Source organism: Talpa europaea, assembly GCF_964194135.1.
Source record: "Talpa europaea genome assembly, chromosome: 4".
NCBI classification, from domain to species: domain Eukaryota; kingdom Metazoa; phylum Chordata; class Mammalia; order Eulipotyphla; family Talpidae; genus Talpa; species Talpa europaea.
In genome coordinates this window covers 22068847-22213025 of record NC_140070.1, presented here as the reverse complement: position 1 = coordinate 22213025, position 144179 = coordinate 22068847, and the positions used below count along the sequence as shown (strand labels likewise).

Here is a 144179-nt window from a genome sequence, read left to right as displayed (position 1 = left end):
GGCCAGGTACAGAATCCAAGCTGATCATAAGAGTAGATACCCTGGTTGCATCAGAAAGGCAAATATAAATATCCATGTGTATGATTTTAGGTGGATATAAATTTTCAACTCCTTTGTAAAAATACCAAGGAGTATGATTACTGGTTCATTTGGGAGGAATATGTTTAGTTTTTGTAAGAAATTACCAAACTGTCTTCTAAAGTGACTATGTTGTGAATTTTGCACCTTCACCAGAATTTGGCAATCAGTGTTCTGGATTTTAGCCATTCTATTTTATAGTTATGTAGTAGTATCTTGTTTTAATTTGCATTTCCTGATGACCTATAACGTGGATCATCTTTTCATATGCTTAATTGCCATAACTTTTTTTTAGTGAGTTGTTTGTTAAGGTTTTTGGTCTAATTTTTAATCAGGTAGTTGGGTTTTCAGAACTCTTTGTATACTTTGATAATAGTTTTCCATACAATATCTCTTTTGCAAATATTTTCTCCAGGTTTGTGGCTTGTCTCTGGATAGCATGTGTGTGTCGTGTATGTAAGTATGTATGTGTATATATGCATATATTTTTTACATTCTTGTTTATTTTTTCACAATATAGTATTTCTCCCCTTCGGTGTGATCACCATAGCTTTCCCACCACCAAATTGCCCACTGTTGTTTACCATACTCCAACATAATCTCCCCCCCAATTTTCTACTCCTCCTCTCTCCCTGCCCCACCCCACCCAATTAATTGCTGCAACTTGGAAGCAACTAGGATGTTCTTCAGGAGGTGAATGGATAAACAAATTGTGGCACATCTTAATAATGGAATATTATTCAGTACTGAAAGAAAATGAGCAATAAAACCATGAAGAGAAGGAAACATAAGTACAAATTACCTAATGAAAAAGTTAATCTGAGATGGCTATATACTCTATGAATCCAACTATATGACACTCTGGAAAGGACAGAACTGTGGAAGTAGAAAAAAGATTAGTGGTTGCCAGGGGGCAAGGGGAGGGAATGATGAGTAGGTGGGACACATAGAGTTTTTAGGGCAGTGAAACTACTCTGTATGACACCCCAAAGCATAAGCACACCAAGAGATAACCCTAATAAAACTATGAACTTTGGGTGATAATGGCATGTTGATGTAAATTCATCAGTTGTAACAAATCACGCTCTGATGAGGGGTGTAGTTGATAAAAGAGGGAGGCCTGTACATGTACGGGGCAGGAAGTAAATGTGGAACTCTCCAAAGCATCCTCTTAATATTGCTAAGAACCTAAAAATGCTCAAAAAGGTCTTATAATACAAAAAAGGAAGGAAAAAAACGATATAATTTTACTAACTAAAAATAATCAAATATCCTTCTAGAAAATAACTCTAGAAATCTTCTAGCGTTATACTTCCTAAAAATAAGATGTTAGTTATATATATATGTATATATATTTAGCATAATGATATTGTTCTTATTGTTTGATAAAAATATATAATATCATGAATATCTTTTCATACCAATAATAGGATATGAATATATAATTTTTTGGATGGTGAAAATTTTTTGAAGCTTCATATAATCAAGGCAATCAAAAATAAAATTTAAAAAATTACATAATTATTACAGAACCAAATGGAAAAGAAACACTAACAGAAGGATATCACTGTTAATGATTTTGTAGTAAATATGTATATCAAAGGACCATGTAATACAGCTTAAATGTACACATTGTTATATATCAATTGTATCTCAATTAAGTTCAGGAAAAATCTTTTTTTTTATTTTTTTTTAAGATTTATTTATTTATTTATACAAGCACTGGGTACAGTCAGAAGCGTGGGCGGGTGAGAGAATTCACCAGAGCCAGAGCGGGGAGCAGAGCAGGCAGAAAGACCAAAGTATACTGCTGAGGGGAGCAGCGGGCAGCAGGAGAGGTCTGCACGCCATGTGGGACCCTCCTCTGATGGCCTGGGAGCAGCCGGGGATTGAACCGGTGCCTCAGAGGCCGCGGGCAGCTTCCCAACCCAGCGCTCAACCGCTGAGCCACCGGGGAGGCCCAGGAAAAATCTTTTAAAGAAAAAAGGCAATGGTTTTCCTTATATAGAGGTCTGATCAAATTTTTCCTGTAAGTTTTCTCATGATAGGACATTAAAGGTTAAATTGGACAATAGCAATAACAGTAACCCTTAGTAAACAAACTAATTTTTTTTAAAGATATATTCTAGGAAGACTGCATTACAAATCTTGAGAACTCAACTGATTTTTCACTTTGTAAAAACTCTCTGGAAAGAATGTTACAGGCCAAATAAAAAAAATAAGATGTATAAAAGTTCAAGAACTCCTATGTCTCATTTTTCTCTTGTATAAAATCAGAAAGTAAACTAACTCAGTTCTAAAATTTGAGACTCAAAAAAAAAAATCTCAAAACCTTAATGCTTGCATGAAAATATTCCATAAAAGGAGTAACAAAAATGTCATTAATAATGCTAAGAGGGGGAAAGATAGGAGAGAAGTGAAATATCATTTCTTGGGTTGATCGACAATTTATCATTACTCTAGGAGAATTACATGAAGAGAAATATAAACTCAGTTGCCACAAACTGGAGACCTGTGAGCAGTATGCTTTATTCAATTCATTCTATCGAGCATGGTACCTTTAAATTTTTTAAAATTCATTGCCAATCTTTATTTCACAGAAAATGTGAATTTCTAGATTCTCCTACAAAACAGAAATATGCTTAGATGGTAACAGTCAGCTAAAGTCACAGGTCCAAGGTAATATACTCTCCAGTGTAGCGAAGTCACATTCTCCTTCTTCCTTTCTCTATTGTGCAATTGCATCAATTGCCTTTCATCATTGCGTTTGTGCTTATTTTTTTCATGATACAGATTTACAGTCAAATCTCCCTTTCAAAAATGGGAAGATGATAGGTTTATGAAAATAGTTTATTTCAAGAAAAACTTTGTCTTGGTGAAAGACAAAGAAAGACAACATTTAACTATGCAGTTACTATAATCTGGAAATGGGGGAAAGTCGGTAAGAATACAAACTTCTAATGATTAAATTAATAAGTTTTGGAGCTTGCTCTATTATACACATGGTGATTACAGTTAATAATAATGTATTATGCTTGAAAGTTGCTTAGAAAGTAGATTGAATATTCACATCACACACACACACACACACAAAAACAATGTAAATATGTGATAGTCAGAGGTACTAGCTAATGCTGTGGTTGAAATCATTTTGCAATATATAAGTGTATTAATAACACATTGTACATCTTATGTCAATTATATCTCTATAAAACTGGACATTTGCATAGGATGAAGAATCTGAGATTTTTAAGAGCTATTTTGGTTAATCATAATGTATTAAATTTATTTGGATCTTGAGCCATATAATTATAAATGTATCTTTAAAATGTGATCTGTTTGATAAATCTAATCTAGTCTATTGGTTACATAGTCTCTGAAGGCATTTCTGTTCTATATATGATTTTATGTAATAATTTAATATAAAATAATGTACTTGAGACTAACACATCATTTTTGTTCCCAGTAACCTGGAGAGCAACTGAGAAAAGATAATATTTCCTAAAGAAGTACTGAAGAAGAGTCTAGGAGAGAAAATCAGAAAAAAAAAAATATCTTGCAAAGTCATAATTCAAATAACCTCTTGACACTGATAAATATCTAGTTTTCTGTAAGGAAAATATGGTCATATACCTTAAATTTCTGGCATTGGCCTTAATATCTACTTGGCAATCCTAATACTAGAATGCACTAGAGACTTATTACTGTATTACTGTAATGATATAACTAAATACATTAATATGAGTTTGTATATAAGCTTCATAACAAAAGCTACTAAAACTTGGCTAAATAGCTATAATAAGATCGGTCAGCAAAAAGCCACTTTTAAGATTAGAAAGAAGTGCTTAACAGAGTGACTTGGAATTAGAAGTTACATGACAACTTGACTGAGGCTAATGTTTTTATGACATTTAGATTAATCAATTATCTATTATAATGAAGTTGGTAGTCATACAATGACCAATATAAACCTAGAAGTGGAAAGATTATTTAGAATATAAAGTAGGTTCCAGGGCCTCCCTGGAGGCACAGGGGTTAAGATGCAACATATGATGCTATCTGCAACCACTGCAGCACGAGTTCAATCCCTGGCCAGGGAGCTACCCACATGGCGCAGCAGACCTCTACTGACTTACCCGCTGCTCCCCTCAGCAGTGTATTTCAGTCAATCTGTCTGCACGCCTCTGGCCTGTACCCCAGTTCTTATACGCATAAATAAATCTTTTAAAAGAGTAAAGTAGGTTCCAATTAGGATGAAATGCCCATCTATGGATTAATGGGTGAGATGATGTGGTATATGGAAACTACTCATCTATTAAAAGAGGATGAAATCCTGCCATTTATGACAATGTGGATGGACCTGAGAGTACTATGCTAAGTGAAACAAGTTAGAGAATGACAGAATACCATATGATATGATTCATATTTGGAAATTGAAGATAGAAACCAAATGAACAAAATAAAACAAAAAAAAATGTACTCTAACCTGAAAGTACAATTAATTCTAACACCACACAATACTGCTCTTCCTGCTGACAGATTTTTTTCTCTTCATCGAAAAAGCAAGTGCCAAGGTGGAGGGAGAAACAGAATCAGATGGGTCTGGGTTTAAATTTCAGTTTTCAACTTTCAGGTGGGTTGCTGCAAGTTATTTAAAATGTTTCTGTTTTCAGTATTCTTATACTTTAAGTAATCCCTCAGTATAAAGATTAAAGTAGCTACTTGGCATAGAGTAGGCCTGAAATAGATAATAGGTTGTTGTTTTATAATGTTTACTGTTACTCATTTTTTTAAAAAGATTTATTTATTAATTTTTCACAAGAACCAGGGTACAGGCCAGATTGCAGGAGGGTGAGAGGATTAACCAGAGACAGAGCGGGGAACAGAACAGGAAGACTGACGGAATACACTGCTGAGGGGAGCAGTGGGCAAGACAGGAATGGTCTGCTGCGCCATGTGGGACCCTCGCCGGCAGGCCAGGATCGAACTGGTGCTTCAGAGGCTGCGGATGGCTTCACAGCACGGCGCTCAAACACCTGCGCCACCAGGGGAGGCCCTGTTATTCATTCTTGACATGAGAATTTTAATTAGAGTATTCAATATTTAATTTGTACATAAGCCAGGTCTAATATTTAGAATGTGTAAGGGATGTTTTTAAATGAATCCTTTAGTAAAATGTCTTGATTGTACTACCAATTTCTGTGACTTAAAAGGTAAAAGAATTAATTGGGGAGACAACTGCCTTTCACTTTACCAAGTTATTGACACTTGTTGAGCCACAGTGCCTCTTCTCTTGAGTGATATAAACAAAAATGTTAACGGATTATATAAAAGGAACACATAATGCTGAGATATTTAGGAAAATCCGTGTGTTCCATGTTGGTATTACGGCGCCTTAACAACTTTCCCAATACTTTTACTGAGCTGCAAATGCAAAAACTATTTTTCCAGTGGAGTCATGCTAAGACATAAAGTTATTTAAAGCATGCTGGATGTACTTTCACACCTAGATTGCAGAATAACAATAACATATTTGTGTATAAAGAATATAAAATCATTATTATATTGTTTTTTGGCTATTTCAGAAAGAACCAGAAAGGCTGCAATGAACTGCAGCAACAATAAATCAACAGCTGGTTAACATTATCAGAATGAATCATGGAGCAGAAGTGACAACCGGATTGAAGCCAGGGCAGCCAAGAGATACCAGAGATAATTTCTCTGTTTTAAAGGGAGGTTTTCTTTAATGCCTCTGACCTGGTACTACATAAGTCTTAATTTAAGGTGACAGAGAGTGTGATAAAAGACAAAGCACAATTATAGTTAAAACCCAAAGGATCTAAACAAATAGAAGTGCCTCAAGCTAATATATTTTCCATTCACAATAAAGTACTCACTTTGCAAAACCATCTTGGTTAACTGCTAGAAATATCTAGTGTTCTACTTAAAACCATTCAATGTTTATTTTTTTTCGTAAGGAATAAACTGTACCTGTTTTATGGTCAAGTTAAAACAAGACTCTTACCTATAAGCTTGACAGGTAAAGCTACACCAATCTTTTCAGCTTTAAAACCAGTCAAAAAAAAAAAAAAAAGCCTGCTTTACACTTCTCAGACTAGACAACAAAGTTATAAGGGTTTTTTTCCCCTTCAGATTTAGTATAGATGTCCCCACCTGACACACACAAAGCCTAACTATCAAACAGAATGATGATGCTGATGTTCAACACCTGCACTTTTAGAACCCCCAACAAAGGAAGATGGAGCCTTCTACCTGCACACCTGCTGGATGGGTGGACGCCTTTAACCTCTTCTGTTCTTGATCGGTCCCCACAAGACAGAGTGGAAAAGCATACTCTTCAAAGAGTGACACTAAGAAGAGCAGCAAACAAAACTCTATATTATAAGGTTTAAATGCTTAACTATAGAATATAGCTGGCAACATGCTTGAAACTAAATATTAAAAAAAAAAAATGTAGTTTCTCCTAGCTGAGGGGAGGGGAGAAGCGGGTTTCTAAAAACACCAAAAGTAGATCAATTATTATTTAAAGCAAACATTATATTTCATGGCCATTTTTATTCTGTTACTAGAAAATGTACCGTGTGTGTGTGTGTATATATATATATATATATATATATATATATATATTCTGAAAAAAACTGGGATGCAAAGATATCTCACAAATACAGGGCATGCAAACATATAAACTATGCCAGCTGTATACTTAATTTAGTGCCTTTTGTATTCACAGTATTTAAAAGATAACATACAATTGTTTTAATTCACTTTTTTAAAACCTGTAGTTGATAAATAAATGACCATTAAGAAACAAACAAATATAGTCTCTGTTTGGGAAAATGTTTAAATCAGTTACTAACTTTTAAATAAAATTAAAATTTCTAATACTTGTGTAGCTTGAAGTATACCATTATAGAAAATCTAAAAAAGTTAATAAAGTATTGGAACTTGGTATATGTTAAGGCAATTGTCATTTAATTCAATTTTAAAATATTTTCAAACACTGGATTAAATGCCTGTGTCACCAGACAAAATATCCTTTAAGCATCTTAATTTATAAAATGCTTATACTAAATTACTATATATAACTGTCATTTATAAAACAAGATTTTTGACAAGCTTTAACAGTTAATGGGTTAGATGCATGGAAATCCTTTTATTTCACTGATTAAAAAACAAGGACACTCAAGTATATCACCCTCATTTGTATCATTGCAACTGGTTTCAGGGCTTAAGGGAGGGGGCACTCAAACACTGCTTGTATTTCCAGTGTTAGATGTGGGCAGGGGCAGACTCCCTTTGGAGATTTTGGAAGATGAAAGAAGGAACAAATTTCTTTCATGATCTTTATTCAATAGAAATAACAGATTTGTGAAGCTGCTACTCAGCCAAACAGTATTCCAAGCTCCGGAATTCTTCCAAAAGTTATGAGTAGTTAATCTTTTTCCCTCAAATAAAGTGATGTAGTCATTTGTGTGATATCACCATTCAAGAGAGCAGTTTTACATACCAAGTCAAAGCATCATTAGAACAACCCATATTTCAGTGGCCATCCTTCTAAGCCCACGCTTGAACTTTAGCAGTAGTTAAAATTCAAATTGGATTGTCCACTACCTATAAATGAAACTAAAAAGTGCTGACATTTTGAGGATAAGGTTTGAGCAAGTTAATAGGTTTTAGTGTCTGAAACTTTTGATAATCTGGCTTTAAGTGTCATGGGTCTTAAGGTGGATTCCATCTGTCCTATAAAGTTATGTATTGAAACATAATGCATTCCTTTGATCTCCTTTGTAAAAACCATATGAAGTCAACAAAATGCCCCATTGACTCAACAGCCAGATCCCCAACTGTTGACATGAAAGATTTTAACACTTGTAAGTGTTAGTGAACAGTAAGTGAACTATGTGTTGAAAGCCTCAGTAAAAAGACTCAGCAATGGGCTAAGCCTCGCCACAGGTACAAACGATGCTACTGATATTTCACACCAAAATAAACCAAAGATCATAGTTCAAGCCAGGATTATGTCTGACAATGTCCATTTATATAATTTCCAAAGTTATTCTCCAATAAAGCATTTATCTTGAAAAGCATAATATAGTCAATTTCTAAATCAGTCGCATAATTTGTAAGAATATCCCTGGAACACACATGGGTAACAGGGTAATGAACAGATATAAGAGTATCAATTTATATGTGTGGGTTTATTTATATAAACATATGCATGTATATATTTTTGTTAATAATGTGTTTATATATATTTAGCATACTCATGATGGTGGCCTAAAGTATGCAGTGAGAAGTATGTTGACGATTGGAATCAGAAAAATTTAAGTCAAATATTAGCTACTAGTCCAAATATTATTATTGAATAGCCTAGAACACTTATCTTTAGAAATGAATAAATACTAAGAACCACATTGCTAGTTTTTAATGCATTTTGATCAGTTATATTAAGCACTTTGTAAAAAGTAGCAATCAACAAATATTTCTCTTTTTTTTCTATATGAGCACCATTTGCAGACTTAAGTCCAAGTCTTTAATGAAATTTTAAATATTAATTAGTCTTCTGGTTCAGCATTAACATATGTCTTCAAGTTCTTGAGTCATTGAACGCAAGCTAAATAGGCTCTTTTTGAATAGCAAGGAAATATGGTCTATCTGAAGTCTGTAATTCCCCATTGCCTAAAAAGGCAAAAATCATATCCATCCTCCAAAAGCTAGGTCAGGTGTTCCCTCCTCTGTGAAGCTTACAACAACCCTGCTGGGCAGCAATAATTAATTGTTCTTTCTCTGTTCTCCCAAATCTAGGTTCATGCTATTATCATAGTACTTATTAAATTGCATTGTAATTAGTTCCTATTCTGTCTGCTTCCTCTGAGAAAAACTGAATTCCATGAGGTCAGAATCTGTGCCTAAGCTTTCCTGATACTCTCAGCATGTAGCACAGAACCTTTGGCAGATAGCAAACACACAACAAAAACAGAGGAGGAAGGAATATGGGAAAACAGAAGTAATATTTGCCTACTTTTCTTATATTGTGTTTGAGCAAAAAGTCAACAATGAGAAAAGTTCAGAAATAAATAAAAGTGGTCATTAAATGCAAGAACCAAACCGTTCTTCCCATTCTTGGGAACATGATTCTATACGATTTTAGCATCTCACTTTCTAACTGGCGCAAAGACCTGCTAATTTTCTAACACCATCTAGCCAAGCATATGACAGATGGCTCTGAGATCCTCACTGTATTTTTGTGTATGAATTAACAAATGTTCTACCCAGTGGCATATGTGTCCACATATTAGCAATGCTAGATGCTTCAAGCTTGCAAACAGAGCTCTAACTGAGGAATTCAATGTGCCACATGAATTTATATAAACACATGAGCTTTTTGTTTAATTCAAAATTAGTACTCATGTGTAACTGCCCATTTATAGATTTATTCTCTTTCTTCTTTTAGCCAGTGTTATTCAGCTATCTTTCTGTATATAGTTTTTTCCTCCCACATATACACATATACCACACACACACATACACACACCCTACACACACTCACACCATACACACCACATACACACCACACACACACACTTCTGCACTGGAAATGAAAACCAGAAATCCCTTTCATTGTGGTAGTCTTTCCTGTTTCTCTTTGAGGACACACCACAGATACAGATACACAAATGCACACAAGTCTATGCACATAAACATGCAGGAGTGCATTCTCTAAAAATGTTCCATGATGACACTTCTCCCCTTAACAACCAAAGAGGTAGGCCCTCAACCATCTGCCCCAGGACACCCTGTAGAGATGTAAATGCCATGCTTCATAAGACCATATTGTATTTTTTTTAAAGATTGATTTATTTATACAAGAACAAGCCTCTGGGTACAGGCCAGAAGCGTGGCAGGGTGAGAGGATTCTCACCAGAGACAGAGTGGGGAACAGAAGAGGCAGACTGACGAAATACACTGTGGAGGGGAGCAGGGGGCGAGACAGGAGAGGTCTGCTGCGCCATGTGAGATCCTCACTGGCCGGTGGGGATCAAACCCGCGTTGCAGAGGCTGCGACAGCTTCACAGTGCGGCGCTCAACCTCCTGTGCCACCAGGGAGGCCCCATATTGTATTTTTTTTTTTACATAACTAGCTGATCAGAACAGGGTTAGTCATGAAAGAATGCTTGAAATTATGTTAGGTTATTTCTTAAATAAGATCAAGTCTATTGGAAACCTTTCTGTACCACCTCCACCCCCCCACCTCTTACTAGCCAAGGATTCCTTGGAACTACCAGATAATTGAAGAACAGCCGTGGGCAACAACAGTGGGGTACTCTGCATTATCATAGTGACAGTCAAATTCATAACTCCAGGGCATTAAGACAGTGAAATAATCACAGGAGAAGAATACAAATGGTTGTTCCAATCACTGTGATCTGAAGGTAGCTGCTGGCAGAATCAGAAAAGCATAGTGTCCTCTGACCCTCTGAAAGACCTAGAGCATCAGCTTTCAGAGCAGTGAGCATATCGTGAGGTACAATACAAAAGCTGCTCCATAAACCATTTATTCTCTTGTTTTGCCCAAGACACATTTTCTAAATTCAGATCTATGATATGAAGCTGCATTCATCAGCTTCAGAGTTATAAGACTAAGAATTCACAATTGTTATTTTGTCACAAGTTGGATATATCAGAGGTTTATCAATTTTGCCTCTCTAGAAACTGATCAGCTAGACTAGAATGGAAACTGGTCTTGGCTGTCTCTTTGAAAAGAGAGGAAAGTAATCCCGGCAGCCTGGGCATGAGCCCCACTTTGGGACCCTGGATGATTGAGTACTACTAAGATCTTGCCTCTTTAGGAATGAAAATAAAACAACAAATGTAAAAACACAGAGAGTCCAAGATTATTCACAGCATGGGAAACAGTATAAATCCAAGAATGCACTGGCAATATTGCACTAGCATATTGCTTGATCCTGGCATGGGGTTCTAGATTATTTATTGGATGGTTTTTTTTGTGAGTTTTCCAAATTCTCATGTTTGCTAACTTTAAAGTTTTCTTGAGTATCAAAGTTTCTAGGATAGCTATCATCTATAGTTGTTATTTAGTCTTGCCAAAGAAATTTCAAATCACTGTGTTCAGGGAGGGAATAAGGCACAACAAAGATCTATAAATAAGAAACTCTACATCATCTAGTTCAGCCTCCTCATCTTCAGATGAAGGAAGTGAAGCCACGGAATAGATAGTACTTTAGTCTTAATCAGTTCATCACTTTCTATGATACCTCTAGGTTAGCTTCCACAACCAGATTAGCAATATTCTTATGGTAAGAATTCTCTCCATAAACTGTTCTAAGACATTCTTCATTAATGCACCTTGAATGTGCCTAAACCCTTGTTTCTTTACATCTGTATTATTTTCTGGCAACCTGCTTTAATTATTTATTGAAATGATAGAAAGTTTCTCTTTCTGCCTGCCCTTGGCCTTTTAATTTCTTGCAGAAGATTACACGTACTTATCCCCTTGACAGAAAATGCTTTTCATCTATCTGAAAGGTTGAACACATCACAAATGAATGATTTTGAAGAGAAATGAAGAGAGGAGTTGAGCAGGGTACTTTGCAATCTATATAGTTGACTTCTACTTGTTAGAGCTATCATATGCTATAAATTATATGCTGGTGATGAAACAAAAGGAAAATATACTATACAAATATGATTTCACATGTTGTGAAAAAATAAATACCTAAAAGCAAAAGGTAATAAAATAATCATAATTATTTTATGAATGAATGCTTTTCACTTTGATTTGCATATTAATTACATTGAGGAAACATGACAGTTTTCTACCATAAAGAGCAACTATGAGCCCCCAAAAGACTATTAGAAAGGGCTATTGTATCTGAGAAGATAAAATTGGATTTTGTAATATAAAATGGTTTACATAAATTAGTACTTCATTTCAAACTCACAACTCAATTTCTACAGTAGAGTGAAAACTTTGAAGCAGGCTATAATTCTGGAGTCCAGACTCCAAGTTTGAGACAGCAGAAGAGTGATGAGGGGGAGAATAGAATAAAAATTCAAGCACTCAAATAGACAAAATATATTATGCAGAAAGAAGGAACGTAAGAGTCAAAAGTTAGCCTTGCGTCAATGTAGTTGAAATACCCAGAAGCTCCTTAAGTGTTTCTTATGCTAATGAAAGATACCAAATTCTCAAATCATTTGGATTTATATACAAAATTTTTCTTAATAAATTCATTTGTAGATACTCGGTAAAAATATTTGGAAGAGACAGGATTTATTAAAATGCATCATTCTTAAGTAGCCATTCCAGTATCAGTTTTGCATAGAAGATGAACCAGAATATGGGTTTTCTGCTTTATATCTAATGTCATCAAATTATCATTCAGTAAAAGTTAGAGATATTTCTATTAAGCTACTTTTTTTTTTTTAAAGATTTATTTATTTATTTATACAAGCACTGGGTACAGTCAGAAGCGCGGAAGGGTGAAAGTTTCACCAGAGCCAGAGTGGGAAGCAGAGCAGGCAGACTGACGAAGTATACTGCTGAGGGGAGCAGCGGGCGGCAGGAGAGGTCTGTGCGCCATGTGGGGCCCTCCTCCGGTGGCCGGGGAGCAGCCAGGGATCGAACCAGTGCCGCAGAGGCTGCGGGCAGCTTCGCAACCCAGCGCTCAACCGCTGCGCCACCGGGGAGGCCCTAAGCTACTTTTTAAGGAATAAACAAGGCAAGAGCTTTAATATTAATATTACAGATTATCATACTAAAAACTTATGTGGCTTTGTGGCCTATGGAGGTGACTTTTTAAGATACCAATTCTTAAAAAGGGGAAAATTCAAGATTCCACATACACAGTTTAAGTGGAATAAAAAGAAATTAAAATAAACAGAAGAAAATCTTCTTAGCAGTCATAAAGAAGAAGAGACTGTGGGTTAGCTAGACTATGGATTAGATGACCAAAATACTGTGGATAATCTTCTAACTATTGGGAAATCCTTACATATACCCAGTTATATAAAATAACATATTGGAGCCACAGCAATAAAATTTTATGTATTTTAAGTTGTAAGTGGGCCTTCATATAGTTGCACCAGAATGTTCTTACAATCAATCAAGATCATCAGATAGGCTTCTGTTCCTCAATAACATCATTTGTTACAAGGTCCTTCAATCTTAACCATGTCTACAGTCCTCTTAGGTATTTCATGCAAGGTTCATGTCTGAATAAAATCTATGGTGGTTCGCTACCTCTAAAATTCCAGCCCAGATAAACTGTTGCTGAGCCCCAGGTAGAGAAAACAAAATATAGTCCTTGGCTTTCCCTTTTCCAAGTTGCTTGCTAATTGATTTTGTGAAAGTCTAAAGAAATTCCCCCATCTGCCAGGTCAGTACAAGGTCAAACCAAATGTTTATTTTGTAAATAATAGTGTGACCCATAAAGTGATTTGTTTCATTTTTCCTGTGCAAATGGTATTTGAAGTAAAGATAATACATTTGTAATTGATAGAATCTTTTACTCTATATTAGTTTCCCATATCCAGGACTTTCAGATTTCAAGAGAGCTATTTGAATGCTTCTACTTGCATGCATTTAAGGATCTGGATCACAATTTACTAGTAAACATAACCTTTGATTTTTCACTAGTCTGTGAAGGTTGATAATGTTCTTGTAGGAAAATTATAGCACAGAAAATAAAAAAGAAATTTATGTAATTTATATTTATCTCATTAGATGGCAGCACAACATTCAAAACCAAAGTATCACATTTTGATGAGGAATATACTGTTTCTTAGAAGTCGAAAAGGAGAATTGAATGTGCTAAAGTAAGTATTTAAATGAGCTTATTCTACTGAATCTTTAATATATCCATCAACTCTTAAATATAAATTTTAAAAACAGATTTAGCATCACACAAAAATATATTTATGTTCATTTGTTCAAAAAAACATATCGAGCCAAATAAGTGACCAGGACTGTTCTAAAGGCATCCATTACATATGTGAACAAAACAAAGCTCTCTACCTACCTAGACCTTACGTTGCAAAATAGAAAGATAGCTAAATAGAAATGAGAATGATAACATTAGTAAAATGTCCAGTTCTTTAGAAAATGATGAATGCTAGTGGAAAAAACAATGTAGATAAGCGTAACGTGGAAATCAGGAGTACTGGAGTTGGAGGTCAGAATGTAATGTTAAATGGGGATGGCAGTGTAGTTCTCATTGAGAAATGATTGTGAGCACAAATGGGAGGAGGTAAGAGAAGTTGTCATGTAAATTATTGGAAGACAATTTTACCAGAGGAAATAGCTAGTGGTAAAGACTAGTATATTGCAGAAATAGAGTGAAAATGGATCAATGAATAAAAAATTAGATAAAAGTGGGGAGTATGTAAAGAGGGGAACAAATAATTGTAGGGCCTTGGAAGTTATTCTAAGAACATTGACTTTGACTCTGCATAAAGTGAGAGATGTGATGCAAAATTTGAACAGATAGGAGTCACATCTGAGTTAGATTTTTTAATGCACTCTGGCTGCTGTTTGGAGAATATGACAGCCAGGAGGTAGGAACAAACATAAAAGCAGTGAGACCAGTTAGGAAGCCATTGTATTATCCATGTAAAAAATGACAGTGATTCAAACAGATTGATAGCAATGGAGAAGGTGAGAAGCAGTCAGACTCTAGATATAGTTTGTAAAGCCAATAGAATTCTAAACAGATTTGATGAAAGGTGTTAGAAAGTGAGGGAAGTAAAAATGAATTTAAGGTTTTGGGCCTGAACAACTGGACGGTTGCAGTTGCCATTAAATAAGATGGTAAAGGCTGTGGGCAAAAGAAGTTGGGGGTAACGAGTAGTTCTGAAAATGTTGAGTTTAACCTAATGTAACAAAGAAAAAAGAAATATCAATACAGCACTTGGATATATTATTAGTTTGGATTTCACAGTGAAGATCCAGATGGATCTGTAAGTGGGAATCACCAGTATATCTGTCATATGTGAAGTCATAACTGGATGAGATCAAGAGTGGGAATATAGAGAAAGAAAGGAGGAGAGAATCAAGATGTGAGCACAGAGATGCTTGAGGAGCTATTAAGTGATACTGTGGGGGAAGGATAAGTAAATTCAGAAGAAACCTAAGGGAGTATGGGGTCTTAAAATCAATGTAGCCAAATTCCACTCCTAGGGAGCTACTCAAATGACACAAAAACACTGATCCAAAAGAACACCTGTACCCCTATGTTTATTGCAGCACTATTTACAATAGGTGAAACCTGGAAACAACCCAAATGCCCAAAAATAGATAACTGGATCAAGAAGATGTGGCATATATACACAATGGAGTATTATTCAGCCATCAAAGTAGATAAATTCATGCAGCAATGTGCATGGAGCTTGAAGGAATTATGCTCAATGAAATAAGACAGAAAGGAAAAAGAAAAACATGGGATGGTATCACTTATCGCAGGAATATATGGGAACCAAATAAGACATCAGTGTAAAAATATAATAACAGTACAAAACACAACAAAGCAAAAACAGACAATTATAAATCAGAGATATCCTGCAGGGGAGGAGGAGGGAGAGGGATCGGAGGAGAGAGGAAGGAGCACAGGGGGCTGAGGTGATGGTGCACGGGTGCATTGGTGAAGGAAACTCTATGGGGACTACACCTGAGGAGGTGAGGAGAACCAAATATTGTTTAAAAATGAAAAATGATGTAAAAAAAAAGAAAAAAATCTAGTTACCGATTGATATTAAAATTTTTTTTTAGTTTGTGAAAAAAAATCAATGTAGCCAAAAAAACCCCAAAAGTACTGATTTGGATAACTCTTGCTAAAAACCACCTATTTTTAAAATAATATGTAGCATCTTAATCCATCATTATTAAAATCTTCATCAGGATCCTATCTGATTTTTAATGCACATATTCTACTGAAACTTCAAAATATGGCTCTTTTTCTCTCCATTCCTTTAAAATTTTCCTTGCTGAAGAAACAATTTTTCCTTTTGCCTTTTAGAATAGAGCATTAGTATTTTCTAGAATCTAATTAATTCATGTCTCTACATTTTCTTCTTACACTTAATATTATTACAACTAATAGGAAGGAAATGACATACTATCCATGGACAGAATTATTTCCAAATCCAAAACTTCACTTATTCTACCAAATATAGCATGGTTTGTTGCTATATAATGGCATTTATATGGACAAATAGTCTATTTATTTCAATAAATTTTACATATATAATTTGTTATTTATATATCATATATAATTTACATAGAATTCATAGAATTTCAAGAAATTATTTATATAAATTCTTGCCTTGTTTAATGATATAGACAAATATTTCTTAGCTCATTTGAGAATAAGAAGATATGTGCCAAAATTGAGGCATTGATAGCTGTCTGTGGATCATGGAGATGGGCAATGTTTCACAGAAAAAATGGCATTTAAACTGAGACTTGAAATTGGCAAGGAAGGAAAAATTAGATTTTTGTAAAGCAAAGGTTAGAAAACACCACAAGGCACTAATGATTTTTAGAAGGCACTAATAATTTTTAGAAGGAAATCTTTGCTAGGAAAGCAAAATAATTGTTATATGAGTCTCAGGTATATGAAAGGCAGGGGCAGGGGAATTGTTTTTATAACTCCTTGCTCAAATGTGCATTCAATACACATTTGCCTGGCTTCCACTGTATCCATGCAGTGTGTTGCACGCTAAAGCTAAAAGAGACATGATAATTGTTATCTATTGTTTAATAGTGTGGACAGAATAGCTTAGCCAGTAAACTAAGTGACCAAAGTAAGATTATCTGTGTTTGAACCACACATGTAAATCCATGTAAAGTGCTTATCTCCATATCTGCCAAGTGTTGTTACCTGCCATTATTGTGCTCAATGTTGTACCTGAAATACTTCATGTCATCTGAGCAACACTCTTGTGCAGTAGGTGTAATATCATTCACATTTTACCTACTAAAGAACTAAGGCTCAGAAAGGAAAAATTACATGGCCAGAAGATGTATACTATTAAGTGATGAAATCAGGAAGACGAATCTTCAACTTAGTGAAAGAAACAGAAGTAAAGAGATGCCCATAGTACAGTACAACAGGGAATGCAGTGCAGGTAAGCACAGACTATTGAATAAATAAAGAAGAGCCCTAATTTAGCATTGGTTTCCTGGAAGAATCACACTAGAACTAAGTCATGAAGGACGAACTTAATTGAATAATAAAAAGGCTTTCTTCTTAGAGTTATATGGAATCAGTAAATTGTCAACAATTCTGGATAATGCCATTAATAAATTTGCTCCTACAAACATCTAAGAAAATCATAGAAATGATCTGAGGAATAAATCGATTATAGAGGGGAGATTGGAGATGGAGAGACTAATGAATTGCTATATGTAAGAGATGGAAGATTTATAATGAGACAAAATCAATCAAGATATATATAGAAGGGAAGCTAGCCAAGGGTCATTTCTTGGTGGAGCTGCCTTTCCTTCTGTCAAATCCTCATACTGTCTTCAGTATCCTTCCCAATGCCTCATTTTTTGATCCTGCAAAGGCAAATCAAAGAGCTAAGTGTACCAAAACAAGAATAAGGTCAGATGAGTCAAGAAGGCTTGATCACAGTACACAAAGGTCATTTACTGCAATTATATCTACTTTCTGCCTGTTCCACGGGTGCTAACCCTCTTGCAGGACTGCCTACCCCCTCATCAAAAACAGTACCATCTCTTCTGTGTATGGGACAATATCCAATACTGTGATTAGTAGGATGTGCTAGTGTTTACAATCAGGCAAAGCTTTCACAGCAGCTAATTACCTTCATACTTTCTTGAAGAGACTATATGTTGAAAGAGGTATTTTAGAAGTAGCAATTTGCTTACATTTGTACCCTTTTATTAGTGGCAATTTTAAATAACATTTGTATAGATGAGTGACATTACAATGTTTGCAAGCTTATATAATGATTAATGTGGCATCTACTGTAGGTTTATAGTATTCCCTATAGTATTTTCCTACTAATTAAAGGTCTATTTAATTTTTAATAGGTTTTCCCTCCTTGAGTTATACCTAAATCATATTTAAGCCTGTTATTTTATGCATATCTCATTTTTACCAGTGATTGCTCTGTTGAATATAGAACCAAAAAGAGGAGAATTTATGCTCCTTTACAACTATTTTGCATTGTTTTCATCCCTTTTTAAATCTCAAACATTTTTACTTAAGTATTCTTCTCCCCCCTCCCATTAATAGCACAAGGTCACTAATACTTTATATATAATATCTTATGAATGATGTATTTGAAGACTTATGAAAGTCAATAATTCCATGGATGTGAATTGTTTAAGTTTTCACCCACATTTTGGCATAAGATTGTGCCATGTGTTATTTGGAATACATTTGAGAATGAGAACTTGCCTTTGTTTGTATTCTACTGACTTCCCCTCCTCACCATCTTCATGTTACTTCTAGGGAGTGAACCATAATTTTCAATTGCGTTGTTGCAACAGGAGATGTTAAGTAACCTATTAATGGTGAAGGATGGTGGATCAAATTTTTCAGTTACTTATGTGTTATTTGGTAATTTTAGGTCGCCTCACAGGATCTGGTATCCCACAGAAGACTTGGATTTCCTTGACCCCGAGGGTCTATAACAGGCTATGTCTCTGAATTTATGATTTTCTGGGGTTAGATCAATAGATTTTCTTTAGAAGGTTAACACTCCTCCCCTTTTTATTACCTTCCCCTCCCCTAATTTCAATTTCTCATCTTTCAGTTTGTTTTCTCTCTGTGCTCTCTCGCCCTCCCTGCCAGTTTTCTCTGAGAGATATGTGTTTGAACAAAGTAAAGGTGATCTACCCACAAGTTGTTAGTCTAACTTGTTACACCTCTGTTAGAATGTTGTGATGGAAGACACCAGTCAATACAATCCTGTGCCTTTGATGGTTTCCTAATTGACCAGGCAATAATTCAATCTGTAATCACCTGATTTCATCACCACCTAAAAACATTCCTTGAAAGCAGTACTCAGGTGAATTTCGCCTTTAAATGGGTATCTAAAATAACAAAAACAGCTTGTGGGGTCTAGCTCTCTGCACGCGAAATATTCTTATTTTGAGTTTCAAGGCTTCTCAAAATGAATTCCTGTGTTTCTGCAGTTTCTGATTAACAATATATGAAGTTGAAATCTTACATATGAGGTGACTTTTCAAAGACTTTTATGATGCCAAGAGAACTGACATCCTTGTGTCAACCCAAATTAATTTCAGATTCAAAATGAATGAACATTTTTGAGAATGGACTAGCACAAATATTGGTAACATCCATTTATATATGCTCCTAAAAGCACAACTAGACAGCGCTATGCCATTTCTTCTAAGATCTGTTTTATTTTATGATTTAAATTTAAACAATTACAGTAATCATATTCCATAAGGGAAGAGGGTATACAAAAATAAAAGGAAGGATAGGAGGCAATACCATGATTTCTAATTCACTAACACCATATTTACCTTAATTTTTTTTGTGCTTACTTAGCATCCCTCTCCCCATTTCTGGTCATTTCTTTAAGATGGAGTACAGAAACGGAATTACTTCTAAAAGAGTTTAAGAACTTTTAGAAATTTGATATGTGTCAATTATATTTCAGTCATCCCAACTTATATTGCCACAAGTGAATTTTGAATATGCCCATTTCATTCTATGTAAAAAAAACGTTAATTTAGCAATCTCCTAATACCAAACTCTTTTTCTCTCACCTAAATGTTGTCCAATATGTTTCCTGATTTCTATTTTGTGCCCATTTATTGTTTACTGTCCACATATGCCAAACACTACATTAAGAGTCATACAAAGTGAGGGCCACCCTGTGGCACAGTGGTTGAGCGCTGGGTTGCGAAGCTGCCCGCAGCCTCTGCAGCGCCGGTTCGATCCCCGGCTGCTCACCGGCCACCAGAGGAGGGTCCCACATGGCACACAGACCTCTCCTGCCTCCCGCTGTTCCCCTCGCAGTGTGCTTCGGTCCTTCTGCCTGCTCTGCTCCCTGCTCTGGCTCTGGTGAATTCTCTCACCCTTCCGCGCTTCTGACTGTACCCAGTGCTTGTATAAATAAATAAATAAATAAATCTTAAAAAAAAAAGTCATACAAAGTGAAAATGGTAGCATCAAGGAGTTCATAGTCTAGAATAAATGTCCATTAAGATTACATTATCAAAAAATAACTGAAAACCCCAAACTTCACCAGCTTCAAGAAGAGAGTAGTATATTTCTTAAACACAAAAAGTTATGTCCAGAGTTAGACAAAGGCTGGAATGGTATTTCACCAAGTTGTAAGGGGCTCCAACACTTTCCAGTTCCTTGTCCACAACCACTAATAGGAGGCGCTCAGCCTTGTGACCCAAAAGGGTCACAGAACTCTCATCAGCAATCTGAATTCCAGAGGGGATGAAAGAAGGGACGAAGAAGGAAATGACTCATCTCTCTAAGAAAACTTCCTGAAAATGGCTGTAACATTTGACATGGCCAAAACTTACTCACATAGCCATACTTGACCACAAGGCAGATCATGGAATTTGGTCTTGTGGAATTTTGTCTGGTTTAAATTTGGGATCTTATTAATAAGAAGAGGAGAAGGAATATTTACAAAAAACTTGGAGGCTCTTTCACAGTAGACAAGTAAAAAGACAATCATAATTCTTTATGATTATAATTAAAATCACAATATTAAATGCTTACCATGCACTAGACTCTGGGAAGAATGATCCCTGTAGACATAAAGTCATTTAATCTGGAGAGTTCTGGTTAAAGATGGCTTTGAAAACTACCAGGACTCACGTGCACAAGACTGTAGAGATCTGAGAAACAGTTCTCAAAGGATTCTTATGCTAAGATTCATCAGTCCTCGGGCCCAACTCAGAAGCAGCTGATCTCACTCAGACTTTAAGAGGAAGAGGCTTGTAGTAGCAGGAAGACACAGAGAAGGTTTTCTATGATCCATGCAGACGGATGAAGGAGGAGTCCTTGAGCCATCAGTGGCTTTTCAGGCTTTTATTGGGATTTTACCAGGTACACGGCAGGCAGGGGTGACTGGGGGTGCCAGCAGGCTGGCAGGCCTCCCAGCCCCGGGTGAATCTTCACTCTTCCTGGGCTCTCCAGTGTTCTCTTGTGCCTCGCTCTCTCTTCTGCTTCTCTTTCTCTCTTGTTCTCTTCTCTCACTTGTTCTTCTGGCATCCTCATGACTGCCCTTAAAAGCCCAGGTGTACCCACCTACATATGCCCAAACCCCATTCCAGGTGCTCGCCATCAGACATGCATTCGGGACCGCAGGGATCCATCATCAATGCTAATGGCGGGAAGGCAGGAAAGCCTGACAATCATTTACCTTACAAGGCTCATTTGCATACATTAAAGCATCAGCATAAGGAGCAAGTATTTAATTTTATATATAGCATACTGGGACATATTGGGGACTGAGATTAGTGAGCTCATCCTCATGCTTTCCTTTGTCTTGCTCTAGCCAGGGCAAGCCATTTTTTCACTTTTGTTATTTCATTTTTTTCCAGCCAGCATCATTTTTACATTACCCTTCTGCCACACTCTAGCTGTCAGGGTGCCAGATTACATTTCCTCTCTGCATTGAAATGGGTGAAGGGAGTGAAAATGTACAAAGATTTATTTATTTATTTATACAAGCACTGGGTACAGTCAGAAGCGCGGGAAAGTGAGAAAATTCACCAGAGCCAGAGCAGGGAGCAGAACGGGCAGAAGGACCAAAGAACACTGCTGGGGGGAGCAGTGGGCGGCAAGAGAGGTCTGCGTGCCATGTGGGACCCTCGCCCAGCAGCCGGGGATCAAACTGGTGCTGCAGATGCTGCAGGCAGCTTCGCAACCTAGCGCTCAACCGCTGCACCACCGGGGAGGCCCGAAAATGTACAAATTTCTAAATAAGTCATGGAGATGTGACGATTGGTGACTGTAGTAATAATACTGCACTGCAGAATTGAAAGTTCCTAAGAGAGGAGAGCTTTCTTTTTCATTTTATTGTTTTTATTGAGGTAACATCCATTTACAACAATGTACATGACTTAGGGTTATAGCTCCATACCTCTTCAGGCATGCCATGCCCGCCACCAAAGCACCCATGATCCTTCACTAGTGCTTTGGCTAGACTCACGTGATCATTTCAAAATGCATACAAATAGTGAATCATTATGTTGTAAGCCTGAAATAAATATACCATTATATGTCCATTATACCACAATTTTTAAAATGCAAAGTAAAAAAATATTTAATTCTCAAAATGATCCATGAGGCAATATACTAGTGTAGGGCAAGCAAAGTATCAGGATTTTCCGCCCTCCCGCCATTAGATTAAATGCATGCCTGATGGCAGACACCTGGAGTAGGGTGTGGGCATGCATTGGTGGGTATACCTGGGCTGAGACTGGCTTATAAGAGAGGAGCAGAACCACCAGAAGGAGAAGAGAGAGAGCGAGGCCATGAGAGAAAGCCAGAGAGCCCAGAAAGAGTGAAGATTTGCTGGGGGCTAGAAGGCCTGCCAGCCTCCTGGCCCCGGGGCACCCCTGTCTGCCATGTAGACAGACACATAAGGAGAATACCATAGGAAGACAGAGGCAGAAATTGGAGTGATGTAAGAAATGTCAAAGACGGACAGTGGCAAAAGCTAGGAAGAGGCAAGGAAGGATTAGCCTCTATGGGATTCATCCCAATAAAAGGTTTACAAAAGCCACCGAAGGTTCCAGGACTCTCCTACTTTACCTCATCTGCTCAGGTCATAGAAAACCTGATATGTGCCATCCCGGCCACTACAACTAGTTTCCTAGGAATGGTTACAAGTTACCACAAACCAAGTGGCTTAGAACAGAAATTTATTGTCTTATAGATCTGGAGGCTAGAAGTCTAAAGTCAAGGCATCAGCAGGACTGAATCTCCTCTGAATCCCATAGAGGATAATCCTTCCTTGCCTCTTCCTAGCTTTTGCCGCTGACCATCCTTGACATTTCTTACATCACTCCAATTTTTGCCTCTCTCTTCCTATGGTATTCTCCTTATGTGTTGTCTACACATGAATTATTCCTTGGCTCATAAGGATACCAGCCATACTGGATTAGGGTCCATCCTAATGACCTCATCATGACCTATTACATCTATCTGCAGAGACCTTATCTCCAAAAAGTCATATTCACAGGTGCTAGGGTTTGTGACTTCAACATATCTTTCTGGGGGACATAATTCAACATATAACAGGAATGTACTGACATTGACCTCATTTTACAAATAAGAAAAATAGGACTTAGAGAATTTAACTAACTTGTATAATGTTGTACAATTATAAAAATATTAGTGTTTGGATTGGACTTGAATGTATGATAAAGACTCGAGTAACACATAATGATGACTAATACAAACTAAGAATTCAAGCAAATTATTCTAACACTGAAGCTTGAAGTTTGAGGAAAATTAGGCAAATTAAAATGTAGGGAAATGGCATACAGACATTAGAAGGGATGGCTCCATAAAGAAAACTACATGCAGTTTTGTCTTACTACAAGAGAGAGGGCAGAGAGGTTGAACATCAAGGAAAAAATGTAAGTATGTAGACATAGTCAGATACTGAGAATCACTGCATTTTCAATAAATACCTATTACTATGTCCAGACCCTGACTGCCCTATTTTCTCCTTAATCCATCACGGCTTATTTTACACTCAACCTAGTGATCAAGCTGGTCTGAATCAGCTTCCTGCACATTTTGTGCCAAGATTTAAACATGGACTTAACCCCCATGTTTAAGTCCACCATGATTATCCCACATATCTCATGTACTTACAACATCTCATGCACATCACTAATATTTATACCTTAAAAAGCAACTTTTAAAGATTAGAAACTTAATTACAGGCAATTAGAAACAAACAACATTTTTTAAATTTTAAGAAGATTTATACACCCCCAAACCAGCCCATTCAGTGATAGTCACTGTCTCTGAATGTTCTGTTAGCATTGTTCAACCTAACAATTCAGGAGCAGTTTTATTCTATAGCTGTAGGCAGTTCAGACAGTTCAGATAGGGCTTCACTTATGTCTTCTTAGGCTGGTCACTGTTTCCAAATGACCTTTCATGAAACCTTAGTCACTTTTAACTTGCTACCTTAGTATGAAACTCTGTTAAGAGTTTTTACTTAAAAATTACCCATCACTTTAATTTACCTCTTTGAATTAAAAAGACTTCAGTGTAATACAAGTCCCTTATGCTAAGAAAAACATGAGGATGAATTTAGTTGTATCTCTAAATCTCTTAAGTATTATATAACATGCAGCATAGGCTTTGTGTTTTTATAATTTATCTTCTATTTCTACAGGTTTTCCACTGTTATGATCTTATTGAATATCTTTCCTCAGTCTCTGACCATAAGTATTTGGGCTCTTTTGCTAGATGTTTCTGTCATTTGCCTCTTAAATATTAGTTCTTCTCTAAATTCTATTCTTGCCACTTTTTTTTTCTTGCCATTCTTCACTAGGAAGTTTAATCCTCTTTTATGGGATTACAGACCTATAACCAAATGATTCCTAAATCTCTATCCCTTTCCTAGAAAGTTCTTCTATGTTTCAACATCTGTTTCCACATTCTTACTATGTACTGGATTTGCATACCTCATAGGCATCCATTTCAATGCCTTCCCCTAAATACTCAAATATATTCCTCTGTTCACTTCCCAATAAATCTTCCTGTTGTATTCATTGCTTCAATTAATACACCACTATCTACTTTTCACTTAAATCACCGTTGATCTTCCCTCTTCCTATTTTCCCCCAATACATGTTATTGTCCCCCAAATACCATCAACTTTGCCTTCAAAATTCCTTAAACCATTGTGGTTGATGAAAAATAGACATGAATTATTTGCCAATTTTCTCATCATAAGTAGGTTTGGCCATTGTGATTTGATTTGGCCAATGGGACATGAGCAAACATGACACAAATAGAGGTTTAACAGGCACTTGTATCTTGGCGCTTATCCTTTCAGAACTTTGTCTTGACACTATCATAATATCCTACCCCACCATAAAGTCAGCCTAGCCTCAAGAATGAGAGGCTAGAGAGAGCAGAGAAGAAATGCTTTAGCCCTCTGTCAGCACCAGCATTTAGAATGAGTGGCTCATCTTGAACTGCGCAGAATTTCCAGTCATAATCTGACTGCAACCACAGGAATGTGCTCCAACAAGTTGGCTGTAGATTTAGTCAACCCATACATTGATGAGAAATAGTAAATCATCCTTTGCTGCAGCCACTTAGCTTAAAGTGACTTATTAGGCCACAGTAGTTAACAGGAAGACCATTTCTCCCTCTCTGTGTTGATGACCCTACCTGAGGCTCACCAATTCTCTTCTGAATTTTGGAAGTAGCAAGATAACCAATCTCCTAATGCCTATGTTTCCTCTTCCAATTTATCCAAAACCACCATCATGACTGGATTCACACATAATCAAATCATTTCTGTATTTAGAAACTTTCATGAAGCACATTGTTGGTATATGTGAACATCACTGCTTTCATATATCTTTAATATCCTTCATACTCACAGCCCAGCTTAGTATTCCAGCCTCATTTCTTACCATTTGCACACTTTGCATGCATTTGTATTATAGAAGTTATCTTCTATTTACATGATACTTAGTAGTAAAACATTTGTTCTACCATTTACAGTAACTATGGGTGACCAAAATTGTCCATTTAGTGGTGAACATACAGATATTGATTTATAATGTGTACACCTGAAGCTTATATGTTATAAAATAAAAATTATTATTATTTTTTTAAAAGATTTATTTATTTATTTATACAAGCACTGAGTACAGTCAGAAGCTTGGGAGGGTGAGAGAATTCACCAGAGCCAGAGGGGAGAGCAGAGCAGGCAGACTGATGAAATACACTGCTGAAGGGAGCAGCGGGCTGCAGGAGAGGTCTGTCACGCCATGTGGGACCCTCGCCCAGTGGCCAGGGATCGAACCGGCGCTGCAGAGGCTGCTGGCAGCTTCGCAACCCAGCGCTCAACCACTGTGCCACCGGGGAGGCCCATAAAATAAAAATTGTTAAAAAATTAAAACACAGGCATTAAACTACTCCTTATTGTATTAATATTTTTCCATGAACAAAAAATTTCCTTCACTTGAATTTCAATCTTAAAAACAATTCAGTCCTATGTACATTTGCTGATGAGGAAACAATTTAAAAAAAGTTATGAGCTTTGCTCAGGTCATAGAGAAGTGGTGTCTTAAATAAAAGTGTAGTTACTGAGTCCTAGTAGAGTAACTTTGCCCCAATTAACTACATCTTCAAAAACACTTTATATTTGAATATTTTCAAAAAAAGAACACTTAAATACAAAATCAGGCTGTCAGTGCATGCAATTCTATGTAATATTTCCATATTGTAAAAATACAGTGAATTTTTTTCTGTTTAGTCTAATGTAAATTTATATGGTTAAAAAGAACTTTAATTAATGCCTCTTATTAGGGTCAGCTTTTAAATAGCCCAATCCCCTCCCCCAATATCTTCAGGGAAAGCTTATCATTCCAGTAGGGTCGGCCTGGTAAAATCAACATATCTAATCTTTAAGTGTAATTGTTGGCTGAAAGCCAATAGAATCAAAAGGGCAGGCCTGAGCAAGGGAGAAAACAGGCAAGTGTAGACGAGCACAGGGGTAAAACACCCCTTCGAGATAGGCAGTAGAAAGTGTTTTCTATCCTGTAGGAAATGAACAATTCTGATGGGCTGAGTAAGGCACTGCTTGTACTGCTTACGTGACTGGGACGTTGGGCATTTTACCTAATTTCTCTAAGTCTCCACTAACTTGTCTGGAAAATAATAATTATGCTTCACTAGATTATTGGCGGTTTAGCTGAAATATCATATGTAGTACACATTGCACAATGGTGGGCATATAGCAAGTGAGAAATAAATTGTAATAACTTTAAAATTGTTATGTTAAGTAGTAAAATGTTTAAATTAATTATTCATGATCAGTACTAGAATGTTAAAAATAACACTGGGCCTCCTCTGGTGGTGCAGGCGGTTGAGCGCAGTGCTGTGAAGCTGCCCGTAGCTTCTGCAGCGCCGGTTCGATCCCAGCCAGGGTCCCCCATGACGCTGCAGACCTCTCCTGTTGTGCCTGCTGCTCCCCTCAGCAGTGTATTTCATCAGTCTGCCTGTTCTGTTCCCCACTCTGTCTCTGGTGAATCGACCCCTAACACTATCACCCTCCCGTGCATCTGGCCTGTACCCCTGTTCTTCTGTAAATGAATTAATAAATCTTTTTAAAAAATAAAAATAAAAATAGCGTCCCCAAATTGATGATATATATATTTTAGAACATTAATGTTATTCTTAGTTAAGACTGGGAGGAAGATATTGGCCAGAAATTGTAAAATGCTCATGGCTAAGCCAAACACCAGGCAAGGTGAATGAGGCTAGTATGACTGATTTGGACACTATCAGTTCACTACTAAAGGAATTTGGCCACCTACATGCCATTAAAAAACTGGGATTCCACTAAAATTGAGGAAATAGCTGTTGGACAGCCAACCAGGGGGGTCTTCCACAGTTGTTGCTATATCTTTTCTCCATTTCCTTATCTCCCTTTCAGTCATCACTACACTCCAATTTGCCTCTCTTCTTGAAGTCTTCTCCTGAAATGAGCACTCACTCCCATATTCACAAATTTAAGGAACATTTTTTAGCTCTCACCTTTTTTCTTTTCTTCTGAACTTTCATTAACACACAACATAGTTAGTTGATTGCTTCCTGCTTCTAGAAAAATTCTTTTCTGCATCTATATAGTTTGAAACTTTGCTGATTTTCTTATCTAGCATCTTTTACCTTCCTGTTAGGCAATCTTTCCTCTTCTACTTGATCTGATGTGACTTGGAGCTTTCATTTTTTTTTTCTCTCTATAATAAATTCCAAATAATACATCTAGACCACATTTCCAGAACTATATTATCAATTGCTTACTTGACATAGTCACTTGATAATCTCACTTGCATCGCAAAATTAACATTTCCTGAACTGATATTTCAATTTCTCCCAAAATTGTTTCTTTGCCAGACTTACATTATTTCAATAAATGACACTATCACTAGTCTCCCTCCCATTTTCCCAAGCCAAAAAGCTGCCCAGCTTTTACAGTCATTTTGACAGATGACTCTCTTATCCCCATACTTAATATGATCAGTACTAGAGTGTTAAAAATAACACTCCCAAATTGATTATATTTATTTTTAGAATGTTAGTGTTATTCTTAGTTAAGACTGGGAGAAAGATATTGGCCAGAAATTGTAAAATGCTCATGGCTAAACCAGCCACCAGGCAAGGTGAATGAGGCTAGTATGACTGATTTGGACATTATCAGTTCACTCCTAAAGGAATTTGGCCACCTAGATGCCATTAAAAAACTGGGATTACTAAAATCTACCAGTTCTACCCTCGAAATACCCTGAATTAAACCTCTCCATTTTTACTGCCAACATTCTAGTCCAAGCAATTCCAAATCTTACCTGGACTAATGCAATTATCTTGTAACAATATCTATCTTCTTCCACTCTTATCCCAATCCAATCCAATGTTTACATTGTAGTCAATGTGGTGTTCTAAATGTAGATGAAATGGTGTCATTCTCCTCTTAAAATCCTCTTATAACCTTTCACTTCACTAAAATAAGATGCAATGAACTCAGTATGGCCCATAAAGCTCTGCATAATGTGGTCCATGATGCCAAATTCTTCGTTCTCATCTCATGTTATGCTTCTCCTCACTTTAACAGCACTCTGGCCATCTCCTGGCCTTCAATTAGCTTCTTGAGCATAGCACTCTCTTTCCCAAGTGCAAGTCCTTTTTATTCTGTTTCCTGGAACTAGATTACTATCCATACATCTCCTGCCTCCCACAACAAACTGCACATATTCTTTGTCACTGATTTGTCCTTCAGAAAGTATTTTAGTGATTGTCTCAATTAAGGAAGATGTTTCTCTGGTCTTTCTTATAGCACCTGGTTCCTTTCCTTCATAGAACTTAACACAGTCTGTCCATTTAAAATTTATTTTAATTTTACAAACAAATTACAAATGTATAACTTGTTTCTATGTTCTTGCTGTCCAATTAAAATTAGGCATAATTTAGAGTGTTTGTTAATTTGCCTGCATTTATCTCCTTTACTAGATGCTTAGAACCTACCTTTCTTTATATTCTTAGGGAAATCATAAAATTCTAAAATTTGTGCACATAACTATGGGATTCTAATTGTCATTGTAACCCAACAAAACTTAGTTCTTGCTAACAGCCATTTCATTCTTACAAAACATTATATCCAAAAATGAAAATATAAATTCAGTAACATCCTGCTTCAAGTTTCCCTACCAATAATGAAAATGACAAATCTCTAATATAACAAAATCTAGTTTATTTCAGTGTTTATCAATAAAATGCCTGTATGTCTTTATGTATTTCAGTCTTACCCTTGATTTTAATTTATTAGAATATATCAATTGATATATGTCAATTATTTTAAGTGAAATAATATTAATAACATTTTGTCTTTAACATTTCAAATAGGAAATCCCCATTAGTGTAATAAATAAAGTATGTGGCAGAGAATTGGCAAGCCACCTTAATCAAAAAACTTCCTGGCTGACAATCACACAAAACTGAGACCACAAAGCATATCTTAAATGTTTCAGCACTTGGATTTTCCTAAATACTTCTTTTAAGTTCTTTCTGAACAACTTGCACAAAGATCAAAACATACTAATTTCATCATTGCTGGCCAAAATCATAAAAGCAGCTTATAAAAGCATATGGATACATTTACTAACTTAGAAATAACAAAATGTTTCATGGCCTTATTGAAAAAGTCAATAAGATAAAAGATTTTCCTCATTTATAAAATGAAGAGATTTAACTGGGTGATAGCCGAGATGTCTTCAAGTTCTAAAAATTGTGATTTTTCTCTTAAACTAAATAGAAATATTTTCCTGTTCACAAGGAAAGGTAATTATTTCACCATACCCATATTTTCACTGTATATTTATTAATGTGTAGTGTGTTGAACTGGTGTACTAGAATACCTGAGTTCAGTCTTGCCTCTTTAAGTAGAAATGCAAAAGAATGACCCATTATGACTTGATAGCTTGAACAAACATCTAAATTGAAGGACTTTCTACTACTCCTTATTCTTTCTATAATCCTTACACACACACGCACACAATGAGTATATTCATTATAAATATAATCACTTCAAATCTGGCAAAAACAACAGAAAGCATCCTCAGGAATAACCTCCCCAAGAAGGGTTATCTCCCCTGACAGCTCAGCTAGAACCATTGCATTGTGAAAGCATTTGTTCAGATCTTTCTTTGCAGTCCTTGGAATGGGTGTTAAAATGCAAATCAAATCAAAGATGCCTCTAAATAAACAATACATTCCAGAACAGTCTATAGTCAGTGCAAGTCATACCCTTCCACTTGTGCCAACACTCTCACTGATCATGGTGGGGGGAATGACCCTGTGGAATTACGGGATGCCCCAGTAGGAAAATCATAGCAGCAAGCCCCGGGGGGTACTGGAGCAGTCACATGATTTGCAATGGAAAATATATGCCTTTTGAAATTCAACTCTTGGAATGATATTGAGCCATGGTACAAATTAAAGTCCTGACTATGGAACACCAAATGACCATGTGGCTAGAATTTCTCATCATGAGCTGAATTTTCTCTGGTCCTCCAACTCAGATATCCCAGATTTCTGTCATCTACCAACATCTACCAACATCTTTTCTTCAGCTCTCCCCCAACCAAGAAGGGAATTCTCTGAGGACTAGATGATGGTGGATGATATGCCAAGATCACAGATGAATTAACTCAGTAAGTGGATGCAAGCCACTATAGGAACTCACTCAGAGAAAATCCTCCCTATTAGAGTTTAGGACAGTGTGCCTGGTCCTCCACTTTATATACTAAAAGAATTGACCTGAGATGAGAACATATAAAGAAGGATTCATGGGTAGTGGCAAATATTCTGGCTAATTGATCAAAATCTTAGAAGGAAAAAAAAAGATCAAAGACAAAGTGATCTGGCAGAAAGAAGTACATATGGGTAAATAGGAATGGGTATTATGTGTGAAGATCTTTATGCTAAAAGCTAATGCCAAACCAAGAGCTTTCACCATCAAAGAGGCATAAAACAACCAAGTTTAGCAGTACAGGGTCAGATGATGGTAAGAGGAATTTAGATTGAACAATTCTGTAGGGAGACAATGAGCATCAGTTGTAACCTGGGGGGCCAGCTTCAGCAATAGGTAAGAACATTGTCCCACCACCCTTTTTTTTTCAGTTCCTTAGAACTGAAACCTAATGGAAGCCTTTAGGAATACACTCCAAATGTTCATGAAAATGTGGATCAGGGCAATAACAGGTAGACTGGGCATGAAGATACACTACCCACTGTGTCTCCAAGGAAGGGTTTACCAACCCTACTGCCCATGTTTTTGTCAGCCCCTTCAGGAATTGCCTGAGCTACAGCCAGCCCCACTGTCTATGGTAGTTCTCATCCAGCAATTGATTCAAGTGTGGATAAAACTTTATGATCTATTCATCCCAGTAACTTAGGACCATTTTAGCTTGAGAGTTCTAAATGGTCAAGTGTGGTATCTCCTGCATCACACCCTATTCTTTAAATTCCATCTCAGAGTCTAAGAGAACCAACCTGGATTATATTTGCTAAGAGTTCTAGGGCAGAAGGTGAGCAATGAACGTCCCCAGAGCATATTAATATATCAGAACATTTTTCATGAATCCATACAATGCATTTATAAGTTTCTGTCTTAAAATTACTCTTGGGCTTGTGCTTGTAGTCCTATGATTTTGAAGTGGCAAGTAAATAAATTCTCATGTATCGTTAGCTGATATATATAGAAAATACATTGTATGTATTTTTAAAGCTAATAATTACTCAGGCAATAAAAATATCAAAATGGATTGTAGTTCTAAATATAAGGATTAAAACTATAAAACTTCAAGAAGAAAGCATAGGATAAATCCTTAGTGACTTTGAATTTGGAAAAAAAAATTCTTAGATACAAAACAAATATCATGAATTTTAAAAATCCATAAATTAGACTTCATCACAATTTGTAATTTTTGCTCATCAAAAGAAGACTGTGTTAATGAAAGAAAAAATAATGCACAAGCTGGGAGAAAATGTTTGCAAAATATTTATTCAAAAAAGATTTAAACTTAGAATATGCAAAGAACTCTTACACCTCCGCAATAAGATAATAAACCCAATAACTATTGGCAAAACATCTGAAATGGTGCTTTTCTGAAGAAAATATACAGATGGTGAATAAGCCCATGAAAATATGCTCAATATCAGTAGTCAATAGAGAATTAAAGTAAATAAAAGTACATATGATATGCAAATTAAAACTATATGAGATGTCACTACATCACTAAAGTTTCTAAAACTAAAACACTCTTCATACAAATAGTTCATGAGAATGTTGAGCGACTGGAACTTTAATATGATATTCTTTGCAATGTAATAAGGTATAACCACTTGGAAAACTAGCTGGCAGTTTATTAGAAATACAACTCAGCAATATCACTCCTAGATATTTATCCAAGAGAATTAAAAGTATGTTCATAGCAGTTGTATTCAGAAATTCAGAATAACCCTGGAAAGTACAACTGTCCATTTCCAGTTGATTAGAGAAACAAACTGAATTATATCCTTACAGTAGAATACTACTTAGAAATAGAGAGTAAGGTAAAACAATATGGATGAATCTCAAAAGCATTCATCCTACAACATACTAATTTCTAGGAAGCAAAACCTACTCTCTATCTAGTGACAGTAAGTAGGTCAGTGGTAGCCACAAGTTGAGGATGGAAGAGGAAATGACTAAAAATGAACAAGGAAAGTCACTCTGAACTGATGAATATATCCTGTATCATTAATCTAATGGTAGCTACACAAGTGTATGTATTTGTCAAAACTCATAAAATCTTTGAATTATTTTATACCTCAATATAGATTATACTTTAATGTTTTTTAAAAGAGCATTGCTAAAGTTTTAAAGAAATATGCCCCAAAGAGATAAAAGAAGGACCTCGAACAAATATCTGTACATTCATGTACAAAAGAGCAGCATTGCACAATAGTTAAAATGTGTAAATAGCCCAAAAGTCCATCAATGCACATAGAATGAAGTTATTCAGTCTTTAAAATCTTACTACGTGCTAAAAATCATGCTACAACTTGGGTGAACCTTGAAGACATTAATGCTAAGTGAAATAAACCAGTCACAAAAGAACAAATGTTGTATGATTCCAATCACATGAGGTTCCCAGGGTCATTGAAATCTCAGAAATGAAGACTGGGAGGAGAGAGGGGCAGTGGAGAGTTAGTGTTTGATGTGCACAGAACATCAGTTGGGGAAGATGAAAAAGTCTGGAGATGCATGAGGGTGATGGCTGTACAACAAGGTACCTAATGCTATAGAACTGTACCTTTTAAATGTTTTTAAAAAGCAAATGTTAGGTTATGTGCATTTGGACACAATTAAAAAAGGAGAGACAGAACAAATACAATATGTCGGGGAGGGGAGGGGAGGGAAGTGGCCATTCCGTTGCAATTAATCCTTTGTTTCCATAAAAGAGGAAAGCATGGAAACAAAGATGAGCTGATTTGCAAGAAGAGTGGAACAAACTTGGCCATGCAAAATCGATAAACATGGGATTAAGAAGGTTAGAAAGGATAGAAGGTTAGAAAGGGAGAAATTCAAATAGCTACTGTCATGACCAACAGGAAAAGTGAACCCAACAACCCAGATGATTATCTTCATGCTGAAATCAAAGAAATTGGCATCTTCAGCCTCTTCCAAAGGGTTATATTTCCACCTCCAAAAAGCTTTTAATGGCAGTGTGAATTTTATGGGAAATTTCTGGAGAATTGGTTAATGAAAAGATTTGAATTTGATTGGGCCTGGGGTCTGCATAACAATTTCCTTGTGAACTAAGACAAAGGGTCATTAGTTTGGGGATAACATCCCCCAGTTCATAAGAGGAGCACTGGCAAGTAACTAGATTCAGAGATCAATAGGACACAAGAATCAGCTAAACTTGCAGGCACGGTAGTCATGGCAACAACCTTGGCAAAACCTCCACAGAGAGAGCAACAAGCCACTTCAAAATCACTGGGAGCTGAGCCAAGAGAGGGAACACTAAGACAAGGACTTCGTAAATCTTAAGGATAAACTCCCAGCACATGAAAAACAAAGGACAACTTCCAAAGCATTTCCTTTGATTTCTTCTGATCTCTCTTAATTTAAGAAGCCTGGCCCTAAACTCTAGAGATCAAGCCCAATCTCTCAAAGGAAAGCACAAATTGCCCCAAAGTCCTTAACATGCAGGTCCATTAAAACATTAGATTTGCTGGAGAGACTTTAAACCCTGTGACCTGTTTTGAGCAAAGGATAACATTCAAGAGTTTCAGAGGCTTTTAGATACAAAGCAAAGATAACATTAATTTTGGGAAACTTTAATATAAAGAGAGAAATTATGTTGACTGTTAACAGATATGAAGGAGAAGGTAGCTGAGGTTGCTAGGTTGTGACAACTGCTCCAGGCAGAAGACCAGAGAAATTTTCCTGGAATGGTATGTCCTTTACCTGGCTATGTAATTGCAAGAGATTTATTGCAATTCTGGGGATGAAATGAGCTTTCAAAAGGTTAAAGAGTAGGATCCCAACAGCTGGGTATGCCAAAAGAGAACCTCTAGAATAATCCTTCATAGGCAAAATTGCAACTATGAAACAGTAGAAAGGTGCATAATATAACAAATTATGCAGTGGTGAGGAAACTGGGAATAGCCCCCCCATGCCATTTACCTCTTTCACTGGTTTAACTAGTCCGAAATAGAGCTGGACATTAAATCAACCTTTTGGTAATTTGTGGTCACTAATGTAACACATGAGTTATTTTATTTATTTTTAAAGATTTATTTATTTATACAAGAACCGGAGAACCGGGATACAGGCCAGATGCGCAGGAGGGTGAGAGGATTCACCAGAGACAGAGCGGGGAACAGAACAGGCAGATTGACTGAAACACACTGCTGAGGGGAGCAGTGGGCATGACAGGAGAGGTCTGCCGTGCCATATGGGATTCTCACTGGCCGGCCGGGATGGAACCTGCACTGCAGAGGCTGTGGACAGCTTCACAGTGCAGCGCTTAACCGCCTATGCCACCAGGGAGACCCCAAATGAGTTATTTTAGATCTCTGTTCATTTTGGCCACTAATATAGTTTGTCTTCATTTGGTCATAAATATGCCATTATTGTCCTCCAAAAGGGATAACTTCTCTAGCACTGTTATAATCACTGTTATAATCTATAATTTAAACTGGTGTCTTGACCTAATTCAAATAAAAAATATATTCATTTAATAGAAGGCACATTGAGTAGCAGCTGGAAATGATTTTATTTGAATCTGTCTTCCTTTAGTTCAATGACTGAAAATGATATAATAATATAAGAGCAAAAAGGGCTCTTGACCAAAGAATAACTGTAGAGGCAGGAAGGCACAGAGCAAGATCTCTGCGACCCAAGAAGACAGGTGAAGGAGGAGTCCTGGAGCCCTCGGTGGCTTTTGTAGGCTTTATTTGGAATTTTACCAGGTACACGGCATGCAGGGATGCCAGGGAGCCAGGAGGCCCGCAAGCCTCCCAGACCCTGAAGAATCTTCACTCTTTCTGGGCTCTCCAGTGTTCTCTGTGGCCTTGCTCTCTCTTCTATTTCTCTCTCTCGTTCTCTTCTCTTGCTTTTTCTTCTGGCGTTCTGCTGGCATCCTCATGACTGCCCTTAAAAAACCAGTCTGAGCCCAGGTATACCCACCTACATATGCCCACACCCCACTCCAGGTGTCTGCCATACAGGACCGCAGGGATCCATCATAATGCTAAGGCAGGAGGGCAGAAAAGCCTGACAATTACTTACCGTACAATAACTTTTCTGGAATTACTGTTATTTGGAAGACATAAATTATGCACTGAACAAAACAAATTTTTTGAAGCTCACATCTCTAAACAGGATGCAAAGAAATGAATTGTCATTTATGGATATTGACACATCTGGGTTTTCTGCTCAGTCTCATCATTAGATTACCAGGCCTCCTGAATAGCAGCTTCCTTAAAGTTTACATAAATGACTTTCTAACCTCTCAGCCCATACAACCAAGGTATGATTCTTCAGTTCTCCTGTGGACTCCAGTGGTACCTTGACATGGTCAACATGTCCCTAAGAAGATGACAGAGTTGTCAAGTATGCTAAATGATAGATTCATGATGAAAATCTGTTGCCAGCCACTTGGCCACAGTTAAAACAGAGAAACTTGGAGAGAGAATATCAAATCCTTTGCCAAAATACTGATACCAAAATACTCTCCAGGAAATACAGGAAAATGACATATCCATTGTTAAATGGAAAACGTGTAACCAGTATAGACTAATGTCATTCTCCAAAGAACTAGCAAGCCTTCAAAGAACTGTGCTGCACAGCTGGAGGCCAGGGTCTCCTTACTGATTTTCAAGGTACACTGCTTCTCTAAGAAACACTGTCCTTTACCTCTGCACTTTTTACTGATAGCTCTGGCACCAGTATTTTAAAATACTATAAGATGTAGTAGCCACACAAGTCTCAGCATAAACTCCTCCTCAGGATTACATTTATCTTCTCTATAATTGCCCCCTTCAAAGTACCACCCAGCCTGCCAACCCCCCATAACTCATGCCCCATTGGCAAATGAGATGAGCTGACCAACAAAAATTCAAGAAAATGAGACATACTCAGTTGCATCAACCATCATAAGGGACCTGGTACAATATAAATGATAAGTTCTAGATGCATCTTTTTTTAGAACACTCTGAATAGAAGTAGAAATGACTTATTTACTGAAATGGGACACAGAGTAGTACATGGTTCAATATGGGAGGTGGGGGTTGGTTTAAAAAATAAAATTAAACCATTGGTTCTAAAATTATATCTTCTTATATTTTAACCAGTTAGGGAAAGCTTGATGAAACAAGGACAGAAGTTAATTTATGTCAAAAATCTTAAAATAATTATTCAAACTCCCTCTGACCAAATAAATAGCAAGATATATATGAACCAGATAGAAACCAAATCATATGCAGTGTTTTTGTGACTGAGGAATCAAGAAACATTGGATATTTTGCCAAACAGAGCCAGGAAGACTTAGATTTAAAATCCCAAAATCTTTTAAAACCTAGAGTTCCTTGGCTATCTTTTTCTTTTCTAGTATATTTTTCTAATCCTTCTATAGCATTGATGGATAATACTATGCAAGACTAGGGTATAACTTCACAAAACTTTCCCAAACAACTGAAATTTGGGGGCCTAAATGTGATATGTGAGGATGCTGTTTCCAATGAGAAACGAGGTTATTTTCAGCATACATAGAAACATTAACCACATATGTTGTGATATATATACATATGTATGCACATATGTTAACATTTAACATTTATCACAGACCATTTGATACATATCAAATTCTCGTGCCAGAGTGGTCTAATATTTTGGTATCAGAGCCTTGATCTCAAAGTATTAATTATCTTTATTCCTGGATTGAACAGTGTCTATGGGCAATGACTGGGTCAAGTGGGAAAACACCCAGTAAAGAACTCAATATGTTCTATTTTAGCAACTAGAAAAGCAAATCGATGCTAAAGAAAGTTGATTTAAATGTGTTCTAATATAGTCTCTGGATAATTAGTATACCAATATAAATTAAAAGAACAAAAGAACACTTCCAACAGCACAATGAAAATTAAATACTTCTAATTATTGGGTAGAACACTCAGTATTGTTAAAAATCCAAGGCAATGCACCTGTGTAGTAACTAGAACACTCCATCAGTTTTTTGAGAACTTTGGAGGAGGAATATGAAGACTATGAAATAGGATAGACTTAGAATGTTGTTAGATCTGATTGGTCAGGAGGTAATACTGAGATTTCTTTGCTACTATCCAAGTATTTAAAATATTTTGGCATGTAGGGTGTTGGCTAAGCTGGAACAAAATTATATTAACATGTCTGGGGGAAATGTTATTCCCTGTGGGAAAGTCCCTCACACTCAAGAGATATGGGAACTCTGAAAATACTACAGCCAACCTCTTTTTTTTTTTTTTTTTAAAGAGAGGTCAGCAGTTTTATTTTTAATTTTTATTTTTTTTAAAGATTTATTTATTTATACAAGCACTGGGTACAGTCAGAAGCGTGGGAGGGCGAGAGAACTCACCAGAGCCAGAGCAGGGAGCAGAACAGGCAGAAGGACTGAAGTACACTGCTGAGGGGAGCAGCGGGAGGCAGGAGAGGTCTGCGCACCATGCAGGACCCTCCTCTGGTGGCCCGGAGCGAATCAAACCGGGGCTGCAGAGGCTGCGGGCAGCCTTGCAACCCAGCTGCTCTACCACTGCGCCACCACTGTTGGAGAGGATGTGGAGAAAAAGGAACTCTCTGCACTGCTGGTGGGAGTGCAAACTGGTCCAACCACTATGGAAAGCTGTGTGGAGATTCCTCAGCCTGCTAAAGATGGAGCTTCCATATGTCCAGCAATTCCACTCCTAGGTATTTACCCAAAGGACACAGAAACATTAATTCAAAAGGGCACCTGCACCCCTATGTTTATAGCAGCACTATTTACAATAGCTAAGCTATGGAAACAACACAAATGCCCAAAAATAGATGACTGGATCAAGAAGATGTGGTATATATACACCATGGAATATTACTCAGCAATCAAAAAAGATAAACTCATGCAATTTGCAGCAACATGGATGGAGCTGGAAGGGATCATGCTCAGTGAAATAAGCCAGAAAGAAAAGGAAAAACACTGGATGTTTTCACTCATAGCAGGAATTTAGAAAACCTAAATAAGGGACCAGGAAAAAAAGACTATAATAAAGTGAAAATCAAAATCAACAAGCAACTATAAACCAGAGACACTATGGGGGTGGGGAGACGAGAAGGGGGTAGGATCAAAAGAAGGGGGGGTGGGAATTGTATGGGGACTATAACCAAGATGAAAATGCATACATTGTGCAAAAATGAAAAATGATGCAAAAAATATATAAAATTTTAAAAAATGAAAAAAAAAGGAGTCACTCACATATTTCCTATAGGGCTTAATGCCCTTGCAAAACCTCAGTTAAAAAAAATTAATCAGTCAACATATGGTTGCTGTAATCAGTCAGACTGTTCAAAATCTGTGCCCATAGTTTGTCTTTTTTGTGCCCTCAAAATTAGCTACGATGGGTAGAAAATAATCACAGCAATGACATTTTCTCTAACATGATTAAAAGAGTTTTAAAATAAATGATGTAGTGGCAGGAATGGGTACAGTGCAGGTTTTCTATGGCCCGAGCAGACCTGGTGAAGGAGGTGTGAGTCCTGGAGTCCTCGGTGGCTTTTGCAGGCTTTTATTAGGATTTACCACTGTAGGGTAAGGAAAAAAGGTAACAGGCCTTTCTGCCCTCCCGCCATTAGGATGGATGACGGAACCCTGCGGTTCTGAGTGCATGCCTGATGGCGGGCACCTGGAGTAGGGTGTGGGCATGCGTAGGTGGGAGCACCTGAGCTGAGAGACTGATTTATAAGGATGGTGCAGCAGAGTGCGGTGTGGTGGTGGTGCGGTGTCGAGGGTGGAGGAGTGGAGTGTATGGAGGAGTGTGGCGACTACAAACAACGGCGAAGAGCATGTGGCTGCTAGAACCGTTCATAAACCTGCCCGGAGTGGGTTGGTTGCTTTACAACCAGGAACACGGCAGGCAGGGGTGCTGGGGGGCTGGCAGGCCTCCCAGCCCCCAGCAAGCCTTCACTCTTCCTGAGCTCTCACGTTCTCTCTGCTGATCTCAAGGTTCTTTCTGCTTCTCTGCTCTCCTCTCTCGTGATTCTGCTTGTCTGCTTGCATCCCCGTGACGTCATCCTTATAGCCCCAGTCTTAGCCCAGGTGAATCCCATCTTCCTATGTCCACACCCTACTCCAGGTGCCCGCCATCAGGCATGCGTTCAGGACCCCAAGGATCCATCATCAATCCTAATGGAGGGAGGGCAGAAAAGGCTGATACTTTCTTATTTACCCTACAATGATGTTGCATATCTCATAAGTCCAGACTGGAAAACAAATTGGTTCTAGGTATACATAAGACTAGATTAAAACTTTCAGTTCCATTATGTTATTATTTACACATTCACAAGCATATAAATGAAATATAGCTGTGAAAGAACTTAAATGTTCAGGTGTGACCTAACAGAATTGCTCTGTTGAACCACAAGTGAACTGTTTAAACAATTAACTTAAATAGTATCTACCCACAACCTTTTAAATTCCACAGCACTATCCCTGTGTCCTATCCTGAGTACATTTTAATTAGTAGACTCAGCTTGGGAACATTAGAATAGTATTAGTTGTAGGTTTCATAAAAATTATCTATGTTTGTTCTAAAGAATTGCATGCCATACAAAATCTTTGTAGGAAACAGTTGAGCAATTGTAACATTAGGTAAAAAAACCTCTATGCATTAATCACACCCACCAACAGGTTTCCCTGGCTATCAGAAAGTAGAGCATTTCATTCCTAGGAAGGCTTTTATAAGCTAAAATGGTGTGAAGTAAAGAAGTCATTATTATCATTTCATATGCAAAAAAATTTTATGTTCCCAGATCCAAAAAATAACCTACTAAATCATATCAAATAACTCATAAAACCTAAATTAACATTTGCTTGTAGTAAAAGCAGGAATGTTAGGATACATACGCAAGCCATATAATGCAGTTCTGGAAGGAGCTTGCGGGGCTACTCGCGCCTGGGGATCTGGCTGCCACAAAGAAGCCGCTCAACTCCAGTTCTGCTTTTCGTCTTTTGTCGTAAAAGTGAAAAGCATGTCTGGGTTTCTTTCAATTAGCAAAAACAGTACTAACGTAGGTCTTTCATAAAGTAAAGTGGAGTCACAGAACTTTCACACAGTAGGAGAATAACTAAAGGATAAATTCAGCCAATGCAATTTTTTTCCATATGGGAAGAGATGCCAAAACACAGATAGAAGAAGTGGCACTTCCTGTTTTTTTTTTTTTTTAGTTTATAGTCATTGTTTCAGTCATATTTCATATCACCACAAGTAGCTATCAGAAGTAAAAAAAAACTTTGACCTATAATCCTGTCATATTTTAAAAGCAAATTTTGATTGGGTACAGTAGTATCATGTACCATTTTAAGGGCAGGACTGACCACTGAGCAGGTTATCTCATCCAGCAGACCGGGTAAAGGAGGAGTCAGAGTCCTCAGTGGCTTTTTGCAGGTCTGTTTTTTTTTTTTTTTAAAGATTTGTTTATTTATTTATTTATACAAGCACTGGGTACAGTCAGAAGCGCGGGAGGGTGAGAGAATTCACCAGAGCCAGAGCGGGGAGCAGAGTAGGCAGAAGGACCGAGGTACACTGCTGAGGGGAGCAGCCGGGGATCGAACCGGCGCCGCAGAGGCTGCGGGCAGCTTCGCAACCCAGCGCTCAACCACAGGTCTTTTTATTGGGATTTACCCGGTACACAGCAGGCAGGGGGTGCTGGGGGGCCGGGAGGCTGGCAGGCCTCCCAGCCCCCAGCAAGTCTTTATCTGGGCTTTCCGGCCTTCTCTCAGCTTCTGCTTCTCTTGCTTCTCTCTCGGCTTCTACTGCTTCTTTCTCGGGCATCTCCTTCAGGCCAGGTCTTGTCCTGTAGCTCGTGGACCTTGTCCATCTCCTGTGGCGCCATGATGCCTCCAGTGTCGTCACAGGCACACACAGTCTCTTACAACTCCTTAGTCCCTCCAGGTCTTCGGAGGGCTCCAATACCCGTCTGCATGGATCATCTTGCCGACTTACGCCAATTGTAAGGGCAGGAATGGACACTGTGCAGGTTTTCTAATATCCAGCAGACCAGGTGTAAAGCAGCCAACCCATTCCGGGCAGGTTTATGAACGGTTCTAGCAGCCACAAGCTCTTCGCCGTTGTTTGTAGTCGCCACACTCCTCCGTATACTCCACTGCTCCACCCTGGACACCGCACTACCACCACCCCGCACTCTGCTGCACCACCCTTATAAATCAGTCTCTTAGCTCAGGTGTACCCACCTATGCATGCCCACACCCTACTCCAGGTGCCCGCCATCAGGCATGCATTCAGGACTGCAGGGTTCCATCATCTATCCTGATGGCCGGAGGACGGAAAAGCCTGATACCTTTTACCTTACCCTAAAACCATCTTTGTTCAGTATATGATCTCTTTAAATTTTGTAAGACTTTCTCCATAGTTATAAGTTTAGAAACCTGCATCATTTTCAAGACTCGCAATATTTGCATAATGCTTGTTTGGGACACGTACTTTAATTACAGATATCAAACGTAGAACCAAAAATAAGCTTTTTTAACTTTAATTACACATAAAAGTAAAGCGGGAAATATTTCATTCTAAACATTAAATATTACTGATAAACCACTTTTATTATTTCATAAATCAAGAGATTTTTGAGATAAAACATGTCTTTCTTGTCTCTTACCCTTTCAAGTACACACACAACTCCCCACACAAACACACATTCCCAGATAGTTTCATTATCTGATATGTTGAACTCTCTACCTTACCTCACACATCAACATTAATTTATCTAAGTAGTGGGAGGATGAATTAATAATAATAATTCCAGATAGCATTACAGCAAGTCAGTCTAGGCATTAAGAGTGTCGTTCACAGTCTAGCAGCATCACCTGAAATATTATGATCTATCATTTAACAGATCAATCCTTTTATAAGATCTCCCAGGTGATTGTATATATAAAGTTTGAGAATCCCACTCTAGAACAGTGGTTTACAAACTGTGATAACTATAGGAACTGCATTAATCTTATCTCCAAATGGGTGTGAAAATGCAATTTTTCAGACCCCATCCAGGACCTACCCACAGAAACTCTGGGGCTGGGACCTAGCAATCAGTGTGATGCTATGCCTTTCAGCTTGGAATCTGGAGGAAGCTGCTGCGATTATCGTTACCACATCCCCAATAACGATTGCTATTTCTAGAGTGGGGACATTGATAAGGACTTGGCAGGAGCAAATAAAGCCAAAGGCCTTTAAGAACCTGTAGGATTTGTATCTGTATAGCTTTCAAAACTCATCTGTGCCACTCTCTTGTTTGCTCATAAAACTCCAGGCACAAAGCTCTGTCTCACCTTAGAGACTCCACTGTTTCCTCCCCCTGCAAAGCTCTCTCGTTCACCTCAGCCAGGCTACTTCCTTTAGCCTATGTCCTCTAGGGACCATGGGAAAGATCACCTCCTTAAAGAAGCCTTCTCTGGCTCATCTGAGTTTGCGCTCTCTCTCTCTCTCTCTCTCTCTCTCTCTTTTTTCCTGTCTGAACCTTGTTTCCACAAGTCACAATTGTGGTATTTGTCATTTTACTTATCATTTATTTCCCCTACTAGACATTAAGGTCCCTGATTCAGGCCTCCCTCTGTTTTAATCACCACATTTTCTCTAGTATCTAAAAGTGTTTTCTGTATAGGAACTTAGTTTAGTGAATTTAGTGAATATTTTTGGCTAGATGAGTGAATAAAGGACAATGAAAAAGATACCAGGTTCAGATAGATTTTGTTACCATTATTAATGGTGGTGCCAACAAAGACTTATTTTTTCTATGATCAGAATGGATGAAAGAAATGGTTTTGCCACACTGAATCAAGAAAATAAGTAAGCAAAAGTTGTCTTTTTAGTATGATAATTTTCAACATTAAAAGTGCTTTAAATACTATTATTTTTCTCTAGAGGACATAGCATCTTGTTATTTTTAAAATGTTATATAAGTAGATAACTTTCACCTGAAAAGTAATTGAATCAAAACAAAAAATTGAAAGTTTAATTTCCTTTTGAAAAACGTGTTGACTTGAATACAAATTGATAAAGCATCTTTTCTAAGCCAAAAGAATCAATGTTACATTTAAAAGGCAATTGACTGCAAAATATAATCTATGCTATCCTTTATTTTTAAAAAGAAATTCAAGATCTTATTCTATGTTTAATGTGTTGCAATAATGATGTCTTCTTTACAACCCAAGACACCACAGCAAAGTAATGGCACAAAAAAGAATTTTTTTATCTTTGTATTATCTTCATTTACCAGTAAAAAATAAACTCTTTAATAAATAAATATATATAATAAATATTTGCAAATTGAAAATGTATAAATAGGTCCATCCTTTTAAAAAAAGTTCCATCTTGGTGTGGCATGTTTTATAGTCCACATATCACCCAGGTTTTTTACATATAATGCATAACCTGCAAAATCCTACGAGGTCCTCAGAATTCATGTAGCAATAATCTTGGCCAACTATGTCCATCCATTTCTTCAACATGAAGTATCTATTTTTAGTGTCATCTGTAAAGTAAACATAATCCAGAGGTGATGCACCAGCAGCAAACTAGGTGGGGTTCCCATTTATCCACAATTTAAGAGATTTGTATCTTCACTCTACTGTTAAGTCTGAGTCAATATACTTAAGGGAACTTAATCCACTTTAAAGAAAAATCTTGATATATTTCAGGTCAAATTTTGTTTGTTTTTTCTCAATGTTCTTTCCCAATTCAGTCTCCCCGTGGAAAATGGGCTCTGTAACATCCTGATATCTTCCTTGGTTACTATTGATATTTTGTGATGAAAACAGTGAGAAGGAAAAAGGGTTGTGATTTGATTCTTCAGGGAAGAGACTACCACACTTCAACTGTACATCAGTATGTCCTTGTATAATTCAGGAACTCTTTCTGGGTCCACTGGTCTAGGCAGGAAATGTGTAAATTTTTGATGTCTTTTAGACCTGGCACCATCTCTTGGAGTTCCATCTTTGTTAAGTGCCACAAAATATCTTCGGCCAGTGTCTCCATGTTTATATATGTTGGATGAATAAGTATTATACCAGTTTTCCTCAAATTGTTCCCTAAAGATGCATTCAGAAGTCAGTTTCTCCTAAAAAAGAGAGAACCGATAACAACCATTAAAAAAAAACTTTGAAAGAATATTCTTAGAAAAGTCTCAAATCTTTATTTTTATTTTTTTGCTTTTATCAAGCAAGGAGAAAGATTAAATTGCTTTTGTTTTACTTTAACTTAGTTCTTTTGTTATCTAGAACTATTTCTCTCAGTTGACTCCATCCAGCAACTTAGTTCAAAGACATTAAGTTAAATGTCAACTCTCAATTTACTTTCAAATACTTCATAAATATTCTGAGCTTTCCCATCCTCCAAATTATCACCCTCTTATCACATCACTAACAAACAGTCCCCTAGTTTAACTTGCTTTATTATCAGACACCAAAGTTCTACATCCAAGTCTCTATTATCAGTTTGAAACATTTCAAGATTTTGATAAAATCTAAATTCCTAAGTCAAGTTCATTATTCCAAATCGTATATCTTCCCTTTATGAATTTATTAATTGCTTGATGATATATTCCCCATAATTAATTTTTATCAGATGTTACTATTACGTAAATGTAATAAAAGCCCAGAGATTTCTTGGCTTTTCAAAAAGGAGTTCATATTTTCCTAAAGGATTGACTACAGTTACTTTTTTTAATCCAGCTCATACATGAAGAAGGAAGAGCAAGAGCATGCTTTTATCTTTAAATTGCAATTCTCTTATGATTACTATACAATGTATTATTTCTTTCTTCAGTTCTGGCTAAAAAGCCTCAATGGGCAGATATTATATTACTTACTGAAATATTACAACTAACTTTTCTCAGTGTATATTGAGGTCCCAACTGCATCATGTGATCTCAGTTGAGATTTTTAGGAAGAAAAGTCACAAGATATAAAAGTAAATTCTTTTTGGAAATAGTTACAGAGACTTTGACTTTAAGAAGGGATTTCATATGAGAGGATGAATGAAAGAGTGGTACACATTAACACCATACCAGTTTCTTAAATTTATATTAGCACCAAGCAAAAATAAGTTCAAAGCAAAAAGGCAAATACCAGATGATTTCACACATATGAAGAATAGAAAGGAAAAAAAAAAACCAAAGGAACAGGCAAAATTAAACAAACAAACAAAAACAAAAACAAAAACTAGAAATTTAACTGTAGGACCCAGGCTATCAGAGAGGGAGGAAGAGGAGTGGTAAGCCATAATGGTGGAGGATTATGGGTGCTTTGGTGGTGGGTGTGGTACGGTAACATACATCGGAAGAAGTGTGAGCCTATACTCCTAAACCACATACAGTTTTGTAACTCAACATTAAAAAATAATACAATTTTTAAAAATGATAATGATTTTTCATTAGTAGATCAAAAAATTAAAATATTACCAATGAATGAAAATTCTCTATTGTACTGTGGATTGAGTTTTATATTATCCTGTTACTCTAATTCTTGCATTGTTGTTGCTTTGTTATAAAGAAATAAAGCTCATAATGATAAAATATTAACCTAAAAAGTTTACTCTAAGCCCCATATTTGAAACATTTATAGTAAACCCACAAACATGCACTTATCCTCAGTGGCAAGATAAATTGCCCAAAGGAATTTGGAGTGAGCTCACAGCTACTGTAATCATCAAGACCACAGGAAGTATTGTAGTTGCCATTTTCTGCTGTTATATACAGTATCCTAAGTTTTTAGTCACTCATTTCTTATGGAGAAGGTCAGCAAGCAAGTGATATATGCTTGGTTATGGAAGATGATAATGGGTAGAGAAAAATTTACATTAAGTAAATGTAAAAATGAGGGCCTCCCCTGGTGGCGCAGCGGTTGAGCACTGGGCTGCGAGGCTGCCCGCAGCCTCTGCAGCGCCAGTTTGATCCCTGGCCACCGGCGAGGGTCCCACATGGCGCGACAGACCTCTCTTGCCCCGCCCGCTGCTCCCTTCAGCAGTGTATTTCATCAGTCTCGCTGTTCTGGTCCCCACTCTGTCTCTGGTGAATCCCCTCACCCTCCTGCGCTTCTGACTGTATCCAGTGCTTGTATAAATAAATAAAGAAATCTTTAAAAATAAATGTAAAAATAAAAGGAATCTAACATGGCAAGAAAAAACTTTTCTCACTTTTTTTTGTTTCTGAAGAGAGTGATCAAAAACAAGGAGGTAAGAAGAAAGGCCAGGATAATGGGTATAAAGAAATAATGAGTTAAAGACAATAGAGGTTTGGAGTTTAAACAGTGAAACTGAGTTACTGTACTATTGTTCAGACTTGGAGAAATTAAGCAGAATACAGTTATTTAATTTGTACAGAAGGATGTTTTATATACTTCTGATGTGTTACTGATAGACAAAATGGATATCCATTATTTCAAAAATTACAATACTTTTAAAAATACATACTGATCCATAGAGTTCTCCTTTGTCGTTCATTCCAAGGTAAAGACCACTGTCCACACCTCTAATACTGACCAGACCCACCGCCACACTGATGAATTCCAGGATACCTGAATTTATAAACAAAGAAGTAATTAATGATTATTAATGATCATATAATTAATCAAAATCTCCCAAGCAGTAGCAGTAGTGTAACAAATACTGAGAAGTATAATGACTTTTGTGGATTTCCCTTGTAAGCTGAAAGTGCTAAAGAATTGTCTCATTATGGCAATTCTCCCATTTCACAAATTAAAAAAATCTTCATCATGGTATACTGTTTAGGATGCAAAGTTTTAAAGTTTTGATTGACCTAAGCTTGAATCTATTTCACTAATTTAGGAGCTAGTCTGACTAAGCAAGTCATTTGTCTTCTTTGAACTTCAATTTCCTCATATGCAGAAGCAAGGTAAGGACTAATGCATTTAGGCAGTCAACAAGTGGAAGCTATTATTATCATAAATTAGTATGTAATATAGGTGTTCTTAGTTTTCCATAATTTCATTAGTTAATTATAACCATGTCTATTAATTGCTTTGTTTTACTTCTTACTACAATTCAAGTCACTTTTTCTAGCAGCAGCCAGTGAGTGTTATATGGATATATCAGTATTTTATAGTTTATAAAAGGGGCTTCTACTTATATTTTCTATCTGGTCTTCAAAACCAATCCCCTAAAATAGGTATGGAAGATATTATTAACCTCAATTTACATGTAAAGAAACTGAGGTTCAAACAGTCTTACTGACTTGCCTAAGGGCATAACCTTTGTAATTAATAGAACTGATACTTGAGTTCATAACTTCTGTGTCTTAATCCAATGTTTCTGCTTCAGGACACTTTCTTTAGGACAACAGAGTAGGTTCAAAACTTTATGGATAATAGTATGCTGTTTCCTGTGACATGATTCTTAAAAATAAATTTTATAGTTCAAAGAAGCAAAATGGCTTTATAAATTACTACATGTGATAGCCAGATACCAAAAAGTTACATGCAAATAGATTATGGTATCAATAACTTCCTAGAATTATTTTCATTTATCAATAGGTAAACGAGTATCAAAAACTTTCCACTTACTATACTAATAAAAATTCTTTAAAAATTAATGCATCCCTCTGCATTACTCTTTCTTCTCTGTGCACATTAACTTTTAGACTAATATCTTTGTCTTGTTCTTCACATAGACTCTTCTGATAAAGTATGGACGTGTTTTCTGTGCTTAGAACTGCCTTGGTCAATAGAACCGCTTTGGTCCACCGTCATCCATGCACCCCCTCTTAAGCCTTACAATCAATGTCAGTGTGTACCATTTAGCCTGACTCTTACTCTTATGCCATTTTGGTTTATTGTAGAAGTTCTTGTTTAGGCACATGATGTTTCCACGGTCACTACTCAATCTCAGTACTTGCTCAGATGGAGCCTTCTGTTCTGTCCAGAGTCTAATTTACTCATCAGCAGAAACATATTCTTAAGCTCTAAACACAAATTCTTAAGCGCTCAAACAAGCTCTTTCAAGTTACTGGGAGTTCACTTGGAAGACCAGCGCTATCAAGGATCTCATAGCAACAATATGCTACTAAATAATCCATAGGTGACTTGAAGGAGTCCCTAATAGAGTCTAAGGCAGAGAGAAAATAAGAATTAGCAGGAAGACCCAGACTCCATAAGAGAACCATTAGCATGACAAATATAGAGATCAGAAGTAAAAAGTAAATGAATAAACTCACTACTAAGCTCATTAGTGAGTGATTCCTGTTAAAAACAAAAATAGAGGTGACTGGTAGAATAGACATATTTACGGAATTTCATCCAGGATGTTCTGACTAATGTATAATTACTTGAAGTAGTATGAATGTTAAATTCAAATGAAAAGTGTACCATGGCTCACATGTAACTTAATACTTTTTAAGTATCTGACTTACATTAAGATGCTCTTGTCTTTTAAAGAAGGTATAGACAGGTTGCATAATAAAACCAGCTTTCAACTATAATAGAATATGTTTCACTTTTATATAAGCTAATTATATAACATGTTATAAAGGGTTATTTATTTTTCTTTCAAAACTAAATGGTGAATCACATATACTTTAATTCTCATCTGAAGATACTGCTAGTAGCTATACAAAAAATATGTAGTTGTAGAAAGGCAAGAAATGGTATATATTCTTAGACTAACTCAAACTTTCAACTTTCTTAACCAACATCCAAAACCTCATTTATAACCAGGCATAAATAATTTTGCAATGGTTCATGGGGGCTGATGGGAAAAGGGTCATATTTTTTTGTGTTCCTCTTAAAGATTTTAGCCACACTTTTTAATTCTGATCCTTTTTCTCCTCGAGGAAATAGTATACCGCATAGTAATTTGTAATCATTTGATTCTTAAATGAGATTTGACAAGTCTTTCTTATTTATAATATGAGGTGGCAACTAAGCTAATTCCTTAACAAAGAGTAGACATGAAAAACTTTCCTTAAGAGGTAATCACAGATTTTAGATAGATTTTCTAATGCCCAGTGTCCCATAAAAAGACTTGGAGGTACTTTGTCTTTCTGGTATCATTTTCAAAGCCAGCCTTTTTCAAAATCATAATAAACAGGTGAGTCAACCCACAATGCAACCACATCAGACAAATCTATGGAGAATAGGGGAGAATAAAGGAAAAGCCTTTAAAGGAATATGTTTGATCTCAGGCTAAACTTTTTTTTTTAAGTAATGATTCCATGTTTACGTATTAGGTAAAGTCTTCTTACTGTACTACTGTGCAGGAAAAAAAAATCTATAACTCAGATAGGAAATTATTTTAACCTCATGGGACCTTTTTGTTTATATTCTATTGATGTGGTTTTGAAATTTTCAAACACCCTACTCTGAATTTTTTAAATTTAATCATGGCTAAATTAGTATAAATTATCAAGAGCGTTACTTCAACATCTCAAAACCCAATCTTAATCTCTTTCAAAATTCTTACTTTGATGTCTCAGAAATGAGTTTAATAGAAATACAGCAAAATAATTTCATAATTAATAATTAAAGCACAAGGAAAAGAAGACAGAGCTGCATACACAGTTGAACATAAACTTTCTTGTCACCTAAATGCTCCTGTAGTTAACAATGTCTGGCTATCTAAGGCCACTAGGATGCACTGTAATGTTTTCTGGAGGCTGTTCACTCCTCTAGGCTACCTGACTAATCTGGGTTATCTTCCCTTTGTGTAACAGTAAATATTTTGCCTGATATATGGCTTCCCACCACAGGGTGACTTAAACCAATTCAATATCAGTCCAAGTCATAAGCAATTACTAAATAATAATACAAAATTTTAACCCAAAAAAGTGCTACTGAGATAGTAATTCTAATATACAATATTTATTTCTTAAACAGTGTACTTAAATACCACCTGAATGAATGTTATCAAGTCTACAAATATTTACTAATCTTCTTCCTAGAAGGTCAAACTTATAAAGATATACAAAGTGGACAAAAGTACCTTGTCATTGGGGAGATTACAATTGACTTACAAGTGTTTTAAAAGTAAAATTTCCAAGACTATGCCATGTATGACACCGGGGAAATCTGGGTGTTACCTGAATCTAACTTCTCTCTGCTTCATCACATTTATGTCCATTTCTACAAGTTTCTGGTAGCTAGGGGATTTTTCTGTAATGAGTAGAGCACAGTAATTCTTAAAGGCTAGAGAACTGAGCCACCTGGTGTCAGCAAAGTTCTTTAGAATGAGATTCTCAGCCTTCTCAATTTAGCAACCACTTTCCAAAAGTGACCTCAAGGTTGGCCACTAGGTCATGACACTCTTGACTCTTGGTCAGTGGGAATTTGGAAGAGATCAGTGGAAGTTGCAAACATATGGGTTTTAAAAGTTAATTTTCTAAGCCTTTAAGTGCTACCAAATGACCAACACATGCTCATGTCTACATCTAGAGTTACAAATGCCCCTTACACTGAGATTTACATTTCTCCAAAGTTTTAATGAGCACTACAAGTAAAAAAAAAAAAAAAAAAAAGAATGAGAGTATGAGAACAAGCAGTTGAAGACAAGATAAAAGAGGGCCATTTAGAGACAAGGTACTCAAGGAATTCCATAGTGCTAACTAAAAAAGAAAACCAACTCTTGTTGAGCCCTATCATGTTGCTATTAAATAAATGATAACTTTTAATACAATGGATCTCTTCAGTGATGTCCAGGTCAGATGAGCAAAGTCCCTAGCAAGTGCTGTGAATTGACTGTAATAAAATGCAAAGTTCTCTAATGGTGAAGAGGATGGGGTGGGGGTGGGAAAGAGAGGAAGAGTCTGTGATATTAGAACTAGAAAGCATCTTACAGCCATCACCTAATTTAACCCCATCGTTATAGAGACAAGACTCAGCCTGGTGAGAGCACTTGCAGTCCAGTTAGGGAGGAACTAACAGTAAAGACCTCATGATTTCTCAGAGCAGTGTCTTAACAACCTCCCCCGAACAACAATTTGCTTGTTTCATTCTATTAACTCCTTCTCCTCCCAGGCAGTGCTGGAGGTATTCGGAAACACGTTCCTAGTTGTTCCCACCCATATCTTCTTTCGCTTCCCTATTTCCTCTTACCTACGGTCAATATCAAGATCTTTGCTTTCGGGTTTCACAATTTCTAAAGAGGATCTTGGCTGAAGGACTGGGCAGGCTACCAGTAGCTAGGCAGCCCCCACCTCCCACGCCCCCTGGCCTTTTCATCCAAATAGAAGTCAAGGAGCTCAGAGAAATGCAGCCCAGTGACACTGACGGCAGTGACGGCGCCCACAGAAAGTTATTTCCTCAGGTGAACTTTACCCTTCTGCAGGTAGACACACAAATGCCCCCAGCCCATGCAAGAGCGACCCTCAGCACAGCAGCCATGAAAAGGATCCTCAACTGCACAGCTGCGGGGCATGTTAAAGGAAGCGCAAGGTTCCTGTTACTAATTTTTGTTAAGTGGATGAAGAAAATGTAAGACGAAGTAGGAGAAAAATAATATAGAAATCAAGCACACACAAATTGCCTTCGAGTAAATAGTGTGAAGAAAATGTGATTCTGAGTTCATGTCTTGGTATCCCAGGCAGCAGGAAGGGCAGGGCCAGAAGGTGTGTGCGGGGCACCCCCCCCCCTTTTTCTACCGCCCCGAGGAGCTGAAGCAGCAGGCCTGCTGGAGACTGCGGCAGCAAGGAGGCTGGAAAAGTCCTCCCACTCCCAGCACTGGTCAGCCCCACAGCTCCAGCCTCGCGCCGGAAGGGTCCTGGGGGGCTCCCTGCCCAGCGAAGCCCGGGCGCTCTCTGCAGGCAAGGAGGGAGGTGCACTGGGCGGACGAGAAGAGTCCAGCGTGGGGTGGGGGGGGGTCCCGGGGTGCCAGTACGTACCGAAGAGGCTGTGGTCCTGCCGGGTGCCCTGCACGCTGCCGTCGGGCAGGATCTGCAGGTGGAAGCCAGTGCGGCAGTAGAGCTGCCGGCGGCGCAGGATGCCGTGCAGGTGCGCCAGCTCCGCAGCCCCTGGCCCGCCGCGGGCGCCCCGCTCCGCCGCGCCCCGGCGCTCCCCCAGCAGAGGCGGGCGCTCCCCGGCAGGAGGCAGCAAGAAGTGCGAGCCCACCTGATGGCCCAGGCCCTCCAGCCCGCCCAGGAAGCCCCCGACTTCGGCTAAGGGAGCCATGGAAGGGCCTGCGGGAGAGGCGCACGATCCGAAAACAAAAGACTCTCCCTCCCGGGTAAAAAGTGGAGCAGAGATGGGAAGGTGAATGGAGAAAAATTTTAGCCAAACAAGCGCAAAAAGTTAAGGCCCGGTTACTCCTGGGAGGTCGCTGAATGGGCTTTGCACTGAGATAGCAGGGAAGCTTTCACTGTCTTGGAGCGATCTTCTCTCCTTGGGTAGGTGGGAGCCGGCTGCTGGCTTTGCAGAAACATCTATAGCTGCGGCTGCCAATACTGGGGCTAGAGCTGGGGCAGGGGGCTGGGGCTCCAACTCCGCAAACTGATCAGATCAGAGTCCTGTGTACATACACACCGGGTATATATGCGGGTCCTCTTGACATATGCTAATCAAGTCCTTTCAAGCGAGCTGGGGAGGTTCTGTTTGAAATCTTAAACCGGCCTCCTCTCAACACGTTTTTGCTCTTCGGAAGTGACCAAAAGGGGCCCTTGACGGTTCTCTATCCATGCAGGCGCAAAAATCATTCCCACACTTGGCCAAAGAGAGCCAGCAACTTCGGGGAGGCGCAGTCAAGGCCCCTCTTTAGGGTTGTCTTTGGAACAACCGTGATGCTGTTCGGCTGCTGCTGTGCAAGCGCCTTTGATGTGAGCTCCTTTGCAGTGATAGATCGCTGCTAAAAGGAGCCCAGCTTGGCAGGTATATAGAAGGGGAAGGGGGAGGGAGGTAGGAAGGGGGAGGAGGGGATGGGTAGGAGGAGGAAAAGGAGAGCAGAGGAGAATTGGACTCCTTGAGAGCTGCTGGGAGCCTGCAGTGGACAGGTGCAAAGAAAGGTAAGAGAGAGAGAGAAGGGAAAAGGGCGTTACCTGAGGCTTAGACCTGCCCAGACACACATGAAAGGAAAATCAAAGCTTTGACAGTTTAACTCACTAATTTTAAAACACTAATAAAATGTATGAGCACTACTCTTTTCTTTTATCATTTAGATGGGGGATTTTCTTTACATAATCAAGGTTAGGTGAGGAACACACATACCCCCCTCCCCAGGTTCTCTTTAATGTTTATCTTTGCTCAGATAGTACATGATAGAACCAAGATTGTCTTATATCTATGTGGAAGTTTTAAATTGTGTGCTAAGGTCATGGACTTTTAATCGGCACAATATAATAACAATATAATCATGAATCTAGGGATTACAGGTAAATCCAAATAGGCTGAAAGGAGATGGTTTTCATTCTCCTTGCCATGAATAGAAAATGTGTATCTATAATAATGTCATAAATGATAAGTGACTTCTTGGGCCCTGATTCAATCTAAAAGCGCTTCCTTCTTCCTTGCGTTTTCTTTATAACTAGATGCTTGGGGTTCACATTTTAATAATAAAAGCACTTAATAGAAAATGATGGTGATTCTTCATGTTTTGAGATGTACAGTTTTTAAAAATTTAGAGCACCTGTGCATATTTGTAAAATAAAAAGCCTCTGAAGTGCTATATGCTCGTTTAAAGCTCAAATTTTTGGTTTTGTACCATAGTTTAATTCAATATATTTCTGTTAAAAATTTTCAGTGGCAGAATCATTGAGAATCACTTAGTAGATTTATACTTCCCCTGAGCAAAAGGTTTTAGGGAACCACTGGAGATTAGTTTTTCAAATTTGTTTCATGTTCTAGTCAACAAAATTCTAAACCTGGGGATTCAAATTGATGTGACTGCTTCATTTTATTTACTCCGAAGGGTTTTTGTTTGTTTTTTTGCCAATTGATGGCAGGTGCTTTTAAGTAGGTAAAGTTACACCTTTTCATTACTACATCACTAAATACTGAACTTTGGGCAACTGAGTTATAAAAGAGTCCTTAAAGTGGGCCTCCCTGGTGGCCTACAGGTTAAGCCTCAGTGCTACCACCATGATGGCCACCATGTTGGTCTGAGTTCTATCCCTGGCCAGGGGCTCACATATGGAGCAGCAGACCTCTCCTCTGTCTCGCCCACTGCCCCCCTTAGCAGTGTATTTCAGAAGATCTGCCTGCTCTGCTCTGCATTCTGTCTCTGGTGAATCCTCTTTACCTCTCCAACCCCTGCTCCTCTGGCCTACACTCCAGTTCTTCTACACAAAAATAAATAAATACAGTCTTTTAAAAAAAAAAAAGAGTCCTTAAAGCAAATGACTTACTGTTGATAGAGATGAAATAAAACAAAAACACTGACTAAAAAATAAACAGATAAATCACTTTTGAAATGTATATAGCTAGGTCTGCTTTAAGTGTTGTATAAGGTAAATGTCATATTACCTTACCTTTCAAATAACAGCAGTCTGTCTTGTGGTAGGACCCCCAAATCCGCCATAATCAAGATTTCAAAGCACATCTGTGTAAACATTATCACATCAGTGTAAAACATCAACCAATGAGCTTTTACTTTGAACCAAATCTTCTTAATTGCAGTGTTAAATCAAAGAAAGTTAGATCAAAGTTTTGTGAATCTTATAGCAGGATAACTAAAGTAGCCAGTACATACATTGATCACTTAAAGAAGGGATACTTAAAGGTTTAAAACTAAGATCAAGTACCTTTTAATGAGGTTTGTTTCAAGGTCTAAGTTCTATACAACATGTAATGCTGTTAATTATTCCACAATGGATATATAGCATTGTCACCTGCTCCTAGAAGTGTAAGTTCAGTCTATAAAATATTTCCCCTATATGAACAATTTGTCCTGCTGTGTGATCTGTAGCTCTTAGACTGTTTAAATCTCTTGTGTTGCACAGAGAGAAATGTTACAAAAATTTTAGACCAAAGTCCCAAGTGTTTAACTGTATTAAAATCACCTCCTCTCTGTACAGCTTGAACATTTTCAAGTTACTTGATAGGCATAATAACCCTATAAGATAAGCACATCCCACTTTATAAAGGAAAAAAAAGTCCTGGATTCTCTAAATGTCTATTTCCTTTTTTGTACAATGTAATTCATGCTTATTTGATTGTGCCCAGAGTTGCTGCGACAGAAATGTGAAAACATGGGGATGTGATTTTAAAACTATAAGGTTTCTATGCATAGAAGATGCCAGACACCTTCAGTTGTTGGGAAATTTTTTTGCTTTATAATTTAGCAAATATAATTTACATTAAATGCAAAATAAAACTTTTCCCCCCAAACCAAACCTTTAATATGTAAGTTTTAAATGGTGCTTAATGCAATTTTATAAAGGGTGAGAATAGAAACAAAAAGATAAGGATTTCTTTTGTTTGCACTAGTCATGTGACAGGAAAAGATAACACTAAAGATTTTTTTTGTACATGCTGTGATGATATCATGGGAAGTTAAATAATTTTGAAGAGTGTTTTACAAGAGTGCATTATTCAACTTTTAAGTATACACTGCAATCTAATCAACTTTACCTATACTTCCTAGAGACCACACTTGCCTTGCTGTTATACAAATACATGGTACAATTTCTACTTCCACAAAATGTAGCTACAGTTTTCCAGACCATACAATTCTTATATAGCTTTTAGCAGGCATGTTGTTATGAATCTTTACTTTTACATATGAAAAAGAAATTAATACCTTTTGATTAATTGATACTTTGATACTTCCACATGTGTTTAACTTAAGAAAAAGTTTATTTTATCACATCAGTGATGTGATTTAAATAAAAGTCCTGACTTATACTACCAATAAAGCAAAAGTACATTTGCCCAACTTTCTTCATTATGTGTAATTACATAATATTGGAAACTATATAATTTCCCTTTATCTTGAACTGATTGAATGGATTATGATACATTCATCAATGGAGCATTACACAATGGGGAAAAAAATAAGAAAGATTTCTATAAACAAGTATGGAGTATTTCCAGAATATATTACTAAGTGAAAAGAACAAAGCATTATTAGCACATTTTACATAGAGAATGCTGACTTTCTGGTAAGATGGCAGAAAATAAGAAACTTTTACAGATATATCCTTTTTTATATAAAAATAAACTCAGAGTGGATAATGACATTGGTTATCAAGTTAACTGATAACTTGGGATGGATGTGTATGGAGTAGAAGAGAGTGGGGTTGTTGACATTTCTTTGAGAACAACTTTTTAGAGTCTTGACTTTTGGGGAAATGTTAATGTTTTCATTTTGAAGTAAAGTAAAATAAATAAGAGGGAATAAAGTACACTTGGAGATGGAATAATGTCAGGAACAAATGAACCTAACTAAATTCAAGTGAATAACATACCCACACATAAGAGATAGCAATATATTTTTTAAATCCTAAGTAATTTCCAACTACAGTTCTTGGACTAGATAATCAAGATCTAAATAAAAAAATTGAATTTCAATGACAGAGATTGTTTTGCTCAGTGGTAGGGGTTAGAATAGAGTATTGTAAGTTGAAGCAAATGAGTAAATAAGTTAGCATCAAATGAGAGTTAGGTGTTTCACCATTACAGCATGGAGTTACAAATAAGCAAACAGGGGATACTATAATCAATCCTGTGTCATTGAATCATATTTTGAGTTTCAGTATTAACACATGGCAAGTGTGCATGTGTCTGAGTGTATATCTTAGCTTTGTCCACTAGAAGGCCACACAAGCAAACCAGGGAAAATCGAGCACACCTGGTGGTTGGATTCTAGTTTCTCAATTCAATCTCCCCACTAAAATGACTATGGAAAATGTCTAATTCTAGAAATGGAGTGGTTTTTTTCTTTTATAAGACTATTTTTAGAGCAGTTTTAGATTCACAGCAAATAAAAGGAAGGAACAGAGACTTCATGTATGTCCCTGATCCACAAAGACATACCAGAGTGGTACATTTGTCACAACTGATAAACCTACAATGACACATCATTATCACCCAACTGCCATAGTTTACATTTGGGTTTACTTTCGGTATGGTATATTTTATGGTTTCGTACAAATGTATAACAATATGTAGTCATCATTCCTAGTATCATGCAGAGTATTTTCATTGCCCTAAAAATCCTCTGTGCTCCATGTATTCACCCTCCCCCCTTCCAACTCCTGGAATCAAAAATCTATTATCTTCATAGTTTTGTCTTTTACAGAATGTCATGTATTTAGAATCATGTATAGCCTTTTCAGATCAGCTTCTTTCACTTACTAATATGCATTTATTTTTATTTTTTTTTAAGATTTATTTATACAAGAACTGTGGTACAGGCCAGAGGCATGGGAGGGTGAGAGAATTCACCAGAGATAGAGCGCTGAGCAGAAGAGGCAGATGGACCGAAAACACTGCTGAGAGGAGCAGCTGGCGAGACAGGAGAGGTCTGCAGCGTCGTGTGGGTATCTCCCTGGCCAGCGGGGGAATCAGACTCGTGCTGCAGAATCTGCAAACAGCTTTACAGCGCTGCACTCAACCCACTGCACCACCAGGGAGCCCCCTAATATGCATTTAAAATTACATATATAGGACCGCGCTGGTGGTGCAAGGGGTTAAGCATTATACTGTGAAGCTATCCACAGCCTCTGCAACACAAGTTCGATCCTGGGCCAGGGAGCTGCCCACATGGTGCAGCAGACCTCTCCTGCCACACCCGCTGCTCCCCTCAGCAGTCAGTCTGCCTGTTCTGATTCCCACTCTGTTTCTGGTGAATCCTCTCACCCCCTGTACTTATGGCCTCTACCCAGTCTTGTATGCATAAATAAATAAATCTTAAAAAATAAAATAAAATAACATATATATAGCCATACCACATCCACCACCAAAGCATCCATAATCATCCTCACTAGTCCGTTGGATCCTCTCCCCACTTTGCTGCCCACCAACTCTTTCCGCTCTGGTAGCCTCGCTTCTACAGTCAGAATTTTAGGGTTTGTTTTGGCTTAGTTTTGTCTCCTCCTTTGTTTTGTCTCCTTATAGTCCACATACTAGTGAAATCATCCAATATATGTCTTTCTCCTTCTGACTCCTATCAGTATAATACCCTTTAGTTCCATCCATGTTTATGACAATGGCAAGATTTCATCTTTTTTATTGTTGTGTTCCATTGTGTAGAAATACCACATCTTATTTATCTACTTATCTGTTATTGGGCACTTAGATTGTTTCCATAACTTAATTATTATAAATATTGGGTTTTTTAAGATTTATTTATTTATACAAGAACCGGGGTACAGACCAGATGTGTGGGAGGGTGAGAGGATTCACCAGAGACAGAGCGGGGAACAGAACAGGCAGACTGATGAAATATACTGCTGAGGGGATCAGCGGATGAGACAGGAGAAGTCTGCTTTGCCATGTGGGACCCTCGCTGGCAGGCTAGATGGAACAGCTTCACAGCGCGCTGCTCAACCGCCTGCGCCACCAGGGGAGGCCCTGTAAATATTGTTATAATGAACACAGGAGTACATCTATCTTAGAAGGGTACTTCTTACATTTCAGCACACAATTTAGAAAGATGTAAATAGTCCTCTATAATGGTCACTGTAGAGTGAGAAACATTAGCATATGGGAACCAAGTCGTGGAACTGTATGGCAAGGTATGATTAAGGCTAGCACAGCTGCGTAAGTGACATATTATGGTGGCCTCCAACTTACCCTGAAGGCAGGTTGAAGTAGATAAGACAAACATCAATTACATTACCCCATCTTAAGAGCACTGTTCATAACAGTAGGATTATTGAAATACGTCATGCCTATAAGTAGTTTGTTTGCATGTCATCCTAAGGAGATACACATTCATTGGGACAGTCCTAATACTATATTATAAGCTCCTTGACACAGAGATCTTTATCTATTTTGTTCATTAATATATATCAGACATGTGCAACAGCCTGGCATATTTTTAATAGTTGATAAATATCTGTTGGATGATGATATATATGTAAAGACTTCTTCAGAAACCTGAAGTACTTGCTATGATTTTTAAATTTATTTTTGTTTCTCCTTAGAAGGGTCCTACAACATAGAACGTATATTTAAAGATGCAAATTTTAATTTGACTGTTAGAAACACATGCCTACAAAGCAAAATATCCTTCATCTTAACTAGTAATAACTCCTGGGCAACAAGCCATGTGCTGAGAGGAAGGACTGTGCTTGCCACAGAGGCAGAATGCCCCTGGCGTCTCAGGGGGGCAGCCACTAGGGGACGGTGTGAGCACGTTCACTGTCAGACCCTTGTTAAGGCCAGGAGGGACCATGATAGACAAGCATGAACTCTGCCAAGTTTCACTTCTCGAGCTTAGTCATACTCTGAATAAATTCCTCATGTAAGTCTCATTTCCAAAAATGAAAATGCACCATTCTGATTAGAGGTCATTGGCGAAAGGTAAAAATCACAGAAAAATTGTGAAAATGTCAATAATTTTGATAAGGAATAAGACGCAGCTAAGCAGATACTGAGCAGCTGTCAGGACATCGTGAAACTGTTGACACTGAAACTGTTTGTCTCGAGCTGTTCCTGCGAACAAGGCTACTTTCTAGCTGGCAGTGAAACTGTAAAATGAGTTCAAGGACAAGATGCTGAGTCCAGTAAATGAAATGTCAAGGAACTGGATTCAGAGCCGTTTTCCTTTGAGAATTGCATCACCCATTAAACCACATGTACCAGAAATCTACAATAAAAAGATATAATTGCAATAGCAAATAACCTTTATGTGCACTTTTTTTCATTAAGTCATGAAAGGTTCAGACATCAGACTTTTTTGATTGATTCCAGTAAACTCAGACCCAAGATTATTTCCTCAAAGCTATCAGTATTATAGACTACATTTCTAATGAACTATTACAATTGAAATGTATTTTTCAGGGCAATTATTTCAGCCTAATAGTTTATTGACTTGAGTTTTTGAATTTTGAACAATAGTCTAACCATGCCTTTAATATCTTGAAAAAAAAACTCTTCATGCTAAATTTGCATGAAATCTTAGTAATTTTATAAAAACAAACTTTTGTATTTCACTCAAAAGTTCATAAGTTCTTGCTTCATTACAGGCACATAATCTCTATCTTTCTGACACTTAGTCTGGCGGACACAAACTATAAGTCAATGCAAACAACTAAAGAAGAACATTAATTACAGTGTTGGTGCCATGATAAGGAAGTTCAAGGAACTTTGCTGAAAGCAGGTAGCAGGGTAGACTACACCAGCCTTGGAAAAAGGGAAGCATTTTCAAAGGAGTTATACTGGAACAAAGTGTTACAGGGTGCAGAGAAAAGAGGGGAAGCAGATAGAAGTCACATCAGGAAATTTCTCTAGGTAAGGAGTGATCCATTTTCAGTTTCCTTCTCTCTAAAACACAGGGCTAAGATAGGTTATCTCTACAGCCCCATTCAACCTAACACTGTATGAGTCTTTATCCAATTTTCAAGGTAAAATCTAATTGGAAAATAGAATGCAAGCATCTCTCCTCAGATGACTTCAATTCTTTCCTTAAAGTTAGAGCTTTGAAGAAGATAAGAAAGCTTTGGTGATGAGACTTACATTCTGATATTTTATCAAAATAAATATGCAAAGATATTTTTATATATACATGAGTCTCAACTCCTGAAGTTTATTAAACATAGCACAGTATTTCTGTAATGTATCTGCAAGTTCCTATTATTATATAAATGCTTTATAATTCTTCATTCTAACATAATCCATTTGTAACATGAGTAAACTGTCTTTCAAAGTATTATTTACCGGTGCAGCAGACCTCTCCTGGCTCACCCACTGCTCCCCTCAGCAGTGTATTTTAGTAGATCCACCTGTTCTGTTCCCCACTCTGTCTCTGGGGAATCCTCTCACCCCATATCTCTGGCCTGTACCCCAGCTCTTGTATGCATAAATAAATAAATCTTAAAAAAAAACCCAAAGTATTGTTTACTAATATCACCAAAGTCACTCAAAATTCCACTAAATTTCAATAGGTTATATAGTAGTTAATCACCACCTTTAAAAACTTCCTGTCAAAGTTCTAGTTCCACATTTCTACCTGCCTTGTGGCTTCATTAAGTAAGATATCTAAAAGTCTAAAAGGCCAGTTCTTCATAATTGTCAGAGAACAAGTAAAAGAAAATTAATTTAAATCTACAGACTGAACTAAGAAAAAGGGAACATTCATACCATGTTCTGAAATTCATTTCTCATTTGTTCCTCTTTTAAAAGTCAAAACAAAATGATGAATTACTCTTATTAGTTCAACTTCAGCTCTACTTTCTTCTTCATTTGCTTCATTTTCAGTTTGAGAAAGCACCTGGTTTGGATAATAATCTTGCACTTCATATATTGGTTTCATCACTGTTTGATGTTCTTTATTTAAAATTCACTTTAGGGGCAAACTCTTTACAGACACATTGGTGTTTAATAAGTAAGTCAGTGTAATTATTATGTTTAGCCATAGCTAAGGGTTCAATGACTAATTCTAGATATCATGGAACACAGGCCTCCATTACATAGATTTTGATCAAAGCATATGCCTTGAAACAAGTACTACACACAATAAAATCCTAATCAAACATAGTTTCCTTGTATAACATGGAAGGATGGAAAGACAGACCTCCTTATTCTGAAATAATTTGTTAAAGGAGGTCTATGCACCTGCATGACAATGTTAAGACTAGCACATTTAGTGGTTTTCTATAAAGTCTTATCATGCAATAAATGGTTCACTTCATTTCCCTTGATGTGGTGGTCTGTGGTTTATAGGTTCCTGACCAGAACTGAGGCAATCCTGAAAATATTGCCATCATTTTCAAAGTGCAAGAGTTTTGATATGCTTCAGTTAGCAAGGAATTTAAAAACATCTTATTTCCAGGCTTTTTTGTTTTTGGATCAATCTCTGATATGTGAGGCAATCTGATTTATTTTAACAGTAAAAGATTGCACACTGACTTAATCACTTGATTATTAATTTGACTTAAGAATGACTACTTTCATGTGGGCAAAATATAAATTTTAAGTGTAATAAATTTTAATATTGTTTAGAAACATTATATTGTAAATTTGAAGAAATACATTTTAATCAAACCTAGAAATTAACTTTCATATAAAGCAAGACCTAATTACTGGCAATATCAAATGAGAGCTGGTCCCGACTGGGTATCAGCTGATAAATGTCCATTTTTTTAACTGGGTCACTGCAGACTCAAGAGGAATCTTCAGCTGGTTTGGGTAGTCAGTTGTATCCATCCAGACCTGAAACAGCTTTTTAACCCCAAGTTACTGAAACAACAAATATTAGTTGAAAAGAGTCATAGTAATTCTATCATAATATCTGTGATTATTGATTGATTATAAAATAATGATTGATTGAAACTAGTTAACGACTCCCGGGTAAAAGGAGAGATTGTAAACACTCCCTTTTTAAATTTTTATTTATTTGTCCATACAAGAACAGGGGTGCAGGCCATGAGAGGATTCACTAGAGACAAAGTGGGGAGCAGAACAGGCAGAATAACTGAAATACACTGCTGAGGGGAGCAGCAGGCGAGACAGGAGAGGTCTGCTGTGCCATGTGGGTTAGATCCCAGGCAGGGATTAAACTCATGCTGCAGCAGCTACTGAAAGCCTGATAATGCTGAGACTTAACTTCTTGCACCACCAGGAAGGCCCATAAACTCTCCTTTTTTTTTTTTTTAAGATTTATTTATTTATTTATACAAGAACCGGGGTACAGGTCAGATTCGCAGGAGGGTGAGAGGATTCACCAGAGACAGAGCGGGGAGCAGAACAGGCAGACTGATGAAATACACTGCTGAGGGGAGCAGCGGGCATGACAGGAGAGGTCTGCCGTGCTATGTGGGACCCTTGCTGGCCAGCAGGGATCGAACCGGTGCTGCAGAGGCTGCGGACAGCTTCATAGCGCTGCGCTCAACCTCCTGAGCCACCAGGGGAGGCCCTAAACTCTCCTTTTGACTAAAGGAAGGGTAGGTAGTTCATTTTGCCATTTGTGACCAAGGCAAATTCTTTTCTTCTTTCATTCTTCAAAAAACCTTTATTAAAAACATTTTTATGACTTCCATTGTTATTTGATGCTATTACAAGACATTCATTTGTATTTCAAAAAAAAATTTCTAGAGATGTTTTACTTTAATTTTTATTGATATAAACTTTGGCTTATAACATGGTATAGGTTCCAGGTGTAGCACAGTCTAATGCACCACCAGTATTTACTACTTGATGATTGCCACTCAGAGTCTCATTTCCATCCTCCACCATACAATTGCCCCCCCCTTTTTTTTGTGGGACCCGAACTGCGGGCAGCCTCACAACCCAGCGCTCAACCGCTGTGCCACCAGGGGAGGCCCCAATTGTCCCCTTTTATCTGATTTACCTGCCTCTTTTTCACTTCCTTTTTGGGAACCACCAATTTTTCCCTATAGTCTAAGAGCTTGTTTTTGTTTTGTTTGTTTGTTTTATTTCTTTATCTTCCATGTATGAATAAAATATGTTGCTTATCTCTGTCTTATTTCACTTAGCATAATTCCCTCAAGGTCCATCCATGTTGTTGCAAATGGAAGATTTCATCTTTTTCTATAGCTGACTATTATTCCATTGTGTGTGTTATTCTTTCTTATCTTTTCATCCCTCTGTGGGCATTAGGTTATTTCCAAATCTCGGGTCTTGAAAATAATGCTGTAGTGAACATAGGGGTGCATATATATCTTTAAATTAAGTTTTTTATATTCTTCAGAAATAACCGGAGTAGAATAATTGGATCATAAGGTATTTCTATTCTTTTTTTTTTTCAGGAACTTCCATACTGTTTTCCATAGTGGCCGCAGCAGTTTGCATTCCCACCTATGAGGATTCCCTTTTCTTCACATCCTTGCCAACACTTGTTGTTTCTTGTCTTTTTGATAATAACCATTCTCGCAGGTGTGAGGTGATATCTCACTGTGGCTTTGATTTGCATTTCACTAATAATAAGTGATGATGAACTTCTTTTAATATGTCTGTTGGCCCTCTGTATGTCTTTTTTGGAGAAGTGTCTATTTAGATCCTCTGCCATTTTTTAATTGGGTTGTTTGTTTTTTGTTTTTGTTGTGTTTTATGATTTCTTCGTATATTTTGGCTCTTTATTATTTTGTGAGATATATTATTATTGATGACTTCTGCCTTTCAATAAGTTGCCTTTTTGTTTTGATGATGATTTCTTTCACTGTGTAGAATATTTTCAGTTTGACATAATTTCATTTGTTTACATTTGCTTTTATTTGCCTTTCCATTGGAGACTCCTTCACAAAGATATCCCTAAGGCTGATGTTGAAGTGTTTATCACCTATGATTTCCTCCCCGTATTTTATAGTTTCTGGACTTATATTAAAGATTTTAATCCATTTTTTAATTAATTTTTAAAGATTTATTTATATATGTATACAAGAACTAGGGTATGGGCCAGAGTTGTGGGGTATGAGACGATTCACCAGAGACAGAGTAGGGAACAGAACAGACAGATTGACTGAAATGCACTGCTGAGGGGAGCAGCAGGCAAGACAGGAGAGGTCTGCTGCGCCATGTGCGTCGCTCTGCAGCGGTGGCACTGCAGAGGCTGTGGACAAATTCACAGCACTCCGCTCAACTTGGTGCCTGCGGCACCAAGGAGGCACGCAATTGACTTTTAGTATTGATTTCATAGCTTAGCACTTTTTTTTTACTAAAAGATTTATTTATTTATGCACACAAGAACTGGGGTACAGGCCAGAGGTGGGTAGAGGATTCACCAGAGACAGAGTGGGGAACAGAGAGGTGGATTGACTGAAATACATTGCTGAAGGGAGCAGCTGGAGAGTCAGGAGAGGTCTGCTGCACCATGTGGGTCAGCTCCCTGGGCAGGGATCGACTTGGAGCTGCTGTGGCTCTGGATAGCCTCATAGTGCTGCATCTTAACCTCTTGTGTGACGAGGGAGGCCCCGCCTACCACTTTTTGGTAGTCATTTGTCATTTCTATTTAATTTTTTAGAGCATTATTTAGAATTTTCTATGTAAATTATCATGCCATCTGCAAATTGTGATAGTTTTACCTTTTTCTTTCCAATTTGGATATTTTTTTCTTCTTCTTGCTTAATTGCTCTGATTAGGATATTCAATATTATGTTGAATAATAGCGGTAAAGAGTAGACATTCTTGACTTATTCCTGATCATAGGGGGAAAGCTTTCAGTTTGACATATATGGCCTTTGTTATGTTGAGGTCCATTCTTTTTATATCCATTTAATTGAGAGCTTTTCTCATAAATGGATGTTGAATCTTGTCAAATGTTTTCTCTGCAACCAACGACATGATTTTTATCCTTCCTTATATTCATGTATTATAGCACATTAATTAATTTGCATATGTGAAAGAATGGTAAACTCCTTTTTTTTTTTAATTTTCATTTTTTTTTTAAATCTTATGACCTTTGCATCCTGTTTCCTTCTCATTTCAAAACTCCAAACTCCCGTATGGGTATGGTGATCTTATGAACCTGATGGCAATGTGCTAGAAACCACTTGCAATAGCTTAGTAGAGCTGATTGTTAAATTTGCATGAAATTAGTGAGCTAGTTATTACATAGGGACAATATTAATAACTATATAAGCTTGTGATTAGATAAATTATATTAAAAGCAAAGCATAATAACAACAAAAAATCATCACTTCCCAATTATTTTACTATTCTTATTTGCATAGTGGAAATTTTTTTAATGTCCTACCATGTGTCTCTTTACAACTCTGCAATCAGTAATATGTTGGTAGCTTTACATGAGTCATGCTAGATGTATTTATACTGAGGAAATCTACAAATTCTAGAAATCAGGACTTTCCTCACCTATGCCAGAAATGGCTGTTAAATATTTACTAGTACAGCACTGGTACCTGCCCACAGCACTTTCTAAGAAAAGCAGTTCTTTATTTCCCAGAAACTTCTCCTCCCCTTTCCTCCCAGCTTATAAGCCTGTGAGTGGAAAACTAACAGTTCATAAACTTACATTGCCCAGACCAAGCTAATGCTTTCTCTTTAGAATCTGATCTAAGATTCACAGAAATGGATGAATTAATAACCAAGTCATGTTCACAGCATTATGTTAAAATAAATGTCCTTCAACTCTTACTACATAGGCCCTCCCTTTTGCTGAGCTGGTAACTACACTTTCTCAGACCTCATCGTGCTGCTTTCCCTTGGATTCCACAAGATTTTATCTTGCAGATAAATCCTTTATTTGAATTAATGCAATTTCTATTCTGTTCCTTGCAAGTTAATGCAGCTTAAGAAAAACTTTTCAAAATTCTCTGTTTCTGATTCCAGTATAAGAACTACTTAGATGTAGGGGGGAATATCAAGACTGGTTGTGTGACCCAAAGGAAATTTTTTAACCTGACAACTTCTCAGTTTCCTCATCAGGAAAAATTAAGGGTGCACACACTTTCATGGTTTTTAAGCCCTGAGCTTCTATAGAGATGCTTCAGAAGTTTAAAAGGCTTCAAGTGGACAGAGTCTGAATCCCTTCCTATTTCTTACAAGAGGCACACACTATTTACTTTGTATTGGGGCAGGAGCTTCTATGTAAGATTTCCTTTGACAGTTTCCACAAAAGACTCCTTACCTCCTCTCCCCACACCCCCAACTTTAAAAGGTTGAAATTTTCCCAGGCTATGCTGTCTTTAAATTCTTTTCAGTCTCCAATATATTTGTGGAGTGAATACAAAATATTCATATGCATATTACAGAAACATTTAAATCTTTTAAAATCTTTTTGCTTCTGTTGTTATTTGTACAGCTTGGATAGTTGCAAATAAACCATGGTGTTCCTTAGTTCAGCCTAATCGGATGGGTTTCTCCTCCTCTAAGATACTTTTTCCTGTGAATGCTGGATCTGGTCTGAAAATTTTGCTCCGCACAGTGTTTTGGATAACCAGTACTGATCAACTGGAGTTGGCAAGAAATGAATCTGGCTTGCCATCCCACTAAGCTTCTGTGTGTATGTACACAGATTTACCTTATGCTATGCTTGATTTCTCTAATGGTTCCTTCTTTGTGCTGAGCATTCCATCTGTTCTGAAGGTTGCCCTTCTGTTTGGTTATCTGCCCTTAAAGCAATTTCCCATCCAACACCTGACAGTCTGGGGAAAGAGCCAGAGACAAGGGTATACACTGGTTGCACTAGACTTTACCACCAGATACCTATTGATGTCTAACTGGAGAACGTTCTACAAGTCAAAAAAGATAAAACCTTGTGTCATTGCTTAAAATACCAAGTTCCTTTTGGCCTTTTCTTAGTAATTAAGGAAAATGGCTAATGAGCATCTTCTTAAGGGTCTTCAGGTCCTAAAATGTTTATTAAATACTCCTTGGTTAAATCTTTTTAGGGTATGTCAAGTTTACCTAGCTTTTCCATTAATTTCCAACTCTTCAACTTTTTATTCTTATCTTAACTCTTTACAAGTTCTATACATCCCTTCCAAGTTGTACAGTTCATGACTAAGCAAGTCCTCTAGTAAATAATTGGTTTATACAAGAACATTAGGAATAAAATCTATTCCTCATTTCATATAACATTTTTATTGAATTCTAACATACATTAACAGGATATATAGGTTGTAAGAGGGCATCTCTATGGATTTTCAGAGTGAACACACTTGTACAATTAGCACCTAGAACAAAAAGGAGAACATGAGCAGAATTCCAGAACCACTTTACCCTCTCTCCCCTTCTATCACTACCCTTCACCTGAATACACACACACACACACACACACAGAGTTGTTTTTGAACATTATAGAGTAATAAAGTTGGTTCTTTTTTGTCTTCTTTGGACTTTTTGTCTGTGAAAAAGTAACTCATCCAAAAGATCACATGTAATTGCAGTTCAGTAGTTTTCATTGCTATATGAGATTCGAATATGTCACTATGCTACATTTATTAAAGAATACAGATCATTGTTGATGAACGTATGAATACTTCCTCGTTTTTGACCAGTTAACAAATATTCCTCTCTATGTATTCTGGTGCACATACTCATTTCTGTTCCGTATTTCACCTAGAAATATTGTAAAACTGATGGGTTATGGGGTGCACATATGTCCAACTCTAGTAGTTACTGACAGTTTTAGAAGGATTATATTCTTTATTTTGCTACTCATGTCATCCTTGCATAATGATCATTATATTACACTAAGATAACGGGACTTACTTGTCTATACTTCTAGACCCAGAACATTTCAGGGCTTCCTGGCAGCATTCCAGAGTATAGAGATCAAAGTTAGCATAACTCAGTTATTAAAATTGGGGTTGATAAGAATGTCATGTATATACTCTCCCACAAAACAGAATCTAGCAAACAGCAATAAAAATGAAGATGACACAACACACTTCTTTATTTTATATTTATACCAAGGGTTTTCCCGCCCCCATAGGAAGTATATCTTTCAAGACAGCTCTAATTTGTTTATGAAGTGACTGCGGGAATGAAAGTGTTAAAAAAAATAAAAAGTCATTGCTATGAAAAAGCAGCATTAGCCTTCCTTCAGCAAAAGTTCAGGTTTCCTTTTGGAGACAAAACATCCTTCGACCAAATTTGCCATCTTTATGACTTCAACCAACTTTTCCCACCTCACATTTGTTGCACACTTGAAGATATAATTGCGCAAATTATTAACTGACTTCAACCAACTTTTTCCACCTCACATTTGTTGCACACTTGAAGATATAATTGCAAATTATTAACTGACTTCAACCAAGTATTTACACCTCACATTCGTTGCACACTTGAAGATAGAATTGCAAATTATCAGCGTGTCAGAATGTCAGGATACTGTTAGGCGAAGGACCCAGCAGGCGATGGGTTCCCGGCCACCTCTGCACCCAAGAACTGGTCTGCGCCCCGCTGTCTCATTGCAGCAGGGGGTGTCGGGTTCCCCAGCAATGGGGTGCACGGGGTGCAGGCGCTGTTACTGGGGGTGGCGGGCTGGGCGGCGACTGTGGGGTAGACGGGCAGGGGGTACCGGCCCCCTTCTCCAGATGCCCCCGATCCCCGCAGCGCAAGGGGACCCCGATCCCCGCAGCGCAGGGCGGTGCAGAGGGTACCCAGGCTGCGCGCGTAAACTGGAGGCGCTCGGCCTGCGGCGCAGCTCCCCCGGCGACTTCTCGCGAGGTTTCGCTCCCCACCCCCCGAATCCACCCCTCCGCACCCCCTCCTGCTCCGGTGCCGGCAGCTCCCGCTATGGCTGCGCTGCGGAGGCTTGTGTGGCCGCCGCCTCGGCTGCCCGCCCCGATCTCCCCGCACCCGCCCTTCTCGGGGCCGCGGGGGCGGCCCGTGGGGATGGCGCAGGGCGCCCCGGGCCGGCCCTTCTCCGGCAGGGACGAGGAGGAGGGGGCCGTGGCCGAGGCGGCGTGGAGGCGCCGGCGGCGCTGGGGCGAGCTGAGCATCGCGGCTGCGGCGGGCGGGGGTCTGGTCGGCCTCCTGTGCTACCAGCTGTACGGGGACCCCCGGGCCGAGGCGTCCCCGGGGCGCCCCGAGAGCGCGGCTGCGGAGCCGGACGACCCGACCCGCGGCCGGGGGCTGCTGCCCATCCCGGTGGCGGCTGCCAAGGAGACGGTAGGTGCAGAGCGCGTGCGCGCGCCGGGGCCGCCCGCAGGTGACGCCCGAGGGTAGGGCCTCCCGGGGTACCACCTGCGCGCGGGGAGGGCGGGGGAGCTGGGACAGCCGGGCTGAGCGCCCCGAGGCTGCGGGTCACCGCGACGCCGGACACTGGGGGCTGACCGGGGTGATCGCTGCGGCCGCGCGTGGGAACCTCGCGTGCGCCAGACCCAGACCTTCTAGGCCGCTTGGTTCTTTGGCCCAAGTGTTGGGAAGAGCTGGACGATGCTGTCATTGACACAGCAGGGTGTTGAGGTTGCTGCAGCTACCGTCTGATCAAAACCCCAAAGCAAGGCAAAATAAACAGGACAAGAACAAAAGAAATAGCAACACTAGAACCAGCTCAGGAAGACCAGGGCATGACAGGCAGAAGGTGGGAGGCTACAAAAGTGAGAGGCGGGAACTCCCAGGCCAGCCAGGGCACCAGCCAGTGATCCCAATGGGCCAGTGCTAAGTACAGTGAATTTTTTTTTTCTAAGGTTTACTTTTTATTTATGCAATAGTTGGGGTACAGGCCAGAGGTGCAGGAGGGTGAGTATTTTCCAGAGACAGAGTGGGGAGCAGAACAGGTAGACGGACTGAAACACACTGCTGAGGGGAGCAGTGGGTGAGACAGGAGAGGTCTGCTGCACCATCTGGGAATCTCCTTGACCGGCCAGGAATCGAACCCGCGCTGCAGAGGTTGCGGACAGCTTCACATCGCTGTGCTCAACCCGCTGTGCCACGGGGGAGGCCCTATGGAGAGTGAATTTTGAAGCAGCATCTGAGGTCGCAAAAGCCACTGCTCTATTTGTCCCAAGAGAGGAAATACCAAAACTGTGTATCTTCCTTATCGTAGGTCAGAAGGATTGAAGATGTCTATTCAAAAAGAGGATATTTCCCAATGTGGTCCCTTCGCTTGCCCCCCAGTAAAGCCAGGACCTCTTAAGGAAAATAGTGAGAAAATGGGCAGGACAGCAATGGTAGGAAACTGACTGAAGCTAGCTGCTACAGAGGAGCCCCAGATGAAAGTGTTCAAATAGCATTGTGTAGTTGATAAAGGTAAAGGTGAGTGTAAAGGAAGAGTTTTGATGTTTTTGTCAAGGTATATTTAATAAGTAGTAATGTAAAATGACTGGGAAAATCGTCTACAGAAAGTTTCCTTCCTACACTAGAAGAATATGAAGGACTTAGAGGACAATTTAGAGCTTAAATGAAATGTATCCTTTGTCCAAATGCACAACGGTGGGCTGATGTAAGTGCATCAGTTCTTTTGGTGGAGATTATTGATGCATTGAGGTTAGGAAATCTATTTTATGGACCTTCTAGCAGCAAATACAAATACATAGCAAGAAGTACAAAAATACTTAGCTAGTAGCTAATGAATACAGTTTTCATCCCTTGTCCCCCACACACATAGACATACCCTCTTTTGTGACTTAAGAAGGAAAATAACCAAGTCAGAACTTATCATCATCTATAGTTGAATTGGGAACAGAATAGGAAGATAGGAAACATTTAAATAGTATTATTTTCTTTTTAAAAATTAATTTTACTTTTGAAGTTAAAGGACAGTATCTTGCAGTTTTTGCAAAAAACACACTCAAAGCTAGAACTCTGGATCCACTACTTTCTAGTTGCAGCATTACTTGTCAATGCCTGTTTCATCTGCCAAATGAAATTAACTCTTCCTTGTAGACTTTTGATACCCCTAATATACATCATTTATTTCTCCCTGGCTATCAAAAGTTTCACTATAATGAGCTTTGGTATAAGCATTTTTTTCCTTTCATTTACTGTGTTAGGTACCTATTTGAGCACTCTTTCAATATGAAAAGTCATGTTTAAAAGTTCTGTATACTTGTATTTTTTTTTGACAATTTATTTGTTCTGTTCTCTTTTTTCTGGAAACTATTCATCTGAAGTTATACCCTTTGACAGAGCCTAATCTAATTCCAGTTCTACTCTTCCTTATATTCCAACTTTTTTTTTTAAAGGTTTATTTATTTATTTATACAAGCACTGGGTACAGTCAGAAGCGCAGGAGGGTGAGAGAATTCACCAGAGCCAGAGCGGGGAGCAGAGCAGGCAGAAGGACCCAAGTACACTGCTGAGGGGAGCAGCAGGAGTCAGGAGAAGTCTGCGCGCCATGTGGGACCCTCCTCTGGTGGCCGGGGAGCAGCCGGGGATCGAACCAGCGCTGCAGAGGCTGCGGGCAGCTTCGCAACCCAGCGCTCAACCGCTGCGCCACCGGGGAGGCCCTTATATTCCAACTTTTTAATCATTTTTTAAGGTTTATTTTTTTATGCATACAAGAACTGGGGTACAGGTCAGAGGTGTGGGTGTGAGGGGATTCACCAGAAACAGTGGGGAGCAGAACAGGCAGATCGACTGAAATACACTGCTGAGGGGAGCCGTGGGCGAGACAGGAGAGGTCTGCTGTGCCATGTGAGTAACTCCCTGGCCTGGCTTCAGTGGCTGCAGGTAGCTTTCGTGCTACATCTTAATCCCTTGTGCCACCAGGGACGCCCTTGTTTTGTTTGTTTTTATGGGAGATGTCCTTGACTTTGTCTTCTAACCTTCTTATTGAATGTTTTATTTCAACTATGCTAATTTTTTTATTTAAAGTACTGATTTGTGCTTGCTGATGTTCATGTGTTATAGCACTCTTGGTCTTATCACTGCTAATTTTTCTTTTTGCTGTAAGGATATTAACTGTAATTTTGTTTTGCTTTTTAATTCTCTTCTAGGTTTTTATTATTCCTGTTTGATCTTGGAGATTTTTCTCACATATCTGTGGTAGTTGTTTATTTATGTTTAAAGTCTCTCAGAAGCTCTTTGTACATGAGCATGACATTTCATTGGTTTTTCATTAGAGTGGCATCCTGAGGTCAGTATTTTATAGTTCTCTTTCTCTGGTGTCATTGAACTTCTTCAAGGAGTAGGAGAGGTAGGAGGGGCAATAACCTGGATATGTGTTGGTGGAGTATCCAGTAATGTACTTACATATCGTTAACTGTTCTCTGTTTTTAGCCCCACCACTTACTCTGCTTCTGAAGCTCCTTGCATTACCAAGGCCTTATCCTTTCTGGGGTCTGTACAGCAATTCAGCTTATTTGTCACTGATTTCTGCTTCCATAGTATCCAGGTAGTGCCTCTGCTCCCCAAAGTCAATTATCAATCCTCCACTGCTTCAATTTTATAAAAATTTGTTAGATTTTCTGGAATGTTTTAGTCTTTTCTCTTTCTTAGTTCTTAATGCCTACATTAAAAAAGAATCCTTTATTGTGATTTTAATGTGGTTAGGGGAGAAAGAGGCTAAAAGAAACTGATGGGAGTCAATCTGTAATTTTTCAGAAATACCTTAAACTTACGTTGCCACTTCATTTACTTTGTCTATTTGATTTTCCCAAAATGGTAGCAATGTTTTGATGTTTGAGACTACAACTGAAAACCATTGGTTTATAAAGCCCTTTAAGCAGCATCTTATGCTGAACATCAACATCAGCGTATAAATTAACCTGTTTGTGTTATAAGAATGATTTGACTGATAGGAGTGAACAGCAATAGCCTACAGAAATAGTTCTGTTACCATAACCTTGAAGATTTTTGTTTTAAATATATTCCCCCAAACTTCTCCTGAAAACCTTCCCTGACTAGATTTAGAGTCGAGAGAGGTATGCTGTGCAATGTGGATAGCTCCCTGGCTGGGGATTGAACTCGTGCTGTGGTGGCTGTGGATAGTGTCATAGGTTGCTTCTTAACCCCTTGCCCCACCAGGGAGGCCCAACCAGACGATGACTTTTTTGCAATTATATGTTAATTGGTTTAGTCCTTGGCTTAGTCCTTTAAGGAGAGGTACTGTGTTGGTCTTAATCTCATTTGTACTTCTTTGCCTGCCATGGGGCCTAGCCCTGATAGACAGAAATAAATATTTGTTGAATGAATAAGCCCAGGTTAAGTATTTGAATGGGACATACACATTGAATAGGTACAACCACATTCTGTGGGAACTAATAGTTTAATGTTTTGTTCAGCAAAAGTAGTTATTTATAGCTTTAGAATTGGGATGACTTCAGTCAAGGTCACAATTCCAGGCTTTGAGACATCAAATCATGTGACATTGTATTTATTTTAATTGCATAAGTTTGGCTTGCCAACATTTTTCTGTAAACATGGCTTTGAACTTTATTAATACTGTAAAGAGATGTTGATAAGATTCTATTTAGAACCTTACAGTTTTAGCCTTAAAGCATTTTTATTAGTGAAAAATATTTTGTTCTAGAATTGCCTTTTTATTTCGGATCCAGAATGAAAAAAATCTACTGGGTTACTTACTACACTCTTAACCTAGTATTTGACTTGTTATACAGAACACATGACCTGTTTTATGATTTGTTTATCCTAAGAGGCTTCAAGAAGCTTAATTTAGTTTTACTCCAGTTAGAACATTATTTGTATCTGTTTTTATAGTTGCTAATAATCATGTGTTTTTATTGAAAATTATATACTTTTCATCCTCTTTTTTAAGGTACATTATTGATACATGAGGTTATGCATATTCTTTCCCAGAATATTGAAGAACTTGTCAGATGTGTACATGTAGAAAAATCCTGATTTTTTAATAAAATCACATGTGTGAAATTGAAGTTAATAGGTTAATTCTATGTAAAATAATATTGTTGTTGTGTTGGAACCCCAGCTAAACTAAGGATGCCCTTTTTGGCTTCCTAAATCACCCTGTGACAAATAAGTTCATCAGATTCTACCTGCACCCCTTCTAATGGCCTTACCATGTAATAGAAACACACATAACAATCCATGAGTGTAGACTTTTTTCCCTTTGTAATTTACAGAATAAAATTTGTAAAAAATATTTCTTTTTCTGATTCAAACCAGGACTTGTGGAAATGCATGCATCTCTTGTCTAGTTGCAATGAAAGATAGTTACAATATCTTCTGGATTTTTTTTTTTATTCAGCTTTACATTGTGGGGGTCAGGTTATGAAACTCATAACCTTGAATTAAAGTAAAAAGAATTCTCATCTGTAATTCTCTTTTCAGACTTTGAAATTGTCAATAATGCATAGCAATTGGCTTGAATGAAAGTGTGTAACAGATTTTTTGTTTCTGGTCTATAACATCTCTTCCTCAAAAACAAACGAACATTAAAATTTTATTTTGATTTGGAATGCAAGTAAATAGTATTGTTTAATGTGACTTCCTAATTGACTTTCATATGGCTGGACTGTTTATGAATAATAAGATGTAGCTGCCCTTGTATTGATTGAATGTATAATTTATCTTGAATAATTTTTGAGAAATGGGTGCTGTTTTCTACCTAAAGATTAAAGACGTCACTAAATTTCTGCGTGTTTCATTCATTACCCTTTTTATAGCACATAAAGCCTTGTACCCTATATGGTTTTAGTAAGTTCTTATTTAATGATCAAATAAATTCTAAATCCTAGATAAATTACAGTATTTTTATTACTGTAGTTCTTTAGAAATCTTGCCTTTGAAAAATCATGTCATCCATGTACATTGCATTTGACTTTAGAGATTAGAAGATCATTTGAACATCTTAATGCAAGGTAAAATAATGGATGTATTACCTCATTGTATTATCTGTGAGGATTAATGAGTCATAGTATTAGTAGTAGGTGTGAATTTAGTAACTCTTCTGATAGCAGATTCAGGGAGCACACACTTTCATTTTCCTCTCTCTAAGCATATGAGAAGACAACAGTTCCATTCTCTTTGGAGTTCTTAGTCTTTTAGTATGAATGCTTTAATTTTTTTTTAGTTTGAGATAACTGTATATGTTAAGATATATATCTAAGCTGTTGACCATCTGCCTTGCCAATTTTTTAGAAATTGCTTAATTGCTATCAAATTCAATAGTTCTATCAACAAATGGCTTTTTTAACCCAACCCCCCTCCACTTCTTTCTCTTTTAAATGATACACATTATGTTAATGTCCTTAATAATACAGAAAAGAGTTTTATCCTTCTAGCCCTCAAGAAGCATTAGGGAGAATCATTTATGGTAGAGTACATGGTTCTTTCCAAATGACTAATTTTTTTTTATTGCCTTTATTATTTGTGTTTCATTGGTCTGGATGTTCCGTAGTAAAGAGGTTTATTAATTATATTTTTCAATTAAAAAAGTTAATTTTTTTATTGCAATAACATTGATTTTAATCACTGTACATGGCTCAAATGTACATCACCTTACCCCACCCACTGTGACCACACCCTTCTCCCTTTACCAGGTACTACTGTGGTCCCTTACCCCTTTACTTCTACCCCCACTTCCCTCTCTAGTAGCCTCAGTTCTGCTGTCATATTTCTAGGCCTTGGTTTCGTTTAATTTTATCGGTTCTTAGTTTTGTTTCTCTATTTTCCACATGAGTGAAATAAATGATTAATATTTTTAAAGTTTTCCATGTCAAGCAGTTTCTTTCAAGTTCATCACCATAAACTCAAGATTTCCTTATGTCCCATTTGGAATAATAAACAGTGAATTTCCCCATTCATGTATCCATTGATCCATTTGTTCATTCAGATACCTTATTCAAGGAATAATAATACTTTATTGCCGACATGTAGTAGGTACTGGGGATTTAAGGACAGACAAAATAAAATTTATGTCCTTCTGTAGTTTACAATCTAGTGTGAACACAGCTCCTTGATAGTGATGTGATAGGCATACAATTTGGTACAGTGATGTGACAGGCAGACTAGAGCAAACCATGGGTTTACTCAGGAAGGAAATATAATCCAGACTTAGGGCCTTTAATATGGCTTCCTGGAATAAGTAACATCCCCTTTGGAACTTGAAAGAATTGTAGGAATTATGAGATAAGGAGGAAGGCAAGGGGCAAAGACATATATATTATGTGGAAGGAAAAACAGTTGTGAGAATAAGCACAGTATTTTGTGGACAGGTCAGTGTGGATATAAGTATAGAACTTGAGGCAAAGGTGTTAGACTAGAAGGTAATCAGAAGGCAGGTAGAATAGGGTCTTCAGGGCCTCCCCTGGTGGCGCAGCGGTTGAGCCCTGGGTTGCGAAGCTGCCCGCAGCCTCTGCAGCGCCGGTTTGATCCCCGGCCACCGCGAGGGTCCCACATGGCGCGCAGACCTCTCCTGCTACCCGCTGCTCCCCTCAGCAGTGTATTTCGTCAGTCTGCCTGTTCTGTTCCCTGCTCTGGCTCTGGTGAATTCCCTCACCCTCCTGAGCTTCTGACTGTACCCAGTGTTTGTATAAATAAGTAAGTAAATTAAAAAAAAAAAAAAGAATAGGGTCTTCAAAGATTTATCAAATAATTTGAATTTTATCGAAGGGGTAATAGGCATTGATAGATTTTAGTTATGAATATGATATAATCTAATGGGCTGCAATTCTTAGATGAGAATGTTAGGGGGTTATTATCTGTATTCTTTACTAAAAAAAAGGTACATGTCATGCATTTTTTAACCATAATATTTCTTTAGACACGAAATGGGTATGTCTTTGCTGGAGAAATGGCAGTGAAATTTGCTGGATTGGAGAGAGATTGAGGAGGGGGATCAATAAAGGTCATGGGTGATCTTGGGTGAAATCTTGGAGTTGAATATCAGATTATAGTTGGGTAAGTGGAGAGCAAACATAAAGAAAAGGTGAGGTGGACAAGATGAAGTAAGTGTTGGCAACCCTTTCTTGATTTGGCCATGAAGGGGAGGAGAGGGCAATAGCTTAAGGGACATAGAATTGATTTTTTTTTTTTTAAGATGAAAGACTCTTAAATATATTTAAATGCCGAGAGAACACTAAACCCAAAGCAAAGATAATTGACTTGCCATAGACCCAAGGAGGGAAGGGAAAGAGTATAAAGGAATAATTTAATCTTAGGAGGGATGTCATTTCTGGTGTAAAAGAAGAAAGGGATGAGGTAGAAAGGGTATACATGTTTAGCAGCAAGTTGTTGAAGGAGATTTTGCCTGATGGTGTCTATTTTTCTCAATGAACTAAGAGGCGAGGTCATCTTCTAAGAGTGAGATAATAGAAATTTGTGGAGTAAGGCTGATAGAGATGTGAGGGAGAGCGGACGATTGAAATAGCAACTTAAAAAAAACTAAGAAACCATGATATCTTTTAATTTGCTCATTTTTGTATTTGCAAGGTTGCATCTGAATTTTTAAATGATAAAATGAATTTTTAACTGGCTCATGAAATGTAGCATTTCAATGAATATTTTTACATGGTCACAACCTTTTCTGTTCTAATTCTTAAGTTGTTTATGTTATCCTTTATGAGTTGTATAAACCTTAGTAATATGATCTGATTAGTACTTTTAAATCCTTGATGTAATATTTAACTTACATAGGAAATGTACCAAACTGATAATATACTACATATTTTGTTCTTTTTGTTTAAACTTGACAGGCAAGTTTAAACTGGAGAATATCACTGATCTCCTGTGATTGTACTAAACACTGACAATTTGATTAACTATATTTTTTGTAGTGTAAACACTCTTGAGATAGAGAAAAATGTGTTTTAAAAAATCAAACGAGCTGTGTTTATAACATTATTTGTCTAGCGTTAAAAAAATAGTCATTTGTGTACTAAACAGGATTTTCTAGTTATATTTTTCTTCACCTTCCTCTTGAAAGAACCCTTTGCACCTTATTCTCTAATAAGTTAGTAGATTATATAAATTATGTAAAATATGGAACTTTAGTATTGTACCATTTAGTTGACAATCACAGTACAAGTGTTTGCTCATTAAAGTTATTTTCCAAAATGGCGAAGTAGAATTCATGTTTTCTGCTTATTCCCCCATTTACTAAAGTGTCTTTTAACCATTTTAATACTAAATTCCATCATTTAGAATATGGAAACTATGTAAAAGAATTTAAAATAATTCCACCTTCTCTGCTTTTTAATAAGAATGGTATATATTCAATTGATACTGTTAAATTTTGACTGAGATACTTCGCTTATCCCTTTTTTCTGGAACAGATAAAGTAGATTATTCAAATTGCTTGCAACAATTCAAAGTGAATTTTACCTAATCTGCTTCATAATCAGGTCAGAATGACTCATAGATTAGATCCAAGTCTCATCAGCTTAATTCACAGAATCATATTTTCAATATGAATTTGCTGGTCAAGGTAAGCCAGTTTGTAATAACAACTACACCTTCAAATTTTCATGGATTAATCCAATAAAAGCTTCCTTGTTGTTTATGGCATTACTCTAGGTGGATATGCAGGTGAACAGCAAGTCTTCTCCAAGTGGCTTTCTCCTTATGGCTCTTTTCTATGTGGTCATTTAGAGACCCAGACATATCGTGACTCTACTCTCTTCAAAAAGTGGTTTCTAAGGTTACTCAGTGTCAGCATCCCAGTTAGTCTTAAGTGGAGAACCGAGGGAAGGCACATTCGAGAAGACTTGATGGGCCAGGTCTGGAGATGGCATGCATTACTTCCATTCACATTCTGTTTTCTAAGCTGAGTCATATGGCTACATCTAAATGCAAGAGATATGGGAAATATAATACTCTTCCTGGAAAAATGGATTCTGTGTCAGGGGACAATCAGAAGACCGAAACCACACAATAATCCACATAGATAAGGTTTACTATAAAAAATTATTAACTATTTATAGGGGATTGATGAGTAACAAGGGAGCGGAAATCAAAAGAATACACTAGAACTGAGGGAGAGTGCCCAAGGAAGGAACAAACTTGGAAGGGGAACAGCCTCTCTAGATTGGGATTCAGGCCTCAGTGTTCACAGCCAGAGCTTTCCCACAGACTGGCAGACAGGGAAACACACTGGGACTGGCAACCCAGAAACCACCTGCTGGGGTACCACTGGGCCAGTGTTGGGAGAAAGTGAACCATGGGCTGGAACTGGCATGAAGGAGAATCCCCCCAACCCCAACTGGGTTGCAGGGAAGCCAAGGCTATTTGGTGAACAGAGGACCTCAAGTTGTGACTAGCAAGCAGGAAATCCCCCCACTAGGATACTGGAGGGCCAAGGATTTTGGAACTTATCTTAATGTTCTTTGTTTGTTTATAAGTGATCCAGAAGAGTGTACACAGTAAAATCTCCTGATATTGAAGCTCTTTCAGCGAGCAAAATGTCCACTTGAAGAGAATGAACTGTGAGGACATTTTTAAGGTCTATAGGTGGTGATAGAAAAAGGGCAGTGAGTCGTTTTATGATCAGTGTTACGGATTAAATGTGTCTCGCTCACCCCCAAATTCATATGTTGAAACCATAACCCCAATGCGGTTGCATTTGGGAATGGGGCCACTAAGGAAGTAATTAAGGTAAATGAGGTCATAATGATGATGTCCTAATCCGACAGTCTTAATGTCCTTTTGAGAAAAGATACCACAGAGCTCAGTCACTCTTTCTGTGTCCACAACATGAGGAAAAGCCATGTGAGGACGTAGAAACGTGGTGACAATCAAGCCAGAAAGAGAGCTCTGGCTAGAAACCAGCAGTGCTGACCCCTTGATTTTCAGGACATCAAGGTTCCAGAACTGTTAGAAAATAAATTTGTTACTCAGGCCACCCAGCCTTCGTATTTTGTTATGGCAGCCCCAGCTAACTAATACATTTGGGGAAGTAAAAGGCAACTCATTTAAGGAGAAATAGTCCAGACTATTAATGGTGTGTTGTGTTCACTTCTTGCAGTTGCATTCTATATAGAAAAACTATCTTGGAGTTATTGTGTAGTCAGGCATAGTGGTTCAATGCATAGCTAGAAATTTTGTCATTACTCTCAAGATATAATTAGGATATTGCATATTATATAATCTAGATGGTTGGTACTGAGCCAGGAAGATTGAGAGAAAAATAGTAGACCATGAAGCAGATGGGAGCCATAAAAAAATGCCAGGCAGCTACAATCATTTTATCACCATGGTCATATTTATTTACAGGATTTCCGATTTATAGTGACATGGTGGTAATTGATACTTAAGGTTTTATGCATGGAGCTGAGCTGCCACAGGCTGTCTTTTGTCCCTGATGATTAATACAGTGGGTATTCTTAATACATTGATTCTGTTGGGCAAGGGAGAAGGACATTTTCCCATTAGTTTTCATTTAATCTGTAATTTGTGGAGTTTGTATTTGTTTATTTTAGAGTTGAAATGCTAAAGTCAGAGACTTTTCCTCCCAACGCTGCCTAACTAGCAAGTGGGGAAGCTGGCATTTGAACTGAAGGATTGCAAAACTCATGCACTTTCATCCCAGCATTCTAAGTTGTGCAATGTTGCTGATGTCTGGATTGGGTGTCTTAACACCTGAGTTCTGGTCCCAGACTCATTTGCTGTCTGTGCGACCCTGATGAAGGCCTCTCTAGACTAAGGTAACAGTTTTTGTAAATTGGACTGATATTTATTATTTTTTAAGAAATTATGCACAATTCCACAACTTTTTCTGTCTATACGTATGTCCATATGTATGTTTCTTAAGTTTCTTTAAAGCATGGCATTTTTTTTTTTTGTCTCTGTCTTTTTTTAACACATTCTTCTGTTTGCTTTTGTTCACCAAAAAAAGTGTCTTTTAAATCTCACTATAGTACCATCTTTATTTAGCGCTACCATATTTTTTAAAAAGCCACAGACCACTCTATTCATGTGCCATAATTTAATTAGCCATTATTCATCTGATAGGAATTTTTATTCTTTCTTTTTTCCAACTATTGAACACATTGTCATAGTGAATATCCAGGGTTCTCTGTAGATGCAAATGTTAAATTGCTGGGTACATAGCTGTTAAATTTTAATAGAAATTAACAAATTGTTTTGTAAAGTAGTTATAACCAAGATATACTTCTACCAGCAATGAGTGATGGGATATCAGTGTCCCCCTTCTCTTAATATTAACAAATTCAATTGTATTTACTTGAGAGTGAAAAATGATTTATTAGAACTGTGATAATTTCCATTTCTCTGATTACTACTGAGGTGAAGAATTTTTGCCTTTTTATAGTTTCTAGGATTTATTAATTATCTTTTGGTGATTTCCGTTTCTTTATTAATTCACAGGATATGCAAAAATAGAAATCCTTTTCCTACTTTATAGGTCATAAGTGTTTTCTCTCATCTTAGGCCTGTTAAAAATATATATACACACCTGTAAACTGAAACACATATCTCATTTCCTTTTTAACACAGATATGACCATATTGCAACTATTGTTCTTGCCTTTAAACTGATAATATATTGAATATTAGTACATCAATTACAGGTTTCTCTTTCTTATACTTGGACACTCTTCCAAATTATGGATATACCATAATTTATGTTTAAGTGTTGTTTATTTCATTTTCAGTCCTTTTTGTTAATCACATCTAACTTTTTATTACATTGGTCTTCTGTTTTGTTTTATTATTTCATTTTCAGTCCTTTTTGTTAATCACATCTAACTTTTTATTACATTGGTCTTCTGTTTTGTTTTATTTCTGATTTTGTCTTTACTGACTATTCCCTTCCATTTTCTCCAAATTTATCTAATTCTTTTTTTTTTAAAGATTTATTTATTTATACAAGAATTTGGGTATAGGTAAGAGGTAGAGGAGGGCGAGAGAGCTCACCAGAGAGAGCAGGGAGCAGAACAGGCAGGCAGACCAAAGACACTGCTGAGGGAAGCAGCGGGTGAGGCAGGAGAGGCCAGCCACGCCATGTTGGTTTTTCCCTGGCCTACTGGGAATCGAACCCACGCCGCAAAGGCTGCAGACAGCCTCATAGCACAGCGCTCCACCTGCTGCGCTACGGGGGAGGCCTGAAATCTATCTAATTCTTATTTTAGCCTTCTTGAGTTGAATAAATAGTACATTTATTTTAAATTCTTACTGGTTTTTAGTAAATATATTTAAGAATGTGAATTTTTCTGTGTTAGTAATGGCTTTGACCAAATTTCACAGCTTGCTACTTGTAACTCCCTAAGATCTTTCAGCTTCAAAAAGCTTATAATCTATTTTTATCTTTTTTTAGCCCAAGAATTGTTTCATATTGTTTAACCTTAAGTTGTGTAGAGTGATCTTTGTTCTATTAGTTTATAATTTTAGCATTTTTCCAATTAGGTAGGGAATAAGAACTGAGTGATTTCTTTTTTGGAAATAAAATATTTCCAACATTCAAAAAGGTAATAGAGAGGGCCTCCCCGGTGGCGCAGCGGTTGAGCGCTGGGTTGCGAGGCTGTCCGCAGCTTCTGCAGTGCCGGTTCGATCCCCGGCCACCAGGTGAGGGTCCCACATAGCGCTCAGGCCTCTCCTGCTGCCCGCTGCTCCCCTCAGCAGTGTACTTCGTCAGTCTTCCAGTCTTCCTGCTCTGCTCTCCGCTCTGCCTCTGGTGAATTCTTTCACCCTTCCATGCTTCTGACTGTACTCAGTGCATGTAAAATAAATAAAATAAAATCTTAAAAAAAAATAAGTAATAGATAATATAATGTATAGGTAGCTTTTTATTGCCAGCTGAAATAATAAACTGTCAATGCATATACTTTCTCCTATTACGATTTTTCTCTCTTTCCCAAAGCAGTAACTGTTGCTCTAAATGTATCAGCCCCATGAAAGTTTTTATAATTTTATCACAATCATAGGAGCATCCCTAAATAATATACACTTATTTTGAAAATTTTCAAATATTAATGTGTATTATCTTCTTGGTGACTTTGTCTTTGTCCCTTTTTATGCTTTTAGCCCTAATTCCATGTATTTTTTATTTATTTATTTTTTTTTTATAGAGGCATTTTTTTTTTAATTTATTTATTTTATCTGTTTGTTTTGTTTATACATGCACTGGGCACAGTCAGAAGCGCGGGAGGGTGAGAGAATTCACCAGAGCCAGAGCGGGGAGCAGAGCAGGCAGAAGGACTGAAGTACACTGCTGAAGGGAGCAGCGGGAGGCAGGAGAGGTCTGCGCACCATGTGGGACCCTCCTCCGGTGGCCAGGGAGCAGCCGGGGATCGAACCAACGCCGCAGAGGCCGCGGGCAGCTTCGCAACCCAGCGCTCAACCGCTGCACCATCGGGGAGGCCCTCCATGTATTTTTTAAACATTCTGTTTTACCCTTGTAAGGAATATTTTATATGACTTTTTTATTTTTCATTTTATTTTTTATTTAGTAAGGTTTATGACCTTTTGTAAAACACAATATTAGAGTAGCTTTTTTTTCCTTAATGAGGGAATTTAACCCAATTATATTTATTGTGAATGTGGACATGTTTGTGTCCAGTTTTAATGTATTTTGTGTGTTTTGTTTCTCTTTATAACTTGACATTAGATTAGTCATTTATTTTCTTATCATTTCTCTCCCTCTAGTGGTTTAAAAGTTATATATCCTAGTCCTGTTCTTCTGTTGATTACATAGAAATATGACAAAAGTTTTTAATATATACTTCTGAAATTTGGGGGGTAAATCAGTGTCAGAAAATTTCCCATTCCAAAAATGACAGATCATTGAAGATGTTTTCCTTTATTGCCTTTCCTACCCTGCATTTTCTGAGGTCAACTATTGTTAGTACTAAATGATTATTAATTTTTAAATATTATGCTATAATTTTTTTAAGATTTATTTATTTATGCATACAAGAACTGGGGCATAGGCCAGTGGTGTTGGGGGTGGGGGTGAGAGGATTCACCAGAGACAGAGTGGGGAACAGAACAGGCAGATTGACTGAAATGCACTGCTGAGGGGAGCAGCGGATGAGTCAGGAGAGGTCTGCTGCGCCCTGTGGGCTGCACCCTGGCTGAGGATGGAACTCGTGCTGCAGTGGCTATGGATAGCTTCACAGGTTGCGTCTCAAACCCTTGTACCACCAGGGAGGCCCTTATGCTATAATTTTTAAAACAGTTAATGTTTAACAATTACAGTGAGTTTCACAGCCACTTTCATATCTTGCTACTGAAGAAAGAAATAAATAGTGGGGAGGAGGGAAAGGATAGCTAAAATGAAAAGTGGGACAGGAAGTTTTCTAAAATGGGGGAAATGTCAACTTGTGTGTTATGCTAAAGAGAAGTAAGTAGAATAGGAAAAAGTAGATAGGCAGGACTAGGAGGTATTTATTCCTGAATCAAAGCCCTTGCATAGGCCAGAAGAGACGAGATCTGCACGTTAAACCACTACACATATTATTGCCTCCTTAGAGATGCTTTTATTTATATCACCTTCCTGTTTAAAAACAAGAGGATATGTATTTAAGTCATTTGTGAACTTGTAAAGAATCCTATAATATAGGCTATTTTAAGAATACAAGTGGAGATTTTAAAATCATAAGTTGTCAACTACTTTTTGTTTTTCTATTTGATCTCAATCAGGGAGATACCATTGGTTGGTGTCAGCTGTGTGTATTTCCACACAGACACTTTTACTGAGCCTCAAAACATTTCACATGGAGTATTTTGGGATTTTCCCACACTGGGAATTTGATGTTTAACCTTTCGACCACCCAACAAGCAAAGAAAATGCTACTCCTTTTATCTTCTTAGAAGCTTTTAAATAAGCCTGAAGCCATAAGAGAAAGCCAAGTCTAACACTTCCACGAACATCTTTTTAGCTACTTGAATAGAATTTCATCTCTTAAGATTCTTGCCCAGAAAACATAAAATAAACATCTAAATGCAGAAATATATACTCTTTAATGTTCTTTAAAAATGATAGTTCATATTTGATGTTTATTTATACTTGCTTGTTTTCATATAATTGGGATTACAAAAAAATTTTTAATAAATAAAATGAGGGTTTTTTTGTTAAGAAGAAAGTATTGGTACAGATACCTACATCAGATAGAGTCTAATACCAATGCTCAACTTCCTACGTGAAATCATAAAGTTTTTAATCATTCTTTTTTTAATTAGTATCGTATTGATTAAATATATAACAAAATTTTTTGTAAAGAAACTAATAAGGGTGGGTAATCTCATTGGTTTATTACCAATGGTTTTTGTTTTTCCTACTTCCACTCCTCATTTTCATGCCTCTGCTTCTCAGCTGCTAAAAGGTAATGCATTTTACAGTGTTTAGGTAATTGATAAAATTGTTTCAAGTTACCTCTTTAGGGTATTATCAGCTTGTAGGCATCAGTTTCTCTAATTGTCAAGTAGTGAATCCTTTATCTGGCATTTAATCTTGCCTCCCTGGGAAAACCAGACCTTACCACAGAGTAAATTTTCGAATTGCTGACCTGAAGTAACGTGAGACTGTGCCTTGGCAGTGAACCTTTGCTTTCTGTTATTCATAGGAAGGATAATGATGTGCTCTGTTGCCTGAAGGCCCTAGTTTTACTACCCTAAGAAGTAACATCTAAGTGCTAGTTGCAAAGCTCTGCATTTGGAAATTCCAGAGAAGATAATTGCGTTGACAATATTTTTATTTCTTTTGGAAAGGTGAGGTAATTAATAAATGTAACTTTTATAATTTCTGCCACTCCTTAAGCCAGTTATTTTTGTCAACATGGCTTAGATGATCCACAGTTACTGAAAATGATCTTTCCTTGTTTTTATGAGTAAATTATGTATGTTATTTTAAAGTTATGTTTGAAATTTTAATTTCCATATAAATCCTCCCATTTTTAAGTAGGAAGATAAGGATTAAAGAACTAAAATGCAGCTCAGAATTTCTTGGCAAAACAGAAGATGGCGTTTTTCTTGACCTAGAAGATTCCCAAAACATTTTTAGCAAATTTGAAAAGCATTAAGCAATTCCCATAAAATAATTTCTTAGATGGTATAAATTATAATTTCCTAGAAGGAATAAATTACAAAGACAAATTTAAATTCTCTTCAAGTTCTAGATTTCCATGATTGCATTTTTCTGCCTTGTGGCCTATACATATAAGTAACCTCTTTTTTTTTTCCTTTAAAGATTTATTTATTTATGAACACAAGAGCTGGGGTACAGGCCAGCGATGCCGGGGGTGGGGGGGAGAGGATTCACCAGAAACAGAGTGGGGAACAGAACAGCAGATTGACTGAAATACACTGCTGAGGGGAGCAGCGGGAGAGTCAGGAGAGGTCTGCTGTGCCATGTGGGTTGCTCCCTGGCCGGCCGGGGGTTGAACTAGTGCTGCAGAGGCTGAGGATTGCTTCATAGTGCAGTGCTTAACCCCTTGCACCATCAGGGAAGCCCAGCAAGCTCTTTTTTGTACTAACTGACACACTGTGCTGGGGTAATTTTCAAAAGCAATTTGTAAGATCTTTTTGATATCAAAAAATTAGCAAAATCGATCACTTCTAAAACATTGCTGTAATAAAAAACATTGCTGTAATACCTTATTTTATGTTTGTATTTTCCTATTTTGTGAAAAATATTATAAAATTTTTAACATATATAGATGCACTATGCCCACATAAAGCCAAGAGATCATAATTGTATTATATTTAACAGATACTATTTGTCAGAATTACACATGCTGTACTTTAGTTATTTTGAAGGATGATTAATTAGGATTAGCTTGGAGCAGTATCTTACATGGTAGAGAGGACATGGCCTCCTTTCTGGAGGCCTGAGTAGAAGAGTCGGTAAAGCCTTTGATACAGAGCAAAGATTCATCTCCTTGACAATAACTGCAAAGGTACCAGGACTCACTTGCAGAGAAATGAATAGCTAAGCAGGAAACCCAAGTTAATTTAAAATAGTACTTGAGCTGGTCACACCTCAAAGCCCTTTAGAGTTTCCAGAGCTTATCTCAACACTGAGTGATATTACACTCATTTTTGTTTCTGTCAACAGGTTTGGACTAGATTTTGGTTAGTATTAGCTTAGCAAACTTCATAAAGTTCTAGCAGCAAACATCCAGTCAGTGTGTTTTTAACCAGCAGATCTCTGTAGCAGACGCGGTATACACAGAGGCATGAAAGCGTCTTAGCAACCAAACACTAAGCACTGGAGGTAAACATGCACTGTAGTTTCAGGGAAACTGCAGAATTATCAGGAAAAGGTCTTAGGTGCCCGTGGAGAGGGAGGAATTCAAGTCCTAAAATTGAGTAATAAGGGATGAGTTCTGATGATACAAAGCAAATCAGGAGCCTGGTTCCTGGTCCCAGAACAGCATATACATCACCCAAACCTCTGGCCTGAAAGTCTTTAGTTACCTCTAACTTGGGACAGGATTGGTATGAAGTTAATATCACAAATAATACTTAAGTATCTTCAACCTCAGATACAGGAAAAGGAAGTCAGGGATATTTCAGTACCAGAGTTCTCACAACAAAGACTGTGGTTCCTATAAAAAACAGGGAAAATATGAATTCAAGATATATATATATATATATATATATATACATATAATATATTCAACCTCTAAAATTTTAAACTAGAGAAAATTTTAAAAATCAATAATTGATAAGCTCTACTTCATGATTTGATATGCCGACTCTCTAAAAAAGTATGTTTTAGTCTTCCTGAATTTAAGAACTTCCTCACTAGGTGTGTTGATATCAACAAAATCTAAAGACAGAAGTGCATGCAGAAAAAGGATTTCACCATATAATAAATAAGCCATTTAGAAGACACATTTCCAGGAAAGCTGGAACATGACAACTTTATGTTAAATTTCATATTGTGTCTACTGTGGAGAGATTAAGTGCTTAGAAGTTAAGTTAGCCTGCCTTCAATTCCATCTGTGTTTCTACTGCCCTCATTCTTCTTGGAGAGGCTATTTCTCTTCATATCCATTATAAGCTGAAGGGTTTTCTCTGTAATATTTTGTAGCAATTAAAATCCATCACTTCATCAACTTCCAAAATGTTTTGAGTTTGACTGTCAACATATAGAAATTAAGAATTTTCCTGAAATGACATGACTTTTGTAATTCCTGTCAGTCTCTTCCCTGTGCATCACAAATGGTCTGGTTTTACTTGACCAGTATACTTTTGAAAGGCTTATTTAATAAGTCCATAATATTGGATAGAATAGAAAGATTTTCATTTTAGCAATTAATATTTTAATAACTAAATGGCTTTAATTCAGCTTTTTTGACATAAAAGTTAGCTTTCTTACTTGCCTTAGGTACAATACTACTTATTACTTATTGATGAGATTTTACTATATTGGCAATTTGTGATGTAAAATTTATCACTTACTGAAACAGAAGATATTAATGAAAGATGTTTAGGTTAATTTTAGGCTTTAGAAATTAACTTTTTAAAGATATATTGGATTTAGATAACAAAAGAAGGTATTAAATAAAGTAGATCAGCCAGTGAATACAGATGTACTTCTTGTAATATAAGGATTATACCCACAGATTCATGCCAACGTGCTCGAGGGAAATGGCTCTGTTTGTTTTTTAAAAGGCTCAGAACATTAACGTGATACAAGATCATTGTCATTTCTAGGCAAACAGGACTGCCAAGAGGATTAGTAAACTGGTTTGATTATCATTTCTACCTTTATTTATTGGTTCTTATTTGTGAATGCTCATAATAGTTAAAACTTCAGAAGGTTTAGAAATCCTGAGTTATTGACTATACATATATCCATAGTTTATACAAAGATGTAAACAACCAAGAGATACTCTTGATGCCTCCTGCTTGGCATTGAAGTTGTGGGGAAACACCTTTTGGAAGGCTCAGGACATACTCTGTGAGGCTGGCTTTGTGGACATAGCAGTGGTCATCCATTTAGCTTCAGGTTGTTTTATTTTTGTATAAGTGACCTGCCATTCTTAGATTGGAAACGGAAACAGCTAGCATGAGAAGGGTTTGGATGCTTTAGTTAAACTGTGCAATAATTTTTTTTTAATTTTCTTTTTTAAAGATTTATTTATTTATTCATAGAAGCACTGAGTACAGTCAGAAGTGCGGGAGGGTGAGAGAATTCACCAGAGCCAGAGCGGAGAGTAGAACAGGCAGAGTGAGGAAGTACACTGCTGAGGGGAGCAGCGGGCGGCAGGAGAGGTCTGCAAGCCATGTGGGACCCTTACCTGGTGATCAGGGATCAAACCGGCGCTGCAGAGGCTGCGGGCAGCTTTGCAACCCAGCGCTCAACTGCTGTGCCACCGGGGAGGCCCCTGTGCAATAATTTTAAACGTATTTTTTAACAAACTAAAACTCTTCATTGTCAGCAAAGTGAAGAATCAGTGCATTAATGAAAATTTAAGAACCTCAGTGTTCTATTTTTTTTTTTGTATGTTTAGAATGCTGAATTTTTTTTTTTTTTAAGATTTATTTATTTATGCATTCAAGAGCTGGGGAACAGGCCAGAGATGCGGCGGGTGAGAGGATTCACCAGAGACAGAGCGGGGAACAGAACAGGCTGACTGGCTGAAATACACTGCTGAGGGGAGCAGCAGGTGAGACGAGAGGTCTGCCTCGCCATGTGGGTTGCTCCCTGGCCTGCTGGGGATCGAATTTGTGCTGCAGAGGCTGAGGACTGCTTCATAGTGTGGTGCTTAATCCCTTGCGCCACCAGGGAGGCCCCTGAAATGTTTTTGAAATTAAATAGTTTTGTATATATCTTTTAAAGGTCTGTAGGTTTAGATTTTTTTTTTAAACTTTGGAAAGTTTAAAAACAAGCTTAGACTTCTAAAGGTCTGAGTACTTCCAACGTAGTGATAGCCTACTGGCCTAAAACTGCCTCTTTCCTTAATCTAGTAGGTCAGTCAGGTATCCTCAATTGAACTTCACGGACCATTGCTCTGTGTCATCTTCCTAAACACTGTCAAGTTTTAGTTAGAACTCTATTACAGTTAAAAAAATATTAACTTCTTCATCTGAGTCATCAATTCATTCATTAAGAAAATAGTTTGTTCATAAACTACAAAGAAAGAAGCATGTGGACTGCTGAAAGTTTGAAGGGGGTTAGGCATATGTAAGGCAGAACATGATTAAAACAAGTTTATTTATTCATATTTGTCCCTCAAACAGTTTTAGATAAAGTAAATAATCTGACAGTTGGCTATTTTATAATTCATTTGTATAAAATAGGCACACTTAAAATATCTGTTCAACTCATTAACTGATGTTAAATATTCATTTAATGCTATTATCCAACATGATGGATACTACTTATTGCTAAAGCAATAAGTAAATAAGAATTCATACAGTGGAGTTTTAATGAAAACCTTTAACTTTACTTGGTCAGATTTCTTCTGATACTCAGGAAGTTAAAGAATAAAAACTGTCCTAGGGCCTTCCTGGTGGCACAAGGGGTTAAGATGCAACCTACGAAGCTATCCGCAGCCACTGCAGCATGAGTTTGATCCCTGGCCAGGGAGCTACCCACATGGCACAGCAGACCTCTCCTGACTTGCCCACTGCTCCCCTCAGCAGTGTATTTCGGTCAATCTGCCTGTTCTGTTCCCCACTCTTGTCTCTGGTGACTCCTCTCACCTCCACACCTCTGGCCTGTACCCCAGTTCTTGTATCCATAAATAAATCTTTAAAAAAAATTGTTCTATGTAGTTCTACATGTTTGCTCTTACTTTCACTCGGTATAGGATGTATTGGAGGCAGAAATCACAGTTAGGCTATTATTGTGAAGTTTAAGGGAAGTAGAGAGTGTTTGAACAAAGGTAATGGCAGTGGGTGGATGTGAGAAATTAGAGGAAGAACAACAGGCTTTGTTAATTGATTGTTAGCTGAGGTTAAAGAGAAGGAGTTGTCAGCATTAGCTCATAGAAGGTGGATCAAATTCCCAGTTTTCAGTGGTAGAGCAGGTTTGGCTTTCTGGGACAAATACAGACTATGCTTAAGGAAGTTGGAGGAAAAAACAAGGCGTCTCATAGTAGCGGTGGCACTACTAGGTATGGGTAGAAGTTATGGGTCAAGTCCATATTAGATAATAGCATGTATAGACATCCGAGGCAAAAAATTGTGATTCAGATTGTTAGACTTGAGCCATGGTGTATAATTGTGAGTAAAATCAGCAGGAGCTCCACACAATGTTCCTCCAGGAAGTTTACTGGTGATGAGTCCTGATTGATTGGGTTCACGGAAAAGGCCTACCAAGAAGAAAGCAGAAAAGTAAACTGTGATCACAGATAAGACTGGTTTCCCTGCCCTCGGAGGAAGAAGGAACCCTTGGCATGTATGTGTAGAAAGAGATCTAGGACCATAGACTGACCCCGGAGGTGTATTCACTGAGATTAATCCCAAGCATTGACATTGAGTTTTTCAGTCTCTCTCTTCTCACCCATAGCAAAGCCAAAACGATTTCCCTACACCTATGGATTGCCTGAGTAATTGTTATTAATAATCCGTTGAACCTGCCTGTCTCTTATACCAGATTAGTTTCTTCTAAGGTACCCATTTTCTTTGTATCATTGTTTCACTCAAGAATCTCCTAAAGTCACTACCCTTTTCCATGAATGCGGTCCTCTGCTCTGGGAATATTATTGCCATCCTTAAAATATGCTGAGTAAATCTAGAATGCTCATATCTCTTCCATCATAAAATATTAAAAAAATTCCTATTTTCTTCTTCCTGAAGCCTTTTTTTTTTAAAGATTTATTTATTTATACAAGCACTGGGTACAGTCAGAAGCGCAGGAGGGTGAGAGAATTGAAGCGCAGGAGGGTGAGAGAATTCACCAGAGCCAGAGCGGGGAGCAGAGCAGGCAGAAGGACCAAAGTACACTGCTGAGGGGAGCAGCGGGTGGCAGGAGAGGTCTGCGCGCCATGTGGGACCCTCCTCCGGTGGCCCGGGGAGCAGCTGGGGATCGAACCGGCGCTGCAGAGGCTGCAGGCAGCTTCGCAACCCAGTGCTCAACTGCTGCACCACCGGGGAGGCCCTCCTGAAGCCTTCTTATTAACCTCAACCTATGGTGCTTTTCTTCTCTTTAACTTGACTCATTTCCTTTTTCCATGTTTGTGTCTTTTATCTCTTTGACTAATATTTTGTCCTTCCATATAGAATGACTGTTTCTTAAATGTAGGGACTATGTTCTCTCTCTTACACACCATTAAAAGTGGGGAGTTCTGGGGGGGAGCAAATATTGTTTAAAAATGAACAATGATGTAAAAAATTAAAAAAAAAATAAAAGTGGGAGTCAATCATTCTCATTTTTATTTGACTACCTGCTAAGGTTTTGAAAAGTTTAGTCTTCAGAATAGTTGAAAAAGTTTAATCATTTGCCTGACATTTTATTTAATAAAAGGAAATGGCATTTCACATAGTCCAAATATATTTGCTTTCTTAACTTTAGGCTGCTATTGGCAGAACAGACATTGAAGACTTGGACCTTTATGCTACATCTCGGGAAAGGCGCTTTCGTTTGTTTGCTTCTATAGAATGTGAAGGGCAGTTATTCATGACTCCGTATGATTTTATTTTGGCTGTTACAACAGATGAGCCCAAATGTAAGTATATTTTAAAATTTACCTAATTTTATAAGATTTTTTGTTATCTCAAGTTTATGAAAGTGTGGAGCAGTGTTAAGTTTCTCAGAACTAACCAAGTAATGTGGTATTTCAGAAGACGTTATATTATACAGTGTTACCAGACTTTTATTTCCTGTATACTCCTACTGGTATCCTCTTTACAGAATATCGGTCTTAAAGACACTTGATAGTCTTCATAATGAGTGTGTGTTTTACCTATTTAGGTCTTAGGTCTAGCCTGAAGAGTGTAAGTGAAGTCATAGCCTTTGAGGTTGGACCGGGGCAAAGATTCTGCCTGTATCTTTGCTGTTTTTGTCCTGGTTCCTGTAGTGCAGATACAGACTAATTGTTTCTCACCTTTCTAGGTGATGAAACAGTGGTTCTCAAACTTTTTGGCATTATGTACATTCTTGAAACATTTCTTTAATGTCTAACTTAAGAGAAGACAGCTGGATTTTTATATTTGTTCTTGTATTCAGTCTGTTGCAATACATTGTTTCTCATGAAGTACATATGCAAAGAAAATTTGCCTCATGATTACAAGCCTTTGAAAAGGGAGTAGTATTTTAATAGCTTTTTCAGATAATTGTAAATGTTCTTCTTTAACGCTATTATCAACATTTGGTTAGTGATAGTTTCTTAAAATTTTGGTGCAGTGTAAACCTGAAACTTTTTGTCTTTTGTTACATTAAAAATCAATGACCTGGGGACCTCCCCTGGTGGCACAGCGGTTGAGCGCTGGGCTGCGAAGCTGCCCGCAGCCTCTGCAGCACCGGTTCGATCCCAGGCTGCCGGCAAGGGTCCCACATGGCTTGACAGACCTCTCCTGCTGTGCCCGCTGCTCCCCTCAGCAGTGTATTTCGTCCGTCTGCCTGTTCTGTTCCCCGCTCTGGCTCTGGTGAATTCTCTCACCCTCCCGCACTTCTGACTGTACCCAGTGCTTGCATAAATAAATAAATCTTTAAAAAAAAAAATCAATGACCTGTAACAATATGCACTGCATCTTTTGCTTTTATATAATCTTGTTTCATCAACTGAAGATTATTGGTTCTCTGAGTTGTGCAGTTTTCCAAATGTTTCCTTATTTCATTATTTTAAAAAATGACATTCATTAATATTTTCATAAACTTATCAGAAAAGTTTTATGTATTGGAAAGCCGTCAAACTCATGGTGACATATACAAGTAGTCCAAAATTCTAATTTTTGTTGGAAAGATTAATGCTATCATTGGCAATAAACATGTCAACGGTTTCGCTTAAGCAACAAGCTGAGTTTGTTCATCTGTAAGAAAATGTCTGTGAAATACCTCGCTCTAAATAACCATAATTTGTCTTAGTCAGACAAGTAAAAATTGTGTTCCTGAAAAAAGGAAAAAATTCACTTTACAGCTCAAATAATTACACAGTGCTTTTTTTTTCAAGACAACTATAGTACTTGGGATACAGAGGTGCTTTATGCACACTTTCCATTTCATCTCATAGCATATTAAATGACATGTACTCAATGACACCTGTTGAGTGCCAGGTACTACACGTGGCTCTGGAGATACAGTGGTAAGGGGAGCAAAAAAAATAAATACCCTTGTCCCTTGTGATGCTTAGAGCATGGCAGAAGAAACCAACACTGATCAATGAAACATACAAAAATATAGCAGACTGTTATGTGATAAGTGCCATGAAAGAAAGCCACTTGGCGTTGTAAAGTTTACTTTTGAAAAGTGACCTAGCCAGGGAGTACAGGGAAGCCTTCCACAAGGAAATAAATATTGACATGAAATATGAATCATGAATAAAAGTTAACTAGGCAAATGGGAAGTTGGAAGGTTGTAATTTCAGAAGAAAGGCATAAGCTATGGGTCCATGACAAATATGGTACATTTGAGAGAGAAAAGAAGAGCTGGTGGCTGTAGTGTGAAGAGCAGGGAGGAATAAAGGATAAAGTGAGATTGACTGGATATGTGGGGCAGGGCCAAATCATTCAGAGTCTGTAAACTTCTATTAAGCATTTTTGTTTATGCTAAAGGGAATGAAGAATTCTGGCAGTTTAAGATGCAGAAGAATTTGGTGTATTAAAAAAAAATTCAACTGAGTAAATTTTAAGACTTTTCTGGCTTTATTTAACATTTTATGATTTGGCAGCATCAAATCCAGCAAATAGAAAGGAGTTCTCAGAAATTGTGCACAATGAAGGATTTTATAGGTAAAAGAGAAAAAACAAGGCTATATAGAGCAAAAAAGAGTAGATTGGTTATGGCAAAGTTACCTTCTTCTAGATGATAGGGGTCTGTTAGTCAGATTACCTAACCAGTATTGATCAGGTGATTCCTGATTGATTAGTTTAAGATTCATTTCTGGGAGAGCTGAAACTAATTTGATTTGGTTACATGGGGTTTTGCAAAAGTAACTCCCTTTTGGGCCTGTTTTCTTGTTTCTAACAGGGGCATACCATGATTAGATTGTGTTTTGAAAAGGTCTTTCAGGGTGGAGCTAGATTGGAGAGGACCAGTGGGGGGCATGAGCAAATCAGAGAAGAGACTCTTGTCTAGTTTTCAAAAGCTTCTAATGATAGTGGTAATAGCAGTGATGGAGAACTGAGTACTGAGGATTTCTGGCTGTTTAATTTGATGAATGGCTGTAGGAACCGGGTTTGAAGGGGAAAACCACAACCTCAATTTTGGATGTAAAGTATTTAAGATTCCTTAGATTTGTAGAAGAGGAGATACCAGAGAGGCCATTGTATCTGTCTCTTGATCATTGGTTTCATTTTATTGAAAATCTATGTGCCAAATGAATTGTTTTACTGATAGTCTGCTTAAAGTGTCAAATGAATGCCTTCAGTTCAGTTAGAACAATTACAGCCATTCTTTCTTCAGAGACTGGGATATGGCAAAACCACACCTTAAAATAAATCCTCAAGATATAATCTATAATATGGCCAGTGTAGTTGACAATACTGTATCCGTAGAATTCAAATTTGGTAAGAGACTAGATCTTAAGCATTCTCTACAGTAACAACAAGAAATGGAAAATATGTGAAGTGAAAAAATATTTGTAAAAGTTAAAAAAACAAATCTTCAATTTGGTAACTTGACTACTCCACAGATTAGCTCTTAATGAATTAATTTTTGGTGCTTCAGATTGTTTCCATAGGATATCAGGGTAGAGGATGTATAGAGACATGTATTCAGGATTCATCTCTACATACTTGGCAATTAATGCAACGTGCATGGATCAGATTGCCTACAGAGGCAGTATACTCTGAGAATATAGGTGATCAAGGACCAATCCTTGAGAAAGTCTAACATTTTTTTAAAAATTTTTTTTAATAGAGGCATGTTTTATTTATTTATTTGTTTGTTTGTTTGCTTGTTTTATTTATACAAGCACTGGGTACAGTCAGAAGTGCGGGAGGGTGAGAGAATTCACCAGAGCCAGAGCCGGGAGCAGAGCAGGCAGAAGGACCGAAGTACACTGCTGAGGGGAGCAGCAGGCGGCAGGAGAGGTCTGCGCGCCATGTGGGACCCTCCTCCCATGGCCGGGGAGCAGCCGGGGATCGAACTGGCGCCGCTGAGGCTGCGGGCAACTTCGCAACCCAGCGCTCAACCGCTGCGCCACCGGGGAGGCCCGAAAGTCTAACATTTTAAAGGATGAAGGCACAAAGACTTGAAATGAGAAGTGTCAAAATGATACACTTAGAAGGAGGAAAATCAAAAGAGTATGGAGGAATAGAAGTCAAGGGAAATGATCAAAGTGGTCAATTGAGTGGAATGATACTGGGAAGTCAAGGAGATGAGGTTGGAAAATAATATCTACTAGAAATTACTAATATGATAGTAATTGATGATTTTTAAAAATTCACATTTCAGTGTAGGACAAAGATCAGATTGCTAGAGTGAGTAGAAGATGAAGAAATGAACAGTAAATTTAAAGGCCCTTTTCAAGATGTTGGATCGTAAAAAAGAAAAATGAAAGGTAGTAGTAATTGGCATAGAAATTGAAGAGATTTCATCATAAAAGAGTGTGATAGGGGTTTGTGAGGCTCGCAACTAAAGGAGAGGGAACTACAATAAGCCAGACACAAGGGATCAAGAGAGTAAGTGGTGTATTCCATAGTAGTTCATTTTAGGAGTGTGTAAGGTAATAGTGATAGAAACATCTAGAAACTAAGGCCCCTTTATTAAGATTTATTGAGTATTTACCATGTACCTGATACCCATATTCTGCCTTGGAAGTGGTTATTTCTACATTTTTTTTTGGTCTTTTTATTATACTTTGTTTTCTGAGTATAGAAACTTTGTACATGGAAAAGGTCCTTACATATATGTAACTATATATATATTTCATATATTATTGTTTAATTGATTTTATACAATGTGGATTTTTCATTTTTATTAAGTTAGCGTAGATTTGATAAAACTTAATATTTTTGGTAATATCAATGGTATTTTTAATATAAAATTCTTTCATTTTGTCAAATTTGTATTTGTGAAGTTAATCTTTGAGCTACTTAATGATTTAAAAATTCATGTTTTGAAATTTTTAAATACATTACTTTCTTGAAATTTTTCTTCATAATGCACTCTTTGAAGTTTACTGTTAGATTCTTGCTTCTAGGAAATGACTTGTGATTTTTTCGATAGGTATCAAATATAACTAGGGAGATATAATTGGGTTCCATTATAAAAAATTCGCACTGGATATTTAATAGCCACAAATATCAACTAACTTCTAACCATCAATTAAAAAAATATAATTACAATGATTACTAAAGATCGATATTTATATAAACTTTTTTGAAAGTATAGACTTTTAAAAGAAAATATTTGCCTTAGAAATATTTCATACACTAAATATTTAATCATAATCATATCAAAGTAGCATATTGAAGTTAAACAAGCATGTTAAAACCTTGACATTCATTTATTAGTTTTGAGAACGTGGTTAAGTTATTTAATTTTTTGTTTATTTATAAATGTAAAATTAGTAACAGTTTCATATGGTTCTTTAAAGATTAAATAATCATATCAATTGTATTTACATAGTACCTGAAATATAATAAGCACTTAATAAATATTGGCAGCTTTTGTCATCATCATCATCAACATCGTTATCTGAATTCATATCCATTATTTTTAAAAATCCTTGATATAATTTTATGGCATTCAACAGGAAAAAAGATAAACATTTACTGCATAAGATAAACATTTACTTAATAATTATAGTTCAAACATGTTAATCAAGATAAACCTCTGATTATTGATTATAACTGAAATCTAGAAAATATTTTTATTTTCCTCGCTTAAATAAAAATTATAAGGTGAATTTCTCTTCTAGAACAAAAATAGGCAATTATTTTCATATAGCTTCAACTATTTTAATTTTAAAAGATGTATTGTTTAAAAACTTCACATATAGGGCCTCCCGGGTGGCGCAGCGGTTGAGCGCTGGGTTGCGGAGCTGCCCGCAGCCTCTGCAGCGCTGGTTCGATCCCCGGCTGCTCCCCGGCCACGGGAGGAGGGTCCCACATGGCTCGCAGACCTCTCCTGCCGCCCGCTGCTCCCCTCAGCAGCGTACTTAGGTCTTTCTGCCTGCTCTGCTCCCGGCTCTGGCTCTGGTGAATTCTCTCACCCTCCTGCGCTTCTGACTGTACCCAGTGCTTGTATAAATAAATAAAAAAATTAAATAAATCTTAAAAAAAAAACAAAACTTCACATAAACATAAAAGTATTTAAAAAGTATTAAGTGTGTATTGAAAATATAATGGATATCAACCTATAACTTAAATAAAATATTTTGAATAGAATTGAAGTTCCTCTTCACCCAAGTTATATTTATATATGTTGTAACTTCATATAAAATAAGGAATTTAGAAAATCAGAAAATCCTTTGAAGAACGATCTTAATGGCTCTTTAGTCTTTATTAAAAAAAGCTAATAAAATTGTACAAGGTGACATATCCGGCAGAATGAATATGTCTTTTGTGATTAATTTACTCTGGAAATCTCATAAGCCCTACAAAACTCAAGAGTGTGTCTAACTTCCTCTTTTGATAAATAGCTTCTGTGCATTGCATAAGAGCATGTACATGTACTTTTGTACCATTTATTTTTCTTCTTTTCTTAACTGCTATATTTCAAAAGCAAAAGAGTAATAAATCTTATTTGCATTGATTTATTCATTATGAAGAGGATAGCTTTACTAACTGAATATGTGTAGTATCATGGTTAAGTTTAAATGCTAAATTTTATTTTGTAGATCTGTTATTTTACATATATATAATTTTTTTTTAATTGAGGTAACATTAGTTTAAAACACTGTATGTTTTACAGTATAGGTAAGGGTATCCAGTGGACTGTGGTAGAGGGTTATTAGTACTTGGTGGGCATAGTATGGTAACATATTTGAATAAGTGTGAACTAAGCCTATGATTTTAATAACTTGACTACACATTTGCATAAACTATCTAGGGTAAAGGAAGAATGTTGTTATATAGAGAAGAAATCTCTCTCCGTGAAAATCATTTTACTAAATTTTAAAACATTCTTTTTTGATCTTCAATTGATTTTTTTATATTGTCTTGAAAAATGAAAGCTATGTAGCAATTATGTCTGTTGTATCATTTTGAAATTGATATATTTTTTAAATTATATAATGTTAATTATACAGAAATAGCTACACATTAAAATGTAGAAAACATTACTGGTTGTCCTTATTGTAATGTAACTGAAATAATTGATTCACCAGTTTCTACTACAACTGTATTATAGGAATTAATCACATACAATTCTTGGGCAGGTGTTATTATTCCCAGAGTTCAATTTCAGCAAAAGAAACAATAAAATTGACTGCACATTTATTCCAGTATTATAAGATTTATATTGTTTGGGCTCTTCAGAGGTGTGAAAGGAATTAGAAAATAAAGTGATCCCAGCTATTTTATGCAATAATAACACTTTCATTCCAGAGATGATTCCTGTATAGTTGATGGGGGGGATAGAAAACAGGACAAGGATTTCCCTGCCACATTTCCTGCTTGCTCCTTCATCTCTTTTTCTCTCTGCCACTTGCCCTAGAATGACCTGACCTATGAATTATATTCAGAGATACTAATACAGCTGGGGTCACGGGTAACACCTCAAAATTAAGATTTCTCTATGCTAATATAATTTTATAATATAATGTATTTAATAAATGTCATTATTGTGTTTTTAAGCTCATAGGATGTAATCTGAAGTAAGTTAACACTTTTATAAATCCAGAAATCCCAAAAAATAGTGATTATAGAAAATGTGTTTCCTATTCTATTGATATTATTTGTTATAGTTTATTGTACTTGAAGCAAAAGTATAAATAAAATATCTTAGATACAAGGTTAAAAAAGACCTTGTCTTTTAGACATAAAAATTCAGTGTTTTGAGTTGTAGATATAAGGGGTTACTGAATTTGAATTTATATTACGTGACATATTATCTAATTATTTTGTTTGTTTATTACAGTTGCTAAAACATGGAAGTCACTTTCCAAACATGTAAGTTAAAGCTCTTGGTGTACATATGGAAGCACCCCGTATATGTACATGTATACTATGGAATAGATACATATTTTTCCTGAAAATTGAATCATAACAAAGTGCCACTTTTTTACCCTCCATATTGTCAGAGATTGTCAGAAAGTAAAAAGGTGAACAATGCCAAGGATTGGTGAAAAGGTGGCTCCGTGAGAACTCTCCTGTGCAATATAAATTGGTAGACCCATTTTGGAAAACAGTTTGGCATTATCTACTAAAATTAAACTAGCAATTGCAATAACTAGCAATTGCACCCCTGGGTATAAAGTCTACAATAGTGCGTGCACATGTACCTAGTAAAGCTGATCTTGAAAATGACCTAATAATTTCACACCAATGTATATTCCTAGAGAAAACCCTAACTTATATGCAAGAGTGGTTTATAAAAATGTTCCAGATTACCCATGATAGCCAAAACACCATAATACCATATCAGTATATGAGAAATGATAAATAAATTGTGATATGTTCATACAATGGATAATGTAACAGTGAAAACAAATGAATTAGAGCAATGTTTTAACTGGATAAAATCAGAAGCATAAAAATAAAAAAGCAATTCACAAAAATATAAAGTATAATTTCATTTATATAAAGTCCCAAACTAGGGAAGTGAAACCATATTGTTTAAGAATACACTTATAGGGCCTCCTTGGTGACACAGGGGTAAAAGACAGCACTGTTGGGCTATTGCCAGTTGCTGCAGCACGACTTCGATCTCCTGCCAAGGAGCAACCCACATGTTACAGCAGAGCTCTCCTGCCTTCACCTCTGCTCCCCTTGGCAGTGTATTTCAGTGGATCTGCCTGTTCTGCTCTCAACTCTCTGGTGAATCCTCTCACCCCCTGCACCTCTGGCTTACATCCCCATTCTTAAATTCATAAATAAACAGATATGCATAAATGCATATGCATTTATATGCAATATATATGCATAAATAAATCTTTTTTTTAAAAGTATACACTTATAGGTGGAAAAATTAAACAACGATAAATAATAAAATTAAAGGCAGTATTTACCTCTGGGTAAGATGGAGGAAAATATCAGTGAGAGCACAGAAAGGCTTCTAAAGTTCTGGTAGTAGTCTATTTCTTAACAATTTATAATTTTAAATTATATGTGTATATGCATATATATTCCTTTTGTATTTTTGTATGTATTAGAGACTTGAGTATAAAAAAAAACCAACAATATTAACAATCCAGGCAATTTCTTTAATCAGTTAAACAGAATCCTTCAAAAGCCTATATTAACATGTTTATTTATGAAACTTTAGAGATATTCTCTTTAAATTAACTGCAAAGCATATAAGTCTAACACAACTACTCTTCACCTCACCTAATGCAGGTCTAAGCTAATGGAGTGCATTAATTTGCCCTGTTGGTATGAACAGTAGAAATTCATTTTCTCACAGTTTCAGAGACTAGAAGTCCAAGTTCAAGGTCTTGGCAGACTTGGTTTCTCTTCTTCATCACTTTTTTTATGTGGCATAAAAAAAGACTAGACTATGGGCAAATACTGGGTTTGTTGGATGAATGAACCACAGCAGTAGAACAGGATAAATACAATGGTGTTTCAGGTCTTTTACCTAGACAAAATTTTTCAGATGTTTAAATATTTTCATCTATTTTATAACTAAATAGTTTACCTATTAATCAATATTATGATACCTTCTATCATAGGAATTAAGTCATATGCTTTCAGAAACACCTCCTGTTTGGAAGGGCTCATCAAAGCTATTTCGAAATCTTAAAGAGAGAGGTAAGTTAATTTAGTACTTATGTGTTATGGTATTGATATTAAGTTATGTATACTACTCATTTACACATATTTTCCTCATGCTTAAAATAATTTTACAGTTACAGGTGTGACTGCATATACACAGAGAAAAATCTGAAAATAAAAATGCCAAAATATTAATAATGATTGTTTCTGGGTAATGTGATTAAGGGTGGTTTTATTTTACTTTTTCTATAATATTCATATCTTCAAATATATTACAAGGTAAACTCTACCATGAAGACAAATACTTTTAAGAGTAGTTATAATCCATGTATTTTTTTTCTAGGTAGAATTGATTCAGTTTCCTTCCACCTGGTTTTTATGGACTCTGCACAGAGGATACACCTTATCTTTTATTGTAGGCTTTTCATAACTAGGTTTTAAATCTTTCTCAGCCAAAATGTCTTTAAAAGCTCTTAGAATTTTTTTCCCTGGAAATTGTCTTAAAGTTTGCTATTGAAGGGCCTCCCTGGTGGTGCAAGGAATGATTAAGTCTCAAAACTATGAAGCTATCAGCAGTCTGCAGCATAAGTTTGATCACCGGCCAGGGAGCTAATCCACTTGGCATAGCAGACCTCTCCTGTCTTACCCACTGCTCCCCTCAGCAGTGTATTTCAGTAGAACTGCTCCCCATTCTTTGGTGAATCTTCTCACCCCTCCACCCCCGAATCTCTGGCATACACAAACTCTTATGTACATAAATAAATCTTGAAAAAAAAAAAAAGATTGCCATTGAAATCTTAGAGTGGATGATAGGATAAGAAAAATTTAAAGCTCAGAGGATCAGGTAAGTCTGTGAATTTAAAAACTATTTCCTTAATACTCTCATGGGAAGATACAGTTGGATTAAATATAATTGGAGAAAGATGAATGCACGGAAGAAGGAAATTGTTTTTAATTAAGGGGAGGGTTAAATCTGGAAGCCCTGGCTTTAAGCATGTCATAATCTTCCTTATGTTATATGCATATTTGCATATTTTTGTTAAGAAAGATGATCTATTTAAGTGTTACCCAATAGAACTGTTAGCAGTGATGGAAATCTTCTATTTTGGTTTGGTTTCATTTGATAGCCACTAGTCAAATGTGACTATCAGGTGCCTGAAATGTGGTTACTATAACTGAGGAGCTGAATTTGTAATTTTATTTAATTTTCATTAATCTGAATTTAAATAGCTACATGTGGCTAATGATTACCATAGATCACTGAAGATCTATCATACTAATTGGATTTTCAAGAGAATCCATGTTTCCAAAAAGTTTTAAAACCATGAGCTTAGGTGAAATAAATTGTTAAAGAGGGTCTTTATAGATAAAGAGATGAAGTGGCAAAGGAATTTTAAAGCTAAAAATTTAGACTTATTGAAAATTAATTTTAAAATGGATCTAAGTTGTTTAAAATATTGCCCAGCAAGAAAATGTTGAGCAGATTTACAAAAAACTAATTGGTATACAACATTTATGAAAAAACATGTATTGCACTGACTTAGTTGTAATAGCCAAATGTAATGAAACATATTGGATCTAAATGGTGTAATGCTTCTAAGGAACTTTCCTTAGAATTTTTAAAATTGAATTTCCAAAAGAAACCTGTTAAAATTTATTTTTATTTAATTTTTTATCTTTAAAATAATTTGCAGAATTAGCCTTTTTTCCATTTTTGTGATTGGGAAGCATTAAGAATCTACAGTTCATATTCAGTAGTATTATCTCTTTTCCTTGACCATTTTTATTAAGTTATATCATGTGGTTTTTTTTTTAAGATTTATTTATTTATGCATACAAGAGCTGGGGTATAGGACAGAGATGCGGGGGTGAGAGGATTCACCAGAGACAGAGCGGGGAACAGAACAGGCAGATTGACTGAAATACACTGCTGAGGGTAGCAGCGGGCGAGACAGGAGAGGTCTGCCACGTAATGTAGGTTGCTCTCTGGCTGGCCAGGGATCGAACTTGTGCTGCAGAGGCTGCAGATAGCTTCATAGTGTGATGCTTAACCCCTTGCGCCACCAGGGAGGCCCTATATCATGTGTTTTAACTTTGTTCTCTTCCCTGTGGATTACACCACCTCAAAGCTTACTGAGTCCTACAGACAATTGCCTGTCGTGATCAAGATCAGCACTCTTCAGTGTTAACTAATCCTTCACTGAGAGATATCTTGAGTTAATCATCAAACGAAAGACATAAACTTGTTTATACCAACCAACATAACTTACATATTCAAACAAATCAGAACAGCAGTCAGCGTGATGGAATTATGGCGGCAGAGAGCCTATTTCCTGACCTCATTTCCCTTTTTTACTCCTACATTTGTGCTTGTTTTTTATTTCTGAGGAATCCCTATGAAATATAGGTATGGTATCTTTATATACATTCACCATTCCAGAATCTTTCTCCCATAACATTCATGGCGATCACCCAGAACTGACTGTCTATAGGTCATGGCACTCTAGTATAAACACAGGAGGGAATGCTTTCAGGCCTCCTCCCAGCTGCCGGCACATCTTCTGACAAACGGCCTGACAGTGACCCTTCTCTCTTTGTTCTCTGACAAAGAGGGTAGCCTGGGAGCACATCAGGTAAAGTGGAGTTTTAAAGGTCACAATCTGATTAAGGATTTTTTTTTATATCCTTTGTCAAATATCAGGACTACTTTATACATGAATAAGGGTTATTGGTTTACACTTGATTTTAATTTTTCAGGATCCACTTGGAAACTGAATCAAACCATTAATTATAATTTTGGGTTTTAGAATCCAAAAATAAGAATATTAGTTATAGAATGTATATTTTTATTTTCTCTGAATAAATACCTCTAAAGTTGGTAATTTTAAGATTACCAAGAATTCAGGCTGCAGTGCACAGAAAGAGTAAGGCCATTTAGTTAAAAATTCTTAAAGTAAATTTAATAAAAGTATTAGTTTACCAAAAATAACAAATAACAAGCAGGAGGGTGATAACTATAGCATTTTATTTTTTGAATGCCATACAGAAATCAAATTTCTAAGCAAGAATGTCTAAAAGTTTTATTCAAGTTTTACTAAGGGCCTCCCTGGTGACCTAGGGGTTAAGGCTCAGTGCTATCACCATTATGGCCTGAGTTCCATCTCCAGCCAGAGAACGAACCCACATGTGGCGCAGCAGACCTCTCCTGTCTCACCCTCTGCTTTCCTTAGCAGTGTATTTAGTAAATCCACCCATTTTGCTCCCCACTCTGTCTCTGATGAATCCTATCACCAACCACACCTTGGCTTACACCCCAGCTCTTCTAGGTGAAAATAAATAAATAAAATCTTTAAATAACAAAAAAAAGAATGTTTAAAAAAGTATTACTAAAAAGTAATTAAGCATTTAACAATGTTAATCATTTCCAGCCTTTTAATTTCATGTTAGATTTATGCTTTGAAAACTAACAAGTTTAAAATTTACAACTATAAGTAAAAATAATTTTGCAATTTTTTGCCAACATATCTGAGAACATTAATGGGAATTTTGTATTGGTTTCTAAGAGGCATGTGAAGCAAAAAAATTCTGTTGCTTATTTTGCTATGATTTATAATAATAGTTTAGTATCATTTAAAATAATACTTAGCATTTTCCTTAAAACTGTTAGTTCTTTATTATTACTTATGGATAATAAGAATAATATTTTACATGATAAAATATTTTATATATAACATAACTAATACTATTTCTTATTTTTTAGGTGTGATTTCTTACACAGAATATCTTTTTCTTTTATGTATTTTAACAAGTAAGTGTATTCATTGCACCTATTTCTGGATACAGTTTTCTTTTTTAATCAGAATCTTGGAAAACAAATCTTAGATAGTCTCTTACATTAGTCTAACTATACTGTTTTGCAAAATTCTATATCTAATGGCCAGCGGAAAATGCTATGCATAGTACTATCAAAAGTAAAAAACATAGATATTATTGTGGTTTATAGCATAGTAATAAAATGCTCTGACATTGTAATTTAATATCATATATCAATCCTGTGGTTTAATCTACAGGAGAGCACCGAGGTCAGGACCTGTAATGATTTGTAAGTTTCCTGCCACGTTCATTCAAATCACATTTTCTGCAAGACTAGTGTGGAAGAATGAGTCTTTTTTAACTAGTCAGAATATCCACCATACATCTTAAAACAGCTTGTTATTCTCTTTTTTTTTTTCAGGTATACCAATTCTTATGAAATATATACAGGGCTTACTAAGGTTCTCAATTAAAATTTATTGTGGAACTTATATGTTACAGTTCACTGTGCTCTAGCCCCCTGACCTTTTTATTACATGGATTCCCACCTTAGGAATTTGTAAACTCATCAGTACTTTTCTTCAAACCCTTATGATAATAAACATCATTCAGGTTTCCTTTGAGATGTGAAGACTTAGAGAATTCTTACTTGACCATTCTTCCTAATATAGCATCCTCTCCTATCTCTCCTTTTTTATGCCTTTACCATGTTTTCTTTTCTTCATACCACTTATAATAATTGAAAATATTAATTAGTTTATGTTTTTTTCTGTCTCTCTACATTTGAAATCAAAGTCATAATGGCAAAGGTTTTTTTTTTTCTATTAAGTGACACATAGTTTCTCAAACAATAGTTGTTGAATTAATTGATGAATGGAAGAATTTCATTAGTAGAATTTCTAGTGGTAGGGATTTGTTGGATATGTGGAAATAAGAATGTCAGTGAAACTGCCAGTAGAAACAAGTATTTTTTAAAATATTTATATAGTTTTAGTCATACAGGCATATTAAAATGTGTGTGTGCGCGTGTGTGTGCACGCATGCACGCGTGTGCGCTCGCACACACACACATAGGTGGACATGCACTGAAAAGCAACAAATATTTTATTCTAATAGGACTCTATGAAGTAGTTCAAGACTGGAAAGCCATAATGACGATTTGAGTCCAATCATTAATAATTGCTAGTATGAAAATTAGAGAAGTAGGTGTCAAGGGATGTCACAGAAATGTTTAAAAGTTATTTTGTTACCTAGGTCAACTTTGGATACAAATTACAAGTTATAAGCATCTAAACCAGTCAGAGTGATAAGCAAGAATAAAACAGAACTGGTTAGAAAAGGTACTTGTTGGCTAGGGTGAGAAGTAGTTTAAAGGAATGGGAAAAAAATACAGAGTGGTTACTACTTACTGTAGAAAGATTAAGACATTGGGATGCAGTGAATCTTCCTTTGGAGTACAGGACCCATTTTGGAAACTTCTAGTTGGGTCTGAAAAATTATAGGTCTTGTTTAGATTAGAACCAAGAAAAATGTGAAAAGCAAGCTAGGAAAAAATGAGCTAGATCACCTACCTATGTTGCCAGCCTATTATTTTCTCCTCATTTTAAATATCTTCTATTTTATAAACACTTGATCTTTGTGTTTTTTCAAGATCTTTTTAAAGCTTAAAATTGGTTGTCAAGAATTGTGTAACTTTTTATTTCTTGATCAAGTAAATGAAAATGAAAGTATGTTTGGATTCCTAAAATACATGCAAGCTATAAACTCATATTAAAGCTGTTACTGGTTAAGAAAGCAGCGTTGTGTACTTCTCTTTCCATAGAGTCAAGGAGTCAAGGTTTTACAACAGGCTGTGCCAAGTGTTATCTGTGGGAGGTCTTTTTTAAACATTTGCCGGTCTTCTCTAAAGAGAAGGTCAGTTTTTTGAAAAAGACATACACACCAAGCAAGCTATTCTTTGAAAGACAAATTCAGGTTTTCTTCTGTCCAAATTTTCTTTACGATTTAGAGTTTTTCTTTAGAGATTGAACCTCTTTATTAGGTTATAAAATTAAATAGATCATAGTATATGAAAGTCTTTCTCAGAAAAGCAATTGCTCCTTGCATTTTCTGGGAACTGGGAATTAATCATTCAAAATAGTTTATATTTATGTTTCAGAAACCTCTAGAAAGTTAAACTCAAATAGGTAATTTCTCATGCTTGATATTTATTTTTATAGGTCATTTCCACTATTACTTCCCAAGACTTTGAACTGGTCCATTGTATCATATTTGATATTTTCTTCTCCTTTAAATAGTTGGACATATAAAAAATACTTTGAATGTGATCTGCTGATACTTTCCTTGTAAACAAACTGACATACTTTGGATAAGAAAGAAAAATATTTATTGTTAAAAGGAAGGTAGTCAAATATTTCTGTAGTGCTATGCAACAGGCATTACATAAATACTTAAAAAGTACATTATTAGTTCTACTAAGTGTGCTAATATATGAAGCAGAAATATTTATACTTCTATTTAGCTTTTATTCTATTTAAGTCATAGTAACATGATACTTTTAATTTCTTGGTTAAAGAAACTTTTTGTATAGAGAATGAATAACTACAATTAAAATGAATTTTGTACTTTAAAATACATTTTTCTGTTTCACAAATGCTTGTTTTATTTTTTCTGGCAGAGCCACATGCAGGCTTTAGAATAGCTTTCAACATGTTCGACACTGATGGCAATGAGATGGTAGATAAAAAGGAGTTTTTGGTGGTATGTATATGACATACTTTATTTTATCAATAATTGAATATTAGTTATATTTTATGTTTTGCATTATTTTGAATATTGTTGACGAGTGAAAGATTTATGATTTCATCATAATTTAATAATGTTTATTCTTGTGTGTACTTTAATTTTTACATTATAAAAATATAAGTTGTAGTCATTGTGTAAAGAAGATTTAAAGCTGTTTACACATTTTCTGGACATTTGAAATGTGTGAAATATTTTCTATTGGGTGGAAAATAGGCCCAGTTAATGCTCAGCCCCCAACACATCAGCTACCCAAGCATAATTCTTTGCCAAAGAAATCTCTTCTTTCTCATTATAGAACTAATTATTTTTCTTTTCCCCTTTCTCTTCCACTCATGACTGTTATGTTCCAGTCTTGTTCTCATTCTTCTATCCCTTTCTCCTGTCTTCATCCAAGGGCTGTTACTTACTTCATCCAAGTAAGATTGTTCTTTGATATTTGTCTCTTTCTCATTTGACTGGTCTGGCATTGATGCTGCTCTGGAAAAATCATTGACTGCTTGCTAATCTTACCATCACTCCCCTATACCAGAATTTCTATTTCTTTTTTTCCCATGTATCTTGAATCTACTTGGCATATAAATAACTATTTTGTTTTCTAATTTTCCTTTGTTAACAGCTATTAAAAATCCCTCAGAAAATCTCTTAAAGAGCTTTTATTCTCTTCAGAGGCTGGAACACTGACAAGAAAATGTGAAATCGTTCTTTTCTGTGATAGGAAAGAGAAGAGTTTAAAATCCTCATCAAAAGCTAATTAGTAGCCATTCAAATGGAAGCAAGAACACTAATTACTGGGCTTTATCCAAAATTTTAATCTAACATGCACAGAGCCCTTGCCTGGGGATAGCCCCTGAGCCAAGCTGTGGGATCTGGAACCATGAAGGGTCCCCTCATTCTAGTGCTTTTCAGAATGGTGGGTAGGTGAGAGTTTTTAAGTTTCATTGTATTAATAGAGATCTGTTTGTAACATCCTAAAGTGGACACATGGAGTTTAATATAGTTTGGTTATGATGGCACACAACTCTATTTTAAAATTTTCAGAATGGGCTTGTAATCTAATTTTCAAAAACATTCTATGGCAACACTGCTAAATTCTACCTCATTGACTTGAAGGTTGACTTTTAGAACTCAGCCCGTTGGAAGCTGCTCACATATTGATAGATACCTTTTGGAACATTGTCAAGGTGGGAGACAAAAATGTTTACATTGCACTTACCCCCTCTTCCACTATACATTTTTTTATAATAAATTTTATTTTTATATTCCCCATACAATTTCAACCCCCCCATTCTGACCCCAGTCCCTCCCCTCCTGCCCCCCACCCCCCAAAAAGTGTCTCTGGTTCATAGTTTTTTGTTGATTTTGATTTTCACTTTCTTACAGTTATTCATTTTCCTGGTCCCTTATTTAAGTTTTCTAGATTCCTGCTATGAGTGAGACCATCCGGTATTTTTCTTTTTCTTTCTGGCTTATTTCGCTGAGCATGATCCCTTCCAGCGCCATCCATGTTGCTGCAAATTGCATGTGTTTATCTTTTTTAAATGCTGAGTAATATTCCATGGTATATATGTACCACATCTTGATCCAGTCATCTATTTTTGGGCATTTGGGTTGTTTCCAAAGCTTAGCTATTGTAAACAGTGCTGCTATAAACATAGGGGTGCAGGTGCTCTTTGGAATTGATGTTTCTGTGTCCTTTGGGTAAATACCTAGGAGTGGAATTGCTGGATCATATGGAAGCTCTATGTTTAGTAGGTCCAGAAATCTCCACACAGCTCTCCATCCACTATACATTTTTACGAAAGCTGCCCTTGCTTTAAAATGAAGTCCTATTCTTAGCAGTGGCTGTACTGCTGCCTCATGTGTGAGTTTTGTTCGTTGTTTGTAAAGAGTATAAAGTCCCTGAAAGCAGTAGGTGGAGTTGGTAAGTTATTTGTAGAGCTCTAAAACCTGTGATTTTCCTGCCTTCTTCTAAAGTGACTATTAATAACCTTTGCTAAAAAACTCTTCTTCCTAAAAAAGAGTCTGGAAATAAATTTATGTGTTAATGAAATCATATACAATTTGTACTTTATTTTTAATTCTTGTATATATCTTTGGAGCAAATATGCCAAGATAGCTGTTCAAGTTATACAGAAAACTGAGATAAGGTAGAATCAGTCTTCCATTTGTAAAAAGAATTTTAAAGCTTAAATTTACTGAAAAGTTATTTTGTGCTAGGTAGTATGCTAGGTAATTACTCGTAATATTTATTCTGCACAGATGTTTTTATAAGAGCTGCCTATTACACACCAGTAACTTTAGAGAAAAAAATGTTCCTACAAAGTAAGGAATAGCTTTCATGTTCCTGACATGAAAAAATAGGCTTAAATAGAGTAATTGTTCAAGGAAATGCATGTGTAGAAGCCATGCTCCCACCACTACGCCCAGTTACTTGAAAGACATTAGAGATCACTTGGTTCATCTTCATTTCATATATGAGCAAACTGGAACCCAGAGACAGTTGTGTGACTTGTCCACCATCATAAAATTAGTGTGTGACACAGGTGTGTGACACAAACTAGAGTCCCTGAATGCTATCCCAGCAGATTTCATCTGTTTTTTGTGTGTGACACTGATCCTATGTCTTTGTGAGATAAAGTGAAACTATAATTTTGTACATTTGACTTAAATATGGATTGCCAGTACTGAAGAATGTATTTTCTTATTTTCAGGGGAGAAAAATGGTATCTGAAAATACATTACTGCATCACTACATTACTATATTGAAACCAATACATTAGTTTTAATGTTCTTGGTGGTTAAAGCTAACTTGTCCTTTGTTTTAGACTATAGCTAGCACTGGTTAGTAGATTGGTACCTAGAAATTCTTTTTTGGATGTTTGATTCTTAATTGGTTTCCTTGTCAGCTTCAAGAGATCTTCAGGAAAAAAAATGAAAAAAGAGAAACTAAAGGAGATGAAGAGAAACGTGCAATGCTGGTAAGAATAATTTACAGTCATTTCAGGTGGGTTCTCTAGGTAAGAATTATTTTATTCATGTTGAGAAGTAATAATTTAAGTCTCTAACTTTGGAACTGTCCCTTTCTTGAAACTTCCTAAAGTTCGTATGTAGAAAAAGTGCTTCAGTATTTATATGCATCTATATCAATATTTATGTCAAATATTGATATTAAACATCTGTATTCATAATCATATTCATTAAATCATTTTCACCCATACTGTTGTTATCCATGAAATTTGAAGGGTTTGTCATGTAAGAGATTAATACAGATCATTATGCATGTGAAAATTTAAAGGTGAATTGCAAAGATTTAATTATACATGAGATTGAGTTTAGTGATACTGTAACAATATGAATGTTGAAGAAAAAACAAATTATGTTTTTCTGAATTCAGAGAAATATACATTATAAAATTTCTTGAGATGAATAATATTTTTATCTTATTATGAAAGCATACTTAAATATTTCTCTCCACTTATTACCAGTTACTTTTTTACTTGTCCCTAGAATTTTAACCTGACAACATCCCCAGGTTCACATAATAAAAATAACATACTGAGGGTGGGAATTGTATGGGGAATATTACCAAGATGAAAATGCATACATTGTGCAAAAATGAAAAATGATGTAAAAATTATATAAAATAAAATTAAATTAAAAAAACATATTGAAACCTTACTATACCAGGTACTTTGTATGCATGTTTCAATTTAAGCTACCCAACAGTTCTCTTATTATCTTTAATTACAGATGAGAAAACTGACAGTTGGGAACATTAAGTACAGTGTCAAATATTACATAGCTATCACACGGCAAAGACGAAATTTGAACCCATGTCTGGCCAACCGCATAGCCTATACTTTTACCCATTACAGCATATTTCTTCATCTATCTGCCTCAGATTGCAGGAACATGGTGAATTTCATTGACATGTAAATGATAATTGTTGCATTTGCAGATTAGTGACCCTGCAGTAGGTTAATTGTTCTATGTGGAATTCAAATAATTAAGAGAGATGCAACATTTTTTACTATTCTCATTGTTATATGGATTTTTTTAAAGACATGCCATATTAAATCCCACTATGATTATGTTTATATTAATACTGAGATAAAAGATTATTAGGATTATGAAATGTATATTCATATTCAACTATGTAATTATAATTATCTGAAAAGCTATCTATAATTATCAGTATTTATTGGCCTCCCCCAATATACTAATTGAAAAAAGTTATGGAAGATACTCTCAAAAACTCGAAGAACTAATACTAATGTTAGTCAAGTATTACAAAGGACATTAGGAGTTCCTTAATTCTGTCCTCATTGTTTCCAAGTTGTAACCAACTTGGAAATCCTGTATGAGTTAGCTCCCAATTTTTTTAAAGTGTTTTAAAGTGTTAGCAGACAAGACTAAAGAGCTGCATACCCATTTTATTTTCTATGGATAATATATTTTATATTGAAAGAATAAACAATTATTTTGATTTTGGTAGATTAGCTGTAATTGATTAAAGACATGTTGCTAATAAAATATAATTTAGGAGATTGGATTATGTAATGAATCTTTTGTTACATCACAGTGATAAAGTAGGTAGTATTTCAATGGATAGAAATTAAAACTGCTTTATTTGCTTATTTTTGCTACTTCCAGGAAAGACTTATGGATCTCCCACTAAAAATGCAGTATTATCCTAAACATTAGCATTTACTAAAATACATAATTTAAGTAACAAAGGGAGAGAAAAATGGGAAAAATAACAGCAGACAACCTATATTGGGAAATGCTACGGTGTCAGTACATTATTTGGCTCTGAATTTCATTGCAGCCAGGATAAGTAAACTTAATATTGATTTAATGCAAACATCTAATAGTGATATAATGTAATAAAAATCTCATTCACTTAGATTAATTAGAAAAAAAGTCTATCTGAATTATGAAATCTCAATTACATCAGCATACATTAAATTACTTTATTTGAATATACAACAGTGAAGCATTCTCTAGAAAATACACGGAGAAGGACATTTGTTTTAAAGTACAGGTAAAAGTAACTTATATGACTTGTTCATATGTAAAGGAATGCTAGCTAAAGTCTCTGATTTCCTCAAGTACCTTAGAGATATTTTTTATTACATAGGTTAAATAGCGCTCCTGAAATCTCATCTATGTATTTTAGCTTTCAGAACTTTTCCTTAAAATAGTTCAGAAGTAATCTTTAGTATATATAACCACTGAACACTATGACAATAGAGCTCTCTACAAGTGTTCATTACTGTGTTTAATAATAACAATTTTTAGTAGTAATTTACTATTCACAGTTGTCACATTAATAAGGCAAATCTGAACTGATGAGATTTTTGAGTTTTGAAGCAATTGAACTTTAGCTTACAGTGAAAATATTTTACATTAGAGATATTACATTAGCCTGAATAGCACAGGCTCAGCAGCCAAATATTCAGAGTTTGGGTAGTAGCTGTGCCTTTCCTTACCTCAGCGATCTTGAACAAGGTCCTTCATCTCTTGGAGCCTGTCTATCTGTACATTGGGCTACGAGGCGTCGTGATCACAAGTGATTGTTATAGTGGTTAAGTGAGCTAAAACATGTAGCCGCTAGTGACATGTAGGCTATAATAAACACTCAAAAGAATTAGCTAATTGTAAGGCTTATAGTTATCTTTTAACGAGTAGAACAATACAGCTACCTTGAGTTGAGTATTTACATATCAAAATAGAAGTTAAATCAAAACTAAATTTGGAAATAGCTACATACCAAAAATGAAACCATGCTTCAGAAGGAAACAATTCTTGGGATACTTATATGCTGAGCTCTGTGCTACATCCATTATAAATGTTGACTCCTTATATATCTCTCAGGTAAGTATTATACCTGTTTTACAGATGAAAAAACTGTCTTAGAGAGGTAAATTAATTTGTTTAACATCACAGCACTAGTAAAAGCAGAACAAGATTCCACTACCATTTCCACTGCCATACTGCTACATTTAAATTTTTTTCCCTATTCCATGTAAAATTGCTGAAGCATGTCTAAATAATACCACATTCTTAAAAGGGAATATGTTTTACTTAAAACAGTAGTTCTGTCAGAAAGTTAATGAAGATGATTGCAATGAGCACAAATTCATGTAATGTTTAATTGTATGAGATTTTAAAAACTTTGCTACTCATCTTTAATATTTATCCTACTTGTATTGTATTTGTGCTCTATATAGAATGTAGCATAATGATTTGCCCTTCCTAATTGATTATTTTGTCATCTTTTTTCTTTTTTTCTTTTGCTGTACTTGGGTTCATTCTGAAATGTGACACTTCATTTGGCCCTTTGTGCTCTATGTCAGCGTCTTCAACTTTATGGATACCATTCTCCTACTAATAGTGTATGTACAATACTTTAAACGTTCTTTATGTCACTAGCCCTTGCCTGTTATACTTGATGATGTTATTTTATGATATAAAGCTCGGTCTGCTTTTGATAATGTTTAGGAATTTATTGAATATAATAGGTGCAACCACGCCAAAATTTTGTATTTCCTTCCTAGATTAAAGAGAAGACTAAGATATACAGAGCAATACTATATATTTAGCTATAGAATAAGGGAAAGGTGAGTTGAATGATCACAATGAAATCTCTGCTGGGACAATTGCAATTTTACATATTTCCAACAGTATTTGAAGAATTAAATACAAATTATGGAACATATTCTCAGGCTGTGCTCCTGCAGAACAGGTACTTTAGGGAGCCCTATCCATCGGATATACAGTCCTTTCTCATTTCTAATAAAGTTATTAATGGATAGACTATTCTTAGTTTTCAGTACTTCTCCCAACTTATTTCCAAACCTAGTGTAAGTTGACTCTGATATGTTTAAAATATCAATGCATCATGCTATTTCTCAAGGAGAATTATGATTTTCAGACTCTTCTTGCCCTGAAAAATTGGAAGTTCCTATAAATGATCTACCAAATGTATTCTCCTTATACTGACATCTTTTCTCCTAGAAAGTCAGAGCTCGTTGGTTAGCCCAGCTACTAAACAACTAAGGATATGTCACAGCACATTTTGAGTGTGAATATATACAGTTCATTTTTAATTTGCCCAAGAATTCTTAAGTCACTTAGAAGAATCCTTCAAATTATACAAATTCCAGCTGTAAGAAGCCCTTGAGTACAGGATGACTGACTCAGTATTATCCTGCTGAAAGGGTTCCAGTTATTGTGCACAATTCTAAAAGGACCTGCTACCTCTTTTATTGCATAGTTATTCAAAACTCCAAAATATAAAAACAAACTCTGTTGTAGATAGAACTGGAGGCTGATTCAGCATAAAATAAACCTAAAATATCTTGCCTAAGTCACAAAGAATGTACTGACATAAAATGATTGGGGAACAAGCCAAGTCTATGGGACTCTTTGATTGACTGATTTGCTCCCTTACAAAATATTTAAATTTTTTTCTAAAAAATTCACTACAATTTTCCATTAAATAAGGTCTGCCACTTTCTTTAAAATTTTAAAAGATTACTGTTAATCATTTTAAAAAATTGTAAGAATGTGTAAGACAAAAATCTCATATGCCTTATGTCCTGTGAAACTTATTAAATGTTAGTGATGTTTATGACTTTATTTCCTAATTTAGTGTGTCATTGCATGAGTCATTGTTCTAACCATGGCACTTTTTTGTTTTTCCTTTAAACTAGTAATAATTTTCATGTACATGATCATATGGTTTTGTAAAAGATATATTTTAAAGTATAACTGTTAAAAGGAAAGAACTAGTATGGCTCTGGTTTAAGTTACATATACAAATTGTAGTCACTCAGACATTAAGAGAATAATATTGAGAAGCGGATTTAAATGGTACATTTCATTTAACTTATGCTCATTTAATATGAAAGTTTATAATTTTATATATTATTGTGGTGATGCATATTTTGTTATATATTTTGCTGGATATCTTTTTTATCCATTTAAGAATATAAACTAGATATTTTAAAGTAATGTAACTTGATATCTTTTTTTATACATATGGATTATGATTTTCAACTCCCTTAGTTTAGTTGGATAACCAACCGATAATACTTTTTTCCTATGATAGAAAAAAATTTGCTCATAACGGAATGATTCTTTTAAAAAAATGTAGGCAAAAAAGAATATTTAAAATTAGGAAAATATTCAGACAGTCTAAGATTTATATTAAATATCATTGATGTATATATTATAAAAATACATTACATAATATTAGGAGTTTATTGACAATTATCTGCTAGTTTCCAGAATTGTAGATCAATTGGAATGATAAAGTATCTAATATGAGCACAATTCATAGAACTGAATATAAACCTAGGATTCTACCTTTAGGAAGAAGTTTCTTCATGAAAGGCAATGGCCTTCTTGACTTTTATTATGGAGAGATTCTATGAAATTCTACAAATAACAAACTCAAACAAAAAACCATATCTTAAAGGGTACAATGCATTCAGGACATTATTTTGCCTGTGTTCATCCATCTGAACTTCTTTGTTTTCTTTATCTCTTTTAACGAAGCTTATACCTAATTTTACACTCTGGTAAGAAGGCCAAAAACTCACACAGAACTCCAAGATGACTTCAGGAAGTCTTTGCAAATTGGCCCACTATTTATGTATCAAAGCATTATAGTATTTATTTTATAATCTCATAATGCTGAGTTATGTTTGGGCATTTTCTCCTGTCAGTCTTTCTGTATGCATATATTCTGTTTTTTTTATTTGCTTTTTATTGAAAGCTTTCTGCAGGAAAGAACTATTCATATCAAGCTGTTACATATGCCAAAAGTGGCATTGTATTTTCTAAATAAAATCTTTTAGCTTAAAAACTTGTATTTTATTCTGATAAATTAATATTCATTATTAAAATGCAAGAAAACAAAAGGAAGAAAATAAAAATCCTAATCCTGCCACTCACAGATAATCAATTTATTTTTGTGTGGTATATTTTTTCTATGCTCAGAAAATATTTTTTCTATAGCGATCCATGTCAATATAGTCTGTGAAACTAATTTTATCCCTTAATGTGTTATATTTTTTAATGCCATTACTCATATTTGTGTGTGTGTATGTGTGTGTATGTTTAATTAATTAAGACAGTGACCAGTGTTTGGAAAAAGAGACATGGTTTCATAAAGTGAATCATACCTGTTACATTTCTAATAATAATGTAGTGTAGTAAACCTTATTTTCTAATTTGATAGTTTAATAACCCTCTTTCTTAATCATGTACTAACCATTTAAGTTATGATTAAAAAATACATCTGTATTCAGAATATTTAGATAATATCTGCAAAAAATTTAATGTACCTACCATTTATCAAAGTTCTACCATACCTATATAATAGAAAATGAAATGTGTTCTATACTCAGCTAATTGTACAAATTTAGCTTATAGCTACCAAATTTAACTAAATAACTAAGCTTATTTAATCACTAGAGGGGTGAAGAGCAAATTCTGTCATATTGCTACATTTGTACTTTCAGTAATATGTCTGTATATAATTGATTCCTGCTAAATACTGTTACTAACATTTTATTAAGACTATTAAAATATAGACAGTGGGCAGTGTTTTGTAGTTAATAATAATGAATTAAAACTTAGATCTTTTAAATAATTCCCAGATGCATAATAATTTATTGGTGGCGCTGGACTTTTAAAGATTAAGATCAAAAACAATTTCATTATCAGCCACTCACTCACTCCTGTGTATGTCATGCAGCATTTTCTTCTCACAATAACCAAAGGAACACCAGCCTGAGAACCTGTGAAATCTTTCCCTGATAAATCCTGACAAAAACTGCATTTAATTATTTTTGTTGACAGAGAGCCAAGCTAAACTTGCAGTTCTGTGTTTTCATAAGACAATTATACTACACTTCTTAATCTTGATATTGCCTTCTTCAAAGTATCCAATATTGAGATAGAAGCTAGTGTTCTTTCCTTGTAATAGGAAGAAAATACCTTATCTATAACAATAGACGCACCTGCCAAATCCCTGAGTAGTTTTGAGTGATTTAGCTTTAACTGGCATGTTTCTTTTTGACAAGTTTTGGATTAATGTAAATTTTGTTTCTCTGAAGTTTGGATGTAGTCATTTTGATTCTTTGATTCACTTATATGATGTATGCGAGCCAACAATAATTCATTGTTAAATTAAGCGTGGTTTTTATAGGCTGCTACAAAATGACCCCAGATCTCCAAATGAATTTACTTCACTTAGGGTGTGAATAAAATTTTTATTTTGCACTTTCTTAGAAGTTACGCATGTTTCAATACAAGAACGTGGGGGAGGGTATGAAGAATGTCATTCTTTTTGACAAAGCCACATTGTACTTAGAAATAGTGGTTATATACCATTACACCTTTGAAAATACCCTGGGTTTACCAGCAGTGTAATATAATACTGTGGTGTGCAGGAGAAAACAAAAAAGGTAAGCTAATGTGTTTTCTTTTCAAGGTTGGCTAGCAGAGATTTAAAGTGTATAAATTATCATTCTTTGTGACTATTCTTTAGATTTCAGTTGTGCTTCTTAAAACTTCTGCAGGTACTTAAAACAGATGCTGAGGAACTCGTCTCCCGAAGCTATTGGGATACACTGAGACGTAATACAAGCCAAGCACTCTTTTCAGACCTTGCAGAGGTATAATTAAACCTCAACCAGGACCTTGTACTATTTGCCATTTTGTTAATCTAGTCCTCATTTTGTTTTAGAGTTACAGTGATGAAAGTATATTTTATATTTTCCCTTTTCTCCAGTAAAGCAGCAATTCCTAATGGTATGCTTGTATATGTCAGCTGTGCTGGTAGGGCCTGCAAGGTCATCTGCAAGGTCTGTTTTAAATCAACTTACTTGTAGAAAACATGAACTCCCAACTTAATTAAAAGGATTTTTTTTTTTACTTGATCACTTTTAGGAAATTTGACAACACTATTATATAATTTAGTGAATCTTTTAACCTTATGATTTGCAATGTTATATGAAGTGCTGAATTTTTAGGTTGGTGAAAGATAACTAATGTTTTAGAGTTGCGATATGGCAGATATGAAATTTTTTTTATTTTTTATTATTCTTTTAAAGATTTATTTATGCATACAAGAACTGGGGAATCAGCTAGAGGTCGGGGGGCGGGTTGAGAGGATTCACCAGAGACACTGGGGAGCAGAACAGGCAGATCTACTGAAACACAATGCTGAGGGGAACAGCAGGTGAAAGAGGAGAGGTGAGCTGCACCATGTAGGTTGCTCCTTGGCCTGCTGGGCCGGGGATCGCGGATCAAGCTCGGATCGGGGATCAAGCTCGGGCTGCAGTGCCTGGCAATAGCTTGATAGCGCTATCTTTAACCCCTGTGCCACCAGGGAACCCCCATATTTTAATATTAATTATAAGTGGTTTACCAAGGGCAGGACATGAGGGAGGTGTGGTAGGAGCAGTCAATCTTGAAATGGGGGAAATATTGTCTTTACATTGTTTAGGATTGCCAATACAGAGAAAATAAAAGTAGACTGTTAGTCATTCTTGTTTTTAAATAAAAGACCTTATTACTGTACTCAAGTAGATGCTCCCACCACCCTATTCTTGTTATGCCACTGTTAATAGGGATTTGTCATTTTAAAGGTGGGCTATATCTTATAGATTTGTGCTTTATGTTTATGTTTCCAGTTAAGGTTTTTAAAGAACTTTATCAGAGATGGTTAACACACTTTTCACAAAGAACTTTTCAGTAAATACCGAGCCACATTTTTCATTGTCTTTTTCTCTTTAGAGTTGCTGTCTCATTTTTCCCCTCCAGACTTTAATAAACTATACACAAAAAAAATCTAGAGACCTAAACTGGAATCAGGTCTGACTTTTCTTGTCTCTATATATAGCATTAATCAGTTGACACCTCTAGAGATGACAGACACTTGAAAGTGTTAATTTATCACTTGGCAATTTTAAAAGCCCAAGACAAATAAGGCCTTTTGTCTTATCTCTAATATAATATATAAATATGATGTAGTTATGACTAGCAATTAACCTTTTAAAATTACCTTTTAAGTTTGAACTGCTTTTAGGTATAAGTAGCAATAGATGATCCACTTACAGATATTTTAGAATTGCTTAATTCTATAAACATGTTTGCAGATATGTAAGAGTCAGTGTCCAAAGAGCAACTGGGGACACTAGCCCTGACCTGCGAGTTCCTACAAACCAGCTATAGCCTCATTTCAAATTAATAGTCATGTCACTGGTCTCTCTCCCTATACCAGACCTCTCAGTCTCCAATCTACCTTAAATCTTACCTATCTCTGCCAGAATTTCTCGCAATTAGACAAAATCTGCTAATGAGATGTTGAATTTAATTCAAATCTGGAAAGGTTTAATATTAGAAGGCCAATCAGCTCTAAAATGCACTCAAAGAAAATATGATATATTTAAGATCTTTTGAAGATATTTGTCACTGTACCAGAGATGTGCTAGAGCTTCTTGCAACTAGCTTTCAAGCACTAATTCTGCACATCTCTGCCCAATTTAGCATTTATAATATCCCACTGGTACCTTGAAAGTGGCATGATAGAAATATCAATACCAAATAAATAGGCAAACCTCATAAATCAAGCCCCCTTTTTTTTTTCTCTGTAGAGCTAGTATAAGCACACCATTGGCTGTAACTGATCCATACTATAATCATAAGCTGCTAAATTAATGAATAAATTAACCCAAATATCATGTAAGTAAATCTGATGGACAGAAGAAAGAAGAAAACTTATATTGTATTCCAAAGTAAAATAATTATTTGGGGATTATCTCTGTTAGTGCCCTTTCACATTAGAGAGGATAATTAAGAATGAACTGTAGTTAAGTTACAACTCCTTGTAAGTCCTTATAGATTACTATTGATTCCAGTGTAACATTGAGATTTTTATAGTATCAGTATTTCAGGATTCAATTTGGTTCAGAAAGAAAGCTTGGGAATATATTTCTGTATGTGTGTGTATATACATACATATGTCTCATATATTTAAAATGTTATCATTGAGGTAAGTCATTGTAAGTTTGAGATTAGCCTCTCATATTCTTACTGCAGAATTTCTTCTAGCCATAGTTTTTTTCAATTATAGCAAAAAAAGTTTTAATTAAAATTCAAGTATGCCTTAGCTGATACTACTTTAAATTAATTAATTAAATAATTAATTCACAGTATACTATAAACCTATCATGCTGCTGTTGATACAGTCTGTCAATACCAGACTTAGAAAACTTGTTTTGGGTTTTACAAATGAAATTTAAAATCGTTTCTTATTTTCTTTAAAGTTTCCTTATTCTTATGAAGTTTCAATATTAAAAATTTTATCAGCAAATCAAGAGTTTGAAAATTTTCTCCGGTTCTTTTACAGAGCTTGATAAGGTTATTATCACATTGTGATCATAGAAATTATTAAAAATTATCTTAAAACTACTTATTTTAATAGCTTAGCATTTTCATTCATGCAGATTTATTAATGTGTGTGTATCGTTTGATGAAATCATTTAAAGTAATTTTTAATCAAAACAAAGTTAGATAATGGCCTTTCATATAAATGGCCCATGGCTTTTTTTTTTGTGGCTTTTTCTTGCTTTGTTATGAAAACACCTGAATTCATTTTATTTTAACAATGAGCACAGAATCAAAGGGATAAAATCTCTATTTTTGTCTCAACTCTCCTGTGGTTTAAGTTATATAACCCTGTTAGGATACCGAGGGCACTGGTGTAGTTTTCAATGACTACCAACAGTACCCTGCTTCATTGAATGGTGGGGTGGGGAGTTTTCACCATTTCCATTTTCTAATTTTTTTCTCTAATGTCAAACTGTTACTTATGCTTCTGTGGGTTCTGGATTATCTGGATAAGTGCAACCTAAGTCTAATAAGATTTTGATGATGAAAGTCTGTAAATGAAGATCTGTTCTGCTCAATGGCCATGAGAAAAACTGGCTGAATGAGGTCATTATTTAAAACCTGTATTAAACAAAGTCATCTCATTTCAGTTTATTATGTTTTGAGGTAAAGGACATCACAGCACTAGAGAAAAACATTCCATAATTATGTTAGCTGAGTTCATTAACTTTTGGTGCTCTTTGTAACCTCTCAGTTTAGGGCATTTTTTTCAGATCTCTATACTGTATATTTCAGTAACAAAAAAGAACTAATAGTGTACCATATAAAATTCTCTTTTTTTGCATTAAGCTTCAAAATTATCATCTTTTCTATCTTGTCTAGTCCTTTTTCAACTCTTCATATATATTAAATTGGAAAAAGTAATAAACATTCATTAAGTATTGCTAAGTGATATATATATATATATATGTTAGACTGGCTAGCACCTCCACTCTTATGCTTCATTTAATCATGCCTTCTTAAATATTCCCCCTAGTAATTTCAGCTGTTCATGGATAAGATGAACTGATTAGGCTTGATATCTATAATCAGCATGAAATATACAACTCCCTAAGGTCTCATGCTTTTATCCAAAGTATCTTATGACTACCCATAAGAGTATTCGCATACTTCATTTACACTGAAAATTCTAACTTCATCCTCAAAATTATTGTTATAGATAGGATTTTTTATTTTGAATCCCATTTTATTGGTTAGTGAAGAGTTTCAACAATTTTAGATAATTGAAAGCCTAGAAACCCTACATGTTAGAGTTCTTAAGAAAAGTAGAGTAATCAAAATAGCAGAGATCACTTTAGGAAAACCTTGGTGGGTTTAAAAAGGAAATGTTGAATCTATTTTTAACATTTTGAGAGAATTCCATAGTGTTTTCCATAGGGACTGGACCAGTCTACATTTCCACCACCAGCAGTTCCACTCATAGGTGTCTACCCAAAGAATGCAAAAACAGGACATCCCTGGTGGTGCAGGGGTTAAAGTCTCAACACTATGAAGCTACTGCTAGCCACTGCAGCATGCGTTCACTAGGGAGCTGACCCACATGGTGCATCAGACCTCTCCTGTCTCCCCCACTGCTCCCCTCAGCAGTGCATTTCAGTAGATCCACCTGTTCTGCTCCCCATTCTGTCTCTGGTGAATCCTCTCACCGTCCCCACCCCCGCCCCCACATCTTTGGCCTACACCCTAGTTCTTGTATTTGTAAATAAAAATAAATCTTTAAAAAACAATCAAAAAAGAATGGAAAATCGCTAATTAGGAGGGATATTTGTACCTCTATGTTCATTGCAAGCACCCTTTATAATTATCAACTTATGGAATCAACCCAAGTGCCCAAAGACAAATGTGTGGATTAAGATGTGGTATATATACAAACAATGGAATACTACTCAGAGATTTAAAAAAAAAAAAAAAGATGACCTCTTGCCATCTGGGACAACATGGACGGAACTGGAGAGGATAATGCTAAGTGAAATAAGTCAGAAGGAGGAAGACAAGTGTCAGGTGGTTACAGAGAAATAAAACAGGGTCAGTCAAAATCAAACCAACAACAAACCCTAGAAACCTTTCTGTCGAATTAAGGCCACAGGGGAAGGGAATGGTGGAAAGGAAAGTGTGGAAGAGTCCCAGTGGACTATGTTGGATGATTACTGGCATCTTGGTGGTGGGTGGGGCAACACATCTGAAGAGGTGATCCTATACCTCTGAATCACAGTGCTATAAATCAACATTGCTGCAATAAAATTAAGAAGAAAAAAGAATGTTGGAGAGGAAAGAACCAATCAGAAGATGTAGTCTCTATAATCAATACTTGACATTGGAGGAGAATAATAATATTTGGTCTAGGGAGAAGGGAATTAAAGATCACACAAATGTTTTAAAGAATAAAATAGCTATCTTCATGAGAAATTGGGAAAAGGACTACAAGAAATCAAAAGGTTGCTAAAATTTAATGGTAAAAGATGTGTGAGATGAGGCTTTATGTCAGAGGACATATAAGAAGATTGATCCTTTATAAAGAAGAATATGCTTTCTGTTTTCCACGGAGTACTATCAGAATTCTGGCCAAGAAGTAATATATTTCAAAGGTATACTTTTACATGGACATTTAAAACATTTTTAAATATAGAAGATGATAGTTATTTAACCTCTTATTTTTCTTACATTTCTCAGGATAATATCAGTGAGCTAAGAATTTGAATTTTATTACTTTTGTACCTGCATTTATGATATGTCTGAGTTAATGACCAAATTAAGAAGATAGAAAAGGACAGGAAGGGAGGGCGGGGAAAGAAAGGGTAGCCTATAAAGCTACATTAAAAGAAAAGATTTTTATAAGCTATTAAATTTCACAAAACTGTTACTAAATTTTTAAGAATATACTTGGAGTGTTGTTTATCTAATTGAATGGGGAAAGAAAAATCCTCTGGAATTTCTTATCCATTCAAAAAATAATGTAAGACTTTGAAAAAATTACAGGTGATGTAAATTCCAAGGTAATGTTACTATAGTTTCTTTCAAAATACCTTCCTTTAAAGTCATACATATGAGTACAACAGGAGAGTGGCCCGGTTAAAGGAAGATGTTTTGTGAAACTTGAGGCCCTTCTTTCCTCAGTTCCATATATTCAATACATCTGAAGAATTTACCCCTTGAATATTTTTTTAAAATACATTTTTCAGTTGGATTGGGAAAATCCAAACCAAATTACTTAAATATATTGAAATATTTATATTATGACTAGGGATTTTGGTTGTTGTAGATAATTTAGAATATAGACACCCTATATGCATCATTTGAGCTTGAAAACTTAAGTATAATTGTATCTTTTAATTTGGGGAGGGATAAGGATCAATTCATATTTCTATTTTCAGATTTTGAACTTTGAGCTGTAATGTCATTTATAAATACAGCCTTAGGCTTTTCATTCTCATGTTAATATATTCTTGATGTTTATATGTTGAGGGACTTTGGGTATCCCTATTCTGTTTTGTTGTAGCTAATTTTTCAATTGTGATCTTTGTTTAAGCGTGCTGATGACATCACAAGTTTAGTAACAGATACTACACTTCTTGTACACTTTTTTGGAAAGAAAGGAAAAGCTGAGCTCAACTTTGAAGATTTTTATAGGTGAGCTTCATTTTTACATTTGTATTGAAAATACATGTTAACATGTTAAAGTCAGAAAGGTCTTTAGAATCATCTAGTATTTATACCTTGTGCAGCTTTCATCCTAACTGAATTTACTTTGATAACAAATACTTGCTGCCATTAGTACAGTACACCAGTGACTATACTGATCAGTGTAACAGGAGGTTACTGAATTATAAAAAATGTATAGATAATTTGGATTGATTATTTCCTATATTTTCAAGAGAAAATATACTACAAATTCCTTAGTCTCGAGCCTCCCCGGTGGCGCAGCGGTTGAGCGGTGGGTTGCGAAGCTGCCCACAGCCTCTGCAGCGCAGGTTCGATCCCCGGCTGTCCCCGGCCACCGAAGGAGGGCCCCACATGGCGCGCAGACCTCTCCTGTCGCCCGCTGCTCCCCTCAGCAGTGTACTTCGGTCCTTCTGCCTGCTCTGCTCCCCGCTCTGGCTCTGGTGAATTCTCTCACCCTCCCGTGCTTCTGACTGTACCCAGTGCTTGCAAAAATAAATAAATAAATAAATAAATCTTAAAAAAAAAATTCCTTAGTCTCAATGGCATAGTAGTAGTAGTAGTAGTAGTAGTAGTAATAAAACATTTATTTAGTGTTTACTATAGTAATCACTAGGCACCACACTTTAACTCCTTTAAATCTCATTACTCTGCAAGGTATTTTTGTTATCCACATTTTACAGATGAGGAAGACAACCCCCCCCTATCTGTTACCATCACTCTTCATTTACCTTATTCATTCTTTATATATTTTTGTCATAGATTCATGGATAACCTCCAAACAGAAGTTCTGGAAATAGAATTCCTCTCCTATTCTAATGGGATGAATACTATCAGTGAAGAAGATTTTGCTCATATTCTTTTACGATATACAAATGTGGAAAATACATCAGTATTTTTGGAAAATGTGCGTTACAGTATACCTGAAGAAAAGGTATCTATTTTCCCATACTTACTTTGTTACATGTTATTACCCTGTAATTATGTAGGTATATAAAATATAGTGATCTTTTGTTTGTGCTTTTATTCCTTTGTGAATTAATAGATACTTCAGATATATTTCATTTTTTTTCCTGTGTCCTAAGTGTTCAGGTTAATTTTTTTTAATTGAGTGATTTAAAATCCTAGGTAGATACACATATTTTTCTTAGATGCACTGAAGACCCTTAAGGTTATTGGCAGTTTTATTCAAATTATGGTATCATTTATAAAGAGAAATCGGAATTATATGCTTTGCTTACTACAAAGACATCACTTCATATAAAACGGTTTATAGACATCATTTTAGTTACACTTTACTCATTTCTGTGATATCCTTAATAAAAGGTCATTTGAGGACAGACATTGATGAGTGAGTGATCTTATCAGCAGTTGAAGTGAGGTTTTTCAAAGAATTTGGATGACATGAATGGTTAAGAACATAGACAACTGATTGTCTATTTGTTTAGTAGCAAATGTGTAGTCAGCATTTCGGAGCAGTTGCATTATCTAGTGGTATTTGAATGCATCATTGCAACCAAATAGAACTGGTGTTACAAGTACGCTTTCAAGCATGGGATGTTTTGGATATATAGCCTTCTATTTGTGTTTGTGTAAGGATCAAATTAACCCATCCAAGAAAAACCTGCAAATAGTCTGACTTTGTTTAAAGTGGATACACTGTGGCAGTGCTAACAATTCTCCAGGACTCCTAGGGAATGAGAAAAAAAGGAATTGATGCATTTGGCCATTAGTTTACATAATCTTAATCTTGGGACTTTTATCACTTTACATGTTCAACTGAATTTTTTCAATTCATAGATACTCCCATAAAAATAAATATTAGAATTGGACTACTTTGTCCAGATACCAGGGTATTATCCAGAAAACCTTAAAGAATCTTTTCTTTCCTTTTATCATACGGAAGCATCCATAACTCAAAAAAGTTCAACTCCGGCATGGGAGTACATGAATATTCCTTATATTGTATTTTACATTAAAAATTATGTAGAAATAAAAAGTTCTAAGTTAAATTCACCTTCTGAAAACTTGTTATTGATAGAAGCAACTTAACTACTAAGAGTCATTACAGTGAAAAAGGTAATTTTGGCAGGTGAACTAGCATTGAGTCTCACTGATATTTTTTCTCATTACTTAATCCTCAGTACAACCTTCTAGATATTGACATCTTTCTTACAGAAAAAGGGAAACTAAGCTCATAATGACTTAGATCTTTTTTCCGTGGATACTCAAATCCAAGACTCTAAGATATTCCTACCACACCCTCCTATGTCTTTCCCTTCATCCTCCTCTCTCCAAAACAATAACTACTACTATTTGAATAGAAGTTTACACTTCTAAAATACTTTAATTTTCATACATTTATCTAGCAGACATTAAGCATCTACTCCTCAAGGCCTATTCTAGAAACTCTGGATAAAGTGAGGAGATGAGCAAATCCTTCTCCCATGGAAACAGACCTTAGTGGATAGACACGATAAACATGTTGACAAAGGATAAATAAATGATATATTTTCAGATAATGGTAACTATTAAAAGGATGAAGAGTCATGGGAACTGGAAAAGAAGATGAACTGTCCAGAAAGCTTTTCTGAGCAGGTGGTTTTAGAGGCAAGACCATGAGGAATGGTCTATGCAAAGCTCTCAATAAAGAACATTCCAAGGCAAGGAAAGAGCAAATACCAAGGGCCTTGCCATAGCAAAAGCTTAGTTTATTTGAGAAATTATAAAAGGGGTAAAACAAGTGAACAGGAAAGTAGTAGGAGATGAAAGAGAGATAGTAACCGGTTCAGGTCTTATAAAATCCTGTAGGCAAGATAAGGAGTTTAGATTGTATGCTAATTGTGACTCTTAAGAATAATGGCAAGCCTCTGTTGTATTTAAACTTTAAAGCAGGGATAAGCAAACTTCCCTAGTATTTTTGTAAGTAAAATTTAGAACACAGCCACACTCATTCTTCACATTTATTGTCTGTGGCTGCTTTTGCATCATAGTGGTAGAGCTGATGAGTTGCTGCATAAACCATACAGTCTGCAAAAATGCAAATACTTGCTTTCTGGCCCTTTATAAGAAAACTTGCCAACCTTACTTTAGTGCATAGGTGTGATGTTTGTTGATTAAACAAGTATTTATTTAGTTAATATTTGCTGTCTACTGTGACACTCAAATGTAACTTGACTTGTTCAAGATATGATCTGATTCCTGTTTCAAAAGATCATCTTAGCTGCTATCTACAGAATAGACTTTACTTGGCCCAGCTTTGAAAGAAATTCAAGTTAGGATGTTGTTGTGGGGAGTGCAGCTTAGTGTTGTTATAAGAGATGAGGATGGTTTGGACCAGGGTGAAAATGGGGCAACATGGTCAGATATGAATCATTCAAAAAGCAGAACTGTTGATGGATCATATTTCAAATTGAAGGAAAAAGAGGAATCAAGAACTCCTAGGGTCTTGACCTGAATTGTAAAGCAAAAACAGTCATGCCATTTACTGAGCTAAGTGAGGCTACAAACTTAGGGTGAGGAGAGAATATCGAGTTTCAGTTTGGATAAATTAAATGTGAGATCCCTGTGACATATCTAAATAAAGAGATTATGCAGGTAGTTGGATATGTGAACCTACTATTCAAGGGTGCAATTAGGACTACTTTCAGTAGTTGTGTATAGGCTTCCAAATTGAGTCTCCAGCTTAAACTTCTCCCTGGAATTGTAGATTTTTACTTCATGCTACCTACTCAGACTTTCCTTTTGGCTATCCAGTAGACATTTTAGGCTAATTGTGGCAAAACTTAACTGATCTTCAAAAATACTTTCCTCCACACACCATCTTCTCTGTTTCAGTTGATAGAAACTTCATTTTTCCTACTTATTCTAATTTAAATGTTGAACTCTTATAGGACAGGTCTATTAGTAATGGACTCCATTGACTTTTGTTTATCTGCAAATATCTTTATTTCTTTATTTGTCGAGGATAGTTTTACCACATACAGAATTCTTGACTGACCAAATTTTTCTTTCAGCACCTGAAAAATATATCATTCTACTCACTTCTGGTCTCCATGGTTTCTGATGAGTAATCAGCTGTTAATCTAACTAAGGATCACTTCTACACTAAGAGTCACTTCTTCCCTGCTGCTTTCAATATTATCTTTGGCTGTTTTTGGTCTTTTTTTTTTTTAACAATTTGAGTATAGTATATCATAGTGTGGGTCTCTTTGAGTTTAATCTAACTTGTAGGTTTGAACTTCCTGAATATGTAGAATCATGTTTTTCAGCAAATTTGGGGGGTTTCCAACCATTACTTCTTTTTTTTAAATTATTTTATTTTATATAATTCTTACATCATTTTTCATTTTTGCATAATGTATGCATTTCCATTTTGGTTATATTCCCCATACAATTCCTACCCCCTTTTGCTGACCCTAATCCTTCTCCTCCCCCCCCCCCCCCGTAGTGTGTCTCTGGTCTATAGTTGCCTGTTTATTTTGATTTTTACTTTATTGCAATTAGTCTTTTTCCTGGTCCCTTATTTAGGTTTTCTAAATTCCTGCTATGAGTGAGATCATCCGGTATTTTTCTTTTTCTTTCTGGCTTATTTCACTGAGCATGATCCTTCCAACTCCATCCATGTTGCTGCAAATTGCTTGAGTTTATCTTTTTTGATTGTTGAGTAATATTCCATTGTGTATATATACCACATTTTCTTGATCCAGTCATCTATTTTTGGGCATTTGGATTGTTTCCATAGCTATTGTAAATAGTGCTGCTATAAACACAGGGGTGCAGGTGCCCTTTTGAACTAATGTTTCTATGTCATTTTGGGTAAATACTTAGGAGTGGAGTTGCTGGATCATATGGAAGCTTTATCTTTAGGAGGTCAAGAAATCTCCACACAGCTTTCCATAGTGGTTGGACCATTTTGCACTCCCACCAGCAGTGCAGGAGAGTTCCTTTTTCTCCACATCTTCGCCAACATTTGTTGTTGCTAGTTTTAATATGTGCCATTCTCACTGGTGTAAGATAGAATCTCATTGTAGTTTTGATTTGCATTTTCCTGATTACCAGTGATGTTGAACATTTTTTCATTTGCCAGTTGACTATTTGCATTTCCTCTTTGGAGAAGTTTCTTTGTAGCTCTTGTGCCCATTTTTTGACTGGATTATTTTCTTTGGTTTTTTTTTTTTTTTTTTTTGAGTCTCATCAGCTCTTTGTAGATTTTTGCGATCAGTCTTTTATCATTAGTGTTATATGCAAAAATTTTCTCCTGGTTGGTGGGGTTTTTCTTTGTTTTGGTTATTTTTTCTTTTGCTCTGCAGAAACTCTTTAACTTGATGTAATCCCAGCTGTTTATCTTTGCCTTCACTATCACTGCTTTGGGTGATGTGTCTATAAAGATGTCTTTGAGGTGCATGTCATGTAGTGTTTCGCCTATATTTCCTTCTATATATTTTATGGTTTCAGGTCTTATGTCTAGTTCTTTAATCCATTTTGAGATGGTTTTGTGCATGGGGTGAGATAGTAGTCAAGCTTCATTCTTTTGCATGTAGCATGGCAAGTCCTATTAGTGTATATTGGTATGCTTGATGGTGACAAGCAAAGACTCTTTTTTACTTTATTCTTTTTCTTTCTATACCTCATCTGAATAATTTCAGTTATCCTACATTTAAGTTCTTGGATTCTTCTGACTGTTCAAATATATTGTTAAACCTTTCAAGCAAATTCTTCATTTCAGTTATTATAAGAGCTGAAAGGTATAATGTGTTTTAATTTTGCTTCCTTTTGACAATTTCTGTCTCTTTATTGATATTCTCTTATTTTCCTAATTCTCTATATGCATTGTAATTTTTTGCTAAAAACTAATCATTTTGAATATAATGTGGTAACTCTGGAAATCAGTTTTACTCCCTGAAGTTGTCTATTTTTAATAGCTTGGAAAAGTCACTGAAGAAACAGAAAAAGCTATATTCCTTGTCATGTACATTCACTAAAAACTGTTCAGTTAACTTAATGTTTAACTAGGGAATTGACAGATTTCCTAATGCCCAAAGCCAAGAAGAAAAAAACCTATAATACACTCCCAGCCTTTGTACCTTGGCTCTGAGCTAGAGCACTTTTTCAAGACTAAGCCAGGCTACCTGAAATTCTGCCTTTGAATTCACCTCCTGCTTCCACAGAGTCCAAAACCTGCCAGAGGTGATAGGTCTTCTTGGGTCTTTTCAAGCCTTTGTCAAATTCAGTAGCATTAAGTACATTCACAGTATTATGATAGCAACCATCACTACTGTCTAGTCCCAGAACTTTTTCATCCTCCCAAACAGAAACCCTGTACCCTTTAAGAAGTTACTCTCCAGTCCCCTCCCTCAACTCCTGGCAACCACTAATCTGCTTTCTGTCTCTATGTATTTGTCTATTGTGGATATTTCTTATAAATGGAATTATAGACTGTGACCTTTGTGTCTGAATTCTTAAACTTAACCTAACATTTTTCAGGTTCATCTACATTATAGCAAATATCAGTACTTCATTCTTTTTTATTGCTGAATACTACTACATTTTATGGATAATACTTTATCTGTTCATTAGTTGGTAGACATTGAGTTTGTTGCAACGTTTGCTTTTCAAATAATGCTATTATGAACATTTGTGTACAACTTTTTGTGTGAACATATATTTTCAATATCCAGGGAATTTGGTATATACTTCAGAATAAGTAGCTGGGTCACTTGGCAAACTTAATGTTTAACATTTTGAGGAACCGCCAAACTAGTTTTCAAATATAATTATATCATTTTACAATACATTTAACAATGTATAACGTTTATAATTTCACTTCTTCACCAACACTAGTTATGTTCTACCTTTTTCATTTTCTAGTGAATATGAAGTGGTGTCATTGTGGTTTTGATTTGCATTTCCCTGGTGAATAATGTTGAACATCTTGCCTGTATTTGTTTGTCTTTAATATATCTTCTTTGGAAGAATACTATTTAAATTCCTAGTCCATGTCTTAGTTGGATTGTCTTTTTGTTACTGATTTGTAAGCATATTTATATATTCTGGGTACTAGCCTCCTGTCAGGTACATGATTTGTAAATACTTTCATTCCTTGGATTGTCTTTTCATTTTCCTTTGATGTGTCCTTTAGGACACAAGATTTTAATTTTGAGAAAGCTCTATTTATCTACTTTTTTTTTCCATTTATAGCTTATGCTTTTGGTGTCACATTCAAAACACCATTGCCAATATTTAAAAAAAAAACTTTCAAGGTCATGAAGGATTTGTCTCTGTGTTTTTTTGTTAGAGTTTTACTGTTTTAGCTGTTAAGCTTAGGTCTTTGATCCATTGGTTAATTTTTGTAATACAGAGTAAAGTAAGAGCACAACTATTTGTTTTATGTATGGATATCCAGTTTTCCTAGCTCCATTTGTTAAAGAGGTTGTTCTTTCTCCAATAAATGGTTTTGGTACCCTTGCTGAAAATCATTTGATGATAGATATTTGGTTTTTTCCTGGATTCTCATGTATTTTTGATGCTTTAATTTTTTTAGCTATAATTGTTTAATTTTATTTAAATATAAGATGCTCTACTTCTACTCTATTCTTGCACTTTACTTCTAACAATTAGGCATGTTCCATTTAAGTCCCAATGGTTCATTACAGAAGTGATCCTGCAGGTGAGGGTGAAGGAGGAGCAACAGCCTTGTCTCTTCTCTCAGCCACTCCCTCAGGGTATTTGTCACTCACTGCTGTGAAGAATGGATTACTTTAAATTAGCGCCATCAAAATGAATGCCCAGTTTTCAATTCACAGTTCCATATTCCCAAATGCAAAGTTTACACAAAAAAGTGTATTGCATAGTTTTCAATTGACTTGTCTTTTCTAAACATGAGAACCTTATTTTGAAAAATATAAAGGTTCAGCTGTTGAATATTTTATCCTCTCATTCTTTGATTGGCTTTTTAATTTTATGCTCACTAAAGGTATTGACATTTTTGTTTACACTTTTCTTAAAAATAGACCATCCTCCTGTTTTCCATTTTTAACAGCATTAACCTGTCACCCTGAAATACAGAGACGTTTGCTGTAGCAGCTGGTTGCAGCATAAACTAGTCCAGAACCAGAGCAGTGACCAGTTTCCCTGGCAACAAGCTCTACTCATCAAGAAAACCCCTCTGGCTCAGTCTCCCTAATTGATTTAAACAGCTCTCTCTAGAAAAGGTAGCAGGTGGGAGCAGGTCACAAAGCACAAAGCAGAAAGCATAGAGTAGCCATAAATGGATATAAAGAAAGAAGAGAAAATTGTAAAGATTAAAAAGCCACTGATAATTCTCATTGCAATTAAAGACGGGTTGTAATTGAAGTAGAAGTGATGTGTACAAAAAATTGGTGTTATTATTTTGATTATAAATATCATTTTGATAATGCATCACTTAATCAGTAATTGGCTTATATGAAAGTAGACTCTTCTGGTCCTTTCCCTAGCCTTTCAATGCCGCCTTGTTAGTTTCCCTTCAAAATTTGTTAAGCCTAAATTCATTGCCCTTTGTTCTTTTTTCTGTTTATATCTCCCTAAATTATGTTAATTTTTCTAAAAGCAAACACATTAAATTCTTCTTGTGCACATTTGTATTATCTGAGATACATTGTGCTTATTTTATAAAACTTTCCTTTTTAATTGAAGTAATATTACTAATCTTAAGTGCAATTTATGTAAACAATATTCCAGAGTCCTACACTGAGCCCTATGATAGTCTGGCTTCTCAAAGCTCCATGTATCCAAACATTGTACTTCCTGCTGCTGTGTTGGCAGCACTGTCATGGCAGAAATAATAAAAATACAGTACTGTTGGTTTATTCAGCATTTAGATTTTGTATAGTCATTATAAAGATATTAATGACCCAGTGATAAGTTATATTTAAAGAGTACATGCACTGAGAAAATTTTTTTTCTTTATTCACATATTTACTTTCAGGGTATAAGAAATAAGTCTTAAAATACAGAGTTTTCAAAATTGTAACTTGACAATTATTTATTATTATGGTATTCTTTGAAACATTTTGTGCTGATGTGACAGTGTTTTAAAAATATGTTCATCTATCATTGCTAATGGTAGCAGCACTACCCAGTGAATATTATGTTCTCTTTGGAGAAAGAGAATGTGCCCTGGAAGTTTTTACTTTCAAGGTACTTTATTTCTAGTAAGTGTAGATGCTTATAAATTTGGCAATACTAAATATGTTTTCAATTATTTTCCCAATATAGGGCATCACATTTGATGAATTCAGGTCATTTTTCCAGTTCCTGAACAACCTAGAAGACTTTGCAATAGCATTGAATATGTATAACTTTGCAAGTCGTTCTATAGGGCAAGGTAAGTCATCCTCTTTCAAAAATGAAAGCAGAAAATAATCCTACATTGTTTCTAAGGACTTTCACAAATTAATTAGATATATCAGATTTGCATCTGCTTCCCCTTAAAGTTCAGTGTTAAGTAATTTGGACAGGTATTTCATGCCCCATCTGAATTGTAAGTTTCTTATTCATCTTAATAACTTGTTATGTGTCTGTTGCTGATAATAGTTGCTCATTAAAGTGAATGCATTATTAACAAAAGATAGAGCTACTTGTTGGCCCTTTTAGTTAAAATCATAAGAATTTTTTTTCCTAAAAAAAAAAACATGATTAATGTAAAGTCATGTATTACATATAATCATGACTGCTGTTTAGAAAAAAACTTTTATAACCTTTCTAGTAATTAACACATATTTGTAAAAATAATAATATTCTACTCCTTTTCTGTAACATTTATCTAGATGAATTTAAGCGTGCCGTCTATGTAGCTACTGGTCTCAAACTTTCACCACATTTAGTGAACACAGTCTTCAAGATTTTTGACGTTGACAAAGATGATCAATTAAGTTATAAAGAATTTATTGGAATTATGAAAGACAGACTCCATAGAGGATTCCGGGTAAATCTAGAAATTTCAAGCCTATTTATATTCTTTTTAAAATCTAAAAGAAAAGAAAAATTTAAGTTTCAGAAGCATATATAAGGCTATAAATATGAAATGTGATCTTGAAAAGAAAAAATATGAAGCCCTACCTGCTTTCAAAAATAGTTTGAGGTGATAAAAGATAATGAATTCTCTTAGAAACCAGTTTTAAATTCAAGAATTTATTTGCATATTCAACTAGTTGATGTCTTCATCCCAGTTTTTTGGGGGAAAGGTTGCCAAATATTTTTGATTGATTCGGTCTATACACTGACTATGCTAATGCATAAGAAAAAAAAAACCACTATTTATCATTTAATGTGTCACAGATTTCCACTAGGCAACTTGAATATCTTAAGTCACTGCACAGCCAGTACTTTTTAAGTGAAAAATAAGGGGAAAAAATGTTTTTGTCTGATAGCATCTTATACGGCAAAATAATCCTTAGAAATTTAATATTTTTCTTAGAAATTTGTTTTAAAGAATGAAATATAACATAAATCAATAAATGTTTATACATCTAACATTTTTGTGAATGTGCCGCAAATGGAAAAATACATATTTTCCATTAAAATTAGAATATTCAAGTTTACCTCTTTGGTAAGAAAACTAAATATTATATATTTTAAAGCAGATAAATATATATACCAAATATCAAGATTCATCTTAGATAGTGTTTTTAAAAATTTTTAATGAGTTTTTTCTTAATCCAAGCTGTCTTCCTGAAGATACTGTGTACTTAACTGCCACCTAGTGGCTCTTTGTTAATATTTGCAATAATGGTACAAATAAATAGGCATGTATTAACAATAATTTATCTTTCCTAAAAAATTTTACAGTAGTAAGATCAAACATAAACTGTGCTATAAACCACTAACACTGTATCACCCTCTTAGATGTTATGTGTTTTTATTTTTTCTTTTATTTTTTCTTTATAGATCTGTTGCATACTTAAGTACACATAACATTTTATTTACGTTTGTACATTTTGTAATCTTGTTCATAGGGCTATAAAACAGTTCAGAAGTACCCCACTTTTAAATCCTGTCTGAAGAAGGAACTTCATAGCAGATAAGTATGTTAGCTTCTCTATTTAAATTTGTTCAGTAGCAATAAAGGAAGGGTGATAATTTATTTTTCTATTATGAGGAGAAATAGCTGAAATAAAATTATTATAGTTTACATTTAATTTTAGGTCACTAACTCAGTTTAAGAATAAGTCTTTCAGTTTTTTCATTTTGTACCCATAATTCAACCTTTAAGAGTTTGTCTTTATAGACAAGCTTAAAAACTAACTCTTGATAGCTGACTACAGAACTGAAGCACCCTGGTGGGTGACGGGGGGCAGGAAAAGGGTAAGAACAGAGAGGGAAGGAAGCACAATGGTCTATGGTGGTGAAATATGAGTGAGTGGGTGGTGGATGCAGTATGGTGTTGGAATACCTGATGGGAGCCCCCCAATAGTACCTCAGTTAAAAATAAATACTGTTTACAAATTGTCTTTATAACAAAGCAAATTGCGACTAAGTTGTGGTCTGAAAATGAAATGGAACAAATATTCATCTGACTGGAATTCTCTTGGAGTATCTTGATTAAAAACTTCTCTTTAACCTGCAGGTTTGTATCTGAGCAGATAAAATGTAATGAATCTAAAATAGGTTTTTATGATCTAGGATCATTAGCATCTAAAGAATATTTGTTACCAATATATTAGTAATTTTTATCATGATTCCCAAACATCTGATACAATAATAGCAGATATTTTTTAAGAGATTTTTTTAGGCGGTATTCTACATGTAGTATCTCAATCTTCACAGATTGATACTCCATTTGATAGCAGGGGAAAGAGGCTTTTTTTAAAAACAATTTTTTTAAAGGTTTATTTATGCATATAAGAACTGGGGTACAAGCCAGAGGTGGGGGGGTGAGAGGATTCACCAGAGACAGAGTGGGGAGCAGAACAGGCAGACCCACTGAAATACACTACTGAGGGGAACAGGGGGCGAGACAGGAGAGGTCTGCTGCACCTTGTGGATATCTCCCTGGCAGACCGGGGTTTGAACTCATGCTGCAGAGGCTGCAGATAGCTTCACAGTTCTGTGCTTAACCCCTTGTACCACCTACACTATCACAATAGAATTTGGGAGGACTCAGGAGATCCATTCAAAGAAATATCTAAAACTTGTTGCTGATTCTCAAAATAACGTTTTTTTTTTTTTTAAATAAACTATAAAATTTTGTGGTCAGTTGTGGGTTATGATTTGCTAGGTCTCTACAATGAAAGTTTTGTTCAATTATACAGCTGCAAATATATATATTTCTTGCTGTTTTTCTCAAGGTTAAAACATTTAGAGTTGTTTATAGCCATGGTTCCCAAAGTGATTCCATAGGATTACAGTGCATATTATTCTTTAAAATAAATGCTGTTTAGTGAAATAAATTTGAGAATATAATAAACAAGGCTAGATAGGCTCCTTTTCTCTTAGAACTTATCAGAACTTAATATGCCATTATTGGTTTATCTGTCTCTTTTTAAAAAAAAAGGACAGTATTTAATATCTTGAAAAGTAGCCTTGAGGCTTTTTATGGAGTCCATTTTGGGAAATGTTGGTCTAAAATATTTATAGGCAAGTAGATTTACTTTTTATCTTAGGTGGTGATTGTGAGTACGCTAACAAAGAAGTTAGGCCTTCTCAATTTCTATTTTAAGGAACTTTATACTGCCCTGTAATAACTTCAGCTAAACATAAAAACAGTCAAACCACACCATTTTTGTGTCCGTATAAATAATGTACCCAACTTGTATCACATTGACAGTACTGATTCTGTGTAGTAGTACACACACATAGATTAAAAAGCTTACTTTTATTTCAGACTTTAATAAAACTGAGGATTAGAAATGTTACTAAGCAAAACACTGAACTTTCAAATCAAATGTTTTATGATTAAATCAATGATTCTGAGACTTTCTGTTCGGTATTTTGATTATGTACCATACTTTTCATATTAACATAATAATAATATTTGATTAATGGTATCTCTGAATTTCATCCTAAATAAATATTACTTTTACATTTTTTTAAATTAGATACTCCTAAGGCAAAGTTTAAATGATTATTATCTACATGATGAATGCAAGAAGCAAAAATTTCAGAGATCTGAAGCAGTTCTGAGATCTGAACATGTAGAAATGAAGGAAAAGGTGAAATGCTATGAATCATGACTTTTTCTTGAACTGAATTCTTGAATGTAGTACATAAAATTTATCTTTTTACTAACTACAAATGTTACGTGTTTTCAAGTAGAGCTTTTGTCTTGATTTACTGAACTTTGCACTTTTTCATTCCCTTCAGAAGTATATAGATACTTCCAATGACTATGTAAAAATGTATTTTAAATATATTTTTTATTTGTTAACAGTTTGCCTCACTTCAAGATAATGTGTGAATCCTAGACTGTAGATTTGCTAAAAACAGGTTTTCTTTGGTTTCAAACTGTGAACTTATTTTCAGAAAATCCTTGAGATTTATTTGTCTTAGGGCCCTTAGAATTGTTAATAACTCCTCATTCTTTGCCCATTTTATAATTACATTGAGATAATTTTGAGAAACAAGTAGAAATTAAGCTACTATAACATTATGGTTTACACTGTACCTTTCACTTTTAAAAATACTTAATTTATATTGTTTGAATCATAAAACATTTTTTAAAAAGTTTTTGTTCACTTACCAAAGTCAACAGATTGTCTGGTATTCTTTTATGTATAAAGAAATTTTAAATGTAGATTTTTCTTTATCAAAAAAGTTATATATTGATGGTAGAAACAGTGGTAGTTGCAGTAGTAGTCACTGTCATCATCTTAACATGATGCTGCTCCTGATTGCAGATGGCATATGCCAGTAACACTTGTAAAAATAATCTTTTAGCTTTGTAACATATTGCATATTGTTAGTACATGTCTGTTGTGTCAAAATGAATACTATAAAATACTAATATAAAATGGTGTAGAAGACTGATGTATATATTAGGTAGACGTTAATATTTTGTTTCTGTCAAAAGGACCACATGCAAAAGTGATGCCAAATAGCTAGCAATAATGAATAATTTAAATATAACTTGTTATTTCAAAATAAAGTCTTAAAAGAGAATGGAAAAACTACTAAACACAATAAAATTAGATTTTCACATGGAGAAAATCTGATAGTACTTAATGGAAATCTGTTCAATCAGAAAAGTATAGGTTATTAAAAACACTGTAAAAATAAATCAGTGGATTTAAATTAATATATTTCTATATTTTATGTTAAAGATAAGTTCTTTATCTTCTTTTCTAATATATATTTAATGTAAATTGCACACACTCCAACTATTGCCTTGCTTTTGCATATGAAAATAGGAAATACTGACTTTGTTTTCTAAGTTATTAAATGTGAAATTGGTAGTTTGCATCAGCCTATTTATAAAAGTAATGTTATTTCCAAGAAAATGTTATTATTAGTATTGACTATGTATTTGTTAGACTTTTTACATTCTTTTTCTGATGTTATTTATTTCACTGATAAATACAATTGGTTGACTAAATGAAAATGCCTACCCACTCATCTAACATGCACCAAGTCTATTTTACCTCATACTGAATGTTCTCAATATTATAATTTGCTATCTAAAATAATTAAAAATATGGAATTTGCTTTGCCTTTGACTATATTTTGTATCATGTTGCATACATGGAAAAGCTGCTCTTTATAACAGTCATACAAATGTGGATAAAAACTGAATTGACTCAAGTTCTTTATAATTCTGCCATTATACTAAGTGGGAATAAATAAAATATCCTATACAATTAAAATGGAAAAAATAGTAAATTACAGCGATTCCCCTACATTTTATCACTCTTGAACTTCACCATCTATAAAATGGGAGGTAAAAATATCTCACTAGATTTTTGTTTACATAATTGCTTTTAATTAAATGTTTTGAAAATAGCAATGTACTAAATACATGTATGCTATTATTCTCTATTTCCTTCTGCAACCTAATCTTTGGAAAGATGAAGCTATACATTAAATTTTAGTATACTCTATGCAGAAAGTCTGCATGATAAAAGGTCTATGGTATTTATTAGAATCATTTCATATTAGAAATTAACTTTATTGTTCTTATTATAAAATATAACTGTAAAACAACCTGTCTTACATTCTTATATTATCTTAAAATAAATATACTGACTCTTGAATCAAGAAGCTTAGTGCTTTACTTTTATGTGTATCTGTGGACTAGCATCTTTGAAAAACGTTACCTCCAGTCTGTGGAAATCTTTGCTGGTTTCTAAACCTTCATGTATCTTATAACCATATAATACATGCCAATAAAATTAACTTCATCAATACTTTAAGTAAATAAGTCACAGCCATAAAACCTCTCATAGTAATTAATAGGAATTCATACATTATAGAACTGTGGTCATAGTTATTGAAGAGCTTTTCAGAAACTTTAAATGAGACTTAATGGAATATCAATTTTACATTACAGAAGTGATTGTTTAAATAGCTTAAAATGATTAAACCAACATTAAAGCAGCCTCAAAGCATTGTGTTTTCATCTTTTAATTGGCGACATTTTTACTTAATGTCTCATGAAATAATGCATCATGCAATCAATCACATCTTAAATTCTGTAAAATATTATGATGAAAATCAGCATGAAGTTATAATCCTCATTTTATCTTTATAATTTTCTTTATATCACTATCATTCTTGGCACACATCTTAAAAACTGAGTAATGTACCTTGTAATTATGACTATGTATATACATATACAATGCTCACAGGAAGTAAAAAGCATATTGTAAAAGTTTTCTAGAAAAGATAAATGCTGTCTGGTACTGTAAAGGAAAAGAACAAATGTTTTTGAGAAATAGAATAGAAAAAAATAAGGAAATGGAAAGACATTTTAAGGGCATAAATTTCAAAAATTGGGATTGAATAAAGTTTTTAGAAAAACAAATTTAAATAAATGCAAGTTAAATCAATAATGATAATACATCTTTTCACATGTCAGATTAAAAAACAGAAATGTTTTATAGTGTATAGTATTGATAAATGTATGGTGAAAAGTTTGTGAGGCTATAAATTTGGGTGCAACACCTTTGAAGGACAATAAAGAAATATCTCAAAGTTTTGACCTACTGTTTTACTTCCAGGATTTTAATATCCAAAAACATATAAGGTTGCATGTCAACACAGATATCTATACAATGAAATAGTATATAACTATGAAAAAGAATAAAATCCATTATCATGCTCATATTAGATGATCTGCAAGATATTTTCATAGGAGCAAAGCAAGGTACAGAATACTGTATAATGTTATGGATTGTACTTAAAATACATTAAGTCAAAGAGTTCTACAGGAATAAAATAAAAACCAGTATGCCCATCACATCTATCCTTATTTATGTTGTTCAGGAACAATTACTTTCAAGTCTTTTAGTTTCTTTTGGCACCTACCTTCATTTTTCAAGATAATATGCCTATATCAATATTTCATGATTGATTTAATTTTTAGAGTGACTATTATCTTCTCACAGTAGGAGATGAAGATTTGGCTTTCTGCATATGCCCCCTCCAAAACACAGAGAAATAATTCCCCTTCCCTCATCTTTTCAGTTTAGCTAGAGCATAATTTTCATTAAATCAGCTGTCACATCATTCTTTTATATCCTCTCTTATACTCTCCCTTTAGTTAATTTTCTCCTTGGTTTGGTTAATTTTTTGCATACCTGTCATTTGCCAGTCATTAAATCCTCCCCAGACTCATCTCCAGAACTAAACATATGTTGTTAATACATTCTAACACGTCAGGTAGTGTGGACTTTTTTTATGATAATTTTAGAAATGTTTCTTGGAAATCTCCAAATTACTATTCTGTCTAAAATGGTGTTCTACTTCTGCTGCAGAACTGT

At 35.9% G+C, this 144179-nt stretch overlaps 2 protein-coding genes across 11 annotated transcripts; one reads left to right on the top strand and one right to left on the bottom strand.

The window, feature by feature from the left end:
* Window positions 1-45018: 45018 nt before the first annotated feature.
* On the bottom strand, window positions 45019-53317 carry FGF20 (fibroblast growth factor 20; the record flags this gene model as incomplete). Its single annotated transcript, XM_084231378.1, has 3 exons — window positions 45019-45264; window positions 47616-47719; window positions 53032-53317. The coding sequence occupies 3 exons, from the start codon at window positions 53315-53317 to the stop codon at window positions 45019-45021; spliced, it is 636 nt and encodes a 211-aa protein (XP_084087504.1).
* Window positions 53318-70453: 17136 nt separating this feature from the next.
* On the top strand, window positions 70454-138290 carry MICU3 (mitochondrial calcium uptake family member 3; the record flags this gene model as incomplete). 10 transcript variants are annotated; one of them, XM_084231369.1, is made up of 14 exons in its annotated part: window positions 70454-70834; window positions 94013-94166; window positions 101684-101715; window positions 103437-103515; window positions 107240-107287; window positions 109970-110052; window positions 113004-113075; window positions 116457-116495; window positions 120693-120788; window positions 127094-127194; window positions 127987-128158; window positions 136483-136591; window positions 137034-137191; window positions 138222-138290. In XM_084231369.1, 14 exons carry the CDS (start codon window positions 70460-70462, stop codon window positions 138288-138290), a joined length of 1587 nt encoding a protein of 528 aa, XP_084087495.1. The 10 variants fall into 10 exon arrangements, with proteins under 10 accessions (XP_084087495.1, XP_084087494.1, XP_084087497.1 ...); XM_084231368.1 differs by having other exon boundaries at window positions 70460-70834; window positions 107258-107287; XM_084231371.1 differs by lacking the exon at window positions 107240-107287 and having other exon boundaries at window positions 70460-70834.
* Window positions 138291-144179: the final 5889 nt, after the last annotated feature.